Source organism: Nothoprocta perdicaria, unplaced genomic scaffold (genome assembly GCF_003342845.1).
Source record: "Nothoprocta perdicaria isolate Ctin4 unplaced genomic scaffold, notPer1 scaffold_236, whole genome shotgun sequence".
NCBI lineage: Eukaryota > Metazoa > Chordata > Aves > Tinamiformes > Tinamidae > Nothoprocta > Nothoprocta perdicaria.
In genome coordinates, this window is record NW_020455462.1 from 117,426 (window position 1) to 261,604 (window position 144,179).

General features: G+C 39.8%; 1 long non-coding RNA gene across 3 annotated transcripts; it reads right to left on the minus strand.

The window, feature by feature from the left end:
• Positions 1–27,897: 27,897 nt before the first annotated feature.
• Positions 27,898–62,649, minus strand: LOC112947556. 3 transcript variants are annotated; one of them, XR_003249436.1, is made up of 7 exons: positions 62,596–62,649; positions 52,808–52,880; positions 49,527–49,670; positions 36,455–36,518; positions 33,600–33,778; positions 32,679–32,771; positions 27,898–28,642 (listed from the first exon to the last, which is right to left on the minus strand). It is a non-coding gene; the product is annotated as an uncharacterized LOC112947556 (long non-coding RNA). The 3 variants fall into 3 exon arrangements; XR_003249435.1 differs by lacking the exon at positions 62,596–62,649 and adding an exon at positions 53,766–53,884; XR_003249437.1 differs by lacking the exon at positions 62,596–62,649 and adding an exon at positions 53,766–53,883 and having other exon boundaries at positions 49,527–49,578.
• Positions 62,650–144,179: the final 81,530 nt, after the last annotated feature.

Below are 144,179 nucleotides of genomic sequence, written 5' to 3' on the forward strand. Positions count from 1 at the left end.
CTTGCAGTTCAGAAATGTTGTTAACAAGAGCAAGTTCTTCTGTTATCTAGTCCCACCAGAACAAAACAAAACAAAACAGCCCTGTAACACCTGATACAATTTAAGTGCTCTAATACAATTTAAATGCTCTAATTAGGGTATAATTAGCATTAGCATCATTTAAACACAGCCAAAATCAAGCATATTAATGCCTACCCAGGTGCGATGCAAAGGCATTTTACATGAGTATGTGAACAAGATAACCACCCAAGGGGCAAAGAAAGATGCATGTGGCCTAATGCAGGAGACATCCAAGAGAGAAAAATTTGCTAAAGCAGTTAGGAAGAGTGCATTATAAATAAACAGGGTACATGTATGTATATGCAGTTAGAACAGACTTATATAAAATGCATATATAACTTTGACTGGGTAACAGCAGCCCTGGCATCAGCCAGGGACATCCTATTTTAAGGAAGTTCAAGTAAACTGGATTGAATATTGTCCAGATTTAGTCTAGATCTACCCTGAAATGGTTAAGGGTTTTTTTTTTTCCTGCATATCCTCCCTGAACAAAAAAAAATCAATTTGTCCTTTTGACAAGTGTGGAAAATTGTCAGGTATAATGCTAACTGGCTTTCCACAATTTTTCTGTAGAGCCATCTGGCTAAGCTCTAAAAAGAATGACAGTTAGTATGTCACTTGACTGAGTTATTAAAGTGTGTTAATGTACTATGTATATGTAAGAAAATGTAATATTTAAGTAAAAAAAAAAATTCCCAAACTCAACAATGGTTCTTAGTTTTTTTCCTCAAACTGAAGTCAAATTAAGAAGACAAAGTGACCACACTAAACCATTTGTCATATTTTGCACTAAATCCTTTTTCTTTCATCCAGTGAATGTGACATACACACAACACACTGCAAACTAGTTCTTCTCTTTAGAGCAGTATAGAAGGAGTCTTAGGGTGTTTTTAATTTGCATTTTTAGAGTGGTACAGAGGAGTCTTAGGGTGTCTTTAATGTGCTTTAGTGTTTGAAGAAACATTATGCAAAACCGCTGCAAATGAATATAAAACTTTATTAAATGCATTAAGAACACACTTTGTGAATCATTGTCACTGCTTCTATAAAAAAAAAGCTGTTAGTTCTTAACATTTATATCCTCAATTAGCTGTACGTATGCAGTGCCATGGTGCTGGTGCCACTGATGGGTATATCCTGTTGATCTATGTGCCACAAAATACTTACTCTTGTTGGCCACAGTATGGCTATGTTTGGGTTCAAGGAAAGCTAATATTAATTATATCCTCAATATTGCACTTACACTGTGTCAAGTGACCCAGACTTGGGCTACAGAATGGATTATTGTTCTCAGACATGGCATATTCTAATGATGTTAGCACAAACCAGGTTATTTCTTTCTCCCAGACAGGTGTTTCATGGGGAGTAGCAAAGAGCCTATGAAAATCACATACCTGTAATCTGGTCTCCTATATAACATTTAAAGCAGTGGCAAATCATGTGCAGAAGTCAGGCCGTAGAGTTAACTGTTGGATTTATTTCGGTGAGAAAACCATGGAATAGAGTTTGTCGGCCTACAAACAAGTCTTCAGCTGGAAGTCTGTTAGGCCGGCTCAAAGATGATGAATAACAGGCTAAGCAGCAGCTGCCCTCTCTCCCTGGATCCCGTCCACGAATCTTCTGAGTGAAGAGAGAAACCAAAAGGCAAATTTGTCTCTCGTTTCGTAAAAATGGTAACAAATCTGAATGATGCTGAGAATTTGGTGCTTTTTGTAGGTGAGGTAAGTGCATCCTACCATCAAAAACCATAGTTGAACTTCCCTGAAAACCTGACCTCGCTCTCTGGCAGCTCAAATACTCCCTATAGGGAAGTCTCAATTGGTCTGGAAAGTGCTTGGGATCAGATTTACGAAGCCAAGAGTAGTAGTAGTTTTACTACCTTTATTTTTTATTTTTTTGTCATTGCTCCATAACAAAGTGCAATAGAGGTAAACCTTAAAAATTTGAGGAATTAAAAAAATCCCAAAGACTTGCCCTCTGGTATTTCCAATTCCTTTCTTAACCTATCGTCCAAGATCAGAAATTGGAAATTGATGTTTACTCCAGCAGCTGCAGATCCCGGGGACAGAACTTCCTCTGAAAAGCTGAGCAAAATGTCTTGCTGCTTCTACACTACATTTGCGCTTTGTTATGAGGATGAATTATACTCATTTGACTGAAAGTGAAAAGAATGCCTAAAAAACTGCAATACAGCTTAGCAGAAAATCAGAGTTTCTCCAGAGGAATGTGTGCTGGCTTCTGGATAACAGGAATGAAAACACGCTCTGCCTCTATACAACAAACAACATAATTATGTCAATTTGCCGGGAGGATAAATTCATCAATACAAGGAATTTCTCCATTTACTCTAAGAGGCTGGTGATGAAGGAAATTCAGGACCCAGCTGGAGAATTTTATCAAAGGGATAGAGGTGAAGTGCGACGCCAGGAATACAGTAGCACTAATGAGGAGGGATGCATCGCAGGATCTTCTAAGCTCCACAGCTTAAAAGACTCTGAGTACACAAAAAAAAAAAAAAAGTTTATCTGCAGCTCCATTAAGGGAAGTCTCCGCCAAGACCTTGACAGATGCTCGTGGGGAGCAGCAGGCACATGCAGTCATTTCAGAAAGACCTTGCTTTCAAAGAGATGCATTTGGAGAGCTCTCCAAAGACCTGGGAATCTCCAAGGGAGATGAAAGTTGGTAATAATAATAATAATAAAAAGGCTCTAGACATTAGAATGATCTTTCTTCAGCTATGGTCTGAATTTTGGGGTAAGAATCTCAGCAAACACAAATCAACCTAACGCTGCCAACATAACAGGGCACGAGCAGTCTGAGTGCCAGACGCCCCGACTTCTTGCAGGAAAGCTCAGACCTTGGTCAGAAGATCTTAGGGAACCACAGGCACAGAGCACCCTTTACAACTCTTTGAATCCCTGTATTTTACACATATATTAGCTGGAAGTCTTGACGCATGGATTCTTTATATATATGATGACTGCTATGAAAAAAAATGCCTTTTTTTTTGGTTATCATATGTTTGTTGGTATTTTTGAGATAGTTTTAGTTCTTTTGTTGGAGGGTGGGGGAAGAGTTTCTTGCATGTTTTGGTAAGTAGTACATTACAAATACAAAATTTCTACTAAGTTCTTATATATATTTATAAATATATATATATTTATAAAAGACAGATATGTATATATACAAGAAATAAGTATAAGAACTTAGTACATATATTTATATATTTTTATATATTTATATTTAAACATATTTATATATTTTCATATATTTATATATATTAAATATAAATACATATTATTTATTTATATTGTTAATAATTACCTAATTATTATGAATGTTTTAAATATATAAGTATAAGTGTGTGTGTCTATATAGACACACACACTTATTTCAATGCAGATGAACCATATTGTCTCGTTTTCTGTAAAGGATGAGTTTTCTAGATGGGGAGAACTTGTGGAAAGGAATTGGTAATTGAACAAATAAATTTACTGCTAATTATCTTCCTCCCTCTCCTTTCAGAAAGTTTGGTTTCTCAAAAGAAATTCTGGTGCCAAATTGGTGAGATTTGTATTTGTGAGATTTGTCCAAGCCGGTACTACCAAAATTGCTGCTCAGATTTTCCCTTTAATGAAGAACTTTTGTTTATATTGCATTACACCAAACTTTAAATTCAGCAAAATACTGTTTTAATAAGGAAAAATAATATAATATTTGTTACTTGATTTTTTAAAGGCAATTTCTTATTATTAGAAAAAAAAGATCCATTGCAAAGTTTTCTTTAGGTCTTCTTTCTCAGTGGGACAGATATTGTCATCTCACATCCTCCCAAGCTAAAAGAAACATAGAGCCAACCTCTGCATCTTTCCCATCTAATAACCAACTTTGGTATTTAACTTGCAAGCCCTTCATAGTTAATTGTCTCTGAGAAACTTTGATTAAGATTTCTATGCATTTTTTTCCTTGCCTTAGTCAAAGGCATGTATGCTAACTAAGTAATACATAAATAAAATATCCTTTATCAGAAACCAAAACCCACATTTGAAGTATGCACAATTCATTACATGTTTTAATCTCAGCTTCCTTTGACTGAGAGACAAACCGTAGGGACAACTGCCCAGGAACAAAAATAACTAAATAAAGATCCCCACTTACCTTCACTATCCAATAATTAAACACAAAAACCTTTCAAGTGTAATGAGAAATGAGATGAAGTGAGAAAAGTTCCGTTTAAATAAACAAACCAACAAGAAAGGAATGGTGCATTCAGTGTCTTTTCTCATCTATCACAGCCTAATGACAACATTTAAATGACAGAACTAGGTGAACTCTATTGATATAACAAGTTTTCAAAGTTGGAGCAGAGCTGAGACTGCAAGATCAGGTTATTTCTGAAGCGGTGTCCTGACAGGGAAACATTTTGAACTCAATTTATTTCTCACCTAGAACAGACTTTCTGAGCGATACCAATTTAATGTGACTCTCTAGTGTCTACGGGGATCTGCAGCCTTATTCTCAGCGAAACTGCTCACAAACTTGAAAGGCTTGAAGCTTAAATTGCAGGAATCAAATGATCAAAAATTTCCCGGTTTAATTGTATGCTCGACTAAGAACAAGGGTCCTGAGAGGTTTTTTTTCATAGACTGCACTTTGCAGCAATTAATGTCACAACGCCACGACAAGCATGTAGCAAGGGACTGCACAGCCTATAGGTGTTTTTTATTTTAAAATAAGACTGCTCTTACGGTGCTTCTGCACCCACACATTCCCCTTAATGTCTCTTAATACCAGTCTTAATGTTTCCTTTACGAACATCAACACAATGGCAACTACAGAAGTCCTTTATATTGAAAAATAATGGGAAGTGTGTAACATAACTTAATGATGTTTAACAACAAATCACAAACCCAACCTTTGACGGGGTTTCTCTCGACTTTAGACATCTAACTGGCTCCATTAGTCTCCCAGGTTCTTTCTGTAAGAAAAAGGAAAAAAGATAATTGGGATATTTGATCACCCAGGCCAGGGTTTTATTACATTATGTAGTTGTATATATATTTTAAACACACTTATATAAAAAACCTGAAATATATCATTCAATACGATGCATTTTTTTTCTGAAAGAAAACCTGTAATTTGCCATATTGCTTAGACTTATTATTATTGCAATTATGCATATGAATGTATGTCTGCATTTATTATATAAATATATTACGGTTTAACCTTATTCCCTGGTTAGTGGGAATAAAAGCAGCGATAGTAGCACCAATTCTACCAACAAATAAATAACCATAGTTTTATATTCTGTCTTGTTGCCAATGAGATGCTACAGAGACAGGGGGCAAAAGCAATCTAAAGTAAAATGGCAAAGCAGCATCTCCTGGGATAAGAAATTCCATGCAGGTGACCAAGTAGCAACAAAAGCAACAGAAATATTAGAAACTTCATCCAAGGGTGCTGAGTCAAGGGAACCAGAGAATTTTGGGATTCAGGGCACGGATGTTAGCAGAGATTCAGTTGCTCTTTGCAGACCTCTGAATTCAAAGACAAGCCAGGTCCCAAGAAGCCTCCTCCTCCTCATGTCGCCCCCGAGAAGATTTGCCCAGTCTCCCAGTTTCATTAACCAGCTTCATTCCCAGTTCCCCCTTCTCCACAGACACCCTACAGAGGCTTATCCTCAAAGGAGAAGGCTGTTCCCAACTCGTAACAGCAGTTTTGAGTACCACAAACCCTATTTGCTCAGAAGACCAAAATTGAGCATTTGTTTTTTGACGGTTTTAGGGGGGTTTGGTTGTTTTTTTGCTTTGCAAAGATGCATACTACATATGACAACAAAGGTCTTTTTATTGAACTCAACCCTAGGCATCCATCAACTTCTGGAGACTTTGCCTTTGCACAAGCAACTCGGCAATGGGTTGGCCTGCAAGCAACTCCCCAGCACAGGCAGTACTAGACTGGAGAGACGTATGGTCTTGCATGCTGATCCCCAAATGCTAGGAATTACCTGCAAACAACTTTTACAGGTGATTTTATTTGAAACTTTGAAATCCATAATACCATAGGCTGTACCTTTTATATTATAACTCTTTTTTAAACCTGAAATGGTGAGGTTTATACTTAGGGTCTACCAAAAGCAAACAAGCCATAATGTAAGCTCTGTTACTTGTTCCAAGGGACACAGCGCAAAGGAAACGCGATCAGTGCTTGTGTACTCATCAAATGGTTAAGTTAGCCCCCCATGGATAAACTGTCCAAACTTATCAATATCCCACTGAATAAACACCATGTTTCACTTCCCAGCTTTCATCCAGAAACTGGAGTCGACAGCAGCACAAAGGTGATAACAAAAATAAAGATTTCTGAACAAAAGTAAGGCACAATGTGAAATGCATTAACACAGGAGTCCCAGCTACAGGTATCTGGCACAGTGCTGAAAAATATGCTGGGACCTTTAGCATTTCAGGACTCATTCAAAACCATCTTATCTCGATAGAGCTTCATAGCTTATGTCAACAATGAGGGGAAAAAAAAAATCTGTTCTCAGTATGAAATCAACCAAAAAAGAGAGTAATTGAAAGCCAGACAATTATATTATAAAAAAGAAAAAAATCTCGAGGCTATCGATAGTTTTCTGCAGCACAAATATTGATTTAGTCGGAAGATAAATATGCATCCATTTGAAGAACTCGGGAGAGTTCATTCATGCTGGAAATTAGTACATTGATCATGCCCAGAGATTTTCTATCCATTCTCTCCTTTCTACAAGTGCTTGCTGTGGGCATTCCTGAAGGAAATGCCTCTCCTATAGCAATTCAGTGCTTACCAGTGATACTCACCTTGCAAAGGTTCAAAACAGCTTGCAAACCTTCTGGAATAAAAGGCCTATAGAGCTGCATGTTTGCATGTCTACATACACGAACACGCATGTTCCTACGTGTATATATGAACTCCTGCATATATATACATAAGATTCAAAGAACGGGACTACAAAAATATTTCAAACCATTGAGTGGAAAAATGTTCTTGCGTGCTGCATTTAACCAAAGCTGCTAGGAAAACACAACAGGATTGATTTTCCCTTCAACTCGTTGCTTGCAACGAGCTGGGGATAAAGTGCACGACCCAACACAGACACCATCAAAGTGCTGGCAGGTAATTAGCTAGCCCCAGGGCTGCAAATGCCCCTCAAAGTGCTGATTAGGGGTTTGCTCCATGAAGAAACTAATTGCACCTACCATGGCTGCGCAAAACATCAACTCATCAGCGAGAAACCCATGACTACAGCATGAGCAAGCAAAGCCACGGGAGGAAAAGATGAGGAGCGAGGCTTGATAAGAAATGGAGCAAATTCGGCTACATCTAGATGGGCTTGGTTAATGAGAACAGGCAGAGACTTGAACAACGGAGCACTAAGATTAATTTAAAGCATCACGTATTTTTTTTTTTCTGCATAAGAACACTGCAAAAAGATGCTTTCATCAATTATTTCTTTCCTTCCTCTGGTGTTTCCTTGTTACTGTATTCATGAGGCAGGGATGAGAGGTGGAGACAGTTTCCCAATTAACTGGTGTATCTCCAGGTCCACTTAAAAAGTGGGAATCTTAGAACATGATCTCTGATATGTGCAGACCTTATTTCTTTCACATTTGCAAGGCTGAAGATATAGTTTGAATATATATCCTGAAACCCCTTTACTGACTATATGGGTGTGGGTGTGTGTGTCCATATAAAATATATATTACACACACACACACACACACACACACACACACACACACTCATTTGTAGTCATGGCTATAGCCCCACCATTTTTAGCTTAAAACAGTGGTTTATTTTCTTGATAACAATGTGCTAGTCTTGGAAGTGCTATTCAGTTAGGGAAGGGGATGTGTTACAAGAGATGGATCATGTCCAACATGGAACAAAACAGCTAAAAAGATCTGCTGAGATGATTGAAGGGGCTGTAAAATTGTGCAACTATGGGATGGAACAGTTAAGAGTACAGGCAAATAATAAGAGCTATGCATTGCCTCCAAACTAAAGGGAGGTGCAAGGACATTTTATTACATGAATTTTACCAGCTGGAAGCAAAAGCATGTGGAGAGAAAGCACAGTTTATCAAATCCATAGGGAAGGTTCTTCAGAAACAGGATTGCACCAAGACCTTTCTTACTGTGGAAAAAGGAGAGGAGGCCAACATGCATGATGGAGCTTGTGCATCCTTTCTTAGAGGCGGCTCTACAGGGCATTAGTTAACAACTGAAGTATTTCTGCTGGGAAGTAGCTTTTGAATAAGTAACTTGATTTGATGACATCATTTTCTCTTTATGAGCTAGAGACTGGTGTAAATAAGGAATCAGGAGAAAATGCCACCAGGTGGAGCTGAGGCTTAGTTTGAACTACAGATAGAGGAAAAAATGCAGAAGCTATAAATAAATCTTTGCTTTCTGAGATGAAATAACTGCATAAAGAAATTACTGACACAATTTCATTCTATTCACTTCAAAACCCTTTATGAACCATGAACTAGTTGCACACTAGATGTTAGGAATGACACGGGAAGGTCCCTGAGGTCTTGTCTGTTCTTCAAGCACATAGTAGGAGATGCTTTGGCCAAGGTCCAAGACAGCACTGTCATTCTGAGAAAGCACATCAGAAAATATTTAAAATGATTCTTGATTCAGTTTTAAATCGGGTCCTTAAATCAAGTCACAGAATAGCTCATAACTTTTAGCCATAAATGAAGGCAACGTTCAATGTTTTAAGACACCTCACAACACTGTACTCCTGGGCAAAGCCTAGCGTGGACAAGACTTTTACCATTATCACAGCTAAATTCAACGTGAAAACCAAGAAAAAAAGCCTCTCATACATCCTTTGTTCTATGCTCACTGTATAATTTACATTTTAAGTGCTCATTAATATGAAAAACATCAGTGCTGTGCAAAGACCAAATAAATTACCTTCATTTCTTCCCCCCACCCCTTTCTTATTATTAAGCCTGAGATCACGCACATACATACACACAAAAAAAAAGTTAATATGGGAATGAATTTATAATATGTCCAATCACATGCTGGTCGAACACCATTACAGTTCATTTTAATTAGGCCTTTCTCACTGCCTGCAGACAAGAATATCTGTAGTAGACTTTAAAATACTATCAGGACTATTATATAGTTACTAGTGTTTGAAATCAATTACATTTTATGGAATGCTATGCTCACAGTTTTAACGTTTGCTTTAGATGAGTGCTATGGTTTATTCTATGGTCAATACTCCCATTATAAAATGGTAACGCACCCAATGAATTCAGTTATGCCCAAGTGTAAATGTGCATTTTATTGTAGGTTGCACAAAATCTGCTCCTAGACTTGCAGCAACGGGCAGTGAGGAAGTCCCCCAAAATCATTTAATTTGGGTCAGTAGCAGCGGGGTCTCCCAGAGCAGTGCCAGGGCCAATTCCTGGACAGTTCCAGGGATTTTTTCAGCACTTCCAAGTTCCCAAATCAGACATTTTTTCCTGCACACCAGATCTTATATCCACAGTTCAAGTTTCAGGCTGAAATCCAGCTGATCAGAATATCTGAACCGTGAACTCTCTGCACACCTCAGAGCTGTTTTAAGACATTTAGTGCTTTAATTTAATACGGAGACATTATTTTATAAAGAATTAGATATTAATATTTCGCTCATAAGAAGAAATTCCCCCTAGTAAATCATGTCCCGCAGTCACTCTTTGCAAGGAGACTTTTTGTTTGTGCCAAAGGCGAGTTTTAAAATTATAAGTGATCCCTTTTAGCACAGGATCCCACAGCATGATTCTGTATATAACTCGCTGCATATATTTCCTGCTGTCCAGGACTTGCATGTAACAAGATTAGTTTGTTTATAAGTTCATGAAATCTCCAAATTTCAAACATTTCAAATTTTAGACATTTCACAGGAACGAGTAATTCAATACTCTTCATTCAACTATTTACTTGATATTTAATCTCACAAGGTCCCAAAAATAGGCTTCTCTGAAAACCCCATTTAGGAAGGTCACACTTGTATACGATATAGTCAATTTATTCAGTAAATTTGAAACTCTTTTAAACAAGCCAAGGAGCTTTTACCTTTTTCCTGTGCTTTGTAGCTGTAGAGTTCAGTTAACCAGAATGAACGCAGACTCTCCCCGAGCTGATCGTAGCAAATGATCCCTTTTTCCTTTGTTTTTTTTTTTTTAGTAACAAAATGGAGTTTTAAAGAATTTATGGATAACTCTTCTAGAGAGTTTATGGAGAGGAGACTGGCCAAGAATTAATTTCAATGGACCTTAACTCTTGCTACAACTTTTTTTCTTCGTTTTTACCCAATCGCTTCTGAAATTTTTGAAAGAGCAAAATCCCTGTTGTCTGCCAGAACAGGAGAGATCTGTCACAACTGATAACCACTGTGAATGTTCTACAGCTGATACAAGAGGTGAGAAATAAATGACTGGAAGCTTCAGCCTCAGACTGGGAAGCAAAGTGATGGCTTTGAGATGTGCTCCTGATTCGGGTGGCACTTCTACCCTGAGTATACTGATGTTACAGTATGTAACACATAACAACAGAGCAATAAAAAAAATCTGTGTATAAATGACACAGACAAACATGTCACAAAAAAAAATCTAGCTCTTCCTCTTTCTTCATCCATTTGTAAAAAAAAAAAAGAAATAAAAGCATGTTATTTCTTATTATACACCGTACAAAAATGCTCATGTAAAACTCATTTTTTTGGTATTTCCTTCTGAAGAAGTTGCTGTGATCTGTTTCCCTAGAATACCCAAAAACTCCAAGGGAAATAAGTATTTTCATGAATACTTCTCTTCTAACCACTTTTTTCTTTTTTTTTTGTTAAAAGTAAAGGATCAAGAAATATTTACCAAGCTCTATTGCTTACTTCAAATGACAAGAATAACCGGGGAGAGTCAATGTATTACAGCAAGCTCCTGTGAAAGCTTCTGGATGAATGATGCTATGAAAGCCAGAGATTATCATGATGTTTGTTTTTATCCTTTTCAGCAGCAATGAAATCTCTAGCCAAATTCTGCTGTGGATAAGTGAAGTTAATACTGACAATAACTGCTCCTGTCACCTTGTTTGATATAGCACTCTATTCTACTCTAAATGAAGAAAATAGCACAGAGAGCGACTTCAGATTCAAATGCTTTTGGGAAGTGGGGGGAAATGCAGTAATATGACCATTTATCCATCAGCATTCTCAGCATTATCATTATATAGATATTTTAGGCAAAACAGAGCAAGAGACCAATTATCACTCTTATCAGCTGCAAGACTACTTGCATTTATGTGTTATTTAAGCTATATGGCATCCCAGGAGGTAGTGATAATGTCTAATATCATCATTTTCATCAGGGCTGAAGGGAGTCAGCTGTCAGGGTGGGGTTTTTTGTGCTTTTTATGGTAACAGCCCCTATATGCAGTAATAGAATTGGCAGATTTAAAACCACCACCCCAGGCCCTTATCTATCTAAGGCCCTTTCTATCAAAGCTATATGAAGAGCTATGGGGCTCTGTGACACGGAGCCTTCAAGGAGGAGGCTCCTGACCATGCAGCAATGAGATCAGGTCAGAGATGACCTGATGAAGAGCAATGAGGAAGCAGAACCCTGTCCTGAGCCTGATCAGCCCTTAGACATCAGGGCTCTGTTATGTTGCTCTTTAAAGCCTACACCAGGCTGAATCTCTAACCAGCAATACGAATCTGTATCTTGATAATCTTCATGCAAAACTGGAGGTATCAACAAGAGAAAGTCAAGCTCAGGCTACTTGTGTCTTTTATATAAATCCATTTTGTATATATTAATATATTAAAACCTATTTCTGGTGTTTGATTTCTTCTGCTTATTTAGGTAAAAAACTTTAGACAAGCCCAGACAAAACAAAATTTCATGAAGCTGCTTCCAAAAGTTTTCTAATCCATCCAATTATTTTCCAGTTAAGAGCTTATTGAGCTTTCTCCTTCCTGTTTTATTCTTTCTTGATTTTTTATTTGTACTGGTACGTGCATATTCTGTCTTCAATCCAAACATACTTTTTTTTTTCTATGTTAAAAAAAAAAGTTATCCTCACCCCGATTATTTCAGAGGAGTCTGTCTATACATTACGCCTCCAAGCTACAGTCATCAAGATCAGCACTGAACTACAAGGACAACGGTTCTGCCTTTTAGGCTGTAGACACTCAGAAGAGCACGTGAACCCTTCCAGAAAGGGAAGATAGTCCAGCAGGCAACATTCAACTCACTGATCATAGCCCTTGAGCCACTGAGATCAATGCACCACAGTTTACAAACTGCTATCTGGTCATTCTCTAGAGAAATTGCTCAGATGAGGAGGCAAATGGGTGTCCTCACCAGCTCACGTCCAGAAGTAGCAGATCATTCTAGTTCAGGCAAACTCTCTTGCTTTCCTCCAGGGAGGTGTTTAGGGGCTTGTTTTTGAAGTTTGTTCCCCAGAAAGAGGTATTTGCTATACACTTAATTATTGAAAGTGCTTCTCTTGATACTTCTTACATCTCAGATCTTCTTTCACCTCAATGATAGATCCCTTTCTACAGGCAAACTCTTCACTCCAGCTATGTAAGATGCACACAAACACACACACAAAAAAATCCCCAAACAGACACACCAATAAAACAGATTGTCTGGCTGATGTAGCCACTGGCAGGACACAGCTGGAGTTTATTATTCGTGTATTCATAAAGCAACCTTGCCCTCAACTGCTCCTGTTTTGATGTAGTGCTTTTGTGCTTGGCGGTGTCAGCCCTGATTGAGGCTGATTGACTTCCCTCCTGCTCTAGGATACAAAACAACAAAAGGAGAAAAAAAGCAGCATTGGAAGAGGCTGTGTGAGCACAGCAGTGAGGATGGATGGCAGCGGGAAGGATGATGCTGGGAACATGCTGGATTCAGGAGCACCTCAATACTTCTGAAATCCCCCCATGCATAAGGCGCCTGTGTAATACACTGCTCCTAGACTTGATAAGAAGCAAAGCAGAAAGTAGCAGACAAACTTTAAGCTCTCCATACAAAGGAGAGAGGCTTAAAGCTTTCCATAAGAAGAGGAGCACTGAAATGGGTGCTCAGACGGGAGCTTTTGGGGACAAAGAAAGGCTTTCCAAACTGTGCAACATGTAAATGTGCAGCTCCTTGTACGCAGCCAAGAAGGATGACAGGCTGCCTTTAAAAACTCTATTAAATCGTATCTCATATAGAGCAGACATGCAGTCTAGAAAGAGCTATAAAAAATGTGCCCTGTCTTTTTAGGCGAGCGAGATTCAGATTGATACCCCCAGCTCACACCGTGCTGTGCCAACACACACTCATTAAACTGGAACAAGAGAGCAGAAAGCCCTGAGCCTAAGTGATGCTTATTTGAAAAGAGGATGTGAGGGGGGTGCAGCAAAAACAGATCTATACTGTTTATCCAAGCCACCACAATCTGAGATGGATTTAGAGAGCCTACAGAGGTGGTTTCTTGAGAGAATTTGTATCCTCCGTGAGCACAGCTTTGAGACTTTAGCTAAGGCAGGAGAGCGGAAAGATGACGATGGAAACCTGAAATGAAAAGTCAGCGACTGAAGATGGGCAAGGAAAAAAGGGGAAGGCCACCTGGAGAGGTGATGCTCACACACAGATGGGCAGTCTTGCCAAAGAGACTGCAGAGCACAACCTAAAAAAGGAGAAAGAAAATAGAAATAAAAGTTTAATTCAGTATCAGCTGCATGGTGAACGCTCTTTCCTTTGCTTTGATACAGCTTTCCTCCCTTCTTTTGGTACCAAGCAGCTCAGGCTGGTTTGAACATTGGAAATATTTTCTATAGGTTGTCTCAGGGTGGAAACTACCTTTATTGGGTAGAAAGTAGAAGGAAGGCAAGTTCTCAAAAACTCTCTCCTCTCTAAAATCTGACAGGGAAAAGCACTTATAAAAAAAAGGCTCCTTACTGGGAGCCTCAGAGGCCACTCGGTCCTTCAGCTCGGCCAGCAAAGGGCCGGGGGGCCTGTCCTCAGTGGGGAGCACCCTCGCTTCCAATGTAGGGAACCAGTTTGTGGGAATATCTGCATGTCCAGCTTTCCTGCTCTTCAAAACCATTCCCCTGTCTCCAATTAACAACACAGTAACGATCCGATTAAAGAAAATTTTTCTATGCAGTTGTTTGGCCACAAGTTCTCTCCATATGAACCAAGTATGGACAGTGGGGAGGTGATTTTCTTAAGCAGTAAAAATTCACAGGAACAGGGCGATTGCTGATGCCAAAGACAGAGGAGGGAAAATTCTCCTTGTCTAGAGGAAGAAAATCACTCCTTGGCCTCTGCCTTGAGGTAAGAGGCAAGAGAAGTGTTTCTTCTTCAGCATTACTTGTGTATAAGGTCCAGATCAAAAAGAATTCAGAAACACCCATCAGAAGGAAAAAAAAAAAAACATTTGTAAAATTTAAAATACAGAGACTTTTTTCCCCCCAGGTAAATTAAATAAAGCTTTGGATAACAGTTCTGCCTAAATAAATCACAATATGGTTCTTTTTGCAACCTCTTAGATCTGCCACTTCACAATTTCTTCATCTTGGTGACCTTCTTGGGATATGAAAACTCAGAGTTATGGAATATTGCCATTAAACTGCAGGGTGGGCAGAATTTTAAGAACTTTTGTTCTTAAGAACTTTTGTTCTTCTCAGCTCCATTAAGGAAGAGTATCGTTCCTCAGAAAAGGCAGGAGATCTGGGGTCATGCACAAGGGAGGTCTTCTGCAATCACCATCACTTTAGAGGCAGGTTTTTATCCAGTGTTTACATTTCGTGAAAATGGTTATTATCTTCTACTATCTAGGAGGGTGAGCTAAACAGCAGAAACGGGAAGTTTTGATCTTGCACAAAGCAATGTGCAATATTTATGATCATACAAACAAACTGCAAATCACAGAATTCTGGGGTATATTTTGTGCCTAAAAACATGGATTATAAACAGAAACACAGAAGTTCTTTAGATGAAACAAACTGACAGTCTGGCAGTAAACTGCACCTGATGAATTGGATCAAAGCCTAAAGAGCAAGAGTGAAGTCTGAGAACACATAAATCTGTCATCATTTGTGTTATTAAACTGTTTCTGTCACAGAATAGTTACAATTAAAAGGCCATCATACATCTTAAGCATCAGTAATTAACTATTTCTTTCCCTCTTATGATTCCAGGAAAAGTGGATTTAAGAAATTGTGTGTCTCAAACTCTGCCTGACAATGTCCCTAGGAAGGACAGTGTTACTTAACAGCATTATAAACCTTGTTTATCCACTTGCACCAAACTGTGAGCTTTAATTTGCTGCATTTTCTACTCATCGGGTTTCATCCCACTGGAGAAGCATCTGATCAGAACTAGCTAGTAGGAATGGGGAATATTTCACTGAATCACTAGAGCTATCTGGTATTTATACCACTTTAGCAAAGACAATTATATGATCTACTAATAGGCACAGAGTTATTAGCTGAGGACTAAGTATTAGTCAAATTTAAAATCCAGGAATTGGCAAATTTGCAGCTCAAATAATTGTGTATTTCCTTTTAAGCCAAATGAGGTTTTCTACACACATTTCCAAATATTGAAATATCCAGATCCTCATTAAGAAGCTAGCTTAGAAGAGAAAGGCACCTCTACCTGGAAGTTAGGTGTTAAGGTAGGAATTTAAATAGGAAATCACTGCTGCAGAACCCTGAACAGGATCCAGAAGAGCCATTTCAGGAAGGCAGAGGAGAACGGAGTCACATGAAAAGGCCAGCACCTTGAACTCGTGCAAACCTTAATCACTGCCCCAAAAGTCCCTCTATGTCTTTGACTTCGTAAACTCCTTAAACAGCCTCTCTCATACGTATCATAGTTTGAGCAAAATGACTACAGTGGATCTTCTGCTCTTCCAGAGATGAGTTGAACCACAAGCCTATTAGAGGACAAAGTCATGAGGAATTTTTTTTTCCCCCCAAAAAATTATGGCCTGATAATAGTTGAATGGGAAAAAAAAATCTCTGAAAGATTACTGGACTTAGATTTAATTAAGAATCGCATGAACCAACTGCAGAGCAGCAGTGTAGTGCACAGTGTGAGATATAATTGTTAATGTAAAGGTTAATGAGTTAATTAGCCATATTTAAATGTTTAATTCAAAGAAATGTTCATCCATTATCTGTAATGGGAGCTATTTTGCCACCTTTATTTACACCGGGTTTCCTATCCCCAGTGTCCTTCTACAGGTATGAGCTTCAACATATGGCAAGCTGGCTTTATTTTAAAAAAAAAGGTAAAAAAAGTGATGGCCTTGACTCCAAATCTTATATTTTATTTCCAACTATAGCATAATAGACTTGAGTGAGGTTCAATGCACACTCCAGAGCAAGTCATAACAATTAATCAGCATGAGTGGATTTAGCACAGGCTGGACACATCTCACCATCACATTTTTCCTCCTTGCTTCTAGGCAGCATTAAATTTATATACTGACACTGGCCAGTGAGAGATGCTATTGGCTACACACTGGCCCAGGTAGGCTGGCTAGAGAGTGACAATGGGGAGCTGGGATGGAAAGCAAGTGATGAGAGGGAGCTAAAGCTCTTTGGATATTTCAAACAGGACTTTGAATATTTCAATGCAAATTTTGAATGATGAAGAGTTTGGCTTTCAACACAAAAGGACTCAGAATTTTTTCTACCTTATGTGTAATGGAAAAATTCCTTTATATGAACAAAACTTTCAAAAAAAATCATCCCCTGATCAACCTTACCTTTTACACTGAAGAGCCCACATCCATCCATACTCGTTCCTTCCTTGGCATGAAGCATCAGTCTGACTTGCAGCTGAAATGTGAATAAATGGCTCCGACTGAAGAGCATCCTGACAACACAGGTAATGTTAGCAAACTCGTTTCTGCTCTTATAAATAACACATGGATCTGCACACTTATAAATAACACGTAGATCTGACTAAAATCTTGTGATTTCCTAATAACAGAATGAAAGAAACATTATACGGGAGCAGTAATAGAATGAAAATTGCTAGGCATTATTTTGACTTTTTTCCTTTCAATCACAAAAGAAAATAATTGATTCATATTTAAACTTGTTTTTAAACTCAAGAGTTGTACTGGATATTAGGAACACTGAAATATAATTTTTACACAGGTTACTAGTCCGCTAAGGTATATATATTCTCATCTTCTTAGGAGTTATTTTACAAAGGGTTCTCTCAGGGGCATTTTTAGTTCTTATTTTTATATACAGAATTTTGGAAGCATCCATCAGAGTGATATAGCTGCAATTTAACTATTAACTCACATTTCCATGACAAATGCTGCAAAAATCAACACGCTGCATGGGGATCAGCATCCCCATTGCGAAGGGTCCAGCAAACAGGCATGGTACATCCATGGTGCAACTGCAAGGATCACCCTGGGATAATCTTCTCGTCCTCTTCTGGACCTCTTCTGGACCACATTTACTTCATATGGAGGTGGTAGAAATTAGTGAGGAACCAGGGCTTATCTAATTAGCAATGCCACACTCTAATGACTGCATCCCAGTTCTGTCCTTATATCCTCTGATACGTTACTAGGTTGATTAGACCTGTTGTAGACAGGCACTTCACCCTAGCTCTGTCCCATTTCCCTCAATCTTTACAACTTTACTGATTTCCACCCTTTTATCACCACCAGCACCTACGTGACTCTATCCTAGAGCTGTGCATATATACATATACATATAAGCACATATCTATAAGCACTCATCCCAACATCCCTCAATTACCTAGTACCAACTTTCCACCTCGTTCACATGACGTGATTCAAATTGCTCTCTGAACACCAAAATTATCGTGCTGTTTGGGGGCAAACAAGCACTTGATCTCTTTTCAAAGCTGTACTCCTGCTCTCCTCAGTTCAAAGGGGGAAATCAAGCCAGGCAGCTGTTAGTGTCGCTTTGGCTTGAAAACAGGGCTTTATACAGAAAACAGGGCTCCGAGGCTCCGTCTGCTCGTTTTTATCTTGCTCTAAATCAAGGCAGCATCAAAGAGGCTGAGGAGGAGCGACAGGCAATAAAACCTGAATCTTTTATAAAGCTGATGCCAAAAAAAGGTGTCCTGGCATCGCGAAGGATCTGTTAAAGCTTCTGGAGGAGGATTGGGTATATTTTGGAGGGATGCTTTAAAAGCTAAAGACTTTTTCCCTAGTTCCATCTCTCCTATCCTCCAATGCAACCAAAGTTTTCAGTGACCCACTCTTGCCAGGGAGCCAGGGCTTCTCTTTGAGGGTATCTGGCAACTTACCACTTGCTCAGCAATAATTATTGTTGATTAAAAAGGAGGAGACAAGACTTGGATGCATGACCAACCTGCGTCCTGAGCAGCAGTCAAGCAAATCTAGAGTTCTGCTAGATCTTTGTCTTCTGCTAAAGTCAGTTAAGGCCTAAACCAGATTAAAAATCATTAGAAGAGACAGGCACACTCTCAAATCATTTTCATTTCCTCAGGAGATGAGGCTAAAATGACCTGTGATATACCCAGCTCTTCTGTTCTGAGCAAGTTCATACGCATCAATTGATGGTATCAGATATAGGATATGCATTGTGAACGACACGCGTTGCATGAATAATGCTCACGCTGAGAATATTCAGTCTAAACAGGCCTGCTAATGTGCCATTCCCAAAGGATTAACGCACTAGCACTGAATATAAGCACGTATTACTCAATATATTGATTTTGGAGCAGTATATTAAGCGAGAGCAGTGCGTATGAATGAAATCTTGCTTGAAATAAATGTCCTTCAAGTATGTTTTACAGCAGTGGATTGCTAAAGTGCCCTGGAAAATATCTGAAAGTGCACTGGAAAGTGGCTAAATATTAAGATAACTCTTGGTATTATATGGAAAAAAGGAAAAAACAAATAAATCACAAAGATTGCTTTCATCTTAAGGGGAGGGTAGATATCCTGCTGCTTGCAAGCGAATCTATAGGGAGACTTCTGGGTCACATATGTTAATTTTGGAAAAAGATTTTTACACAAGACAAGGGCAGAAGAGCGGGAATGTCTCAGCACATCATCCCACACATCAAAAAAAGTTAATAGCATTTGTGGTCGCTGAGTCTAAACAAAAGATGAGATCAAACAGGTAATTCTTAGCCTGACTATATATAGAATTTGAATGTTTATACATATTTATTTGTCTGACATTTCTAAAAAGCTTTAACCTTCCTGGCTGTTGCCAGTGACATTTGGCAGAAAGTCAAACATCTTAAGGATATATTAAGTAGTTTGTTTATATATATAAACTTCTTAATATATTCTTATATTTATATATTTATAACTTCTTAATATATCCTTATACCCTTAATATATCAGTGATTTTATATATATAAGAAAATAATATATATATTCTTTTATATATATATTCTTATATATATATTTATATAAGAAAAAAATCACTTAATGCCTCTCATTGATAGAAACACTTCTTTTCATGACCTGGAAATACAAAACAGCACTTGATATGCTCAAACCATGGGAATCTGCAGATTTTGGTGATTCTGCAACTATGGGACTAACCACATTTGCATTTGAGTCCTAGGTCTTTAGCTCCTTGAACGAAAATAAGAGTGTATACATCCAAAGTTAGCAACATCGCAAGTGTTTTGCAGAAAACAGTCAAATCTGCCATTTGATTAATGATTTCACTCTAGTGCTCCGAGTACATTTTTTATTATTAGCTGCAGAAGAGAAAGGAAAGTAATTAGACAAATACAGTGGAGCTGCTTAAGACTTTTTAAAGCTGCTAATGTGGGAGCAGAGTAGCATGAATAAATAGGACAGAACGAGGGGCTTCTAAAAATATCTCCTTCAAACATAAGGTTCCTTTTTTTGTTTTTTCTCTCCCTGCATTTTTCTGTTCACTGGAACAAGATAGATTTTTCTAAACCTACAAAGGAGCAAAAACTGTATGCTGCAAGTTAATCTGGACTAAACCATGAAGCGGGTTTCACATGGGGCACACCGTGCTTGACTGCAGGTTAGTTTGCTCATAAAGCACAGCAAAGGCTCTTCAAAAAGCTTCCTTTGGTTACGTCTCACCAACATTACTCTTTGTGCCCATCTGATAATTGCTGCTGTTATTTTCCAAGGTGCACAGAGCCACGAGCTGCCACACAGGGGAGTCACCTCTGCGTTGTTCATTATTTTTCAGGAATTCACTGATTTTCCCCGTCACACCTGTCATATAAAACTTGAAGCGCAGCATCACAACAGCCTAAAAACCTGGCATGACAATCCTGTCAATCCTGTATCTCTCTCCTAAACCACTATTTTAACGTTCCTAATAAATAATGCTTTAATTTCTTGTCTGGGTATATATTTCAATAAGCCGAAGAACACGGCTTAGCGATTTTGCTATATGATCCCTTGTGTGATGCCTTGAAAAAGGCAGGAAGGTTCTAATTAGCAAAACCAGCTAATATTTCCACTGGCAGTCAGCCTAATAACTCAGATAAATAACTCTGTATGAAATAATAGTCTGACCTATACATATATACACACAAACATATTTTCCTTCATCCTTTCAACAGAACGCTTGTGATTTTTCAGCTGAAGAGGGAAGCAGTTTCACTTCACCAGAAGCTATGAAAATATAGCTTTATAAGTACATATTCTTTGGACTTCTCACCAGCGATAGTGCTGCTATGTTACACCTGCTATCGAAAAACATTATAAAATGTTGTAAAAGATTCTTTCCACAATGCTGCCATTTATCATGGAACAAACAACTGTACTCTAAGTGTGACAGTTGGTGGTAATTCCATGAGCAAATTGCTGGCTCCTTTCTACAGTGACAAAGAGCATTACTGTGCTTTAGAAAGCTCTAGTTCACAACTCACCTGGATGCATCTGCAGATCAATGTTATCGAAGGGTTTCAGAAAGGCAAAATCCAACCTGAAGAAGCCATTCACTTAGTTACTACATGGACTAAGAAAAAGGGCATTAAATTCACAGGATGGACAAACCCTTGGAACAAGGGATGGTGTGGGAGCAGCTCTGCTGGAAAGACCTGGAGGTCCTCAGTGCAACAGCTGTGGAGCATGGTGGGATCCACAGGAGCACAGTCAGTGGATCAAGGGAGGTGACTGCTCCCCCTTTGCAGACACTCACGAGATCATGTTTGCAATAATGTCCTGATTTAGGGCACTCACGAGAAAAGGAGCATTGAGAAACCTGACAGAGTTGAACAGTGGCCCCTGGGGTGGTCAGGGCTGGATCAGGGGCTCCAGGAAGAGGAGAGGTCGAGGGAGCAGGGTTCCTCAGCCTGGGGCAGGGGAGGCCCCACAGGGATCCATGGACACTCAGCACATGTGTCGAGATGGAGCCAGGCTCTTCACAGTACTGCCCAGCAGAAGAACAGGAGACATTGGTCATAAGCTAAGGACCATTGGTCATAAGCTCAAACAGAGGAGGCTTCTAACAGATATAAGGGAAAACACTATCCCTGTGAGCGCAAGTAAACATCGCAAAAGATTGCCCAGAGAGATTGTGACAGCTCCACCCTTGGAGGTTTTCAAGGCCCAACTGGATGAAGCCATGAGTAACGTGGCCAGATCACAGAGCTGACCCACTCAGAGCAGTCCTGACTAGAGATGTCCTGGGGTCTCTTCCACCCCAAATCATCCTAGGGTTTGAGGATACAAGGAAGCCCATGTAGCATGGCACTGTGCTACAAGCAGATAAATTTAGGACCAAAAGGAGCACTACACAGTACACATCCGTTTCCAAATTCCAACACACACACGTTCATCCTTTGATCCTTTTCTCTGTGTTTACGTTTCACGTCGATTGCTGAGACACTCAACACTGCCACTCCGTGTGAAGAAGCTTCTGCTGCCTTCCCGAAATTGTGCTCCGCTGAGAAGAGACGTGTCCCGCGGCGGGAAACAGACTGCGTGGGCACCAAGGAGGCACCCGAGGCAGCACCACCTACCTCCGTTCCTCAGTTCACATTAGTGTAACCACAACTGACAGCCTTTTAACGGCGCGTTTCGGCGGAGGTCAGCGCTGAGGAGGAAGTGATAATAGTCGACGTTATCATGCATTTTCTCACATGCACTTCCAGACAGGCGAGAGGTATGAAGAGCTGCTAAGTGACCTCTGCGTGTCACACTGATTAATTGGGGAAGTTTGCTCTCACCACTGGATACCAAGTGGCCTGTCAGATTAATTAGCATGCCTGCCAAAGACTATTTCTCTTCCCACACCTCCTCCTGGATCCTCTGCAACATGTCCCATATAACGCAGGGCCCTCTCAAGACACTGGTTATTTAGATCCTAGAATTTGCGCCTAAACATCCAAATTCTTCCACACATGATGAGAAAAATTCAAAATTTTCTGTAATTCAATCAATGTTGGAGAATGAAGGTAGATTCTTGTCAGCAAAATAATTTGTCTTCCAGTCAGCAGCACTCAGGTGCTATTTAAATCCCTGGAAAGCTCATTTCTCCAAATTACATGTCACAAGTTAGAAACTGATAGAAACTGCCACTGTCAGAGCAATATGCTATGTAATAACAATATAAATATTTTGATAATTCAATTTAATTCTAAACCTGTAATTATTTCTAGCGATATCCTTTATTTTACGGGATGCTGGAATACTTGCCTCCTAGAGGGTTAAAAATCAGGAGACAAATCCTCCCGTACAGATTTTATGCTAGTCTCCTTCCACTTAAACCTGGCCCCAGATGACAGTTTAATCATGCCTTCTGTAATGGCCTTGTATTTCAGGCGCGCGGATTGTCTTTCTGAGACAGCCTAGGGGACACCAAAATTGGATTTAAATGACTGAAGATGGTGTCCTAAAAAGGAAAATAGTCCTGCCATAAGCTAAGTGTACTTATACCCCCTCCTCTTGCTCTTTTCTAGTGCCTCTCCTTACCACTAAACTCAATGACTTTTCCATTAGGACACTACTGAGCAATGATAGTATCCCATGCCCCTTTGCTATATATTCCAGTCATCTTTCCATATAATTCCTTCTTTTTTATAGGCCTTTTCTTTCTTTTCTCTCCTCTGTGCCCATCTTTCATTTTCTTAAGCGAACTATCCCTTCACCTTAATGAAAAACAACGTTATTCCACTCTTCACAAGAAAAAGCTGTTGACTTTACTGCTAGGACTTTGGAAAATCAGAATAGCATCATAGTAAATCACTGTTCAGAACTACAGACATGTCTGAATTGCTCCAAATGAGCTTGGAAGTTATGCAGATGTCAAGGTACATTTATCTCCGGATTTTTTAGTTGTTAAAAGGAGTTTTGCCTGCAAACCAGAGTAAGTTTGTACAGAGAACTGCATAGAGAAACCAAAGTTCATCCAGTATACGCAGCAAATACAGAGGGAAGCCAGAAATAGGTGGTTGCATCATTTCCAAACTCCTGAGCAAAGTTAGTCTTTTATCTCTGAAGGAAATTTCTTTTTTTTAAAACATACACTAATGGCAAAGACGCATTAGCTTGATAGTCATGATTCATCTAAATAATATAAATGTACCTGCAGACAAAAGTAATTGCAAATCCTTTAAATACAGCACGTGGGTGTATGCTGTATTTTAGATAACATTTCTTTTAGAGTTACACAGGATACGCTCAGTAAAATTGCATTTTCTCAGTCAGAAAAGCTACCGTTCTGAGGGAACAATTAAGTGGACTTCAAACTTTTTTTTTTTGGCCTGTTTTAAACATGATCAAGCAAAGTTTAGTTAAGCATAACAGGGTGTTAGATTTCAGAACTCAGAACCAAAGAGGGTTTTTAGCCAGGTCTGGTTCACTTAGTGTTGGTGGTCTATGCTACGAGCACCGTGGTGCACACCAGTCAGTCATGCTGGCTCTTCCGAGAGCTACAGGTCCCTAAAATTTCATTTCTGAGCCAAATATAAGTGTGGCAATTAACAACTGACATTAACGCTGCAAAGATTTTCAAAAGGTTATATCCAATCTATCAACTAAGCTGATTTGCAACACTCAGCTAAGTTCTCAGGCAGCTGGGCTGTCACACAGACCTTCACAACGGTCCTGCAGAAATCTCCTCTTTCTGTTTGGGTTGGAGATACCTGTCAACAACAAATAAGTCTTGTGCCTTGTGACGGCATCACAGGATACAGCATCTTCTATTAACTCTTTCTTCTGCTCCTCTGAAATGCACCTCTAACAGGTATCTTCCAAATTAAGGTCCTCAGGATCTCCAAGTTGTATTTGTCATAATTCTACTTGAAGTCAACTGACAAAGGGAATTTAAGCAATGACGTTTCACATCCCCCAACAGCTCCTCCTCCAACATTTTAACCACCTTAAGAATATTGAATCAACTGGTGCACAAGTAAAATGATTTGCACAAGCTATGGGAACTCATTTTAAAAATTGCAATTGTTTATCCTAAAGACCAGAAGATATAAAAGGCTGTTGCAAAGAGGAAGACGCTATTCTCCAAGTCCATGGTGGTTGGGACAAGAAGTAATGGATATAAACTACTTTGAAATATTTAACTTGGGTAATAAGTAGAAATAATAATCTCTGTGATTCCCCTATCACATCCTCAAGTAATTTAAACCACATTTTCTCTTTCTGATATTGGGTATTTCCACACAGGTTATTTTTAACTCTACCTACTTCAGTTTACCAGTCAACCCAAGGCATAAAACAGTTTCCTCTATAATTTTTCTTTTTTTCTTCAAGGAAATCTCCAGGAACCACAATATTCAATGCTACCTGATGCAAGCCAGGTACAATTAGCAAATTTTGAACTTCACTCCTTCACATAGTGCAAGCTCTGCAAAAACCCCCTTTCCAGCCCCAACTCCAGAGCTGTGTTGCTCTGTTATTTTTCATTTTTAAACAAGTTGAACACACAGCCATAGAGAGGAAAATTTAAATGAGAAAGTTCCTAATGCAGTCTAGCTATGACATGATTACAACTAGGTTAAATGTATTAGTTCTCCACATATTACACTAGAGGTCATACAACATCTAATTTATTTCCTTGACTTTCACATTTCACACTCCCTTGAACGTAATTTCTTCCAATTTTCCCTGCTGTCGGTAATTGGTGTGCCACACATCTCTCTTCTCCAACAGACTCCGTCTGATTATACTGGCACTGCATTCTGTGTATCTATTAAGAAGCAGGGATCAAACTTTCCCCCAGGCCCGGTTTTCATTTCTCTCTCATACTTGTTCGTTTGGTAAGGGCATGAAGTCCTCACACATTTCACATTTAGAAAAGTTAGTACTTTCTAAGGAAAAAAAATAAAAATAAATACATTTGCCAGGGGCAGAGGCTGCCTTTCAGACCTCGCATCTTGTCTTGGCTTTCACCTCCCCACGTGATGGGCTGCAGGATTTTGAGAGCTGTCTTTTCAAAGCAGACAGCGTCTCAGTCTCATCTGGCAAAATCTTTAAACTAGAGTGACAACTAAACAGAAAGTTTGGATTATTCTGTAAACAGTTTTAGGGGAAAAGAAGCATCAAAGACGACAAGAACTGAGTCTTGTTTTCAGCTCTACAATTTCTTGCCAGTTCTATTACATTCCTGATCCAGTTCTTCAGGGCCTGCTTCCATCTGCAGTAGCAATTTTTTGATCATGGAAGAGCATCAAATTCCACTGAGTAGCCATTAGTTATACCTCATCTTAAAATGCAGCACAGGATCTGGGCTGTAATTTCTGGACTAAAATCTTTGCAGTTTAGGCGAGACAGCCCTTTCAGTAGTTCAGCCTCCAACAAAATACGCCTCTTTATACATCTTACATATTCCCACATACTAATCTTGTAAAAGAAAACAACCCGGGATCTCTTTCCATCTGACCTCTATCATTTTAACTGCTTCACACTTTTCCCTGGTGCCTAAGAACCTACATTTTGCTGTTATCTTGGCAGCTGATTGAAATCGTTATTACTTTGCTCTCACATTTATAACAGTAAGTTATCTGAAAAGGAACTGTATAGTTCAGGAGCTGTATAGATTATAGAAAGGAAAGGGGAATCCATGGGGATGTCTCTTCCAGCATCCCCTCCTTCTCAGCACACCCTCCTTCCTCTCCTGATTCCTGCTGAATGAACTGCAGTTATTTCACTGATTGATTCCAGCTCTTCTAACTGAGAGCTTTCCTGATGAAACATGAGTGTTGGGACATACAAACAGCATTATTTCTGGTGAAAAGTAATGTTTTGATATTTTGGATCTTTATTCAAAAATCCACCCTTTTCAATAAGGACTGAGTCCTTTATTTTTCCCTCTAAAGTCTAAATTACTTTTCTGAATCAACTTCCATGCATCATTCTACGACAGACCTAAAAATCACATTTCAAAGAACAAAATATACCCCAGTTACTCATGGCTGTGGATTATCACCAAATACTTTATCACAACATCTGCATAAATTGCAGTCATTGCTAGAGTGACAAAGCTGAAGAATACTTCGATTTAAGTATAAATATGCTTGCTAGTTGCTCACCAGTTATCATTTTCATAAACATAAGGCAGCTAAAAATAGGAAAAGGTAAGAACAAGCAGAAAGCAGGATTATTAGCAGACAGGTTGGATTTTTTCCTACCATTTCTTTCCAGGCAGGAGAATAATGTTCATGGAGGAGGAGCACCACAGGCACTGACACATGGGAAGCAATGGGGATCTCTGGTGGGACCTTTCCCAACTGCACTAGAGCAGTGGGACAGGACAAATCCAAAAACCTCTCTTCTTTGCCTGTTTCAGATGGTTTTTAGGAGCAGTTCATGCTCTTAAGGATCCTACACACGTTGAAATAATCTGCCAAATACAGGACGCTATTCCTGCTTTGCATCACTTTTCCTCAATTTATTTCACACTACCTTTTCCTACCTGCTGTGAAGTACTTGGATTTGAACATACATTGATTTCAATTACATTCAAACAGCACACTCTTGCTATTTAAAACCTAATAGAGCACTTAGGCTTTCTGTCTTTAAGAAAGTTAATTCTTGCATCTGCAGAAGGCTACAGCTCGCTGTAACACTGGTGTAAAATAGCACAGCAGACACCAAACGCAAGCATCTCCCAGTGCCTATCAGGGAGAAAAAAATCTGAATTCAAATTAACCTTACGCTGTAATGAAATTTGGTTACATGTCATTATATTACATAATATCTACAAATCAATCCTAGCAAGCTATTTGCTTAAGTGACAGGCGTTCTGCGTGACAGAGTGAGACTAGTGTCCTTCTTGAGATTCATTTTTTAAACAACAGCAAAGCACAAAATAGCAAATGTAATTTTGTCAAGTGACAGCATTTTGGCTCTCAAAACAATTCATTATGCTTAAGAACCAATAGAGATGAATTGAATAATATATATCACGTAATTTAATTATAACGAGGGAGTTGGTTTTGCCTGACAGCCTTCTGGAGGGAAACGTGCTCGAGTGCCCCCCAAGCTGCCACCCTTCTCCCACCTCCCTCGGCCCAAACAGGGTGGCATGGATATTCTTCTGATAACTAAAATCCTTTTATATTTCCAAAATCTTCATTTAAATGAGGAATCTCAAAGCAATTTGTCTGAGGTTTACTTAGAACATCTCCTTTTTTTTTCTGGTTCAAAAATATATATACATCTATAGGTTATTTTGCTGCTGTGAAGTGCTGTGTTTCGTCACAAGTGTTATTTAAAAGGTTTACAATGGGTTATTTTAAGTGCTTTTTTTAAAAAAAAATGGATTTTAAAATGTTGAGTTTTAATGTTTCAAAATTAATCAGGGATATTTCTCCTTTGTCATTTGGTTTTGCTCCACCCATTGTTACACATACTTTAGTGTCCAAGTAAAGCTTTCATTAAGGTTGCTTTTTATATCCCAAACAATCTTTTCTAAGATACTGCAGAGAGAAAAAAAATTTTAGTGTGTGTTTGCTTTTTTAATACTCAAGCACTTGCACCTTTTTAAACAGCACGACTGCAGTGAAGTGGATTGGGCCTGATCCACCATCACTTCACTCTAGCTTGATGTTGACTAAGCATTGCTCATAATGCCATTACAAAGGCATAAAACTAATAGAAGGCAGTAGTAATTCAATTCCTACCTAAACAGCAGGTAATAAAAACGTCTATAGGGGAAACAGCCTTAAATATATTGAGATAAATAGGCATTTCGAGCAAGCATCACACGCCGGGTTATGACTACCTCTGATCCATGGCAGAGCCATCATCGCTGTCACGGAGAGCTGAGGACGTGTGGGCCGAGGGGAGCTCGCACCTCGCACACATCATAACGTCCCCAGCATTTTGCTTTTGCTCCTTTATCTTCCTCGACATCGCCGGAGAAATCCGATCTGCAGAACGCAAACGCGTGAGGAGTTTTGTCCTCCGGTCACGCAGTAATTCCTGGCAGCCAGATTCATTCCTGGTGCAGCTCCATCTGTTCCCAATGAAATTACGCGAGGTGAATTTTGCCCAAAGTGTTTAAAACCTTGAGGGGCCATTAATTTGCAGGAATTTTGGAGGCGCTGCCATGAGGGAGAAGGAGAGGTGTTAGTGATGTAATTTGGGAGGCAATGGATGAGAAAAGGATTTAATTAAGGGTAATGGGAAAGCATTAAGGCAAAGGAAATTAGCCAGTAGGTTGATTTAAAGATATACACATATCTCGGGCCTCTGATCAATTTAACAGTTCAGCAGTCATGAGAATAATGCTGTATCTTGCCTTTTGAGACATTTCAATGCATGTGCTTCAAAGAACAGCAAAAACACAAACCAGAAATAGCAAAATCACAAATCTCTCATCCCCGGGAGCCTCTATTTTGAGGTTTTCCCCAAAGTGATGGCATTGCGAGGGATTAATTGCATTATTAATTTGCCTGCTCTAGCATTCATTGAGCTGCTTGGTCATAAGTGACCTGACAAAATTTGGTTAAGAGCAGAATATAATTTTGGGATCCTTAAATGTAAATTCTTCTTTTCTGCAGTAGTTTGCTTTTTTTTATTTGTCCTCAAGCAAACTACAACAAATTATATTACTGAAATAGTGAAGAAAGTAATGACATTTTCAGAAGAGCTCTATAAAGAGGAAGAGCAACCATCAATATTACCAACAAGCACAGACTCCTACTCTATGTGATACCATTTGTTCAACTGTCCCAGTTAAAAAATGCATGCATATTTACAGCCGGCTTATTTGGGTCCTACTCCATGAGTAATTAATATTATTGATTCCCTTATTCTGAAAGACCACTAAAGAACAAGCCAGACACACATGCTCTGGAGAGAACTTATTGAGCGACGTGTTAAAAAGTTAGCAGATTAAAAAGGCTGGTAGCAAGAGACAGGCACCCGGAGTTAACCAAGTGTGCTCCCTCCAATCCATCAGTTGTCACATCGCAGCGATCTGGTGCTAGAATCAATATAAAAGCCGTCAGATCCACTGCACTGCTTCACTGGGAACTCTCTCCTCAATGTGTCATCATTCAGGTATTTAAGCACTGGGGTAAATCGGAGACAAAACTTCACGTAACTTGTAAACTCTGACCAAAGATTTATTTATTTTGCAGTTTGGCTGGCTTTCTGCACACTTCTCCGATTCGTTCATCTCAAAAGTTATCTCCTTGAGATGGATCGAAATGCTTTTTTTAAGTGTACTTCAGTCAAGTGAAATCACACTTTTGATTTTAGCAGACATAGAAAATTGTTTAAAACCTGAGGTATTTCAAGAAAAGCTTTTTCCTGGTTATCTTTCGTTGCAATAGGTGACCCTGAAGCTTTACAGTTATCTTTGTTTTTACATCTGCCCCTTTCAGGGTGGGATTTGGTGTGACCTACCGATCTTGACACTATTTATGTAAAAAGAAAACTCAAGAAGTATACCTAGGTTAAACTTGGAAATCAGATAAAACTGGAACCAGAACATCTCTAGCTAGAGCAAAGCAACTTGTTTGATTCTGTACCATGTGTTGATTTAAGACGAGCATTATTGCCAGTCCCATTACAGTTATGATATCCATAAGGAAGAGTAAGAGCAGCCCAAAGACACAACGTAGATCCTGTCTGTGATGCTTCTCCTCTCTCTGAGATGTTAAGAGCCAGATATGAACAAAACCACATCCTTATCTCCAACCTCATGACCTTTAAAGTTTGCAGCCATGAATTAAATTATGGAACAGCTACACATGAAATTGCACTGTATGGGACGGCTCTGCATGTTAAGATTAGCACACAGCCCCTTTCATCTCTCTAGGTTTCTCTTCTACTTGTATTGCCCGATATCTTCTTCCCTGTTTTTACTCAAGAGCTGCCCTTACCGTTTCTGATGTAAATTCTTCCATATATTTTTGCAGCTGAAGGTAGATTTTGACAAGCCCGATCTGCAGTGCTGGTTACCCATCCACCCCTATCTCATCTAGGGAGATGACAGGGCAATGCTTAAACTCTATTACGTTCTCTCCCAGGCTGAGTCCTTCTCAGTACTTACTTGCCAAGCTACGATTCCTGCTGCCTGTTGCTGCCATAAACCCATCCCATCTGCACCCTTAACAACATACTCACTATAGTTCTACTCGCTTCTTTTCAATATAAGCGGTCTCGAAACCTATAGATAACAGCACGTGTAAATCCATTGGCCATGGCTCATCTCAACTACAACAAATAGGATTGATATTTATCAGTTCCCAAAACTGCTACTATTTCCTATTGCTAAGACACAGGCATTCCTTTAGTGCTAACACTTTACTTTTACAGTAACCTCCACTATGATGCCCAAGAGAAGCTGGAGACCTGAAGACAAGGATGCTCCCTTTCTACTCCAATAAATATGCCGAGCAAAAATGAAGTGCTGGGAAACAATGCTGACTTATTTAATGTCTATTTTCCTCATTGAAACCTTACTACAAGTCAGCATAAGTTACCTACTGTCCAAACCTTTGTTGGAGGCACTCTTACCTGCTGAGGTTTTGGAAATTAAAGCTGGTTAAAGCATTAATTAGCTGGTTAAAGGTCCTGCTGAGGTTTTGGAAAATAAAGCTGGTTTAATTAGCTTTAACCAGCTTTAAACCTGGTTTGGAAATTAAAGCCAGTTGCTTTCTACAGTCTTCTTCCAGTGTTTTCAGATGTTCACTCTGTGCCTTTTCCTTGCTGGACACGGTGCCCGTGCTGATTCTTCGCCCTGTGTCACTCCAGCCCTCGCTCTGTATCATCTTGTCCTTGACCCAAATCAGGTAGTATCTGAAAAACTTACTACCATACACCAAAAAGCTCAAAAAATAACATAATGCTGCAGAGTAAATTCAGAGCTCTCCCCTGCCCTGTTAGGTCAATGCATTTTCAGAGCCACCTGCAACAATTTTGACTCAGCTCAGTAAAGCTTTAAATGTCAACTTCATTAGGCTCTTAAACAAATTACCTTAAATCAAAGCCACATATTTTTAGCAGAAAGCATATGAACTTTATATTTGCTCCAAGTCATATATTAGTATCCACTCATGACATTAAAATATAGATGAGTAGATAAATAAAGGTGGTGTTTATTTCATGAAACACTCATGTGTTGAAGTGCTCCATTTATTTATTTTTTAAATGGTAGGATGCTACTCCTTTTCCCATTTTTTTCTAAAAATACATAGGCTAGCATGATATGGAAGGGTGAGGAAAGTCAGAAAGTTCACTATATAACTTTGCTTTTTATTCACACTTGCCAGCTTATTTCTGAGAAGTAATGAGCTTATGAAATAAATGAGCATTTTTGAAAGGCATTTAAATGTCTCTTTTGTGCATATAATGCTTTCACATTGCAAATAGTAACTTCAGTACATATATTTGAGCAGCCTTGTGCCCTGTTTATTATGGCTAGTTGGGTTAGCACTGTGTTATAAACCTCTCAGCTGAATTGGCCAGATGATGCCTGAAGAAACAGCCACCCTCGAAGCTGATATTCCCCAACTAGGAACATTGAATTACACATAACATAGCACAAACTCAAACACGGAATCAAATAGCCAACGCAGATGTAAATATTGGCTTTATATTGGCTATCACAGGGAGCTGTTTGTAAAGAAAAGGGGGAGCAAATCAGCGTAAATTCAAGCAAGAATATGAAAAGTGGCTGGAGAAGTAGCCTTGTGGGGCTGGAAAGTGAAGTTTCCAAAGCTTGCTCATGCTGTCAGGTGTTTAACTTCCCAGAGTGAGAGGAAGTCAGTTAGCCAGGAGCAAATTAACCAAGAAACACTTTCCTAATTGAAGATTTAAATTGTTTCTCTTATCCTTAAATCATAATCAGGCTTTGACCTGTCAGAGAGAAATGGGTTGAGATCACGAGGAAGCAGGAGCAAAACAATTAGTGTGTTTTGTCTCTAAGGTATAGCCTAGAGACAGAAACATGGAAGCTTTTAAAGCTCAGAGATAGAATTGTTGAGTGCAAAAAGATTTGAGATATAAAACTTGTTTAAGCCAAATCCATTCGACATCTTTATGCTCACGTAAATAGCTTCCTATTTTCAAAATTTATTTTTCTAAGGCATATTTCTTTGTCACAAAAGAGGGAATTCGTTTAGTTACCCACAAATGCTTCTTCATTTAGCCACTTTGTAACACTGCTCCTGCACTGAAATTCAGCATCCTTGTCTTTTGTGTTGGAGTCCGACAGAAAGGCTGTAATAAAGAATGAAAATCAACAGAGGTGAGTACATCTAACGCACATAATTGATGAGCTGATACACAAGAATCACTTGAAGCCCTGTGCTAATGCACTCTACAAGCAATAAAGCACTCGTATTCAGACACAGAATAAAGCAGTGTTTTCCATTTGCTTCCATACAGTCCAGAAAAAGGGCAATATTCTCAATGGCAAGAGCATCAGCAAGTCTTGTGGGGTTGTTGATGGAACAATGAAGACAAATTATTGTTGCTAAATCTGCTACAAGGCAGTTGACACTACTGTACACAGGCATGGGGTATAAAACCTGCAAGTTATATCTACTTATAGCAGCTTTCATATTTATTCTTGCTTGTGTAAAACAAACACCTTGCAGCTTTTGCACCTCTGACTTGTAGAAGACCTATAATTCTTCCACAACTCTTTCTCCATCACTGACCATAAAACACATTGATTTTATTTTTTTCTTCTTTAAAACTTTAGGACATTTCATTGAGAAACTTCAACAAAATAAGCATCAAAATCTTAATCTCATTTATGTTTTGAATTATTTATGATAATGGAATGATTCTCACACAGAGGCTTTATCAAGAGCGGGCCATCACCATGCAGTGAGACAAGTATCACTGTTGGACAGATCTATCTATTACAGATACTACTTGATCATGGTGAGCATAATTGTGGAGGGTAAGCTTTGTATCCTGTTAGATACAGTAGTTTTTAGCACTTCAGTGGACCATCAGCCCAACTTGTGGCATCCCTTCAGGTATTTATATCCTTTTTGAGAGCTGTCATGTAATAACTGCTCCTTATTCCGTATTTACCTATGAAGTTGCTGCGAGATTCTGACTGCTGCCATCTGTTCCAACGGGTAAGCATCTATAGAGCAAAGTGTCATTTGTATATCCATGTCAAGATGCCAAGTGCAGAGCAGCTCCAGCTAAAATTAGGTAAAAGGCAGATTTTTGTCTTTTGTTTTGCTTGAGAATTGAACTTGAGAACCCTGCGGGCAAATAAGCAAATAAAACTGGTTAGAATCTGCTTACAAAATCTCAGCCACTGCCACTATAATGCAAACGCTTTATGTATTTTATGTACTTTAGTCTGAAACATTTATTGGCACCGTTACATTTTGCAATTACAGTGAAGTGAGGCAGAAAATAGAAGTTCAAGGACGTATTTGAGTAATGACGGTGGAACTATTATTTGAAAGGTTGTTGTTATTTTAATAAATATTTAATCTCTTTTAGAAGGCCAGATTCCTAATTGATCCTTAGGTATTCTGGTTCCTGGACATTCATAATAAACTTCTAATTGCTGGTTTTTATGCAGTGGAGAATAAAAAGGATAAAAATACAGGAGTGCAGGAGATGGTCATGCTACACGGGCCACCCTCACTAAACCATTTCTAGCAGCTTTTGGCCAAAAAGAAAAACACTGTGGTTCACATCAGCTACACAGATCTCTTTCAAAACTCCCTGATCACATGCCAATAAATTAATTACAGTTAACATTCAGGAGAGATGAATGGAGGTTGTTAAAAACTTGACAATCATTTCATCCTTTCTCTTCGTTTTCTCTGCAGCGGAGTTTGCCCATTAAAATCCTCTCTACTTTTGTCTCTATTAGAGAATAAAGCTATGAGCTTCAATACATTTTTTTCACAAGGGTGTAAAGGTGTTTAGCTAGTTTGATCCCATATTATACTGATAATAGTTTCACAATTTTCATTAGAGAATTGGTCTAAAACACTGTGTTCTACTGGATTATACAGAGAATGGTTATCATTATTTTTAGTCATTTTTCATAAGAAAAATATGAAACTATTTCATGACATTTATGCCTCAGGTATCGCTACACAACGATTTTTGCTAGAGGATGAAGCTTATCACTGTTTCAGTGACAGGTACTGTAATATACTGTATACTGAATATATACTGAAAGTACAAAATACTGAAAATTTAAAAGATTTCAACCATAATTTAACATTTTTGTTATTAGGTTTTCTGGATGTTCGGAGCCTAGGAACCGACAGAAGTGCTTTGAGAAACATATGTTCATTCTCCTTTTTATTCTGAAGCTTTAAACATTTTTAATGCATTCCTTGTGAAGAGCTTACAAAGTAAGCCTGGCTTTCCGAGAAGAAGTTAGGCCACTGGCTGTTGCATTCCTCGATGGTTTGCAATTTTTAATTTGCTGAAAGATGAGGTCTACTATTAATTTTTTCGTTCATGCTTATTAGTGCCTGCTGGGAAATGTACAGCCCCATGCAAGCCTTTGTGGATGCGGACAATATTTATTAGCGTTAAAACTTCATAATTTGCTTAATGCAGCTCAGTATCAACCATACAATTATGCATGTACAAACACAAATATAGTTGTTCTTTGATAAAAGGCTCCTCTCCAAGATTAACAAAAGTCATCTAGTATGAGAGGAGCTACAAACTCTGCAAGAGAAAACTTTCTTTAGAGCATGGCAAACAGCATAGGCTCTTGAAAATGCCACCTAGACTCACCTGTTAAAAATAACACAGTTTTTCCACCATAAATAGGACACTTTTGCAGAACAAAATAATAGGTAAACCAGAGTGGAAAATTCTACTGGGAATACCTGGATGTCCTTCTTTTTGTGTCTAAATTTAGCCTGGAGTGAAGCAACATAGTCTCAACACACAAAAAAAATCGTTTCAGGACAGAAACGTGTTGTAAACCCCAAATTCTTCATTTGTTTTGTGTGCATGTGTGTGCCTTTGCAAAGGAATGAAAGTCATAGTAGTAACCCTATAGTTATTCTGTAAGGTCATCCTACACATGCACATTTTTATAAAAAAGCAAGATTTTGCTCTGAAAAATACAGTTGATTTTAGATGTAATCTACTGACTTCCCTACAATTACTGATATAGCCAAGGGTTGACTTTGACCCAGTACGTGCTGATCTTGAATTAGTAGTTTACATCATTGCAGGACTTTGTGTAGGTTACTCTGTTACGTAGACAGCTGAGCCTGAGAAAAACACATTTCTATGTCAGCTTGCTCTTGTGCTGTAAAAGCTTATTTGTCAATTTGTCAAAAGGAACAAATTGAAACAGATTCAGTTCTAGTAAATTAGACTGGAAAATCTTAACCTAAAATACTAGTGAAAATTGCTCCCAGATCTTTAGGTATCAGAAGTACTTCTTTACATTCAAGAAATGAAACAGAAAACGTCACTTGCCAGCCTACACTGATACAAGGGCAAATAAACTAATGGAACAGAGGGAAGAACATTTTTAATTAATTGGTCCTACTTACCAGCTGGCAAGCAAAGAGCTGCCTCCCTCTGCTCTCCATTTTCCTTTTCAAAATCCTGAGCTACGGAAGTACCAAAGCATCAGCTGGACCAAGGTGCATCTCTCACGTCACCCCTCTCGCATATTGTGCATCAGTGACACTGCAAAGTCTCTAGACATCACTGATTTTTAGTGTGGTTTTCCTATGGAAATTGTATCTATAAAGCTCAGTCTGTAGTATCTCCAGTCTCCCAGGGGAGTGAAAATTGTGCTTGAAAAAAGATCTAAAATACATTTCTATAATTGTAACTCTCATCAAGTCACCTGTATTTTCTATAGGTAAGCACATAGACGTTTTTGTGACATACAGGTAGTGAGGTTAGTATAGGAATAGTGGTCATACTGGTACCTTCACTGGATGAAATCAGACATCTTTGTCACTTGAGCATCATTTGGGAACTGTAGACATATCCCTGAAAACAATGCAAAAAACTTAGTGTGGGATATTCTGCTAGTTAAAAATAGAGATTCATGCAAGCTCCTCAGATGTAGCCTATTTCTTTTTATCTGTTAATATTTAATTCTCAATAAAAACACTTCTATATTAGCAAATACATTTATATATCAGCTAGTAAAATTATCTATTAAATGCTCATTATCTGCATTGTTTAATGCATATAGGAATCATCACTTTATATTAAAGAAAAGCATTTTCATCTTGCTTTCTACATTCAATAAGAAACTTTCTTAATCTTGATTTTTATATTCATCCCCAGAGTTCATTATTGTGTTTTACTTTGTAAAAACAGATATAGTTTTAAATTCACAAGCATGATTTCAAAAAAGGGATTTCAGACTGCCTGAAATCTTAGTGATCCGTGGTCATACAGATTTACTAACTAGGTCCTGGTTAAATCCTGTTTGCTTTGGAACTGCTTCTTAGATATAGTATATAGCTATAGCTTAATTTTCTCCATGATTATAGCTGTGATTAGGGTAGTGGTTACCAAGCAGGCTAATGATAAAAAACATATTAAATAACTGGCTAATTACAGTCACTAGGCTTTTTGATGTTTTGCTTAATTGATCCTGGGGGAAATGGAGTTGACATGGAATAATCATACTGATTAGAAACACAGTAGCTGCTGTAGTTCGGGTTTTATTTTGGAGACAACTAGTATCAGCTGCAAAAACATCAGATAAGAGTCATGATCCCATTACGGGACTGTTTTTAATAAGCAATTTGTCAAGGTACATTCATTTTTACTCATATCCAGCAAGCTTATACCATATCTCCTGCAAAGGAGGCATCATTCCACAGCTGTATGTGTGTGTCTGGGGTAAGATGCACCTGGAAGGAGCTAGACTGAAGCACATACTAAAGAGGGAGGTAGAAAAGGACATGCAGAGGTAATCACTTTATGCAACTTCCCAATAAAGAAATTAAAAAACAAAACACAAATCACATTATATAGGGAGTATGATTCCTTATTTACCTCCATCTACTGTAACTTTATGACACACTAAAAGACATCCCAACTGTAAAGAAACTTTGCCACATGGAAAAGCTTGAGTCATCGTTGACTAGGCATTCCTGCATAGAAACAGCTCATGCATTTTGCATTGAGTGCTCATACCCTATGAAAAGCCAGCTCTTTGGAAGGGTAGCAGATACGTGGCAGAAGGAAGACTAGATTGATTTTGATTTTCTGGTGAGCAAAGCACCAGTTACAGACTATGAAAACACATATGGACCTCAAGGTATTTGCAGTACTGGATTTGGGGACTGGGGGCTGTAGAGAAAAAGAATCAATGACCTGGCTCATCCTCACCAAGCCCAGGTTAAAGCTGGTACCATCTATTTGAGAGAATCTTAATTTAATCTTCATGTGTATACACTGTGTGATGTGCTATCTTAGAGCTTATTATTATTAAAATTAAAAATTGATGAAAATGATTATTAAATCAAAAATATCCTGGGAAAAGCATATACTAAGCTATTTTTTTTCTTTTTAAGAACTTTAAAATACTGATTTTATTTAGTCTTTATAGATTAGTAACAGTAATTTTTTTTAGAAATCAGAGCTTGTTTAGGGTCCCACAGTAGCTGTAGCACATAATATTCATTGAAAATCTTGCAAAAATATATGTCCCTGCATAATTAAGTCTTCTAATCTGTTGTTTCTGCACTTTATTATTCAGCAATGTAATTTAGTTTACCTGCCTCTTCTTCAAATCAGATAGAAAAAAAGGAGTTAAAACATATCTTCCTTCACGAGTTGAATAGCGTGAGCTAGGTATTTTCTCAAGAAATGGCTCACAAAAAGTTAATTTAGGGTTTGCTGAGAGCTATTTTATATTTGTATCAAAATTAAGCTATTATTGTATCGATACTGAGCTATCCATATAAAGCTATTAAAATATAGCTTAAGGGTTTGGTACTAGAGTCCCACAGTTTGAGTTTGGTGTTAATGGAAGGATGGTGGACTTCAGCTCCTGAAAAATCAGCTCCTTTTACCTTAGCAGACAAGCAACCTTCAACTGCCTGGGTACAGAAAATGCATTATTAAAGAAAATGCCCCCAAAGTACACAGTAACTTAAAAAAAACACCATCAAGTGCTATGTTTCAGGGGAAAAAAAGAGAAGTGGAATAGAAATGTTTTGATTTAGTTTTGAATTAATTAAAAAGGGTTTTATTAGACAAAAATTTCCAAAATCTGGCATTCAGTGCTCAGAGCTTCCGCTCCCAACACGAGTGACTAAAATTAGAATTGAGCAACAACGGTCCCAGACTTGCAATTTAAGACAAGACCTTTAGGTATCCTGACAGTTTGCTCCAGGGGATAAAATAGCAGTTGCCTCTGCAAGAAAGAAAGTTTTCTGCTATTATTATCACAATATGGGTGCAGCGATGCCCACAAGTGACAGGCTACCTCTTCTCCGGGAATGAATGGCGTGGTCAACAACCTTCCCGAGTGGATAAAAGCCTCACCTCGAGTGATTTCACTGACCAAGCAGAAGGTAACTTGGCAGCCTGCAATAAATAAGGGGCCCCCGTGGAACAGGTCAGGCCGGTACCGACGACCTTTCTGCTCTTCCAAAAGTTTCTTCAGCGTCATTTAACAAATAAAAAGGTGCTGCCTTCCAGATGTTCAACCGGCACAAAACAGGCTGCTCTAAAAGCTTCACTCCTATTGATTATTTTATCAGCTCGAGAGCTTTGTCTGACATTGGAAATAATGGAGTCATGCATAAAGCAGCTTCCATTGTGTGACCTGACATTACCATTAATTTCTGGACCCCGCTGCTGTGATAATTGTCTCTGTATCCAGCAATAAATATAAGTAAAACAACAGGCAGATAGAGGCAGAAAGCCAGACTGGAGGAATACAATCTAGCCACATACCCAGTAATACTAAAAGGTAAAATGCTACAGAGCAAACAATTATCTGACAATTTTCAGTGCACTTCTAACAGAAAAACTGCAAATGAAGTTGCATTAGACATTAATACTACTAATAAAAACTAATAGCAGACATCGTAGTAAAACAAAATTCCAACAACTGATTATTCAAATACTAACCACCTCTGAGCAACCCAGCCCTATTTCTTTAGGATAACCATCATCTCAAAACTCTTAATTAACTTTTAAGTTACATGGGATAGCTAATAAGGAGATGCAGTAAAGAATATATACATACACATGCCCGTATAGATACTGGGCACAGCTATTGGTAGGTGCTCTGCTAGGTATGGTAAAGACAAAAATCATGAAGAAATGATTGAATAAGGCAGTGAAGCAGCTTAACTCCTATACATGAGAAAGAGGCAGAGTAGAAGACAGTATGCATGAGGTATTGATGGGGTGTCAGTTCTTGTTTTTTCCCGAGGTTACCTGGGACTAGCCAGCAAAATTTTAGAAATCAAGAATTCAGCTAGACTAAAGGTAACAGAACACAGTTTCTGAGAATCAATCAGAATTTTTTTGGATTTGGATCATTAAAGCACTAGAAATACCAACGTATGGTGAAGCTAACGACACATAACTTGTTTCTAAAGTTAGAAACCTCACCTGAAACAATTTAGTTGTTGCTAAGTTATATTTACACATCTTAATTCAAGAATGGAACTAGCAAAGATGAAATATGCTCCATCTACTAGGACTTCCTCATATCCCTCCTTAGGAACTAGGAGTTTCATATGACTTGTAATGTTGAATTATTAGAAGGCAAGTGTGTTAATGGTGAATGATTGCCACAGTAATCCAAACCATCAGCCTCCCAATAAATAATTTGGGGGTGACTTGAGCAGCAAAATTGCAGAAACTTCAGCAGTAAAGCTTGGAAGTTACCAGACCTGTTGCAGTTGCTCTGAGATGCTGCCCAGAACAGAGGCATCAAGCGGACAAGATGCAGGAAGGTGCAGGAAGCTGAGACTAGGAAAGATGCCCCTAGAAGCACGTTTTATGCAGGCACGTCTCGGTGCTTTAGAGAGCTGTTTGCAAGAAAAACGTACCCTCACACAGGCCCCTCTCTGCAAAGCAGCCGCGCTTCTCCATCAGCAAGTCCCAGCTTTCCTAGACAAAAGGGGGAAAAAAAACCGTTTCCTACTCTTTGATGCTGCAGGGTAAGACAGACCCAAACGCTCTGTTTTCAGAAAGGATACAGCAATGTCAACACCAGGGAAGCTACTTCAATACTAAGCCACAATTTTTCATTTTAATAGCCTGCAAAGAAACGTCTTGTTTTTCCTCAACAATTTCACATGCTTTACTTAATGTGGCAAATTGAAGTCTGCCTTCCTGTTTCGGGATTGTTTTTCAATGTATTCCTTCTCGCATAGATTCCCTCATGCAGGGTCAATTTTCTGCCTACATTACAATTCCCACACTCCCATTGGGAACCAAGACGGCTTTGTCAGAAGCGGACGAAAGGAGACAAATGGATCTGTGCTCCACTCTAATAACCTTCCTGAAGAAGACAGATGTGCGAATTGCAAAAGTTTCACCTGCAAAATCCCTACTGGTATTCTAATTAAGGACTATATCTCTTCAAGCAAAGCAGGAAGAAAAGGTCCACTGAGAAAGAAGGGGGAGAAAAATAATTGATGAGAAGAGGCTCAACATCTTCCCAGAATCCTGTTCCGAGGTCTGGATTACACACAGCCGCGGTGCATTTTAAACTAGACTTGCAAGGATTTACTCGTATTTGAAGGATCTGTAAATAGCATAAAAATCTTCAGACATGCTCTGGCTCTGCTTTCCTGTCTTACTGCTCTTATTTGGTCTCCAAGACTCGCCATGTGATTTTTCATGCTGAAAAACTCTTAAAGGTGTTTTTTTTCCTTTTTTTCCACAAGGAAGCAGCAAGGTGGAAAAATGCCTTCACATCTACTGCACACACAGCTGTTAGAAGTAAACCAAGGCAGCTGCCACCCATTACCCTGCATAGCTCACCCCAAACCACTGGAACAGTAGCCTGTGATGTATAGGGCCACCCACAAACAAGCCAGTCCTCAATAAGAAAAAATAATAAAGCTGGCAAAGCTTTTTATGCACTTTATCACATAGTTCTCCTTGCACAATAGTTATGGGGAAAATTTCTATCTTAGCATCAGTTCTGTCGGGTGAAAAAATAATAATAATAAAAACAAACTATGCATCACAAAAGATTTCATGGTGTTTCACCCAGCTGTTGAGTCATATTCTAACTTTGTTGGTTCAAAACACTTGAAAATAATTCATTAATGTCCTTAACGCCTTTGGAAATTACTTCTTTATCAGAAGTACCCTCTTCACAGAAATGCTAGATGTGACCCGTGAATATTGCAGCCTTGTTACATGAGACTCCTTAATTTTACTCTTGAACAATAGCACATTCTGATTTTCAAAGACGTACAGGCTAGATACTCCTCTTAGTTCCTAGCTTCACCTTGCTTCTCTATCTGCAAAATGCGTGGGTAATACTGAATATCAAAAAGTTGTGGGGAGATGATGAGATAATCAAATCCTTACGCACACCTCAGCATGTCCAAACATAAATGGATCAAATGAGCCAATGTTTCCCCATGGTAACTCCACATTTATTAGGATGAAGTTACTGCTTGAGTTCTCATAAACAGAAAACAGATATGAAAATTTATTCAGAAATGCAATAAATTTAGCATGAGGTGGTTCTCTGGAAGTTCTGATATTCAGAGATTACCTGAGCAGTATAAACAGCCAGTGAATTTCCCAGTGCCTTGAATAGGGCAACGTTCACTGTGATTCCAAGCAGAAAAAAAGTCTTATTCACAGTGATGGCAGTAAACTCATATATTCCATTAGCTCACACGTTAGGAAGACTTTCTCAACACCAAGGCTTCTCATTATCAGTACAAGCTCACAGTACCACTCACCCAACAAGGTGCTCCCAACCACAGTCCAAAAGCATCACAGTTGCACAAAGCATTTTTCCTATAGGTGACACAACTATTCTTTATTTCTATTATGAAGATGCTAAAAGGCCTCAGTCAGGATGCATTAGCAGTGCAGAAATGCATAAGCTTATATACCTTGTGCTGGCTTGTTTTCCTCCAGAAAATAAGCAAAAATTGTGTTTGGCTACAGCAGTACAGCCAGTTCAGGGCTGCGGGAAGAAAAGGGGAGCAAGTCTGAGATTTGTCACCTTGCCATACATTCTGCCTCTTTATTAGCAGCAACAGCAGAAAGGGCTGAGTAAGACAAAAAATAAATAAATACAGTGGGCTGGAAAAGTTAATTCTCTGTCTTTGGCTTGCACAAAACTCACCCAGGCCATGAGCACTTGCTTTCTAGATAACAACAACAACACTCTATCCTTTCCTCTCCCTTCTACCAAAGGAAAAATCAAGGAAAATAGTGTTAGATATCACAGAGAGGAAAGCCTTGTTGAGGTGAGTGATGCCACAGATAGGCCATAGTACTTGCATCATCTGATTTATCAGGCCTCCTTTCTGGCCTGTCTGAGACTTCTTTTGTGACTATAATCGTGTGAGAGAGCAGCCGTTTCTAATTAAAACTAAAATTCAGTAGAACAAAGCAGCAGGTTCACAATGGAAAAACGGACAATACGCAGCCTTTTCTTGCTGCTTCACATCCATTTGACAACTTGATTAAAATTAAGAGGGAGCCTAAACGTATTCTAGGAACTGGAGCCTCACCGTGCAAACGGTCCAGCTTTCAGCTAGAGCAATGAGCCTGAAATAAATGTCTGCAAGGAAGACAATGCTTTGGGGATGTCAGGAAAAATGGTACAAATCTTCATTTATTAATGAGGCTCAGCACTAAACTTCCTCTAGTTTGTCCTGTAATCTACAACTAGACTCTCATTTAAGGAAAGAGAAACTCTGGAGAACAAAGTCTTCCAGATAAGCCATGCCTTAAATGTCTTCCTTCCATTTTTTTTTTATTAAAAATTCCTGCCAGAAGGTTGCTGTGGCTTCATTTTGACTACCATTTATTAAGATGTTTTATCACATTGGTTTATAAACCCTAGCAATGATAAGATTCTGTCTAAAAGCTTCAGCTGTCTAGAAGATCTAGAGGAAAAACAAGGTGTTTGCAAAGTTGAGCTTGAACATCTTATTATTACTTTTGCAGTGAGATTACTGGATGGTATTAATTCTCCTTAACACAGATGTCAAAGTGACATCCCCTTTTAACAGTGCAGTTATCTGGTTATTTTGCAACTATATCTGCAAAATTTCATTTCACTTTTGCATGTGTCTCGTCTTTCAGCTGCTGAGAACTCACTTGGTGAGAGGGCTGGTCCTGGAGGAGAGCAGACGACGCTCCGCAAGGCTGGGCAAGACGACAGGAGAGGCTGCAGGACCCGGACGGACAGGTGTCCTCTTATTTCAAAAGGCTGTTAACTAGATATTCCCACAAAGCAGATGCCCTTGCACTTCTGGAAATGCTGGATATGCACAGATTCTAGGAGTACAGAGCTGTGACAGGAAGGTGTCACAAGGGGAGCTATCACAGTCCTATATCCCTTCCCACCTTCTCTGGGGGTCTCCGACACGCTCCAGCAAGGCACCAGGTACATGTATAGGTTATATATGAACACAGTGAGTATACCTGTCTGCACGGAGTAGTTAGAGTAGTTATTTGCTCCAGCAAGAGCAAACTGCCTGACACCAGCTCCGGGGCATTCCCGGAGCCTGCGGGAAGTCCACGGCTGCTGGGAAGCCTGTCAGGACGCTTGCCCTTGGAGAAGCTCCGGAGCCCACGTGCGATGGTGGCTCCAGGGAGCTCGCGGGAAGCAGCAGCCCATTTACTCACTGCGCCGGTGCTTCCTATAAATATATTTATAACCCTGGCCTGCCTGCCTTACCGTAATCTCAGGGGCTCGTCTGCTTCGGAGCGAGCCGTAATGGGAACTGTAAACTTTTATGCTTGCCCTCTCTAGAAATTGTGTCAAAACTTTTATATCGGAGATTTTTCACCTTTTTGCTGCCTTCTCTGGCAATCTGACTCACAAAGCAGCTCCATAAAGAATTTTAAACAGGGCGATGGGCACCCGAGCCCCATCACTGCCTGCACCTGCAGCAGCTCCCTGGCTACAGCAGCTCGGGCGTCACCATCTGAAGTGCTTTTTCCTGCAATAACACTGATGACAAATATTTTTGCTATCCTCATTACCCGCGTTTGTGCTGGAGATAGAATAGTGCTCAAGACAATTCCGCCTTTCTGCAGAGATGCGAGGTTTTCTTTATAACCTTCCCAAAGAAAGGAAAGAGAAGAAACAAACCAGAAACACTTCACAGGTATCTATGTCACTACATTTTGCCAGGCTTGCTGCAAGGTTTAAGAACGGGAGCAATTATGGTCATGCAAAACCCTGGTTCGCTTCACAAAACTGCTGCTGAGAAGTTACATTTTTCTCTGCGAGCACCACAAACCCTAGGCAAAATGTTTCCCACTACGCAAGGGAAGCCGAGATGCACAGTTAATAGACAGCTCGCAAAACCTCCCGTGACCTTACTGAGGAAAACACCAATTACCATGGGAAAAGTCAGTAACTGTCTGTTTGCCGAGAGTCATCATAAAATCATTCCCACCTGCAGCTCTCTGCACACAGCAGACAACGTTTTTGGGCAAGGGGCACTCGAGAGCCACACTAGGGTTATTCCCCCTGCCAGACCAAAGCAAAACTCGGGGGAATACATCATTAATGCACATAAAGCCTATGCAAGCCCTCCCTTGACAGCCGAGGCCATTTACACAGGCATTATGGCAGGGGCCTGCAGCAGCAAAGGAGACTCTTCCCTACATCCCTAATTAAATTGTGGATCGCGGCTTCTCCCTCGCTATCCGTTGCTCCCTGAAGCCCCCGAGCAAACCAAAGCTGCTGCGAGATGCTCGGGCTCCCCTTGCAGCCACAGAGGTGGTGTCACCCAAATAGAGAGTCGTACGACGCCCATGACCGTATCCGAGCGTCGCCCACATTCTGCAGGATGGAATTTGTCCACACGCACCGCGTGATGAATATACCTGTCACCGTAACAAATGGTTGCGCCAGGCTCCACGGAGGGGAGACACGCAGTCTTCCTTGCAATTTATCCAGGTTACACAAACCGACCCAAGGAAAACATGCGGCTGTTCAGTTCTGCTTGACACTGCTTCGTACTTCAGGAAATCACTTCATTTTAAGGAGATAACGCTCTATGTTGTGGTTTACCCTTTAGCAGTGATAGGAAAACCTTCTCTATGCTGCATACCCCCAAGCAAGGACAATTAGAACAATTCCTCTGAGGCAAAATTTCTCAGATTTTGGTACGTCAGGAAAGAAAAGGGACCATTTGGGAAGACGGAGCAAGTATTAAGACTTGCACCAGGGCTTACACCTTTCTAGACTGGCTCAGTTGAGACAGCCACACGAGCAGTCACTATAAACAGAGCAGAGCATCTATTAATCAAACCAAAAAGAATCTTTTCTCCCCTCATACTTTTCCTGCAAACCACATATAGACATTCAGAGCCAGAGGTATGCTCCACTTGGGCCTTCTCCCCTGCCACGGTCAATAACAAGGGAATGAAACATTCCCTTTTTTTGCCCTGCTGCAAGCTGCCTATCCTGCCCTTTATGAATTAGATTCACCACCTGGGTATCTCCCTCTGCAATCACCTTCCCTTGCTAACAACCAGCTCATTTTGCTTTGCTACAGTGAGAGCTTCTGAGTTAGTTAAGGTAATGATGTTTCAAACATAAGAATGCTCAACAAAATTCCAATTAGTGCCTAAATTGGTGCCTATACACTTTTTTTTGGGGGGGGTGGAGGGGAAGTGTATATTGGCCCCTGATTTTATCTCCTTCACCAGGTATCTTTCTCACAAAGTTCTCTGTCCCTTGGTCCAAGTTGGTCCATTTCAAGTCATTTTCTGAATCGGTTGTGTACTCCTTCCCAAGCCGTATTTCTGATTATGAAGTCTGCATGTTCCCTCTCTCCTCTCCCCTGACTTCCCAAATTATTTTTAACCAGGAACAACGGATGGAAAGAAAGGATATTTTTCATATAAAGCAGGTATCAGCTGGCTGACTATAAAGTCGCATGCTTGAATTTCCTTTGTCTTTGATGGTCATTTTAAGAAAAGGTTGTTCAAAAAGAAGTCAAAGCACCTTTTTTTTGCAGTTCATCAACTGCTAGTTTGTGCATCCTCCCCACAATAAGCATTTCTATGCATCTCTATTAAATAGGTCATACTTCATAGCGATTTGCAACCTGGAGAACCACTTGATTTCCAAAGGGCAGCAGAGGGTAGGCACCAAAGGAGGAATCCGACCCAACACTCTCCCTGGAAAGGGAGCCTTTCAGGGCTTCTATTCTTTATTTCTGACACCTCCTTTTGGAGATGGGGCATTAAAACCCAAGGCTGGGTCCGTGCTGAGCTCCCACACAGATGTACCCAACAGTCACACTGTGTTTTCAAGAGCCTTCCCTGATCTCTCCCGGTGCATCCCAACGCTCCCGTCTCACTCTGCTTTTAATCAGCGCCGGGCACCGGCTGCACGGAGCTGCTCACAATGACAGCCAGGGCTCTCTCCCCGAGTACTTGCAGTTAATTTAGATCCCATCAATGGATCAATTGTTCCTTCCAGTGCGCCTTACCTTGCGGCTTCCACAATGAATTTCATCTCCCATTGTGCCCGCCAGATACCTGGCTTTGTTACCGTCCTTTGTAAGCTGCACTCAATAGTTTGGAGAAAAGGGTTTCGTGGAAAAAAAATTTGCTAGTTGGCAACTCTCATCTTTTCTGCTGCTGTACGGATGTTCGCAAGGATGCAATCTTGACTACTGAAAGGAGCACTGCAGGCAAAAATATAATAAATATGTATACCTCGCTGGTCACTGCAACCTTCTTCAGTACCAACTCCTTGAGATTCAGATAAAAAGCAGAATTCTTCTGCTTCTGATATGAGACAGACTCTCATAACTTCCTTGTTAAATAAATTTAATTTCCTCAGTAAATAACATGTCAGCTTTACCCTGACTGTCTAAGGAGGGGATCAAAAAAGCTATACAGAAATAGAAAAGAGAGAGGCAGATTTTTATGAACTTTGGACAACAGTAAAAGAAAAACTCAGAAGAGTTGCAGCAGCATTTTTTGTAACTAGAGATGAAGTTTCTAGCAGAGAAAGACCTGACTAACCACTCTGGTATCCTGCTGAATTGCTTTGCTTTCTTATACGAAATAATATCATTAGTATTTTAGAGATCATTCTGTTTGGGAGCACCCAAGCTACTGCAACACCGAATACATCACTTCTTGCCCACTCCTCTTTCACTGCTCTTTAGCCCTTTCCAGGGCTTAAGGTGACCTTGTAACTTACGAAGGAAAAAAAAAATGGCATTAACATGGAACAAATGATTGACCTATCTGGATGGCAGCTGGTGACATGCCGCAGGCTGCAAAGTTCAGATACTAAACTTCACCCTGAATGATGGATGTTAAAGCAGAGGTAATTCATATTATATCAGCAACATTTTCGGAAATTTGGAGGAGGAAACGGACCAAAGTTCAGGGGGTGCATGAGGGCTGAAAGGTCCTTGAAGGGATGTGAAATAAGAGCTTATTAGATATGAGGACGCTGGAGGCTCATTTAGCCTGCGGAATGATCAGAGACTAATTCCCTTGGAGCACTGAGGCTGCAGGAGACGATGGAGCTGCTTCAGCTTAATGTTAGAGCTGATGGAAATTTTAAGCAGGAAGCCCCTAAGATCAGTTTTGTTTAAGTAACAAAGACATAAAACTGCCCGTGTTCCCTGGGTCCAGGGGACATTGGAGTGAGAATGAGCGGTACTTGTTAAAATGTGGGGAACTGAACATCAAGTCTTTGAACCAGGCTCACGTGCCTCAGCTATCACCGAGCTGCTGCATGATTCACTGTGAATTAGGGACCCTTTGGCTTGTTCCTCCTCAAAAGCTTTTGAAAACTCTTGATTCTACCCTGCTGCAAAAAACACACTTAGGAAACCTCAAGGTAACTTCAGAGGAGAGGAATTAATCTGCTCCTCAGAGCAGGCACTTGACCAGGTAGGGGATGCTCAAGCCTCCAGACTACTGTGCAAGAAGCAAGTCAGACAAACCTGCACTGCTGCCCAACTTGGACAAACTAATCACACAGATACTTCAGATCAAAGACTTGTCTACTCTTCATTTCAGACACAGCTATGATGAGTGATTGAGTTCTTCCAGTCTAAATAGACTAGAACACACTATAGAATTCAGGTTCCTTTTACTATGTCCACCATAAGATACTGATCCTGCTACCAAAATTTATTTCGACAACACCAAAAGACCAAATCTAATTCAGTATTTCTGGACTCTATATTTATTTATGCATAAGACATCACGTACAGTGCCTATGAAACTCAGGTTAAAGAAAAAGGGGGAAAACATTTCTGCTGTCCAATTTCCAAAGTTAATTCCTTTCTAACCTTCAATGCAGTTGCTTTCAGTGGGAACCATGTACATGCAAAATAGCCCACAGTTAACCCTGTAGGTGCTTCCTTATTACCAAGGCCTTTAAACTTTAGCCTACATGAAAAACGGGCAAAAAAAACCCCAATTCAACTGTTCTGCAACCGTGGTAATAAGGCATTATTTCCCACTTCGTGTTGCATTTTTTTTTCTTAAAGTCTTCCCCCTTCACCATCCATTAATAATATACTAGAGTAGAGCTTACATGCTCCGAAAGTCAATAAAAGTAAATAAGAAACACTTCTAGAATATATTTAGCCTATAGAAGCTTCTACAAAACTGTTATATACTTCCTGAAAAAAATGCAATAATTAATGTTACCAATTTAACAGGTGAGTGAATGTTTGCAGACCTGTTGCAAGGATACTGCAAATAATAAGTTAGGAAAACACACAGAAACAATGATTTGTGATTGCAAGTACTTCTATATTATCTTTCTTTCATATGCTTTTATATTACTATTTTATTGTTAATTACCTCTACATTCCAGGTTCTTTTCCCTCAGCAAATGCCACGTCAAGCTTGCTTCCTGCAGATATTGGAAAGAGGCTTTTCTTTACTGCCAGCATAACCTCTGCCGCGCATCTGAAAGTCAAACTGTTTTTCTTGCTTCATACATCACTATCAAAAGTAAAAAATGTAGAGGTCATGGAGGAAAATTTCGCTGTTACTTAAATAAACAGAAATAAATTTGTTCTTCTTTGATTTTGTAACGCCTAAGGCAGGACAGTGTACTTCGCCAGTGAGATAATCAGCTGCTCCACAGTACAGAATGTAAAAAATACACAAGGAACAGATACAACACAGCTACAAAAAGATCAATTTTAGATTTCTGTTCTTACGTGTAGCTGTATTATACAGAAGGTTACATATCAAAATACTGAAAACTGTTTTCGATAAACACGTACTGTGATTTAAAGGGAAGAGAAAAAACAGAAGTCAGCTTCACAGCAGTAATATAATCAAGCCCTTCTTTCCAGACCCATTGTTATCAGATATTAGATTGCATTCGTTGATAACAAGAACAGAAAAGGTTAGTGATTCTGGCTCTGCTGAATGATGGAACCCGCACCCACTTCACTCCGTGTGGAATTTCACCTTGCATATCTGAGGGCTCAGAATTCATTATCTTCTACATTCTTCTCCTAATCGTTTATAATGAGAATTGTAAAGACATTAAGTGGAAATGGCAACACTTAGATTAAAAAAACACATGCCTGAAAAGACTTCTTATTTATAAAAGGTGTTTTCAGATAGCTATAGCTTTTAGTTGGATAAAGCTTCGCTTGTGCAACAGAACTACCTGACACTTACCATTAAGTATGTGCTTAATTCTATGCAGGATCATTAATACATATTTTGATAAAATCATACATAGATAACAGGTCGCCCACTAACAATCTGTGTATTGCTTTTGGTTCCTATCCCTCTGCATTTTTACTTTTTGCTTCTCATTTAATGGTTAGTTTAGCAAGAAAAAAAATATTCTCCTGAACTGATCATTACACTCATTTACAGCTAGTTGTTTAAATGCATTTGTACAAATCAAATCCTCCAAATCAACAAAATAATGCTGTCTAAACTGCCATCAGTACTTATATTAGTAGCTAGTATTTTCAAATATATTTAAGCTTTCTGCCTATGATCATTTTGCACCTAGTTATGTTGCCTGTGCCCCTTGGTCTAACTGCCTTTACAGCCACAGGACCTCAACAGAGCTGCAGGACTCTAAACCAAGCCTTGAAACTTCTGTGTTTCCATTTGGTGACCAGCAGATTCCCATGGATTATACCAGTGAATTCAAGGAGACACCTTCTTCCCACTGCAAGCTTAAATCAATGCTGCTCACACTGTTGCACTCACAACATAGGAAAAGAGTCTTCAAAAGCCAAAGTGCTGACCAAAAGCTGCTGATTCTCACATTGAAAGTTAAGCTCCTCTGCTCATTGAGCCTGAAAGCTGCAAAGATATCCATTCCCCTACACTGCATCTTCATGTGACTCAAACTTTGAGCTGGAAATCAGGAGAACTGCTCACTGCCTCCATTGCTTCTTCACTAGCACAATTAAAAACAACCCCAGGGATGATTTTGGAAGTTGAGGGTTTGTTTTCTCCGCAACAACCAGAACACAGATACCATCTCACATCCAAAGGGCTTGAAATTCTTACAGCTTTACTACAGATAGTAGTGCTGTACAGGGGAACGTTGCCTCAATCTGTTATTAAACCAGCCCATCTGCTTTATCAGGTTTCAAGATTCTTTCCCCCTCTGATAGGAGGGCATTTCATTATTTTCTGGTCACTATGCAGCTGAGGAGATAAATGCTTTAAAAAAAAACATTCCCTTGCCCCGTTGCTTATGATACATGCCACTTCACACAGCTGTGATTTCTTGACCCCAGCTGAAGAGCAAGCAGCCTTGTGGTGCAGCTGCAAGCGGATTTTGCTTTTGTGCAAACGACCAAATTTCAAGGGAAAAAACACAAAAAGAATTGAGACTCAAAGCCTTAAGCCGTCAGAAGCAATGTACATCATTCAGGTAAACTGCTTAATGCCTACAGGGAGAGCCTTGGCTGCAAAGTCCCTACTTCAGCCGCTGCCAACAAATTGTAACAGTAACTGGGAGAGAAAAGGAAAAATGTAGTGTAGGTTGTTGCACTCCAACTGGTGGAAACATTGAGCTTTTGTTGAGATTTTATAGGTCTAATTCTGGTATTGTTTACTTATCCACCAGCTTAGAGTATGGTTCAAAATTACTGAGTATCAAGAAGAGAAACTAACCCACACTTTAAGCTCCTGGTTCCTGGCTCCCATTAACATACATTTTTAATGAGGTTTTATTGAAGAAGTCTGTCTTCCAGTTTAGCAACCTCCTTAAGCAAAACTGTTAAGAGTGGAGCTTCTGCTGAGAAAAGCGTCAGATAGAAACATATGCTCCCGAACCCCAGCCCGTGCAACCGCAACTACATTTATTTTGTGCTCTCACCATTACTCAATACTCCATTCAGTTTTTACTTTAACTAATGAATGGAAACATGTCCTATTTATAACACCACTGCACTCCAGAGCCAGAAGTTGACAGTTGGCCATTTCTTAACTGATGCATCAAGGAGTTGCCATGATATCCATTTCCAAAATGTCTTTGGCTAGTCAAAAAGCCATCTCGGGGGAGAACCCTTTTCCTACAAGTAAATGCCTAAAACTATTGATTTTCTAAACCACAATTTTCACATGAATTCTCATTTTTTTCCCCTCGTAGTAGGCTTTCTGCTCTCTCTACAGGCATTTTCTTGCTTTTCCTAGGTGAATATTAAAAAAGCAGCAGGCAAAAATCCCATAAACCCCTTATAATGTCTTGTCATTGTCAGAAAACAGGCACTGGCGGATCTCTTTGCCCAAGCACCTTTCAGCAGCTCCTCTAGCTCCATACAGATCATTTATACCTTCACAGAAGGTGTTGATGAGTGCTCTAAGTGGAGAATTCTGCTTCCTCTCATTCTCAAATGACTTCTGCAGATTTTAGTTCCTTAAGGATTCTGGTTCATTTATGCTAATTTAAGCACTTTTAATCCCTTCAGCCATGAGCAATTTCTCTTAAGCATTTGCTTTCTTTTATAATACCCAAATAGTGAGTCCATTTATAATCACTACCTTAGGATTTAATGTGGTTATTACTACTCACTAGACTGCATGTGTTCCATCAAGTAACAAAAGTACTTTTGTTTTGAAGTGGTTATTTAAATTTAAGAAGTTTTTACCATTAAGCTGAAAGGGGAAAAGCTTCTTAACTCCTCTTCAGTTGCTGTTGGGTTCCATCAGGATATCACAAGTCTAAAAAAAAAGACTGAATTACAGTATCTCATTTATAGCAGAATTAACCTTACTTATAAGGAGCAATCTTTCTATATCCTCTGGAAAAATGACAACACGAAGGTAAAATAAACATTTTGATACAGTTTATCAGGCCATGTAAGGTCATCATATTGTCAATGAGTCTTGATTAATGGTATTGCTTTTTTTAAACCTTGCATGAGATCGCCTAAAGAAATAGACATAATTTTCTTTGAATAAACTATGCCAATTACCTAATTTCCCACAGCTGACAATTTTATTTTTCTCCCCTCTAGTGCAGTATGATGACCAGTAAAATATAAAACTGTCCGGGACTATAATCAAAGGGTATTTCTGTAAATCACTCAATGACAATCTGGGGCAATTTTCAATTACTCTCAGGACAGATTTTTCCAATTGACTAGACAGCAAGTGGCAAGAAAGATTTAAGAAACACCTCGTAAGTGCTGATCAGAGAACTCGGTACCAAATATCATCAATCTGTATCCTTCCGAGACCAGAAAGCATTGCAAAATAGGCTATTGAACTCACATAACCATCCAGTTGCAGAATTTTATATCTGGTGGTTCGGCACCTTGGGATTTTTTGTGTTAAGCGGAATTGTATCAGCTCGTACTTTGACCGTTTGCAATTACCATGTGCTTCGTTAGATTAATGGCTGAGCGTCAGAAAACTGACCCACTTTCTGTTAAGGAGATACTGAGTCAAGTGTTTCATTGGGTTACCTGTGGCAACCTAGGTGTTTACAGTGTCGTTACAAAAAAATATTTAAAAAAGGATGAGGAAACTAAAACAGCTTGAGTTAAAATATAGCTAATAGTCTAATACATCTTCCTGATACAGGAGACACAAAGAAGTAAAAACCTGGCTAAAACGGGAAATAGATGCACCAAACTTAGATATATAACTTCTGGATTTTCAATGCTCCTTACATGCCTGTGAATATAAACAGAGAAAAGGAATTAGTGGGATAAGCTCAATTTCCAGCAGCATAACAGTCCCTTTGCACAGCTCGAGCAGCATAAAGAAGTTTTACATTAGATGTTGTTGTCACTTCAGTAAATTTAGAGGCCCACGTATTCTGCTAGGAGAGTCCTGGGAGGGGGGTAAATCACCCAGATCCCAGTCACTCGGATATGCTGGTGGGTCAAACATTATGCTACTTATTCCACGTAGCACATTATTTTACCTAGCTATTTTAGCTCTTGTGTGAGGAAAGCAGCCCTTGGAAGCTCTGCACAATTGATGTCCCACGACCTGCCCTATAAGGATGTCTTCCCTCAGCACACAGGCATCAACATTTTTACAGGTCTCAAGGCAAATCTTTTCAATTTGCTAGCAAACAGCACGAAGCAAGATGACAATCCTGCAGTATTTGGTGTGGTTTTGCACTGGTGCTCACTCACACATCTCCTTGGATTGTTCTTTGTTAATTATTGACACCTATGCCCCCAACTAACAGAAGTTGTTGGCCTAAATATCAGTAGGCAAGATGAAGAACTGAGGCTCCAAACACGTTTGCAGCCAGACAGATTTTGATTTTTTAAAGCAAATCTAGTTTCCTATAAAATTGTCAAATATCCAACGATAGCAAAATATTCTCTTCAATAACAATTCCACAGATTCTCCCTATTTCTGAAGACAAACTGCCAGATTTAAGCAATCTCCAAGATGATAGTTCAGAGGAAGTCGTCCGTGTGCTGAACTCCCAATTCCCTTCTCAGCACATAGACTTTGTCCTAGAGGTTTGGCATCTGAGCTCCTGTCAGAACAGCTTATCCCACTATACATATTAAATACATAAGGTCTAATCTTGCTCCTAAGGCCAAATCCAAGCCTAACTGCTAAGCCTGTATGAACACTCTGCATACCCCAATGTCCAGCTTGGTGCAGCAGAGCACACCAAGATGCAGACTAACCAATTTTGCCAGAGACGTCTCCTTTACACAGTTCAACTTATCCTTAGCAATTCATAACTTTACCAAAACACCAAACAGGAAGATTTTGATGCACCATGTGTTACATCTACACTCATTTCTGCTCTGAAAGACTAATTAAAATGCTAATTAGTATTCCTATCTCCCCCTATTATATTTGTATTCAGAATTGCAATAGATGCAATCTGTGTGTATTTTTTTTATAATTCAAGTAGTTTAAAATTAATTTGAAGCCATACAACAGCAATCATATTCTAATTAGTAAGATAATCAATTAATAAGCTTGTAACTAACAGTTCTCATGTTGTAGATGGAGATCATTTCAACAGGGATGAAATGTAATCTCAGTATTTGAGAAAAAAAGATAAAAATTAGTGAATCTGTCCTACAGCTAAGAGATGCTTCTGTTTAAGAGGTACCATTTTAACCCCTACACTCTGCATGTGGCTACAGCCACATGACTTCCATTAAAATAACAGCTTTCCATGGCCAAAACAGCACGCCAATCTTCAGGTATTTAGACTTCAGTTAATACATGCAACATGATTACAGAAAGCCATTAAAGCAAATATTATAAATGAGTTCAAGAAAACAGATTATTTCCACAAGGAATTAATTGCAGGATGCAGAGAGAAAAATAGGGAGGAAGCCGAGATGAACAAACCTCATAGCCCTGGCTTGTTGTGCCAAATGGCTTTCTCCCCTCTAATTGCAAACAAATTTGGGCTGCAAAAAACATCTACCTTCAAGGCCCTACATTAGCGCTGGCACCTGGCTCCTCTGGGAGCCTCTTACTTTGCTTTCCAGCCAGAAAACACAGGAGAAAAATGAGAGTTTGTGATAAACAGAACAAAGTGGAGAATATTGCTTGCCAAGCTGATGGGTTGCTTGGTATCTACAGCTCGGGGGCTGTTTTGGTCATGGTAGGCTTACCACCAAATTAGGGCTGCTACCAGGCATACCACTAAATTAAAGGCCTAACAATAGAATGATGTCAGAGGCTTTAAAATATGGGTCTTCTGTGCATCTCCTTTACAGTAAATCTCTGCTGGGTACCCTGAGGAGTCATTACCACAAATAAAACCTGCTCCCTCCACTGTGGTGCGCAGGCAGTGTAATGGTCCCCTCCCTTGGACCGAGGTTGTTGCATCAGGGAGAAGTGTGCTCGTCGCTGATGAAGCCCACAGGGCAGAGCCTTCCCTATGGCCTTACACTGCAAGGAAATGTGTGAACATTTGGAGCATTAACACAGCTAATCCTATGCTTTAATAATAAAAACATGCTTGAATATATCTGATTAGAAACGTGCTGGAGCAATTCCCCCAAAAAAGTATTTTTCTCTAGCCAGCAATTTCCAGGCTCCTCTCAGGAAAAAAATCAAGACAGAGCAACTTAGTTCTTTACATCTGTCTCCACCCTTACTGTTATCTTGCACAGAATTTGCCTTTTGCTACTTAATACTTCCACTGTGTTTCTTTCCAAAAGATAAATGAAATCAATAAAAAGAACTATGAAGTTTTATTTCAGTTTCTACAGAATCAGAGCTCTTGTTAGCATCCGCATGTCTTACTTGCATAGGCAAATTTAACGAAAAGCATAAACTTAAAGCAGTCTCGATTAAATCGGTTTACTTTTTCTAGCACAAGAGTTCAAATCAGTTTTACCTGAATTAAATTGCTCTTTAGACAGCTAAATAAGTCGTTCTCAGGTGACAGGAAAATATAACCTTTCAAATTTACCATTAAAATAATTAAAATAACATTTCTACACAGCACTAATGACTACTAGGAACGCTCTGCAATCCAAGTGTTTAGGAGGACTCATTTTTGTAAATAAACTGGGGATTTGAAAGTCTCACTCATACTCACCTCTTCCCTTTTCACGAAATTCCTGTACCCTACACTATTCTTACACAAAATTTCACTTAAAATGTAAATTACATCTTTTACTCTGCACGGTTATATTTATCAGTGTAGCAATTACAGTTCCTTAAGCTACTGGGATAATTTATATACCTTGACCTCTACATTGAGAGGAACAATGCAAGAAAATACATAACTTGCATTCAAAGACAAGGGAGATATCTTCTAGTCTATTGATATTAGAAACAAACAACTTTCTCTGGCAATATATATGTTAGATAAAAGGATCAACTGAACGGGTTCCAAAGGTCCTGAGAACAAAAGTGGCAAAAGGCACTAATTAATACACAGGACATCCACCATATACTTACAATGTCCAAGCCAAACTTCACATGAATTCAATGAATGAAGAAAACCATTTAGGGGAAGCAGCGTGTAGCGACTCATTAGCTTGAGCAGTTTGAGTGCTGAGGATACTTAAGCAAAGTGTTACACAATTAAAAACCCAAATGTAAGTGGTGCTGCAATACAGAAGTTAAATTACCAGGAAATATGAACATAATCATTTTTGCCATAAAACTGGTAATAATGCTTAGGTGATAAATACTATAAAGAACATGCACATGCAGAGACCAAATTAATGGCAAAGAGCTGGGTCAGGAAGATCCTCTGAACTGCAGGTTATTAGTATTTATTCTCAATAAAGCCAAAGAGGATTATCTTTTTTTTACAGGAAGGTCATTAATGAAATTACTTTCCCTGGGGATGACTGCTGTGAGCAATATCAATAGCCAAGCATAGTGTATCCAATCTAAATTTTTATGTTGCCCGGCGGTATTGTTGAGTGATAAGATGCCTGACTCATCCTTCTTGCTAGGCAATAAGACTACAGGAAGTTGAGCTTCCTCAAGATGTCATATAAATTTATAAAGGATGCCCTCAGGAAATAGTTTGGATAGTGAATGAAAACTAGAATTTGCTTTATTTACTATTGTGGTACATATGGGGATGCTGCAAGTAGGGTCCAGTAGATACCTGGGCAATCTGGCACAGTTTGACACTGAAAAGAATGTTTTTTGCTTTGTAGATAACAAAGAGAAAACCATATATAGAAAAAGCTTGAATAAGCTCATGCACAGCATTCATTTTTACCTCTTGCTTCAACATGTCATTTATCCTTAATTACCCTGAAGTGAGGCATTCAGTGAAGAGCAGGACAAATGTGATTAACAGAAACATGCTTTAAAAGTGGGTGTTATTATCAAAAATATGAGGGTCAAGGGTAGAAAGCTGAAGTGCAGAAAGAAAAATGCACATGTAGAAAGATCATCCATCCAAGATGGAACAAAACTAAACCATGTGCCCTTGTGGCCAAGAGGGCCAATGGGATCCTGGTTGCACCAGGACAAGTGTTGCCAGCAGAGCAGGGAGGGGATCCTGCCCCTCTGCTCAGCTCTGGTGAGGCCACACCTGGACTATCAGGGGCAGCTCTGCGCTCCCCAGTATAAGAAAGATGCAGAGCTTCCAAAGAGGGTCCACCGTAGAGCAACGAAGATGATTACCAGACTGGAACATCTCTCATATGAGGAAAGATTACACAAGCCAGGCTGGTTTAGCCTGAAGAAGATTGAGAGGGGATCTGCTCAGTATGTACAAATACCCGAGAGGAGAATGTAAAGAGGATGGGACTAAACTCTGCTTAGTGGTAGCCAGTGATAGAACAAGGGGTATTGGGTACAAACTGAAAGATGGGAAGTTCCATCTCCATATGAGGAACTTCTTCACTGTGAGGGTGACAGAGCCCCTAGGTAAGTTGTGGAGTCTCTTTCATTGAGACCACCTCAAAACCCACCTGGATGCCCTGCTGTGCCCCATGCTCTGGGTGTCCCTACTTGAGCAGGGGGGTTGGACTAGATGATCTCTGGAGGTCCCTTCCAACATCAACCATCCTGTGATTCTGTCAATGGATAACGGTTTTTACATATACTGTGGCTGGAGCAAGGGTTACTGTGCATCTACTCAAGCATCTTTAATAGAGAGGCTTGGAATTTCCTGAGGTTGTTCCTCAGAAGGAGCCTATCTGACTGGCATCATTTCATGTTCTGGCTACAAAAAAAACCATCATACTACTTTGAGTCATTTTAGTCTGCAAGAGTCATGATGGGACATCAAAGTTTCCTAAAAGGGGAGATGACCAAGTCCTATCAAGCAATAAAAATCCATAAATATTTTGCCATGAGTTTAGTACTAGCACTATTCACTCTTTGCCCCTTCACACTTCACTCTTTGCCCCTGCACGTACCAAGGACATCTCCCTGCACATACCAAGGACAGCAAACAGGAACATGCTGTAAATACTTCGAATTTTATGCTTAGATATTGCACCACATCAAAACTTTTCCTCATACAAAACAAATATTAATGTTCTGCAAGAGATATTAGTAATATCTCAACTTATATCTCAGTACACAGCTTTTGTACTGACACATACAGAAAACACTTGGTTACAGGTTTGATTTACTTAAAACATACATCAGCATCGGGTCAAAACTATTCAGGTGCATTTCAAAGACTCTTCAATATCTTCAAAATTGACCATTAATGGCCTTCAGGGAGGACTTGGGCATTGTAGATGAAGATATGCTTTTACCATAGGTTAAAAAAGTGACCTATACATACCTGAAACTTAGTAGAAGTATTAAAATATATTTGAGGATATCAGTCTGCCAAACAACTTGCAAGTTATTAAAATCAGCAATTTGTCCAACTTAAAAAAATATGGTTTCTCTTGCCATTTCAGTTTCAGCCTCAGGGTATTTGGACAATGCTGAAAGACTGTAATTTTGCTCTGTTCAGCATGAATTGTAATTCTTTTTTTCAAAAAAACTGCCAGTAGAATTTTGTTCTACGCTTTGCATTTTAATTTGATCGCTTGCCCTTTGCTGTTCTCTTCTTCTCCCCAGACATATTCAATTGATCTCACAATTGTATATGTCACAGGGAAAAAATAGGTTTATGCTACCACACACTCAGCAGCAGATATGGCAAAGTAATTTATCCTTTCTTTCTGCAAGAGTTTGAGAGAGAACTACAGACATGTTCCTGATGGTATTACCTGAAGAGTTGAAGCATTTGCATCTATGCAGAGTCCTGATATTTTAAAAATCACTTGTCATGGGTTTTGGGCACACTGACAAAACAATCCAAAAAGTTCTTTTTGATAAGTGATCTGCACACTCAAGGACTGACTGCAGGTGGTAGTAGTGGAAGTAAATACAAATCTTTGATTTTTCTTGATAAACACCCTGGGCAATGCATGCTAAAGCAATAGGAACTCATTAAGGATATTCTTAAGGGACTTCTCCAGATGTTTTCCTCTTTCAGAGTTGCCTTGGTCCCAGGACACAGTTGTCCTGGAAGTATTACTGTAATTCATCATGTGACATAAATGGGTCCCCAAGCTTTTGCTTCTATTACAGGTCCTCATAGCAGGTTAATGAGTTTGAGGCTGCATATCATGCAGTTCTGGTTCTGCATACATACGTTTCATGAACAAATCTTCTCAGCAAGTCAAGATTTTCTCAGATATATTCCTTCTGTAGACAGAATTTAAAGCATGCTTGGAAAACCAGTGGAAAAAAATACGACAGTGCTGCACAGAAAGCAAGCAGAAATGAGTAGTGCAAGCTCAGAAGAGGCATCAGAAAAGAAGCCTCATAAGAGAAGCTCTACTGAGCATTAGATGGCCAGGCTGCAGGCTAATGAGATGGGGTACATCTCAAGGCAGTGCCACCAGCATGCAAGCATCTTGCTTCTGTCACCCTCCTGCCTGCAGGGTGGCCTGACAAGGAGCTGTTTCTTTAGCTCCCCTTCAAGTGAATCCCAAACACTATTGAAAGGGTGCTTATAGAGATTCCCTAGTAAAGCAATCAAATCACAAACTCCTTTTTTTAAAGGAAGACTTATTTCTCATTCCAAGCTTTATCCTACTTTTGAGATTAAGTACCTCAGTACTTAAGTATTAAGTTGAACACAGTACTAAGAATGGTTAAAAACCATTCCATTTCCTGCCCAATTTAAGGAAGATGAGCTCCAGAAGGTGCTAAAATTCAGCTATAACAGGATTTAACAATAACAAGAACAGCATCCGAACCTCCCAGAGCATCACTGGAAGTGTAGCACTGGTTCTCCAAGCTATGAGATATGCATAGGGAGCTCCTGCCCATGATTTCATTGTGTGGTTTGGAAGGACTGCAGATCTAGGTGTATTTAATTCAGATGTATCCAAGAATTAATCTTGCATTACACAATGAGATAGGCAGGGGGATTAGTCTGAAGCTGTGAATGGTAAAAACAGGCATTTCACAGATGTTTGGCAAAACGCAGGCCGCTAACAAACCAGAATAAACACAACAAGGAAAAGAGACTGTTGAAAGCTAAAACTGTGGAACTGCAGGCGAGGGAAGAGGCAGGACGAGATGCTGCACAGAGCAGTCACTGTCTCAGCATTTGACAGAGCACAAAACCCACGGATTCATTGCAGGGAAGCACACAGGTACATACACCCCATCAACTGCACATATGCTGAAAATAAAGAAGATTACAGTGTGCTAAGCTGGATAAAGCCAGTGATGTGCTTTAAACTATTGGTGGTTATTTCTTGAGCTTTTTGAGACTTAACAGCATTATATATATAAAGTGCCAATAGTGCCTATGGCTCGTAACATACCAGACGCAATCAATTCTGGAAGAAGCCCAAAAGCTAAAGCACATCCTGCACACCATATGCCTTTCCTCCTCTATCCAAAGGGCCATGAGTATTTAAAATCATTAGGAGCTTGTCATGGATACATATGCCATCTTTGCAACAGCATAAAAATCTAGTGTTAAGTATATATACACACAAAAGCTTTTCTAGAATTTCCCAGTGTTCCCCTCCTTCCATTTGTTATATTTCACAAAAGACTGTACAGCAGTCTGTTTAACTTCTGATTATTAACTGCATTAATAAAAGCAATAATCTTTTCCAGCCTGGCGTGCTGCCAGTGCCAAAGCATTTGCAAACATATTCCAATTTTTCCTATAACTTACAGGGTCTGGTGTCTGCAACACAGATATATCTCATTAAAACACTAAGTAGCAATAAACAAGAAAAATCAAGTAACTTTTTGCATCACAACTTTGTATTATCATTAATAATATTAGACAGCAGGGCCATTTTAAAGAGCAAATCACACTAGGATTTTATTGCAGTATTGAATAAATAATATGAACATTTAAACCATATTATCACTGATTCATCTAGGTTGATCCCAGTGCATCCTGGACTTGATTTAATATTAATTAGGGCTACATAACTCAACAGCAAGCCGAAAGGTAAGAAAAGTAACAGAGCTGAACATCTGGAGTCTCAGGACTACAGGAATTTGTGATTTTAGTGTCTGAAAAACACAACTTCCTTCTGAGGACAGGAATCTTCACAGAAGGGTTGAGGCTGAAAGGGACCTATGGAGATGCTCTGGTTCCACAGGACACTTGATCCTCCTCTGGACCTTCTCTGTCACCAGCAGAACCAAGGCCATGCCCTTGGTCACTGCCCCCAGAGCCATACTTTATAATTTATAGCTCTCCCTGGCAGTTATCATTGGTGCCTACGTGGAAGAGCAGTAGGGAGTAATAGACCAGTCAAACTGTGGCATCTTCTCCACAAGCATCCCTAGGAAAAAAATCAGGGCAGTAGGTGGAATCCCCATGCCCTGCAGTAGGAAATACCCTGTTATTAACATTCATCCCTTCCTCCTGATGGTCCCATACAGCCAGCACAGAGGCTCCACTGGACAATTCTCCCAGCTATGGGGGCAACAAACCTATTCCACACCACAATAGAGTACAGACCTTCATCCTGGGGCCAGGAGCCACCAACTTCCAGCCTTCAGCACCCTGGGACTTCCAGCTCTCATCCACAGGGCCCCAGCTCTGCCTGCCCCTCTGCTGCAGCAGGAGGCTTAGGCTGTTAAACCCCAACCTCTTTTATAAGCTTCACACTGGGTACTTGATCCTACTCAACCAGGGGCAGCTGGGCTAACAGCTCCATGCAGCCTTTGATTAAGGACAGTTGAAGGTGATTGTGATTGATAAGCTGAAGGAACCTGTGAACAGCTTGATAGAAATCGGCCTCCTGAGACCTTCCTCATCTGACAGCATCCACAGACTCCCTCCCTCCCACACCCACCATCCTCATCCTCAAGTTCCTCAGATGGTTCCCAGGAATCTCTCCCACAATCCAAAAAGAAATTCCCAGAAGGTCTAAATGACCTTGAGGGAGAGGCCAAAAACAAACTGCACAAAATGCTGTGGATGTTGCCTGCTTGTTAGCACTGGCTCAGGTTTTGCTGTTGTGAATGCAGCATGCAGACCATTACTTATAGGATTACCTCATATCTCTGGAATTGAGTAGAAAAATTCCAGTTTCAACACAATATGTATTCCAGTGATATTTATTCACTAGAAGGAACTCAATCAGTTATGGTTATAAAGGATATAATAGGAATCCCTTCTGTCAATGGTATTGCTCAGAACAAATCTAAGAAACAATCAAGGTGTTTTATAGAAGAAGATAGTTGAAACAGCAGGAGCCCCTACAGAACATATAGCTACCTGTCAAAGCATGAATCTTATCTGAACCCTTTCCATCAAGACAGATAAACAAATGCAAGATCTGGCACCCTGATTGCTGAAGGAATATGGATCTACATGTCTCAAAGAAAAAGCAGGCCCTCAACCTGGAATGCAAGAAGTAAATGTACTCTGTCGCCATGCCTTTGAGAGAATAATAAATAAAAGTTAAAGTAAACCAAAGTTTCGGGGAGAAAAAGAACACTAGTGGAAAAGAGGCTTAGACTTGTAGAGGCTTTAAAGAAAATTCAAGGAAACCAGACTGTGAGCACTCTTACCACAAAGATGACTTCCTCACTCTTGAAGGCTGTCATCTCCAACTTCAATGGTGGCAGCCTTGGGAGGACTTGGTAGCTCAAAGGGGTGCCCAGACACTCCTTGCCTCCAAGGGACCCTAGGATGGGTAGGCAAGGGAGTGAATGGCTGCAAGGAGGAGACAACGGAGGTGTGTGAAAGGACTCGCTCTGTGAATCAGTGACAGTCCTGGGAGCAGAACCTGCCTTGTGGGGGCTCCCCTTCAGTGTTTGCTCTGCTTGGCCTCACATCTCTCTCCTCCAAATGACTATTTTTTTCCTGAGAAAATGAAGTCAGAAGACACATGCTAAAAATGGGGGGAAGAAGGTATGGCCTGCACAGAAATCCCTGACAACGCAGCTTGTAATCCATTTCAGTGGTATTATTTTGCTTTTATAAAGAGACTGACTGCTATTAAAGGAAAAACCCATTCCAAAATACATGTTTTCCAACTAAACAGAGTACCTAATCCATGGTAGTTTAATAAAATAATAGCAATTAGAAACAGGCTGCCTTGCAGACGAATGTTTCTGCCAGGGCCAGATCCCTCACCAGTCCCTTGGAGAGGAAGCTGCTCCACTTTTGCTGAACCTGGCAAACAGATTCCTGAGAGGTTCAAAGTAATTTCCACCATTTATAAACCCGGAACTGTATTAGATAATACCTTTTAATTGAAACTGGCACTTTTAGCCTACCAGAAGTGACAACTGGCTTGCCAACAAAATAATACCCGGCACTGCATCTGTAATGTCAGCGAGAGAGTATCTTGATTCTGCCTTGATAATTTGCTGTCTTTTAAAGGAATCCAGATCTTTAATATGCAGCCCAAGCCACTTTTATAGCAATCCCCCTCCAAAATATTGCTGCAGCTGTACGACTGCAAATCCCTCCTAGTGCCCTGAGCCTGCAAATATGTTCCCACCTGCTTAAGGCTTTCTTGGAGTCCCCCTGGAACATGCATAGGATGGTTTGATATGAGAGCATCTCTGCTGATATCTAGAAAAATGTCAGCTATTACCGTTCCCAGGCAGCTGGGTAACTTACATTTTCCAAGATAAATTTAAATTTTATCAGAGAAAAGACACTTAACGCTCTTCTGGACCAGTGGGTGGTGTGTCCATGTGCTCTACTACCCTGGTTCTAACTCTTGCCATAATACAACTGTCCTTACAAGAAGTCAGTACTTGAAACCTCACCTGACCTCCACACAGTTGGACATATTGCGATTACTTATTGGAGCATATTTATTTATAATTTTTACATAAATGCTTAATATTATACAGCAATATAATGGAAGACCCTTTAGAGCTCAGTTTCAAAGCTTGAAGCGTTGCACTCAAAGCTCTGCTTCATCTCCTGTAACTTTTAAACACACAAAAACATTTCAGGTACTTTTTGAAGCCTGCGTTCGGTTTTCTCCCTGCCAACACCCAGTGTTTTCACAGAGCGTTTGTTTAGCATAAGTGAACCAAAGTTCAGACGGTTGCCCTTTGAAGCCTCAGCAAAGCAGCAGCCAAAACGTGTCGCTTTTAATTCCGACTAACCCCACTGCAGAGGCAGGGAGGAAGGGAGCCGCGACGCTCCTTCCTTCCGCGAGCACCTTTGTCCTTCCCTTTGTTCACTCAAAGCAAACCAACATCAAGGATTCTCCGCACCAACCAACGCTTGGTATTTTTCACTTAATTCTACTTTACGGCTTCCCCCTGGCTCGTCTTTGACAGGGAGAACATACAGCTTGCCGTTATAAATACTTGATGATGACCCCGTCTCCCGTGCTCTTCATTCCAATCATAGTTCTGCCACTTACTATTCATGTCAGTTTGGAAATAGAGAAGAACCATAAAAGTAAAACCTCTCCCTGCTCTCTTTGAATTATCTTTCAGAGGGCTATAAAAACAAAGCTGGGATGAGTTCATATGGAATTTCAAAGCACTGATGATTGCTGCTTCCCTCCCCTGAGGAGAGAAGGAGGGAAGTGCAATGATGTCTTCCCATTTCTGATTGAAAAATAAGCAGTTTCTGCGTCCAGCTTGTAAGATTTATTTAATGTTGCAATTTCAGTGGCCCACAGAGATGTGCACGCGTCTTAGCTTTCGATTCCTGTGTGCTCTTCAAGCAAAATAAAATTACAATGTTTGTCTCCAAGCTGCTTTGGATGGGAGCTGAGGAAACTGTCAGGAGCAGCTGCATCTAAATTGTGCCAGACAAAAATGTCCCAGGAGCTCCTCGGTTCCCAAGCTTCTCCTCCAAGACATGCATGACCACCAACTCTCTTTGCCCTTGCCTCAGGCAATGGAAGGATCTTCTTCAGGACACCAACTCACCTGCTTGTCATCTTCTATGCCTGATGTCTTCTCCATGGAGCAGGATCACAGGCAAGGGAAGTTCGAGGAATCAGTTCCTCCTAAAAGCATCAAAGGTGAATGGTTAAGGTGTTTTCCCTGGTGCAAAGCCCTCCCCAGTGAGTGAAGAGAAAAAAACCCTCCCCAGGGTGTTATGCAAAATAAAAGGTGCTATTGCATAAAATGTGTCTTATCACAGCACGTCTTGGTGGATGTGGAGGGGAGAACTTTGGAAGAAGGCAGATAATACCAAATACAAAGCCTGTTAGAAGGGAAAAAGCTGTATGTGATCACTGTTAGTCTTCAGGAAGAAGTTACTTAAGCAATTGCACAAATTGCTGCTTTTTAGCAACTACCTCCTCAGCAGAGGTACCATACGAGCTGCTCTGAGGAGCTCAACACGCAAGCAGAGGTCAAACGCTGATCGAGCTTTACATGCTTGGGCAGTGCTAATGACAAAAAGATATTAATTACCCTTATGTTTTTATTAATCCATGTGAATTGCTGTGTGCCCCAACAAGAGGGAGACTCTGCTGCTAAATCCAGGCCAGCTTTTGGTCGATTAAACAGACTGGAGGGTCTGGATCCTCGTAACAATAAAACCTGTATAACTTCTATGCATCTCTCAGGTATTTGCAGCTCCTAAATCCCAAATCAACTGCTTTGACCCGGACCCCTTGTTTATGAGAGCCTTATTTTTGCAGATGACAACAGCCTCGCTCGGTGAACTGCGTTTGCTGTCAGTTCATCCCCCAAACATTGTGGAAGAAGCAGAAAATGTCTGGATGGCTTCTGCTAGTGCACATTTCTCAGTCCTTTGTATCCTTTTCTCTGTGATTGATTGGGAGGTTCATGAAATGGAACATATGGATAAGGGGTTCAGCTGGAACCATAAAGATGCTAGACTGAATAGGGAAACTTCTCTCATTGCTGTGAACCTGCTGAAAAGCAAGCACTGGGCTTAACTTGTCCACAGGAGCCAGCACATTCCCCTTGCGTCTTCCCAGAGGGATATTCCTGCTGGAAAAGCGCTGCATTTTCTGCACTAGCTGCCTGCTCATGCTGCTGCTTGACAAACCGTAAAGCTGCGAGCAACAGAGTCAAGGGGGAAGCAAAATGCCAGCCCCAATGTGTCCACGGGCTTGGCTCTTTTTGTTTTCTTTTTTGAAAGCTTTGTGGTTTGGTATAGAAAAAACAGTATGGCACAATGATTAATTTTAAGAGAATCGAATAAAGACTACAGAAATAGTGATATTTTATCAAGCATAATTTTGTTTTGATGTCATTTTTTTCCTCCTCCTGTTTTACTTTCCCCTAAGCTCTGCACCCTCCTGTATTGTCTTTCCCCCGTTTCCCCCCTAAAAGTCACTGATGTTTTCGTTCTGCTGAGTACAGGGTGGAAACTTGACATTGCACATCCTGCCTTGTCTATCCCGATTCCTTGAGCATGTCCAGTATGGAGTGGAAAATGGGAAACGATGGGCATAGCCTGTCTAGACTCTCCAAAGGACATCAGCCAAGTCCTTCACGGGAAGCTGCTACGGACACTAAGCAGTCCCGAGGTTGAAGGTAAAGCCCTGTCGTGCATTGCAAAGCAGCTGAGAGAGGAGGAAAACAAAGAGCAGAAATAAAACGGTCAATTTTCACGATGGCCAAAGGTTAACGCCGAGGTTCAGTAACTCTTGGAGCGGCTTCAAGGACAACACTTACCGCTCATGTAATTTACCAACAAACTCAAGCGAGCAGGAGAGATTCTAATATAGATGGCATTTGAAGAGGAGCCTTTTCCATACACACTTGGGCTTACAGGTCGAGACCTCAATTTCCCTCCTCTCTGCTCCAGGGCTTGTAGGCAAGAGACATATTCATTTCTCCTCCCTCACGACTTGTGATTGGAGCTGTTGGGAATCCTGGAGAAAGGCACAAAAGCCTGGCAAGTTTCCGAGCTCTTGAGCAGCAAACTTTAAATGAAGTCCGGGGGGACTCTCATCTCACAGTGTGGAGAATTCGCTCGACTATTCTCACAGTCTATGACCCTTGAGGAAGCGAGCCCTCGGAAGCTAATATAACAGGAGCAAGGAGCAGGAATGGGAAAGACTACCTGGAAAAAATAACGTCTCTGAATTTGTGCGGTGGCGAATGAGCGAGGCACAGAGCTGCCCTGGCATTTTCCTCCTCCCAAATTCCCAACATCTGCTACAACAGTGATCAAAGATTTACCTTACGACGGTGGCTACCTCTTGTGGTGCGAAAACACTCAAGACAGGTGCAAATTAAAATGCACTTGATGGATATGGTTATTTTTCTGCAATGCCTTCAGAGATGAGACAACGGATAAGACTCTTGGCTGGTGCAGAACGGCCCCCACGTAAGACAACAATGGAATAAGGCTATTTTAGCAGCATATTTTTCAGAGTGAAAGGCTGCTCTGCTCTGCATTTTTTTTCTGAAGCCATTTCAGGGTAAAATATCATCTCTGAATACATTTGTGGAGACTTTTGGAAAGAGGAGCAGGCAGAGAATAAATGAGCTGCCAAGACTGTATCATGACACTTCACTGGAGAAATATTTTAGCCCTCAGAGTGATTCCCTTAACCAAAGTTAAGCAGGCTCCATCTCAAAGAAAACGCTGGTTTTTATATACTACATATGGATTCATCAAACACCTCAGCAACGTCGGGTCACATTCCTACATACTTTCCCCCTGGTATACAAGCATGAGAGAAAAATGTGTTGGATTTCAAGGTTAATGTACCCGCAGATTTTCTTATTATGAAAGAAAAATAAAACAAAAAAACAAAGAACAGACCAGCACTGCACATGGCAGAGCTGCCTTGTCTCTGTCCGGATGACTTTTGTGGGCAAAGAGTCAGCTTTGGAGCCCGATTCTTCTCTTCCCAAGAAGCTTTGTCATTCACTTCAGTGAGTGAGGCAAAGGGGGCAGGAGTGGTGGCATGGGACAGGATCAGAAGGTAGAGCTTGGGACTTGGCTGGAAAGCCACCGATGCAAATCCCTTGCTTAACAAACTGAACATTAAAAAATGGGAAAGTTGCCTGGCAAAATTAGTATCATTAGATCTCAAAATCTGGCATTTTCAAGGGGGGAAAATGTTACCTGAGTAAATCTCTGTTCTTCAAAACATTTTGAAAATCCAACCCCCAACTTTGCTAACATTTTGTTAATGATTTAAAGGGTTTGTGAAGCCTAGACACTAAAGCATGGAGCCCTACCTGATAAATAGCATCATAGTGATGCATAGTAGCCCTAGAATTTGGACACTGGTGAAGGTCACGCACCATTGGCACCAAATAAGAACGGCCTATATATATGTGTTTTCATGCTTAGCCTCCAGCTGTTCTATCTTCCCATGGAGCAGAGTTGTTGGACTAGATGACCTCTGAGGTCCCTTCCAACCTTAAGCATTCTATGATTCTATGATTCTATGATTGAGAGCTCCCTTAACTGATATTTTTTCCAGTTATGTTAAAAAAAGACTTTGAGAAATTTTCAAATATCAGGGAACAGCAAATACTCACCACTTAGTTCTGGTTTGGTTCTGTCAGAACACCCCATCTCGTACCTGGCCTGCGGGATTAAGATATGAAAAAAGCAAGGCTTTTACTTCCATGGAAGAATGAAACCACTAAAAAGAACAATTTTTATCAGTGTGATTTTGTGTATGACACTTCAATGAGCAGGAACAAGTGCATGTACATTAAATAAAACAGAGGAAAAAGATAGCTTACTTAGGCTGGGCATCTTCTCCATATAGTTAAATCACAACTCACGACTCTACTCCTTTCTTCCAGGAATGCAGACACCAGAGTATCAGCATGTACAGCATTTGTCATATCTGTTCAATATGTCTCTATAATTTTCCCAAGAATAACTATGGCGTGACATTTGTTTCTGAGGTAGCTATATTAACCATAATTACTTTTTCTCTTATTTTCTCTTTTTATTTTTATAATCGTACTGTAAGACAAATACCCTTGAGGTAAATATAATTTTACTGTATGCCTAGTGTTAGTAAAGGATTTCACTGCTTCTAAACTCATTAAGTTAGTGCTTATTAAAATGTGCAGGTTGCTCATTATGTCATGGAAAACAACTTCTTATTTTATTACAAGTTTCATTTCCAAGGTTAGCACATAGCAGCCCTAATTATATTGAACACTGGGATACGTTTAATTTTTTTTTTATTTCAATGTGCATTTTCATCTGAATCTGCTTGATACAATTTTTTTTTCCTGCTTATTATAAGCTGTGTCACTGGTAAGGAAGGAAATCAAAACAGCTTCCAGTGATTGACTATGCCAAAGCAGACACAGCAAGTGGGTTTCAGACACACTTACAGGTTTTGATTGTCATATTTTCTTGCTTCGAATTAGACGGTTACAAATCTTGAAAAACCTTGTGGAGCATTCAAACATTATGTAGAAATGATAAAAAAAAAAAAAAAAAAGAAACAAACAAAAAGTCAAACTGGGATTCTGAAAGCCTTTGTTCTCTGTCTGAAAAGGAATCATTGACACTCTTAATGCCATCTTCTAAAGTCCTCAGCAGTGATATTTCATTTTTTATCCTGTACTTTTCACAATCTAATCTTAAAAATGTGTTACTATCACTCTTACATCAAGGCCAACATAAGGATCTTCCTTGAAATTAGCAAAAATCACTGCATGGCTGCCCTGTTTAATCATCATTAAATACTTCCTTTGAATGATACCCTTGGCCCTCCAGCCAGCACGTTGTTGCATCCAGGAGAGATTTAGGATAAAAGGAACATGGGAGTGACAGAAAGATAAATAAGACACTGATGGTAGCGTTGACTTCATACCATCTTTGGACTTTGTTCCTCCTCCCCAGCTTTGAAATTCTGCCCCCAAATCACACAAGTAACTAGTCCAGACATTTAACAGGCTTTCTTTTTCTTTCTTTTTTTTGTGATAGAGAAAGACCAAAAAATATGATGAAGAAAAATAAAAGTCCATTTGTTGGCCTACAGTTATTGCCCCATTTCTGACAGCGCTTATGACTCTGAGGCTGTGGTGACATCAACATGAGTTTATGTCCCTGCTGCTCCAAATTCTCCAGCTTTGTGTCTCTTTGCTACATATAATCCATATGTAAGCTCTGTGAATGTAAAGAGCCTGAAATGTTACGGGCAGCAACCAGGAATGGTTATCTGGCGCCTATTTTCACAATATTTTGAGACTCTATGCATTATGTAAAGGAAGAAAGGATACCACTGGATGAATCAAAGCTAGCAAAGCAGACAAAACTTATCCCTTTCACCATGCCTTTTCACACACACAGCCAATGCGAGTGAATATTCATCAGCATCAGTTCATCTAAATCCAATCACAACTCATTTTAGGCTCCGAGGAACTGGTGATTTTTGCCTTTGTTATGAAGAAAGAGCAATCACAGCAAAGAGCTTTGTCATTCTCCTAGTAATGAGTTTAATCTGACATTTGGGAAAGTGGTTTTGTGTGTCTCGCATAGCAAGGTTGTTTGTACATTTTTAATGGCAGCTCCACAAAGGTATACGGTACAAGTAGCTTCATCTTGATTTTTTTTTCTATAATTTGAATGCAAGTTAAATGCTAAATTACAGTAATTGCGAGCTGTTTTAGTATTGCCTGTTATGCACTGTGTCATTCCAGAGAGAGCTTTCCCTTAGCCGAGCAGTTCTGCTGCTGTTACGCTGTGCTCTTCCAGAAGGCCAGTGTATTTAGGGACTGCTGAGTTTCACACACAGCATTTCAGTAGCTGTCTAGTGGAAAACAAATCAGGAAGGCCTCTGGAAACACAGGATGGGACATTTGGGAGTCTGAGTACTTAAAGACCTGAGTTCTTTACTCTCCTGAGTGATATATTTTAATCATAGAGAGTCCTCAGTGGTCCTTTACAGGTGGAAGATGTGTCTTAGCATCACTTTCCAGCCGTATCTCTCATAGCATTGCATAAAAGAGGACTGCATTATTTTCAGTGCACATCTGGGGAAAAAGAGGAATGGGGAAATGAGATGATGTGCCCATCTCCCGAGCCAGCAGCAGAGGGCTGTATTGTAGGAGCCAGAATCTAGCTAAGATTGTGATCTAAAATTATCTTAACTTTTAAAAAATCGTTGATGAAAAATACACAAGTGGTCAAGCTGGCATTATGGAAAGCAGATCTGCAAGGCAGTGTCATTACGTGACGATCTGTCCCTGAAATTGCATTATACACTTAACTGTCACAAAGTCATATCTGAACTTTGGAGAATGAGAGCTAATGTATTTATTGATTACAGTTTGGAAAGACAATGATTTATTATTTCCTCGGTGCCCTTGGCATAAGCAGCAGGAGCGTGCTGATGAAATTTGTTGATGACTTAAAGAGAAGAGGCACTGTCATTGCAGAGGGGAATGTGAATAGCATAAAGGAAGAGCAGCACCAGCTCAAAGCCCACAATGAAGAGAAATTCAGTGGTCTGAAACACGGTCCTGCAGAGCACTTGTCCCTCTGAGGTTTTGCCTGTCTCATGGATGGTTAAAGAAATATAGGGGACTGATGAGTACTGCAGTGCGAAGTAAAAATTCAAGGAAGTTACTGCTGTTGTCAGCAGGAAGATCTGTTCTATTCTTCCTGAGTGATGGAAATGGAGATTCAAGAAGACCTCCACAGTGACTTAAAACTGCACTTTATCTCCTAATAGCTCCTTTATATTGAAGCCTGATTAATGCAGGTTAGTTATAGAGGAAAAGCTCTAAAGCGCTTCAGTGCTAAAGGGTCTCTGTTAAGGGACTACGTAGCAATGTATATAAATGTACTGCAGAGCTGTATCAGAGCACTTCTTCTGATTTTTCTCCCCTTTTCCTTACTAGAAGGAGTGCAAGGAGCTCATTATTTAAAGTCATCTGAGTTTTCTTATGCATTTATTGACCCACTTATAATTATTGTTATAGAAGTCTAATTAGTATGATTGATGCTCATGCCTGCTGCAATGAAGCGCTTCTAATTTATTATGGATGTGGAGAACCTTTGCCTTTGGGATTTCCTTCTGCCTCCGAATGTGCAGATTTCCTTTTTTTTTTCTCATGTGAAGTCATCGTCAGCACCCTTAAGAAACTTAAAGATTTGTAATTCTTTATTGTGACTCCAAGAACAGGAGAATTTTGGAAGATCTTATGAATTCAGGACTTTCAGCTACCTCAGAGATGCCTTCACATTCAGAGGAATGTCAAATGCGAGCTGGACGACCCTGCAAAGGGCTCAAGAGTTAGAAGTAGCAGTGTTCAAATACTAAGCCCCAACTCCTTGTATATCCTTTATCCCCTCAAAGGCAAAATGATTTCTATAATACAACACTTTTTATGCCAAAGCATCTTCTGGTCTCAGCAGGACTACAAGCTCACTTCCCTCAATAAAGATAGATAAGAAGAACTAGAAACTGTGAGGTGAAGAAGGGGCAGGCTCTGCCCTTATACATGCACATACACACATCATCTACCTGCACTGACCTTTCAAGACCACCAAAGAGTTGTCCTCTGAGCACCAATTTTCTAGCTTCTCCAAGTAGTGCTCGCCATGCGATTGCTTTAAGATGATATTTGGGTGGTTAATCGTGTTGCTCTTTGCTCATGCTGCTAGCACAGATGTTCAAAACACGACCAACCAAAGGCCCTGCAAGTTTGTGGAGATTGCAGAAAAGTCCACTTTAAACACAAAGAGTTCCCAGCACAACAGGCAAACATAAAGAACTGAAGATAAAACTTCAGGTGTGAAGATACCATACCTGGTATCATTTGTTAATGGCTGCTGCAGTGAGAGTGCAGTGACCCATCTTTTCCTACCCAATAAACTTCAAGGTCTTAATTTTGGTTCACCACAGGGGTACCTCATATTTCCTGACAAACTGACTACGTTTTCAAGTGAGAAGCATTCCTAATTAGCTCATACCCTAACATCACCCCAAGTGTGCTTGGCGCTACTAATTATATACTCTTTTTATTCTGATTTTTAATAGAAAAGGGTCTCGCCTCAATCACAGCAATCTTAAATTCACAGCTTGAATGTCAATAATTTCTAGATGGCATAATGCTGCCTTTACATGCACGTATTTTGGGTATTTTCTTACATGCATGTCTTTGCTGACCTTAGTAAGGTATCTTTACACACACGCTTGTGGGCCGTAAGCTCCATAAATGCAGGGGAGTAGAATAACCGCAGACTGCAGTATGCCATGAGGTGACACAAGGAATAGGACAGCCATAATCGTCTTAACTGCCCCAAGAAAGTCAGTTCTCTGAGATGGGAGGAATAGTGTAGGAAGATAAAAAAACAAAGAAAAGAGCGTATCACATATGTGGAGAGAGAGACCTCTTAAGTCTGAGATTTAAGTAAAATCCTTTGGGATTACAAACAGAGTTATCAACTAGAGTTAAATGATGGGTCATCTTGTTCAAGGAAGGCAGGTATTTCAGGAAAGGTTAGAAGAGGACATCTAAAAACATTTGGGTCTCTGTACTGCTATCAAACTGTCGTAGTCTCCATGGGACATGCCCTGCACAGGAGACCTTCTGACCTGGGACAAGATTGGGGATTCATTTTCCACTGTAACCCATCCTTCCTAGAGATACTGCCAAGATGTGGTGGGTTTGGGACTTGTTTTTCTATCAAAAGGACTTTAGCTGGATTGTGTGCTTGTTCTTTAATTTTTTACTTTGTGAGTGGGACAAAAATAATGGGACCATTCCCCATTAGTGGGGATCTAATTCACCACTAATTAGTGGGGAACTACTTCCCCATTATTCCCCAAAATAGTGGGACCATTCTGCCCTTGTTTACCACACAGCCTCTTCCTTCTTTTTTGTTCCTCTGCTCTTATCTTGCAGCTTGAAGATATTTTGAAGCTTTTTTTTTTTTTTTTTTTTTTTTAATATTATCTTCATGTTCTCAGAGGGTGGTTTCTTCTTAAGCTATCTGAAGTTATGAGGAAAAGTTATATTAAGGCAGCAGGCTCATTACTGGGTTAGAAGTCTGTCATTATCAAGTTACACTCCAGGTGTTCATTCCCACTCCACTTCTGTGACAAATTAGTGATTCTAATGAGTGCTCATATGGCAACTGCGAGGATGGCACATCCCTTATTCCTGTGGCTACGGCAATAGCATATCATGGGCTTAGCAATCGCACTGATTTCCCCTAAGTAATAATAAGAAGAGGCTGTTACAGTTCTAGCAGAAGTTTATTGAGCAGGGAGGATATTAGAAGACATTTCTACGTAGGTTGGGATAGTTCAAATTCTGACTCACCTTCAGTTATAAAATATTCTCCAAGGAACCTTAAATGAACTTATAAAATTTACATAAATGGTAGGCTGCCCCCTTGCTGCTCTTGACCTTAAAATAGGCATGGAAAAAAGAACAAGCCCCCACTTAGTGTAAACTCTGCCAAAATTGGAGCCTATGGAACTTTCATCACTTTTCTTCACTATTACATTGTAATTTAAAGCCGTTCATTATTGGTTGTGGATTGGGAATCATTTCTATCAAAGCCAACCTGCTGCGGCCAGGCTGGGAGTCCATGGAAGGGCCACCACTTAGGCCAACCCTGAGCACTTACGTGTCCTCCTATGTGTCCTACTAGTATTTTAGTACTACTAAAGTGCCTCTACTGCAGAGATCACAGCTCACAATGGAAAGCAGGTCTCATTCTGCACCTTCAGGGAAAGAAAGAAGTGTCGTTAGAAGTGTGAGCCCTTACAGGAGCACGTGGGAAAGTCTTTGGGAGATGAGACTGGATGTGTGGGGGGAACCAGAGGCGACTGTTTATACTCTGAATTAATCAGCTCTGCCTGCTAATATCCTGCCTGCTCAATAAACTTTAACAAGGAAAGTAGCATTGCACTCTTCTTATTACATGTGGGAAATCAATGTGATAGCTAACCCCAGTAAACGTTATTAGCAGGAACGCAAGGGGAAGGGATCTGCCACTTTGGCAGTTGCCATGTGAGTTTGCCTCCGAAATTACTGCGGATCTGCCAGAGATTTCAGGAGCATCAGGGCTCAGGTAGGGTAAGGATTCACTTCCCCTCGCTTAGTGCACTCGCATGAATCTGGTTTATTTATTTATTTATTTATTTATTTATAAGTTAGTCAAGAGTTTTTAGCCATTTCTTTTAGCCACTGGTTCCTGTCGTTGACCTAAGCACTGTAGAAAAGCGCTGTTGGCCCCCAGGTGAAGAGATGGAAAGAGGAATCTGAAGTGGATCCAATATTCATGGTAAAATTTTTCAAAACAGTATTCTAAACATCTGAAAAATATATCAGGATGGCTTCAATTTTGCCAGTTGTGGCTATTTCTGCATGAGTTTTAGCAATTCTCTGGTTGTGACTTTCTGGTCCAGCAGCACTGGAAGTGACCCGTAATCAAATGCATCAGCTGGAATTAAAGAAATGCAGATCAGGGCATCACATCTAAATTAATTTCCTGACTTTGCATTCAGTCTTCCCTGCACTACCAATTACGCAGGTGGAAGATGGAGCACCTGGAAGCGGGGGAAGGACTGCGACTGGCTGCGGGCACCGGAGGGCACTTGCACACAAGTTCAGGGCTGCAGTGTGTCCTGAAGCTGGACAAAACTTCTCTTAAATAGATCCATGCCTTCACCTTGCAATAGTCCACGCTCCAAGTGTAGGCTCCCAGAGGCAGCAAAATTAGTCAAGAACTTAGCGCATCATCCAAGTTAAAAAAATGCACATCACTCAAACCCTGAAGGACTGAGATCTCTCTATTCTTTTCTGCTGATTGCCAATTTTTAATTAAATTTAAATGTAAATTGGTAAGTGATGATTCCACATGGTTTATGTGGACAGGCTGGTGCTGAGCTGTATCATTTTTTTCTCCTCTTCAACCTTCATATTTTATTTTTTCATTTTTCAGATGCACTCAGTTAGTGGTCGAATCATTCGTCCTTGTTCTTTCTTTCTCCGCTGGCACATCTGCATCTGTGCACGCTCAGATGCTGTTGCCAGTAGAGAAGAAAATGGTGTTACTGACATTAGTTATGGAACTTTTATTAATTTCCATATCATTCTGTGATGGAAATAAAAGTAATGATTTTGTACATCTGCTCCAACCACGGCAACAGCAGCAGCTTTCATCCTTGTTTTACAACCCTCCATAGCACTGCTAAGTGCTGAAGATAAAACTACAGCATTGCCAGTGTTCGTTGCCTGTTCCTGTTTGGATGAGTACGTGACCACCTCCTGCTTTGATGCAGATGAAGACCGGGATGGAGCAGCAAAAGCATTTTCAGCATGTACAGGGAAATCACAGAATAAGTAAGGTTGGAAGGGACCTTTGCACATCGGCCAGTCCAACCCCCTGCTCACGCAGGGTCACCCAGAGCACGGGGCACAGGGCTGCATCCAAGCGGGTTTTAAAGATCTCCAGAGAAGGAGACTCCACAGCCTCTCTGGGCAGCCTGTTCCAGGGCTCTGACATCCTCACTGTTAGGAATTTTTTCCTTAAGTTCCTGTGGGACTTTTGCTGCTTCAATTTGTGGTGGTTTCCTCTAGTTTTATCAGAGGCCACCACTGAAAAGAGGACACCCCATTCTCCTCACTGCCTCCCTTGAGGTATCTATACACACTGATCAGGTCCCTCCTCAGCCTTCTCTTCTCCAGGCTGAACAGGCCCAGCTCTCCCAGCCTTTCCTCATAGGGTAGATGTTCCAGGCCCCTGATCATCCTTAATGGTTAAATCTCAATGGTTGTGAAGGGATCGAAGGAGGCGGCTGGGCTGTACTTAAAGGCTGAGAAACTCCTTTCCAGGGAGGTATGAAACACATATAGAACCTGCTTTCTCAGTGAGAGCATCAATAACCGGTAATTTTCTAGCTTTGCCATCATCCTTTGTATATGGATCTACAAAGACAGGCTTTGACTTTTGATTGCTCTATAATATACTACTAACCGGGTAATGAATTACCCAGGATTGAGGGACTCTTTGCAGCACGTCCAAGCGAAATGTTCAAATTAGTTTTGATGTGCAATTGAAGCTCATGAATCGATACGCTGCTCCTACAAACGCATGATCGAAGGGGTCACCCCACCTTTTCTGTAAACACTGAGTCGCTCTGTATAAGCTTGACCCAATAATGAAGTAATTACATAACGACATAATTTCATTTTAAACAATTTCTTTGCAGCTTAACTTTCTATCAGTAAACGCTCTTGGTATTATATTGGGAAAATTTCTAAATTGCAACAAGTCTCATCTCAGGAGAAGGAAGAAAAAGACCTCATACTTCCTTGTAAGAAATACTATTATTTCATTGCTATTTCCTGTGACAGTAACACTACACACACTCAGGCACCTCTCACACCAATTTCCATGCCACCGTATGGTACTGTCACATGTAATATTAGTTTTATTTATGGCATAAGCTTTTCAAGTAATAAGCATTAAATGTGTACAAGCCACATTTTATTTCATGGGCCTGTCTAGATCTCTCTTTTGCCAGGAATAATATGACATTATCATAAGAATGCATCATTTTTCCCTACATCTGGAATGATGCAAACATAGAGTAATGATCATGGTTAGTGAAGAAATGTGTCAAATGCCTGTAATGAAGGTATCACCCTTTCAGGTGTCACCCAAATGGTTCTTGAGAGGTGTCAAACCTCTTCATTGACCACGGTGGTCAATGGTGGCTTCTTGATTTGTACTTGGGGAAAATTGTGATTTTCGTGTCCTTCCCGTCAGCCTCATAGTCAACAGAAATATCCTAATGTCTGGGGGTCAAGTAACTTGTCCCAAACAAAGAGGAGAATCTTCTGCAGGTAGATCATCAGGATGTCACTTGGTTTTCAGCTTTCCCATCTAGAAATAGGTCAGAAATCAGAGACTTCCTGGTTTAGGCTGTCCACTTGCATCATGAAGATATTATGAAGAGGATAAGGACACTTTATACATAGATATAAACTCTAGACAAACGCCACTTTCTGGTATTTCCACAAAGCAACAGAAAGTACATCTACACACTGGTAGATTCTCAAGTGGCTGCACACATTGAGCCTCCTTAGATGATTCAAAAGCACAGTCCAGTTTCCTACTGGTGCCAGCACTGAAGCACTGTATTTCAGCTTCAGCATTTGTGTACCAAATAGGAAGCTATGTAGCAATTCAGGGTTTCACTCAGGCTAATTCTTGACCCCTCCATCAGCGTTTTATACAGGTATCTGGCCCAAAGCTTCCCAATGTGACTGCATATTCCTGCTGTGGCCTGTGATGTTGTCAAAAATGTAAATAAAGCAATGAAGCAGAAAAATCAGGATGCTTAAAGAAAACACAGAAGCACTGAGGTATCACTCACCTCCGTGCCACAGTGGGGGGCATCATCTCACTCTGCTTTGTAGATGTGGGAGCCAACAGCAGAGACACCTGAAGACAGACAAGATGATTTCCTCATTACAAGTCTCTTCCCAATATAGAAATGCAAGGAAATCTAAATGCACAATCACTATGTTGCTATGAGTAGATCGAATGTATTTGTAGAACAAGAGACTGGAGACATAGTGCACATTCAGGAATAAAATCCTCACTTAAGAATGATCTGAAAAAGCCTGTGAAAAGGAGAATAAAAAGTGGAACTAATCACAAACCAGAGTCAGTTTGCATTTCTGACATCAAATTTAGGATGTCAATTCCTGCTGCTATTACTGAACTTCTCTAGGATACCTTATAACTCAAATATTTCAGTTTCTACAGCAAGAAGAGGAAAACAAAGCTCTTCTCATGTCTTTTGACTGAATTATTTCAATTGTAAGAGATATCAGCCAGAACTATCTGAAAGACTAAATAAAACAGCAAGTGTTAAGGGATCCACTTTTCCTTTGGTACGTCTATGCCCTGATGTTTTACAACCAACAATAACAATTTAAATTCACAGTGAAAAGTACATTTCAACCTAGAGGTTTTTGACGGTTTTCCCTTGGCCCAAGCTCCTAATGTTGTAGCAGACAGTGAGCTCCGTCAAAAAACATAGCCTCAAATCTATCAAAGTCTTGCCTAAATGATTATGATTTGAATGAATTTGGCTCAATGATGATGATTATGATCCAAATGAAACCATACATTAGCTTTGAAACCTTTTACCACGCTTAACTTTGTGATGGGAGGAAAAAATCAGCCTTTCTTTTCTTTTTTTCTTTTTATTGTTGCAGCCTTTTTCTTCTCTCTCCTCTTCTCCACTTAGGATAACCACATTGGCCTTCTCTGGCCTTTCAACGCCTTCGTTGGAATCACTTGCCAAGAAAACAGTGAAATGAAATCAAATATTTTGTGGTGGGGAGGAAGGAAATTTCTGAGCAAAAAGCAACCCCTGTAGAGCCAATCTGTCTAATACCCTTTGCCTCCTGGAGCAGACTGAATTTATTTCCAGATTTCCTCACTCACTTTGTGTGCTGGCTGTTATTATAGTCTTCCCAGTGTAAAACAAACCATAAAACTTGTTTGCTTGTCCTTAATGCAAAGAAAACAGGAGGACCTTATTTGCAGAAATACAGAGGCAGTTCTAACTTTAAATCAGCTGTTTCAAAAATGCAGATTACAGAAATCATTTCTTTACCTCCCGTTATTGCATCGCCGGCCAGGAAACGCTCAGAGTAATCAGCCATTTCCTCGTTTATCCTATGCAATCTTCTTCTGTCATTAAACCTGATAAATCAATGTACAGGAGGTGGTTTTGCTTTGGTGAGCAAGCCGGTGTGCTAAGTGAGTAGTCGTCTTGTATCCTTAAAGCTACTCATGTGGGGACATCACAGTTAACATAATTAGTTGCCTAAATATGGCTGAACGTGTGGAACATCATATTGAGAACTAAATAATGTATGTATTACTCCAATGAACACCAGTAACACAAATTTTGATCAAGCTCCTTTCCTTCATTTTTCATTAAACTGGAGAGCTGTGACCTATATTGAGATTTCTGGTTAAATTAAGCTAATTAAAGACTGGGAAGAGCTAGGAAATGGAGTATGGAGTATATGTAAATCACTTGATGCATATTTAAATTAATGAATAAAATGAATTTGGAAATATGACTTTTTTTTTAATATGAATCTATGATTCTGACAGGATCCACCATAACTTTTATGAAAAATCCTGAAATCCTGTCATTGTACAAAATGTATTTTGTTTCAGTCAGTCTTCATCTCCCTTTCTCCCAACCCCAACAATATTTTATTGTGAAAACTCCTGTCCATATGAAATATTTTTTAATTATGCCATTTAGACTTAGGCAGGTGGAGAGGGGATGTTGGAAAAGGATGACTAAAGGATGACTAAAACCAAAGCGAAATGAAGAAGAGCTCTGTACCTGAGGAAATAAATAAATAAAACCATAAAGGTGGACCTGGGGGAGCAGAGCTGTGCCTAGACCAGGGAAATCTCAACAAAGCCTCGTCTTCTTCTCCCACAAACCCTTACTGGACAAACAAAAACGCTGTATTTTTGACTGGCAAAACTGCTTCTTGCCAAGTTTATTACCACTAAAGCCTTGATGAGCTTCCCGGGTGAAGTTCTTAGAGCTGATAGGATTTGTGTAGCTAACTGGGAAATTAGGAAATCCTAGTGCTCAGCAATCTACAACCAACAGCCAGTTTTTCAATTGGTAGTTAAAATTACTCTGATAGGTTTCCACAGGAAAAAAAATAAAGAAAATTGAAAGAATGGGTAAAATAGATGACTATTTTGCTAATGAAATTTAGAAATCTTTTATTTTCCTGCCCGGTATACACGGGAAGTGTGAAACTCTATGCAGAAAAGAAGTTTACATTGAATTTAGAGAGTGAGATGATATAGTGAGCTCTTGTGTGCAGACCAAAATAGGCAGGAATAAAAAACCGGCAGTGCAGTGTACCCTATGTACTAAGAAGTAACTACAGATAAGAGCAGTGTGGCAGGTTCAAGCATGAAAAAGCAGCTAGTCTGCATGGTGCAGCAGCTTTTAAAGTGCATTTAAGAGTTTAGATACATCATATCTCCCTCTGTTACCAATTCTCAGTGAAAATAGATACTTTTTAGGTCTAAAAGTAAGGCTTTTACTAAGAAAGTTTTCTCCTTTTTATGCTTTCTGTTTGTTTTGGAAAAGCACATCTTTGAAGGCAGCTGCAGCATTCATTAAAAAAAGACAAACAACAAAAGCCCCCAAACAAAATGCATTAAAAAGCGTAGTGGCATTTGCTATTATAGAAAAAAAAAAAAGACAAAAAGAAAATGATGTATAAGAAAAGTTGTGTGTATAACGAATGGAGAACATACCAGCAAATTTTAATGACAATGTGTGCTAATTATACATGAAATGCATTTAATTGCAATAGAGGCCCAGCTTGTTACGTGTGCTGCTAAGCACTTCACATAGAGCTTGTTGCTTTATAACAAAAGATGACCTCTTGGAATGATGTCGTCAACCAAAAATCTCTACTTTGCTTCAAAAAATCACTGCAATCTTTTGTAACAGTTAAGTCTTTGAGGCTTTAAAGCCTCAAAAGGTTGGAAAAAAAGGTTGAATGGAAGCAGTTTCAAACCAAAAAAAAAAAAAAAGGTCAGGACAAAAAGAAGCCTTCAGTTATGTTTTGTAGACAAATTTCATGATTTCTTGGGGCTCACGTTTCACGATTTTGTGAGCACTAAGTGCTAGAAACACTAAATAAAGAAGATGGGAAAATATTGATTTTAATGCCTTAAGAAATACTAATGTTAGAATATACTACATTGGCAAACTATTAAAATGAGTATTTTTTTGTACTCTTTACTATGTCACAAGCTGTGGCGTGGCAGAAGGCTTTCACCTGGATGATTTTCCAGGACTTAAGTCTCCACCGTCTTAGCACTTAATAGATATATACCATATTTTGCATTTTACTGCATAGACATTTGCATATATAGATAGCATTATATGTAACCATAATAGGTATATTTGTATAAATTATACACTATAATGGATAATAATAAAACTATAATGTGCCACACAACCCGTTGGAAGCAAGTTAGGCTTGGGGCAAGCAGGTGCTGAGCCAAGAGGCTCAATACTGTTATTTTGCATGCCTTAAAACCAGCCTCACCATCAAATGGACTTAATTTCTTTTCAAGAGAAAAGTTCCTCAAAGGAGAGAAATCAAAAGCTCCTTTGTGCATGGGGTGGAAAGCAGACATTAAAGCGGGAGCTGCTGCCTGCCCGCGGCTCCTCGCGCTCCTAGAGCACCCCAGCAGAGGCGAGAAATGAGAAATTTTGAGGGCCATTGGACACCGTGGGTCTTCTGAGAGCTGAAGCCCCACGCTCCGTCACGGGTGGCACGTCTTGTCACTGTTGCATCAAATGGATCTGCTTTTTCTTTTCCCTTCTTGAAAGGAACAACGGGAATATCTCATCTGGGAGAGGAAACCTGGGGCCTCCCGCGCCGAGGCCGCGTCCCTCCAGGTGCCCGCGCAGGCTGCGTTACCAACACGGGGGAGACCACCGAGAACTCTCAGGTCGTGGCTTTTGTTTTACCTTTTCTTTTGTGGAGAGACAGCTTTGGAAATCGGATGTATCTCTGTCCTTTTAGCTACTTTGCTTCTGTGGCTGCTTTTTGCCTCTCAAACTTTTCTGCTTGCAGCTGACTCTCAGTTAAACTGCAGGAGTTTAACAGTTCAAGCACATGCTGCCTCCGAAGCACGTTAGTTAGTGCACGTTGAAAAGTCCCAGCCACTCATTTATACACATATATTTAGTATTAAGTCAGCTACAATTTTACACATGAAAATACCTGGTTTTCATGTAGAGATCTATCAGATAGCGTAGACTATTTCTTTTTTTTCTGCACAGTAATCTCGATGATGCAAGAAACCTTATTTTTACAGTGCAACTTAGGGGGCTACGGAGAGGTTGACAGGCAAGAGAAATAAAAATTCCTTCAAAATCATCTCCCAGATTACCCTATAGAAAGATATTCCCGTGAGTTGATTTGGGGATATTGGTTTTTGACTAGGCTTATCCTTAACTCAGGGGCAATAATCCAGCATTATACTGACCTTGGTGCACATGCAACAGAGGCTCCACTACCCTTGAAAATTCCCACGTAGCATTTGCTGAGTTATTGCCAGGAAAAGTTGTGCTTGATCTGCCTTTGCAGGAATTACAGTGATTACATCCTGCTCAGCACTAATGCACCTGGTAAATGCACCAGGTCATTGGGAGAGGAGGCTGAGCTTGGTGTTGCCACCTGCAAACTTCAAAGTCTTCAGGGCTTGCACTGCTATTTCCTCAAAGGGCCAAATTCAAGCTGTGAAAATTCAATAAAGAAATAAGGAAGACTGTGAGGGTACCATAGGAGCAAGATTTTCTTTTAAGAAAAATTAACATAAAAAGTGTGCAGATGAATTCCAAAACCCATAGTCTCTAGGTGAAGACAGTGACAGATTCTAAAAGCTCTAAAAATCCACAAATGTTTTACCCTTCAGCTATTCCCATTCCCAACTGGAATGATTCTCCCCATGCCTGTCTCCATCCCCTTTTTCACAAATACAGACGTTTTCATTTATCCTACTGTTGCAGATACAATTAATGGGATAACAGTTCTTAAATTTTTCTATTGATCACCAGAGACAGTAGCTTGAAGGTAAAGAGTGAAATATAGTTAAAATTGCTTAATACTTCAAGTATATTAAGGAATCCAAAGATTGTCCCACTTTAATTATTTGCTGTGCAGTAACGGTGTTCGGGGAAAATTTTGAAAAGGTTTCCAAGATTTTCCAAGATTTCCTTCAGGAACTTAGCTATCTTTGCTATCACACATTGTCCCCATGTACCAGCTATTGCAGATTTCCAGATCTGGGGGAATAATGATGCAGATGAAGCTTCACTCCTTTACTAGGTTTATATAGCAAAGTCTAGGCTTTCATCTTAAAACTCAGGGTCTTGAAATAATTTGAATCTGAGGATATATTAGTAGGGAAACGGGCTGTCTGAATGCTTGCCATCGTCTTTCGGGAACATTTTTAGGTATGTGTTCTTATATTTTAGTACGTAGGGCACCATCAGTAAAGAATGGCAATGTCATCTTACCCACGCAGAATTTAATTGCAGATATTTGGATTTTGACACGTTGTTAATTAAATATTGATTTGTCGGAGGATGCACTAAGCCGCTGCTATTTTCCTTCCTAATTATAATGACGACTCTGCCACATGCCAAGGGTTATGAATCTACCTAAAACAACTGTAGAGCTACTACAAATGTAAAAAAAAAAGCAAAAAAACCCCTTAAATAACGAAGCAGATGGCACCTGAGTTGTGATTAATAAATTAAGAGAGATTGGAGCAGTTGAAGTAAAATGTTCCTAGCCTTGCTGTACCCATTAAATGTACCGTCCACACTTTAACCTACTGGAGGTGAAGAACAAGTGTTTGACACCTTCTATTTATCCTAGAGGTTCGTGTTTGAGTTTGCCACAGTTAATGGAGTCAAAATACTGGAAAGGGTCCTTTCCTCGGTGCAGTTAATGCTGTTCTTGTTGATTACACTAGAAATGCAAGTACTGAGTGGATAACGAAAATACTCCTCTGCACTGAGCAGGCTGCTGCTTCAAGACTCTGGCACATTAAATAGCTCACTAGCTGAAAAAAAAATTAATATTTTGCTTTCTTATGCTCTGTGGATGAAGAAGGGACTTCTATTATCACTGCAATCTGCCTGGTGTTTTTTAATCAACATTCACTTAATGTTAAAATCGGATTTTCTCCATCACGCTGATATGAAAGATAACACGCTGATTCCTACTGACTGCTCGCTGATGAGTGGGTTTCAGTGGCAACTTTTCCCCCTCATCTACAAGTTAAATTTTGACTTAGCAAATGGCTGCTCTTTCTCCAGCTCTCATCTTAAATCCCAAAACATCATCCCAAGAGCCCTCAGCCCCAGCACAATAAATACGAGCTCATCTTCCTTCTCTCTTTCAAAGTATTTCCACACTACACCACAAATAAGATACTTACTTTGAAGACTGTCCCTGAGGAGTTAGTGTCCCTTCCCCATGATCAATATCATTAGGTTGTTCACCTGTATGTTTTCTTCCTATTAAAATAGAGAAATGGCTTCTAATACACATATATATATGCACTGTGATGAATAGAGGCTGGGAAACTTGCAGACAGGGGTCCACAAAATCTTCTAATGCCACAAAAGGATCATTTGCAGGACATCCCTGAGCCCTCGTTTGCCCCTTAATTTTTTTCTTCAAGCATATTTCACATAGATTTCTATATGAGAAGGCATTCTTTGCTGAGCCCCTTCAGAATTTTCAGGGGATATGATTTCATGCAGCATTTCTATGCCACTGCTTAAGCAGGTATTAACGGATGCAAAGTGGGTATTACATGCTTTTTCTTTGTAGCCTGTGGATTTCTACTTGGTCACCTGAACTCTTTATCCAGAAAAAGCAGAATTTTCTTTGCACCTCATGCATTGTCATAGATTACATGAATTTCCGGAAGGGTGCAAGTGCAAACCTCATTTTTCTATTGATGAAGAGATGGTAATTCCTCTGCTTTATGGTGATTATGATCAGGCTTTGCAAATCTTGTGCATATATTGTGATAGTCTGATGGAGATTACTGAGAAGCGCCCTTGCTTACAATGAAATTATCATACATCTGTTCGGAGCAGCATGGATTTTGGGAGGCCTCCTTTTGTGGCTGTTTCTTTAATCCTCTTACATTTTCCTAGCTGAATTTCCATATATCTCCATTAGTATGAATCTGTAAGAATAAGCCTGCAAACATTATTTGCGTTAGGACAGTTGTGGAAATGAGCAGGGAGCCAGAGAGCACAAGCCAATCCTTTGGGGACAACTCCTCAGCACTAGAATGAAACCTTGGAAACTCCTGCAAAATGCCACCTGCAGATTTCTAAAAGTTCCCTTGTACATTATTTTCAGATCTGAAATACAGCGCTATCTACTCAATTTTAAGATGTGCTACAACCTCTTCTTTTGGAATGGGAATTCACTTGGGTTTCTGTCAAATTTCTTATTTGCTCTAGGTTTTATGCAACATGAATACTTATTTTTTTCCCAGCAATCAGTTACTGAGGTAGCTCACAACAGACAAAAGAAATGTGTGTTACAAAAAGGCACTAGGAGAAGGTGAACCTAGCTCTAAAGCAGAGATGGTGAGAGAGGTCTAGGGCCAGAGTTGCACATACTGTAACCAAGTCGTTGTCCAACATTAAGCTGAAGATTTAGCATTAGCTTGAATACAGTGTAGTGAACTCAAAGCTACAAGAGCATGCGGCTCCTCAATTCAAAAGTAATGCTTGCTTTTAATTTGCTCACTTGCCCTTTACAGTAAATAGAAGTTGAAATAAGCTACTGTTGGATGACTTTCATTAGAGAGAAAATTTGGTCGTCTTCTCTGGAGTATTTCGGCCAGTTGTCTTCAAACACATAGGCCCATGGCTCATTACAGGAATATTACGGAAATATTAGTGTTCTTCTGTTGAATATATGTATCCATATCATAAGTATCTTTATAGCACAGGACAAAAGACAGATGATAAATCACTTTTCATTAGAAAAACTGTTGGTTTCACTACCATTTTGCTGGCATAAATTTGAGCAATACTGAATTAGGCTCACTTTGAAGTTGTCATTGTACTAGTAAGTTCCTTACCACTTAACCTTTCTTTTCTGGGTGTTTTTAAAGACAAATTTCTCTCTCCTCTCTGTCTCTTCTTGGAGAACACATTCTCTGGTCTTAGTTAAAAACAGCATGAGTTTAGACAACATTTAATGATACCACAGAGCAGGACTGATGAGATTAGTGCGTCCTGATAATGGCAAGTATGAAAAGCCTTTGTAGGACTGAATAAAATTGAGACTCTTACTCTGTTGACTCTGATGCGCAATAAATTCAGGAAGCTCAGTGTTTTACCTGCAGATAGGTACATAATCTCACAGTAGTTCATTTGGTAGCACCAGCCTGGCTCTGGAGGCACCACACCGATGTTTTGTTTCACCGCTTACTGTTCCACAGCTTCTGGCTGTTTCCTTCTAGTGAAGGCAGACCACATCTTCCCACTTATTAACAGCAATAAATATAAAGTCTTATGAATCTCCAGTGTCGAATAAATTCAAATACTTTTGACTTACAATCATTAGCTGCCTTTTTCAGTGTAGTTCTCATCTTCTGTTTCACGCACATACGGAAACTTCTCAAGCACCATATAAACCACAACGAGGAAGTTAGGATTTCTTACCATTTCCATAAGTAATTCATGCTCAGAGGAAAGATTAAGCTCTCAAAGGTGGTGGTCCTCCGTACTTACTCTTCATGATCAACATCACCTTTACAACTTAACATCACAAGTAGACATTTGGATAAAAAAATGTTCCTCTCACACTGCACTTCAGCTACTTGCTCTCCACACCAGTGGGAGAACCTACCCAGGACCTCTGTGACCCACCTCTGACTTGGTTGAATATCCTCTGCTGAAGAATGGTCCTTCTTCCTATAAGGAAACACATTAGTAAATGGCAGCATACAAAAAGTAAGCAAATTACTACCTCTACAAAAGTAAAGAGCAAAATGGGTAGTGTTTTATGCAGACACCTTGCAAGCCATCGTACTGCAAAAAGTGCAAAAAAGAACATTTCACAGGATACTCTATGTTGCCCCCAAGACTAGCTACTGTTTTCTCTATGTGTTGTGGTATTTATATTCATCTACTAAATGTTATGTGGATTTTTTTTTTAATTTTATGAGATCAAATAACTTGACCAACATTGTCTTCAACCAGCCTCCCAGGTCCAGAACGCTGAGCATAAGCTCCACTGATATGTCCCCACCATATAGACTTACAATCTTTAACTTGGCAGTTTTCCTCTTTGGCCTTCAAAAAGCTCTCCAGAAATGGCTAAAGGGCAGAGAAAGTCCATCAGAAAGGCCCTCCTCCTCCTTTAGCAGGCTGTCTCCCAAGACTCACCCATTAGAAACCACAAAAAAAGGCAAAAAGGTAGTTATGTTTTCAAACTCTCCTTGATGCCATCCAGAAACTGTCTGCAGAGGAAGGATAGGTGAGGTCAGAAGAGTTGTCTCTGGCAGAAGCATTAAGTTTCCACTAAAAACAGATCTTTGGGTGGAATGAAATATGTTTAAACTTTGCAATTTTCTTACTGGAAGGATCATTCATTTTATTAAGAAACTTTTTTATCCTTCTAAGCAATTCTGTTAGTTTTGTTCTTTCCTCAGATTATATCAAAGCTTCAGGGAATAGAGTTAGGAAAATAATTAAATGATAGAAAATGACAAAAAATATCAGAAAGCTCTAAATAAAATATACCGTCAATCTGCTAGATAATAAATGATTAAATGGTTGGGTAAAACTCATAAGTCTAGAAACTCCGGCAGCTGTAGTCAGGTATTTTCTGACCAAAATTTTTTGGAGAAGAGAGAAGGATTTTCTTGAAGGGGAAAATAAGTATTTTCTTTGCAGGAAAATAAAATATATTAGTTGTTTCTTTTGAAGGAATTAAAGCCTTGCAAATTACACCAACAGAAAGGTCAGCTTACTTAAATGTAAGCTCTTCCAGCCAACTTGATCTCAACAGAAATCCCGATAACAGGAAACAGACATAATGATCTCACATTGGTACCACTGGCAGAAGATCAGGGCATTTCTTCTCTTCCAGACGCTTCCTTGGAAGCGGCGCAGACACCAACATTGCTCTTTGATCTGCGTGTGAGCCTTCCAGTTCACAGCCCAGCAACACCTCAGACGAACCCAGCAGAGGCTCATGGGGAGGAAAGAGGACAAGGCTGGAGGAGAACGTTGCTCTGGGGTGCACAATTTCACAAGAACATGAAGAGATTTGTGGAAGAAGTGGCAACTGCAGGTCCCTCAGGCACTGGAGGAGCTCTGCAGAAGCAGGGGAAGCTGGAGTAGAAAGCCCAGAGAAATGGGACATGTAAAGAAGAAACGTGCAGAACTTCAAACAATCTCATCGCTACCCATCCTGCCTTTAGGAGGAGGAAAGACTCATGGAAAGAAGACATTAACCTATGGAAGGGTCAAATACGTTCCTATACTCTTATCACGCAATCATTAGGTGCACATTTACTTTGGGATAGTAATTCAAACGACTTTCTCCTTAATGGGGTAATTATTTTCTGCTGGGGAATATCAGGCTGACCTCAAGTAGGTGAAAAAATAATACCTAATAAGGTTTCATATTACTGTGCTACAAAAATGAACTCATCTTTCTCTCTGCAGATGCAACAAATGTTTTGTTGCAAATGATTTTCAGTATCTGTGCAGGAGGTAGGCTTGCATTTTAAGCCATTTTATTTTTAGAAGAGACTGAGAAAGAGGAAACTTGCTTTTTATCATGGTGTAGGCACTAAGTAGAAACAGAAAAATATGCTTTAGTTTTATTCTTTTTTCTTCCTTAAAATCTGTAATTACCTGTGACATCCCAAGGATGGCTGATGTGGCATTTCACACCACAGCACCCCTCCCCACTCTCTTTAAATTTGCTTGAGGGACTGGGTTGCTTTGGATGCTGAGTTTAAAAAATCTATTGGCAAGGTGAGTGTCACAACCTCGAGGCAAAGTCTCTCTTTCAGCATCAGAGTAGCAAAGCAACAGAGGCAAAACTATGCAGCTCACAGTGGGCTGGAGGCTGCTGAGACTGTAGAAATCTACCCCAGGTTCTCCTTGAGTGTTCAACTCAAGGTATATATATGTATGGAAGTAGGTATGTATAGATGAATCTTCTTTACTGTTACTTTAGCCTTAGCGAGTTCAATTTCAGCTGATTATAGATGGATGTCCCAGGCAGAAGCGACCCACCTGAGCATTACTTCCAAATGTTGCTGCTGCACTCTGAATTAAAGATTCAATAAGAAACTCTTCTTCCTTAAACAAGGGCCATATGGCAAGACATAATTCCAATTCTCTACTTCTCCAGTAAGGGTATTTTTTCTAGTTATTGCTCTAAAATCCTCTATAAAATCGTTCATAGCTCAATATGGCAGCGAGTGCAGTTTCCTGTAAATAACATTGAATGTTCAGGCTGTGCGATAAAGTGCTCATAAATAGAGTAACATTTCTTGTTTCCTCTTAATTTTTTTTTCTTTGCGACCGTGCACTGCCGCTCATGAAATTACGATGATGATGCACAAGCCAGCTCTGGAAATAAAATTCACAATTTTCCTGAAATATTCACGCAAAGAGCAGGCATCTGCCCAGCAACAGGTCAAGACAGCAGCCGCCGAAATCATTGATATGAATTGCTGAGAGAGGCATCAAATCACCCGGAGAGGCAACATTGCTGATTAAATGGGGAGCAGGCAGGGGGTTGGTGGCCCTGGAGCGGGTGGCTGCTGTGCCGGGTTTGCTGGTGTGGGTTGGAAGAAGCACCAAGGGCTCTGTGGGAAGAGCATTTGTTTTGTTGACTCTGTGGGACACTGGAAGACCAGGTGATTGAGTCTGTGATGTGAGCTCCTGACTGTGGGCAGCTTGGTGAAGAATGTTATAATGACTCCAAAAGTCACACTGTCATCTCTCGGAGAGAAGCAAATGCTGAGCTTGGGTGGTGCATCAATGCTGTGAACACCTGCAAAACGTTCCCCTTCCAGCCATAAACTCTCACCAGCAACCAGCACAAGGGAGGCCACATCACTTTGCCTGGGCAAACAGGCCCGAGTTCAACGGCGAGGAGTTGAAGAAACAGAGGGATTTGTGGCCATAAACCTGCTACAGCACTGGAGGCCTCCAGCAGAAGGTTGAAGTGGCGGCAGGAGAGGAGGGAGGACCCTGAGCTGGTCTGACTGACTGGGACGGAGTCCCCCATGGTGGGAGGAAGGATGTCCTGGCAGAGCCGATCGCACTAGGGAAGGGCCAAGTTAGGAGGATTATTAGAGCACTAAGTCATGGCACTGATCAATGACCTGATGATGCACCAAGATATTTATTTCAATTGCATTAGGCTGTGGAAATCCCCAAGCAATCTCTGTATCTCACTCACAGAGTTCCATGCCCCTAGGAACGCATGGGCTAAGTAAAAAATTGCTATTTAATATCTCATGTAAAGTATGGAATGGATTGAGTGGAAGGGATGAACTAAGTTCCTTAACGTATTTTTACACTTAAGATAAAAGCTACTTAGATAGGTGGAGTTCCCAAACATGAAACCATTATCTGACTCAAGTGTGAAGTCTTTGACTTTGGCCTTGTCATCCACAAAATTATATTTCATCCTGTTGAAACGAAGGATTTAAGTGGAATATTGTGATTTATTAATAAATAATTTTGGTCCAGAGGAAAACATGTAACACCTATAAAGTCTCTAAAGAAATTATTTTCTCAAAAAAGAAATGATGTTTTCCAAATTTAAAAAAATCACATTTTTTATTTGATAACAATTAAACTGAATGCTGAGTATTTATCAAAATTATTATCTATATTTTAAAAAGCCTTCATCATCAAAAAGTTTTGTCATCATTTCCTTTGGAAATGATGCTTTTTAGAGAATAGTGTTTTACATTAAAAAAAAAGACTAGTCATAATCCTTTAATGTACTATCATTTATCCTCAATATTTAATGTTTCCTCCTTCATGATTTTCGTGTTTATTTGCACATCTCTAGTAATTTTGAAGCATGAATTTTTTATAGTCTAGGTATTTTGAAATGTCAGCTGTAGTGATTATGGCAGTGCTCATTATTCCCTAATTTTGTAATAAATTTTTATTTCCAGGGAATTATTGCAGATAAACTGCATCTTATTGACATCAGTGGAAACTCTAATACTGTTTCTTTGCAGAACTTCAAGCTCTTCTTATCTAGTTAATGCCCTTGATTTCCAGCCTGGATAGAGCATTTTTCCGAGGAGCGTAGATGAGATTTTGTGGTTGAACCTGTTCTGGATTTCAAGGCTGGGGTGCAATATTTGCAATGAAGTATTTGTCTGTGAGGAAAGAGGTGTGACTGAGTCAGGAAAACTCGGTGCCTGGGCTCCTTGCAAGGCTCCTTCCTAGAGGACAAATGCTGCACCATCCTTGCCCAGCCAAAGGTAACAAGTGAAAAGAAATGTAACATTTTATTTAAATTTCAAAGCAGGAATTTCAAAGTGTGAGGAAAGATATTTGGAAAGCAATTCGCCCTCACCAAGGGGTTTTCCTTGCTGCTCATGTGGCAAAGACGCAAAGCGGAGCTCTGACATTTAAAGACTTCATTTGCTATGAGCTCTGATATGACCCCGTCCTCTGCAATGGGTGGAATTGAAAAATTCAAGCTATATTTCCCTACAGCATCAGGCTTTGCTGTTTTCTCGGCGCGTGACCGATCTCAGGGAGGGTGGCTTGAGGAACGCGCGCTGCAGCGACATCCCCAGAACGGCCGTGCTGCCAAACACCTCTAGCAGCTCGGCTGGCCTCGAAGCTCCACTTCATGTTCTCTTTTGGATAATTATCCCGTTTCTTGCATTTCTGAATCATGCTCCATGCTGGTGGCGTGCAAGAGGTGCTACGTTTCATCCTTCCCCTGTCCTTTGTCATGGAGAACAGAAAAGGTCCAAGTTTTATATTTTTAAATCCTTTTTGCAGTCAGGAAAATAAAGCAATATGCTTTTATTACATGGCACAGTTAACTGTTTACTTATTAGTTTTCATCAAAGATGATATCAAGTTGCCTCCATGGTAATACATGCACCCAAATGCAAAGCAAACTACGCACCAAGACATTACAGTGTGAGTGATATAACAGGAGCTGACGTTTCTCATAAAGCTCCTGAAAAGCACAGTCCATTGAAAGAAGTTATTTATTTGAGTTTGCAAACTTAAGATAATGGGAGTATAAGGGGACAAGAGGAGATAAAAGGGTTATTGCAGCATCAGGGCTAGTGTTTTCCTAGTGCAAGCTTTGGCACTGGGATAAGCAGCTCATGGTGGGAGTCCATCCAACCGTGACCCTGGGAGGTCTCTTCAGCAGGAGCACCTGGGCAGGAGACTCTTTTCCTCAACCTTGCAAGTTTTCCATGTGCCCCAGGTCACACGATACCAGTCCGGCTTTGCATTTTCCAAAATTCCCAAACTCTGCAGTTGTATTTTTAGCATTTACAGCAAAGCATCTTGGCTGGAGAGCATGGCAGCGGGCCCTGGAGTTGGCTCATGTTCAGCAGTGCTGACAGTGTCAGCAGGACTCTAATGAACGCGGTGGTGCTTATTGCCTTTTTTCTGTAGATGAATAAATAAGTCTTTTCTTCTGCTATTAATTCTTTGAGAGAATGAATTGTGACTAAAAGAGCTTTTGAACATGTAAATATTTGACTTGGCTTGAGGACTTAGAAAGATGCTTTGACCCAGAGTGAAGGTCCAGAAGTGCCACTTGATGACAGGACGGTGCTGACTGGACCACCCTCCCACAGGGTTAATCTGGGGAAATATTTGCATTTTATACACTTGCTGAATCACTGACAGGCCAGGCTTCTGTTTCAGGCTTGCAATTGTTCATTTCTATTATTAGAAACGCAAGGCACACAGGAGACATTCACATTATACTTTCTATTAATGTGTATCTCTGTAATTCAGCAGGACTGAATAATTTTAGTAAAGATAAAAGAAAAAAAAATACTTATCAATTTTTCCTGAATATAATCTCTTGCTCTCCATTTGTCTGTGTTATTTTTCTCCAAGCTATCTGCTCAGTCCCACTGTGGCATTGCTATTTGGATAAAGCAAAGTAATAGAACAAAAATTGGAGAAACAAATGCCTTTTAGAACTTTATACAAAGGGAAGACGATAAACCTATGTCTTTTTAAGGCTCACAACATTTTTAACTGAGCAATAACAACTTTAAATAAAAATATAAATATATTACTTTCCAACCCCACAACTCCTAAAAAAAGATTGGAAAGAATCTATGTAAACGAAACAGTGTTGAATGCATACAGACTTTGGTAAATGGGAACATATGTTGTCTATGGAGACTCCCATAAGGAGAAAGTTTTCCTATAAAGGCTGAAACAGCTTTGCTGTGGCTGGGGCCAAAGTATGGAGAGTCCTACATAGGAAACCCTGGTGATAAAGACTATATTTCCCAGCTACACTTTTCAAATGTCTCAATTAAATATCAATTTTTATATTTTAAATAAAGCTTGATGGTCCTTATATTGGTGCAAAACCCTACAGGATAAGATGTAAAATGAGAAGAAACAACTTTCTACCCAGCCAAAGGTAACAAGTGAAAACAAATTTAAGATTTTACTTAAATTTCAAAGCGGGAATAAAATGATTTAACAGGCTGTTGAAACACCATGTCTTTCTCATTTGCAATTTTGTAACTTAAAAGGGACTTGACACAATTTGTAAATAAGAGCACAGGAATGAGCATGTTTTGCTGGTCTCCGAGGCACATTTCTACAATTGTGCCTGAGGCACGTTGCTCCAGTTGGGTTAAAATTTCAGAAAATAAATGTTAAGGCTTGATACCTGAAGAGCTAAAAGCGCACTTACAGGAGAGCTGCTTGTTACAGTTGTAGCTGGCATCCTGGCGACTCACATCTTGGTACGGAAAACAGGACTGTTGGTACAAGCAGAAAATGCAAAACTTCCATAAACGCATCGAGTTGTTTGGCAGTTTGCCCTGCAAAAAGCTGAAAACACGCAGGAAAAAAAGATTAGGCAAACAGAAGAAAACAACTACAAAAGCGTTACTCATAAAAACAGAATGAAAAAAAAGAAAAAGAATTGTCAAATTAGAGACGTATTTTAGCCCTCAAGGGGTGTGACATCATGAAAAAACAAAAGTAGTCTGTTAACACAAGCACACAGGTATTTTATATAAAATTCACTGAAATTCAGTGAAAAGAAAACAGGAAAAAGAGAGTCCATACTCACAAAATCTGCCCCCAAAGCAGTCATTGCTGCCGGTTCCTATAGGCTAAAGGGTTTTTCCCAAGGTGTAGGACACCTATGCTTTTAATCTTCCTGCCTGAGGAAAATCAAAGCACAGTGTCATCTTCTAAGAGAATATTCTGTGTATTCTTAACTACGATATCCAGTGGCTTTGGTTTAAGCTGTTCTACTTTGTATAAAACACATGCACGGGTGTTAGAAATGCAGATGGGGCCCAAACACAAGGAATTTCAGGCTTCCTGCTTACTCACCTGCTATTGAAAAAGTTATGAAAAACCTGTATTAAGCGGATTTGTCTTTGTACTGAGAACATTTCCAGCTTCGTGTGTCTGTACCAGGTTGAAACCTGAGTATAATTCATGAAGCCGTGGGGATATGCTGCAGACAAAAACCTATCAAGCGCTGAATTCGGTCATGTTTGCAAGGATTGCAGCAGCCTATCCTGCGTGCTGGTGACACTGTGAAATGTTTACTGGGCACTTTGCAAGATTTATATTCCTCCTGGAGCAGGAGGGAAGGATCTTTGCCCGCACTGGCTGACACAGGCCGGCCACAGTGGCAACCCTAAGGGTTTGCGCCACAGAATGAGCTACCGAGGACTTTTTTCCCACTTTCTTCTTGCTTTTCAATGTCCTTGATGAACTGAGCGAGAGGAGACCTAAAAGAGCCTCGTCAGGTATATATATGTATACACACTGTAATATAATTATGCATGCACAATATATTTTGTATAATAAAAGATGACTATAGGCGACAAAACATGTAATTTTTAAAATATTGCCTCTGCTCACCTAAGTGGTGGGGATCTTAACACAGCCTTCAACTTCTGCTGTTGGTACAGAGCAGCAAAGATAGAGAATTGTCTGACTGTCACAAAGCTATTCCTGGAATTTAATCTAAAATACTTTCAAAAGAAAGGAACAGATGGTGATTTTAGAACATCTGAAGGGAAAAGACTGGGAAAGTAATGACTGGCCATGAAGCAGCGTGCATAGGAAAGCAAGGGTTGGCGGAAGGTAGGCAGGACAGGGAAATGACTTCCACTATCATCTTTGATCCTTTGTAAAGCAGAGCTTGTATTTGAAATGGTACCTTTTCAGAGTGGCATAGGAGACTGGGCAGTTCTCATTTTCTGGTCATCTAAGCCAATTTGTTGTCCCACTGCAACAGCTTTCCCAGCCTTGTCGTCCTCCTGGGCTTTTCGCTCCTTTTTCCGCAGTTAGTTTACGGAGCTCTGTCCTGCTGCCTCTGCAGCTGTGGCATCCGTCAGGCGCAGAGAGGCAGGTCATTCAAGAAAATGACATGACATCCTGAGAAAAATGTTACTGCTAAGAACTGTGTCACCTGGAAATGAAGATTGCCGGAGGGAGCTGCATCTGCTGATCTTTGGCACCCAGGGCAGTTCTCCAGTCCGAGGCCACCTGCGCCAGTGTCCATTACAGACCCCAGGAAGAGAGGTATTGATTAAAACACCATTTATTGAAGATAAGAGGAGAAGGAAAAAGGGGGGAGCATAAATGATCTTATGCCCCTTCAGATGCTGGGAGCCCCGAGCCGTGCAGCACTGTATGGACCTCCAGCCCATGACAGGACACAGAGGTGACAAAATCCCCTGGTACCAAACAGGAGCTGCACTGCATACTTGGTCAGTGCTCACTGTGTCTTTATCTCTCATAATACATTTTAATAGCCTGTGTATTAACAATATATTAATCAATATATTAATCTCACTATTAATAAAGTTAACCATCTACAGAAGCTTTGTTGATGACCGATGCGGTTGATGAAGGTCTGTTGGTTTGCAGTCAGCTCTATTGGATTTTAAGTTTTTCCTCCTTGCTATTCTCTGAAAACAAGTGGAAGGAGCAGCTCATTTTCTCGTGAGCAAGTGTTGTTTTACTCCCTGACGAAAACAGAACCATTTGTCCAAATTAGTGCCTGCAGTAACTCCAGGTAAAGCATGAACATCACGCTCCAGGTACTAAATCACGGCAGTGGGACAACTTCTGCTGTTATTTATACCCACGTATTTTCCCTGTGAAGTGACTGGACCTCAGAGGGACAAAAGAAAGTAAATCAGACCCTTTGCTGTTCAGACGTTAGACTGCATTAATTAACAGTGCGTTCTCAACATGGTGATCCAAAACACTGTGTGCCAACAGCTGGAATTCTTCTAGTTTTGCTTAATTTCATTTGAACAAACTTCTCTGCCGGTTTCTACCTCTCTTTTGAATGCTGAAATCTCTCAATCTCTAAGCAAAATTCTAAAGAAACTTACTTTGGTGCTCCAGGATATGACTTCCCACAGAAATTGCTGGGAAATGTACTGTTTCTCTCCATTTTATCTAGTGATAGAACGATGCAGTATCACACAGCAACCTAAGAGCAAATTTATGACATATTTACTTTAACAAACCCACTAGTGGTCTACACAACCGCAATATTGGCCGCAAGAACCAAATCCTGTGTCTCTCTCAGGAGATCCATTAGGTACCAAACACAGCTAATGCTACAGCTCTGTGGTTCTGCCCCACTGGCCTAAAAATCATGGGCTAAGTTGGAATAATGGTCAAAAATAAGAGCTTTTTGCTGTTGAATTCACTTCAGTTGTGTAGGATGGCGGCATCTCACCCGTGCCTTTGTAGGCCTAGCCACTTAATACTTGCTTCTGCTGCAGACAATGCAAAAGAGTGTTTGGAGAGCGCTGTACACAAAGGAAAATCCATGATATTTTAGTTCTATTTCATTGTCTGCTCAGGTTCATGTTTGGGCAAAGTCCTCAGAATTGCTCCAGAGCAATCGGAAGGAGAGCAGGATTTGGTACTGGCACTGTGATATTAGCACTGTGTCCCCAGACCACATGCAGAGGTTTCTGAGGTGACTTTTGAGCGTGTTTCTGCTTGTCCCAGCCTGTGTTAGAGCTGAGGGCCGAACATCAGCGCTCCCTTGGCCGAACATCAACCCTCAGCAGGTATTTATCCGAGTAAGCTCATAGTCCCTGGCATTAAAGAGAATTAAGAAACATGTTTTTTATTATACTATATTATCAAGAGTCAAGTAAGGAAATGCTGGTGAGAACACTTACTATTTCCTGTATTACAAAGTAATTTCCCCTTTTGCAGTCACTCCAGTGTTTCAGTGAGCACTCACCGTTTAAATATGTTTGAATTTTGTCTTCCAAAACGTGTAGGTTTTCCAGCTTCCTTCTGCAACTACTCATCACGAGGCATGCACAACTTTCATTTGGAACAACAGACAATTCCTGGCTGTCCTTTTAACTTCAGAGAGATATCAAAGGCAGCTAGATTGAGTAAGGGCAAACTATAAGCAAATAAGAGCATGAAGTCCCTCATCTCTCAGTGCACATCTTGCTTACCACAAGAGAACATTTCCTACTGAATTACCAAATACACAATAGGTGCTGCCTCCAACTACATTTGAAAGTCAGAGTGATGAGGCTTCTTGTAACATTCCCCCTACAAAGCCAGCGAATGTGCCTTATCTGAGGAGTTTCTTGATTGCATTAATGCTAGCTGCTATGTAAGACTATTTATTATACATTAGACAGTATTAAAGTCAGTGAAGCTTTACAGTGACTGAGGGTCTGGCCTTTTTATTAAAAATATATATAAAAAAAGCAAGCCTTCCCCCACAAATTGGATGTCATCATTACCATGTTTTTCTTGCACAGACTCTGTCTCATCTCTTTAGACTCATTATGGTTTATTATTGTTATTTCTCATTTTAATCACCTTCGCTGTTTCCGTTTCTGTTTAATTGCAAATTGTTTTCCAAGGAGATTTCCTCTGAGGACTCCACTATTGGTTTTGGCTGTACTGAAAAGGAAGGATTAAACTTTAATTCAATTCCAATTACAATAAAAGGAAGAATATGAAGCAGTAGTGACATATAAACTTCTCCAGAGAAGTGTAAGAAATTGAAAGGCTCCGTTACTCATGCTATTACTCATGCTATTTGAAAAAACAACAAACCAAAAATAAGCAATGTTTCTATGTGTTAATACCACTTCTTAGCATACAGGTACTATAGAAAGAAACAGCTCACTTTTTAATGATTTTTTATTAATCTTCACTTAAAATAAAGTGAAGGCAGTAAAATCACATTTATCGTCAGTTTTCCCAGAGTAACCTAAAATCAATAGGGGTTTTTCTCTCCATCTAAGAGTTCAGCTCTCTCTACCTGTGCATGTCCTGCATCTTTCCTTGCTAAAACCAGAACAACTCGGTGACAGATGCAGGTTGTTCTCTGGTTCCATGGTGGCACCACTGCCTTCCCAAAGCACTCGGTGCTTTCACAGTCCAGCATGAGGCAGCATCTTCCAGTGCTGCTCTTGCCACTTCATCCCACCTCCAAAGTGTCCATTGGCCCTGTCTTCTCACACCTACCCCTTATTCTTGCTGTGGTGGAGTCTTTCTTTTCAAGATTACAGAAGATCCACCATCTCCTTGACATGCTGCTTCTCTTCAGGCAAGAATATCACATGTGATATGATCCAGTGACATACATAATAAGCAAGAGTTAAAAAAATGTTGTTTTCTGCCCTTCCTCGTAACTACTATGCCCATGTTTTTATACCATTGCAAATGCAATAACCTTAATAATCATCTTGATACTTTTAATGTTCTACTCCTTTCTAAGGCTGCCTGTATCATTTAATGCTTAGGGGTTATATTTGTTTGCATTTTGGCCCTCTCCCTTTTAACATGATCACTTTTATAATCTGATTATCGACTTCATGACAGGCATTCACTTAGTTAAACATCACAGAAGAAAGAAGTACCAGAATAACATCAAGCAAGAGACAATAGCAGCTGTAACATTTGTTGAGTTATCCTCTAAAAACCCAAGATGATGAAGAAAACGGATAATTAAAACAAAGAATTCTTAAGCTATCCTTTAGACTGTGAAGTTCTCTATAGCTGGAGGTCAAGGAGGCAAATGGTATAGCTGAATTTCTAAACTGGCTGGATAATTTTATGATTTGACATAAAATGCTGGCAGTTAATGCCACATGCTTAATAGTATTAACTCATCATCCCGGAGTCAGAAGGACATTTTGTTATTGCACAATCGGCCAGCTGTGCTAGGAAATTTATGTCCTCCTACCAGGTAGTTGGAGGCTCCAACAAGGGCTCTGCTCTCCCAATCTCTTTGGAAGACTGAGCAAACCAAGTTCTCTCGGCCTCTTCTGGTGCCTCGTGCTGGAGAATCTGCCTGCTGGGCTCCCTGAGCTGCATCCATGTCCTTCATGCACTGGGGAGCCCAAAATTGAAAACGGCCGTGCAGATCTGGCCTGTCAAGGGATGAAGAAAGGGAAATAATCACTTGTCAAACCTACTCACTGGAGAACAGAGCTTATAGGTGCTCTGGGCACCATAGGAGCCCACAGTTCCACTTCTCCACCAGAAGCCCCAAGGCCTTTTCCTCAAACCTGCTTTCCAGCCATGGCTTTTTGCTCTTGCTGAACTTCTTTTGGTTCCTTTTCCTGTCTCAGTGCAGCAGCCTTGCCCCACACTGTAGCAACCACTCACCCTCCTCTGCAGACTTGTGTTCTGCCCCCATGGTCCTGGTCATTAATAAAGAATGAAGCTGCTCCAGCTGAGCTCTGGCTTTTCTAATTCCACCCCTGCACGTTGAGGTAATGTGTCCATATTCCTCTTTTGTAGCCCACCGCCTGGGGCTTCCTTTTTTTGTTTCCCCGTGGCCAAAAGCTCCCTCTTTGTGCTGGTCTTTGGCCTTCTGCTCGATTTTCTGCTCATGAGTACAGCCTGAGGAGACTTTTCTCAGGATGAGCAACTTTTCCTGCTAATCAAATGTCTAAGTCAAAAGGGAGGGAGAAAAGGAAAAACTAGGAAAAGGAAAAAGTAACGAAGGGAAACAGGATGACTAAAGCAGCAGATTTAGGTCAGTGCCGTTTTGGTGGAATGATACAAATATCACGAATCTACCATCATGTTCCCTGTATTTCATGAACTTTCTAGCTCAGCGGAGGAAGCAGCAAGAGAATCTCATTATAGGAAATTACATCCTCAGGCTTTCAGATAAAGTTGGAACAGCATCGAGACAGCAACTAAAGTATAAAAGCTACTTGTTTATACTGTGCTGCTGTTTCTTTCTTCATCTTATTTTTAGGTAGCAAGAAGGGCCCAACCCCTTTGCCTCTGCACTGCCCACTGCACTCAAAAGAAATCCCAGCCTAGGGAGTAATGGGCTCAGGACATTATTCAGGCTGGCAGATTTACATTTAGACATTAAGCTCTGCTATCTCTATTCCAGTATTTCAGCCTGTACAGCAAAAATGTGTCCTGAATAGCAAGATCAAACAATTTTTCCTAATAATGTCTCAGGATATTTTTTACTCCGGGAAGATTAACAAGATCCTTTGTGGACTTTTTTTTTTCCTGACTGAGATTTAGCAGAATGACTTAAGCAAAGATCAGTCAGGAGCTACCCAGATTTAAACACTGCCTTGAACATTTAGGCACTACTATTTCTGTGGCTAAGTTTCTTTTTCCCCATGTTTTGTCAGGGATATGCGGCTGATGAAAATCTTTTTGTAAAACTGATTGCTGTTTAAAGGGAAAAGTCTTCAGGCTATAAACTGCAGTGCTTTGCTGGACCAGCTAAATTGTATGTAATGAAAGAAAGCTACATAAAATTGTAAAGATCTATGTATTTTTCTTCTGAGTAAGCAGAGCAAAGTTAATTTACATTACATTTAGGAGACACTAAACTCTATGATTACAATTATTTCCTATATGATGATATGAACAAGAGTAGTTTCATTTCTAAAATGTAACCCTACCCAAAGGGATGCTGAGCGTTCAAGTCAAAAAACCATCTCCCACCCAGGTTTGCTTACATCTCTACAGGACAAAGTGAATTTATAACTTAAACATAATGATAGTGATTTGTTAGAGCTAGTCACCAGTGATGCATTATTAACTTCTATGTATCTTAACTTCTGTAGGGAAAGCTCAATGTGAACGGTTAATTTGTAATTCATGAGAAATAAATATAAGTCACTTACTGAAAATGTCCCGTGAACCAGTAATGTAAGAAAGGAGAGCCTCAAAAGTTGTGATTTTTCTTCCCTGGTAGAAAAGCCAAAGGTTATTAACACTGGTTATTGAGACAATTTAATATTCATTTTAGAAGGTCAAATGGAAATGTTGCATTATGGAATAGACTTTGGAATAATGGCCGAAAGGAATGAATATTACTTTAAGTGATTCACTTTGAACCATTAAAATATGTGTCCACAACCTTTTGATAGTCATATTAACTTGCAAGAAAAAATAACCACATGGAATGCCAATATCCATTAGAGAAACAATAGGAATTGACTCCGTTTTCTCTGGATCCTGGAGTGGTGCACTGCTCTAATGGAACGAGAAACCACTCAGCACAACTTACATGTCCTTAACTCTACTGCAGCTTTTAGGACAATTTGGTTGCCTTTATTTTCTCTAAATGCAACAGAACCAACCAATTATTTCAGGTGACTAATGTGTGTTTGCTCAGCATGAGTTATTTCCACAGCCTGGTATTAAAAGAGTCTGAACTGTCTTCAAATCAAAAGCCTTTGAAGTGTCTCACTTTGGAGTAAGTAAAATTAAGTATCCCCAACTGAAATGTCTTGCTTTCATTTCTGTTTGCATTTTGGCACAAGGAAGTATAGGGAAAACAACTAATATCTCCTGGCATATCCCTTCCCCTCTGAAGGTATAGAAAGAAGTCAAAAGTTACTTACTCCAGAGGCTGCTAATGTAGTGGAATCAAATTGTTGTCTTTGCAGTAAATTTAAAGCATCATGCTGCTTTGTTAATTGGAAATTTAATCTGCCTAGTGTCTAAACCTTAAGATTTAGAACACAAGAAAAACAAATGTGGACATGGGGCAGAGATGTTTGAAAACATTTGGGGAGCTTTAGCTTTTCAGGTGTTCTCTAGAGCACAGTGCTCTGCACAAATTTATATTTAGCTCCTGCTAAAAAATAACTGTTTACTTGACAGTAAAAGGAAACTGGGGTAAAAAAATCATATTAAGAATGCCACAAACCTCACAAAAAATCACCACTGAAATCATCTTTCCTGCTCCAAGTCTTGCATATTTTTCTCCAGAAAACTGGAAATCTCTTTTCCCCACAATCTTTTCTTCCAAAAATGGGAGGTTTAAGAGAACATTAAAGTGCTTTCTAAGTAAGTGAGTAGTTACCCTGATTTCCCTCTGACATTATTCTTTCAGTTCATCTTTTACTAGTGCTTCTGAGAAGGACTTAATAGTGATACGTGTCTTATATAGAACTGATTACATAGAATACATAGAATATCATAAAAATATATGGAACTCACAGAATACATAGAAATAATAGATTATATTATAGGAAATTGCCTGCAATAACTACAACCATGGAATGAGCAATTTTTATACAGTTTTCTCTCCAAACTTTTTAATATTGGCCTTTTCTTGCTCAGGCAGAAAGTTCTGCATTTGCCAATCACAAGAGAAAAAGAGGGCACTGCCCCTGTACTAGAGATACCTGACCTGCCTTTCCTAATGCCATCCCAGAACAAATCCTCTGGGGGGAAAAATGAGGAAAATGGGATTCTGACACTCATACACAAAAAGGAAACCCTCTGCATTTACCTGGGAATTTTAAAATATGGAGCCTTACTGGTAAGGTAGAAGGAAGGAAGAAGCTGAAGCAGCTCAATGGATAATTTGAAACTGTGGAAATAGGGAGTATTTTCAGTATTCCCCAGAGACTATTAAAACCCTAAGATTTGAAAAGAAATGGGCAATGGAGGTTAAAGTCTCTAGGAGAATATAACAGCTCCTCCTAGGAGGAGGACAAAATAGGAAGCAAGAACACTAAGAAATGACCCACAACACTAAAAATTCTGAGCTGCACAATTAGTGAAATCTCTGTTGATGTGGATTTGCTTCTAAATATCCTCTCAAATCCAGCTGCAAACTCTGACTGTATCTTTCTCCTGTTGAGTCTTGTGCTTCATCCTGCTTTCAATCAGCCAGGGGCACCAAAAACTTCTGTTCTTCCCTCTGTTCCTTGCAGGCACCTATTTTTGTGAAACTTGTAGGAAGTTAGCAAGATTAAAATGCATTTTTTCCTCTTTTTTTTTTTTTTTCTCTCTTTCTGAAGCTGGTTTAAATTAGCCCAAATTTGGAAGCAGGAGGGGAATGAAAGGATCATGGATAGGTCTTATTTTTTCAGGATGAGAACAATATTCACATACTCTTTATTCAGCCCAGACCCTTCCTCTGGGAAGAAACTGGGAGTACCCGAGTACCATAATAAATGACGTAGCTGCTCATTAGATTAACCACACAAGCATAAGCTTCCCAAGGCATTCAAATGCACACAGGTTTAACATCTTATATTGTAACTAAGAGTAAAGTATTATTAGCTTAATGACTTCTGGGACACCAAGAGGATTTACTGACCTTTTCCTATTGAGTTACAGTAGCTGCAAGACACTGGCTGCCCAAAACTATGTCCCACGGAGGTCACTGCATTGATACCTTTTTATTTTCCACCACTGCTGGACATATGATATTCCTTGGTGTTTACTATGCAGGAGGATGGCTAGTCTGAGAGACAGAGAACACTGGACATCATTTGCACTCTGCTACATTTATGCAAAGCTGGTTTCATTGCCTATTTTGAGCTCTCTAAACAAAAAAAAATGCTCATTTTCTCTTTGACTGCTTTAAGGAATCTTTCTTTGAGTAAGCTGGCATATAGATGGTATTTGTCTTCTCTATTTAGACATTGCAAATTAGTTAAGACATCACTTAAAAATCACTGTGCAATGGTCCTTTTGCAGCTAACAACAGAATGAAACTTTCAAGTACACTCCTCATTACTGGCTTCCATCGTTCTTCTGTAGCCTGCAAATAGCTACATAATTTAGAAAACCATTCCCTCTGCCTTGCTGAGGAAAGTCTGCCCAATACAAGCATGAAAATCTGTAGGTATTAACTATACTTTTAATTTAAGTCCAGAGTTTGTGCAGTGGGTTCAAATATTCCCAAAGCAGTTAATGACTAATGAGAAACTATTATGTCATAAGACAGAACTTCTCCTTTTGTCAATTCACATTAAAAAAATCCAGAAAATTATGCACACACCATTTCCACTGACAGAGAAACAGGGATTATTTTGAGAGGTGCAAGAGTTAGTGCTGCTTTTATCAAAGGTCAAGCCACAACTGTGGAGAGGAATTACCTGTAATGACTGGAGAAGGAGGAGGCAGAGAGCAGATGAAAAACAGCAAACCTGGGGTCACTGCTTGCGCTCTGGGGAGCACCTCCTAAGGCAGGACACCTAGAAAGAGACATGGCATTGCCTGCAGGGACTCCAGCATGCTGAAATAGATGAAAGAAAAGCAAAATACGGACATTCGGCTTGAATCCAACACTCAGCTACGTTCAGTAAATATTAGAAAAGAGTTAGATGACTAAGAGACCTGTTTACCAGGACTTGTTTGCTCCTGCAGAAAACAAAATGTTTCTGGCATTTGCCAGGCTTTATTTAAACGCATCTAGAGAAATAACAGCTGGTGTGAGTGGGTATTCTGCAAGGAGAACATTGCAGAACGTATCGGAGAGCTACATCTTCTGCCTGCAAGCCTGTTAGTACAAGGTACTCTGGAATTAAAGACAGCACCAAAAGCCTGATGAGACCGTCTAGCAATAAAGGAGGCGAGCTGTTCTTCTCCAGGAGAGAGCTACATGCAAGGCTGGGATTCTGCAGGCAATGCAAGGGTCAGCACTAGCTCTTCAAGCAGCTGGAGGAGCACGACGCCCAGGCGCCTGGCCCTGTTGCTCCTGCACTCACCTTTCCTGATTCCAATGGCATCTCGGGTGGCACCCTCTGCTCGAATGGTGGCCCTGGGTGTTGATGGGGTGCTCAGTGTGCAGGGTCCATCCTCCTCACTGCATGAAACGCCCTTTGAGGGGCTCAGATGCACTCAAGCCAGCCCCTGCAATGACCTTGCTCCCAAGGGCCTCCGTTTGTCATGCAAGATCTTGCAAGATTTGTCATGCAAGAAGTGTCAATGCACACACTTAATATTTGGGGGGGGGAGCAAGACATACGCTGGCCCTTTTCTTTCTTCTCTGACAGTCACTTCCTATAATAAGCATATTAAATCATGCACTTTCTTCTCTCAAGCCACACTGACAAATGCTTTTCTATGTATAACCTCATAAAATTATAAACCATCTGGATAACTCACTCTTTAGACACTTGAAACTTTTATTTTTAATAATAGGTATCTCGCATTTATATAAAGCTAAGTGCCTAAAAGAACTTTAGAACCTTATACGGATATATAAATCTTCAATGAAACCATTCTAGCTATTCCTGAACTGTCATGTGGGGTTAAATGGAGAGCTCGCTTCTCACCTCTGCTGGAATCATTGCAAAGATGTTTGTGTAGAGTCCAAAAGAGGAAAAATATATATATATTAATGCAGGGGAAGATCCGGAAAATGTAAGACAGTGAATGGAAAACTCACACAGTGCTTGGGTGTCTGCCACAGGTAAGCATGTTACTCCCACACCTGTAGCACTGTCCCCATGGGCTGCCGTGCTCTGCACAGGGTACTGCTTCATTTGGGTGCTCCAGGTGCTCTCCAAGCAGTTCAGTGGCAGCTTCACACTCGTGAGACTCTCTAGCAGTCTCTTTTATTCTATTTCTTAAACCAGAGCTTTACTTTATTTACTTTCTTTACCAGAGCAGGAACGCCTGCTTTATGTCAGGGCAGCATTACTTTCACTCCAAAACAGCCCCAGGTATAAATTTATGGTCACATCTCAAATATTGATTTTGCAAAATGTAATCTGCAGGTTGGAGCGGTGACAAGTCAGGTATCACGGAGGCTTGAAAGCCTCCTACAAACCAAGGGAGGGAGCGAGCTGAATGCATTTGTTCCTTGTTTTGTTATCACACCTCCTTTCTGTTCTGTTTCTCAGTAAACACATTAAATCAGGCAAACTACATCATCTTCAACACACTGAAGTAACGCAAACTCCTTTTACTCTTCCCTTGCATTATCCCCACCTCCTACCTTAGCTCTCGGTGTGGAGGACAGGACTGTCCTGTGGTTCTGCAAGGCCACCCTGCACCGTGCCACAAGGTTCCCACCTGGAGCTCCGTTCCTCCATGCACAGCTGCCCGCAAAGGTAAGTCTGCAAACTTTCCTTCCTGCCAATTTGTCAAAAGGCACATGAAAAAATAATTGGAGAGAAAGCACACAGATTCTTAAAATGTATCGAGACATTTTTCTTCGGTGCTTGACTGGGTAGGTTACAGGACACCGCTCTCTCTGGTACTAACAAGACACAACTGCTGCTTTGGCAAAAGAAATATTACTGTATCCCACATGCTAAACTCCTGGGATTTCCTGTTATTGGCCTTTGATTTAGCAGCAAAATCAACAAGCAAAAGATCTAACATTTGCAGTTCATTCCTTCTGGTTTGTGAGACTGTGGGAACTGTTGTGAGACTTTCGCACCGTTTGGCCCCAAAAAACTTTGGCTCTTTGGCTGTTTTGGTTTCAAAATAATAACTAAAAAGTCTTAAAACTCCTTGTTGCTTTAAAATATTTTCAAAGTACAGCATTATAACATGTTTTGGTTTGGGAGCAAAATACTGGCACAAAACAAATCCCAAACATTTTTATCAACAAAACTACGCTGATTTATACCCACTGAGAATCTGGACTAATGTTGCTTTCAGAAAGATGAAATTACATTAATTCTGAGTCATGACAGCAACACAAACATTTAGTCTGGGCCTTCTCTCACAAGGATTTATGAACGTTCTCATCTGATGGTTTTTGTCCATTTCTCACTATCATTAATAATCAGAATGGTCCCCAATGTTTTGTGATCTGGGCACAGTAATCAGATGGAGAACTGCTGCAAGGTGCATTTAAACACAAGGCAAGGGACTGTGTGACAGAAAGCATAGAAATGGGTAGATTCAAATGATCCTTGCCTTTGACACACAATATATTACCTTTCAGGTGGCTCCTCTGCAAAGCAAAACTTGGGGTGGACGTGGGAAAGATTTCTAGCCTATTGAATAGGCCACCAACCTGCATATTATATAAAATGTCATTTCTCTTTTTTTCTCTTGATGATTTGAAGTTTCATGCTAGTGCTGCTGAATCCAATTCATTTAAAATGCATCCTTACATAAACTCATTTGTTTTGCCTGAAGAACTATACAGATGACAAGAAAGGTACCTTCAGTTTTTGACCATGGAATATATTAAGGGATAAGGTAGTTATCATAACATATTCTACAGAAAGTTATGGGGTTTTTTTTCCCTTTTACTTAGGAATTCTGCACTACATGCAACTAATCATCTTCGCTGGCTGTGTATTATTTTAGCAACAGAGACAATATTGCTCTATGTGGAATCTTTTGGGGACAAAATAATTGCACTATGCCTGTATCTACAGTTACGGGATCGGATCCAGAACACCTGGATAATCCAATTTGGGCACTGCTGAGTTTTATGCAGGTGGCTGCCTCTCCCAGTACAGGTTTGTGCTGTCACTGGAAGGGAAAAGCAGGGGAGCAGCATTACCTGTGACACATAAGGCCCAACAGTTTTCAGATGGTTGTTGGTCCACCAGCATATCCAACCTAACAAGCTCCACTTTGGGAGCTGCCCCTCTGCCTACCACAGTGAAAACTGCTTATACTTGATGAAAATTTCTTCCAAATCCAAACCACTGTCTGTCAATTAGCACCAGAGCAACTTAACATTTAATATGAGGTGGTCTTGTTTCAAATTTATGAGATGTTGGCCATATGTTGCTTGATTACTGGCTTTTGAATAACAAAATTGATGTTCCACAGTACAAGCCAACCTTCATCTACTTCAGACTAAGAAACAAGAATCTGCCTTTGATTTTTTCTTGTGTGCTTGGAGTTTTGCTATGTTCAGTCATCAGAAAGTTCCTGTAGTACCAAGGAGTCTTCTGCTGAGCGCAGGAAAAGCTTTGCACCTGTATAATAAAGGAAGAGAAGGAAGATATAGTAGGAAAACTGGCAGTGCAACCTAGATGTTAACTGTTTCCTACTAAAATCAGAGTTCATTTTGCAAAATGGCTTGAGGATTACATTGGGGTGCCCTTGTAAGCCTTGATTCAAAGGTAAATGCAATTAGAAGATCCATGAGAGCAAGTGGCTTGACACATGCTCCTGGTTTTGGTGCACTTACCTCCACGATGGCCTTTCAGCTTCATTCTGATCAGCTCGATTTGCTCACTCCAGAACAGGGGGGAAGAACATACTCCTTCAGAGAGGGAGAGGTCCAGAAAGCTGTCATAACATACAACACTTGGCAGGACAGTTACCAGTACATTTTCAAAGGCTTGGCTTTTGGTGTAACTTCTCAGGCAGTATCTAAAACTTTGAGAAATATTGTAATATTTATCTATTATTTGTTTTAATGTTTAAATGATTAATCTGGTCTTATTTTCTCCATTTGCTATCAAAAATGGAAATCAATATTCAATAGATTCAATCACATTTTTAAAGAAATACATTTGGGGGCGGGACACGGAGAAGATGCACAGTGACAGGACAAGAGGCAACAGGGTTGACCCAAAACAGTAAATTACAGTTAAATAGAACTGAAACACAGCAAATTACAGTTAAATAGAAGTGGGGTTTTTTTAATTTAAAAGTTAGTCAAATATTGGAATGGATTGTCCAACAGGTCAAGGAATCTCAGTTCCTAAAGATACTCCAAATTTGACAGTTCAGCTCACAGAACAGTCTGATCTCATTCAATCTGCTTTGACAGGGAGGTTGGACTACACGACCTTCAGCAACCTGTTGCCAACTAAATTATCTTGTGGTTCTATATTATATTTTCTGACTAATATCTTAAAATATTGCCAAGATGTTTTCGACCTATTGTTTCAAAGATAAATGATATACCCTAGATGACATTTTAATAATCAAATACATTATCAGGTAAGAAATGAAAATAAATGCTTTCTGATTTATTAAGCTGTGTATTATCTCATATACACACAACAACTTTTCCAAGATCCTAAACAATTCAAAGTGAAAAAAGTCAGAGTGAGGACTACGAAAGTGCTTTAGTTACTTACTGGATATCTCTGTAAATGCTGCTTAATATGTAGCTTGTTTCTTAATTATTTTATTCTTTTTTTTAAAAATAATTTTTCTATTTTTTAAATTAAAATGGTACACAATATCTTGACAATTAAAAATCAAATATATTGAAATTATGATTTTTTTAACTGCAAAATAGAATTAGAACAGATTAGAAAGGTTTGTTGCCCATCCAGTTTAAGGAATTGTAGTTTAAATGAATAACACAAAAACTTCTTTTGGGGCTTTATGAAGGGTCAACTGATTCAATAAAAACCTTGCAGATGAACTAGATAAGGCCCTGGAGTGGATGGATTAGCCATAAACCTGAATTTTCCGTTGTGTATCTATTTGCATTCAGCATCTGGGACTGAAGGGGCTTTGAGAATTTGAGAGCTCCATCGACAGACAGCTTCATACTGTGAAGGCTGGAGAGGACACTCCAAAGACTGGAAAGTGGAACATCAACATCACACTCTGCTCCCACTTGGCTTCAGGGAATTAAAATCCAAACTTTGCCTAAAATGCTTAGGCAAGAACTGTGGAGTCTTTATGGACATCGGGGGAAGACCTTCTATTACCTCCCTCTAAACTGTTGTGTTTATTTTGCCTACACAAGACTAATAAATTCCAGAGGGAATAATTACCGATACTTTAACCTGAAATTCAGGAACAGCAGATGTTTACTTCCAACTCTTTTATGGTTATTATTGCCCAAGTTTAAAGCGAAATCTTGATGAGAACACTTTTAATTAATACATTTCTGTACGCGTACACTAACCAGACGCTGCCACCTGCATTTAGCAAAATCGTGTTTTAAATGAATAATAAATATTGCAATTATATTGTTTTGATTCTCATGCAGGTGACAACGGCCTAAAATCTTTGACTATTCTGGAGATATTTAATAGCTCTTTGGGGTTGAATACATAGCTGGTTTCCTGGGGATAATTACTTTACACCTACCCAGCCTGAGAAAATTCTACTTAAAACCCAAGATGCTGTTGTACCCTGCAAGTGCACTCCACAAATCGCCATGTACCAGTATCACAGAAAATCTGATTTCACTAATAAACTAGGGGCACTTTTGCAAAGGGAGTTATTTGTTACCTCAATTACTTCTCAAAAATGTTTCAGTTGGAAGTATTGGTTTCTGTCTAGCCCAAAAAGGAAAGTTTTAGATTAACAGCGTGCGCCTTCAGAGCTGCTGAAGAAATGTTGGGGGTCTTGCTCTGGACACGTGCACCAGCTCCTCACTCACGTTGCTTGCCTGGGATGGTGCCTTGTTGATGTTGGGACTTGGCCTCTTGGGTCAGCTTGTTGTTGTTGGGAATAGGCAGAAGATGCTCTGACCTTTTGGCTGCTTTGTGACTGACCTGGGTCCTATCAACCCTTTCGTCTCACGGCCAGCAGGACTGACTGGAATGTGAAGCACAGGACAGAGGAGCATCTTTGTCTCATCATATTTGTCTCAGCAGGAAATGCTGGAGGCCTCACAAAACCATGCGCATATTTTATCTCCCACACTTCTCAATCCCTCCATCTTCTTTACTCATTTCCCTACTTCTCACTTCTTTCTCATTCTAGCTTAGCCATTGATTGTTTTAATCTACAATATTCTGTTTCTTTCCCAGCTGTTCCCTATTTCCTCTACTGCAGTTTTGGGCAGAAGTTTCTTTCGTCATGCCTACAAAGACCTCCTCACATCCACAACCTATCTATCTGCCTTCCGTAATTCCAGCTTCTTCTGGGATTCCTAAGCTAACATCGCTGGAAAATGTTTGTTCCTTAGCTAACACCAATTCCTTAGGCCTATAATTCACTGATTTTAGTCCCATTCTTTCCTAATCCACTTCTTGCTACCTTTCATATAAATTATTTCAAGAATTATCCAGAGCAAGCTGAAGTATTTTGATAACATCCTATTAATTAGCAAGTACTACAGATAATAGGCAGTACATTGGCATCTCATTTCAAATTGTGAGTGGTGTGTCAGATTAAAAACAACGTTTGGAAGAAAGAATAACCTAGGAGAAAAATTTCAACAAATACTGAAAGGTGCCGTTTGGTTTTTTGGAATCTGACGTTTTGGCAAAAATTATAGTATTTTCAAATTTGCCAAAACTTCAGGTTCCATTTTTAGTACTTCATGAAAAGGATTACACCAAAATAAATGGCTGTGAACAGTGTGCTTGCATCGCTGCAATAACTGTGAGACCAGCTACATTTGTGCTCTTTCAGGTTATTTTAGAGAAATGGAGTAGCAGGGACAGAAAGTCCAAAAATAAAAACTGCTGAAGACTTCAACATTCTCGCAGGATATAAACAATGTCTGCTGTACAGATGGGGTACTGGTTACCTCCAAAATTGTTCTTTTCATGAACTTAATTGTAAAATACAATTAGACTGAATTTTTACAAAATTCAATACATTCATTAGACACTCAGTGTAAATCATACATAAAAAAGTAATAGGACAGGCACTTAGAGCAGAAATGAGCATTAACAATTTTGGTTAGGTCAGTCTTACAATATATGCTATTCAAATTACACAACTATAAAACGGATGTTACCACAGATGGTTGTTTTGTCTGTATAAATATTTGAGTTTTTCTGTACAGATGTGCTGTATGTTTTACAGCTATCTGAAAACTCAAAGCCACTTTTGAAAAGGGTTTCTATCAGTAACGTTTTAACAAACAGAAAAGGTACAGAAAAGGTCAGCAAGAATACTCACAATTATGAAACATCTTCTACATGGAGATTAACTGAGTGAAGTCCTCAGAAGACAGGGATATAAAGGGATATAAAATAATGAATAGAGAATGGCTGTTCACAGTAATTTTTGACACAAAACCTATTAATTGAAATGAACATACAGCAGTTCAACCACGAACACAAGGAAGTGGCTCTCCACAGAAAATGTAATTAAGTTGTGGTACTCTTTGCTGCAGTATGCTGATAAAACCTTACAGGAGCTTAAAAACAAGCTAGACAATTCAGAAGAGAAATCTACTGAGAGCTGTTAAGTATTTAAAGGCAAAACCCAAGAAGCACCTGATTAACAGATCAGTGCAGGCTGGCAGATTTTGAGGGGAAGTAACACCATATGCACACAATTTGTAGACATAAACACAGTGTAAATGGATGCTGCAAAACACAAAGGCTTTCAGACAGAGTCAATTCATAGTCCTGCAGCACTTCCATGAAATGGGCACATGGCAGTGTTTATCTAAATATTGAAAATACTGCATTTAAATTCAGATAGGCTCATGACCTTGCATTCGCAATGCATGTGTGAGGTAAAATACTAAAGTCCATTGCCAAACATACTTTACACTGTCTGGATTTCCCAAGACAAACTATGCGAAAGTATAAATTTTACAGTTTCATTATAAAGTGTAAGCCTATGGTGACATTTTAAAAAATATCTTCTATTCATTTACTTTCATCTAGCTACTTTTTATGTACACTTAACAAATAAAACTGTCTATTGACAGAATTCAGTGGCTGCAGTTGTTTGAGGCTATTGTAAGAAAGCAAAAATTAAGTACACCCAAATGAAATACTCACCCATTTGAGTCAGTAGGAATTTTGCATTTATTTCAGTGCCATTTATTGGTATATCTCTTGCTGATATTAGCTACTCACAGGGCACAGCAATATCCAGGTCATATGCTTACCTATTCTGATTGTATTTTGATTCACTGTTGTACACAACAGTATCTGATGTAGATGCCATAAAATGACAATTTATTCATTTATGAATATCCAACATTTACCTGCCATCCCCAATTCTTGTATACCATTGGACCACTTGGATATGTGTTACATTTCAGCGACTAACTTTCTTGATCTCTCTGTCACATATTTGGGATAACCGGTCTATTGGAGTCATCTCTGTGCAGAAACAAAACCATCTGATTTTGATCACTTACTACCAGACTTCTATAAACAATTATCCTTAAAACTGCAAACTGCAGTTATTCACAATGGTGTGTAAGCCCATTTCAAAGGCTTGTGAGACTGAGTAGATCTTCTAAAGGGTTTGGCAAACTACAAATCGAAGCACACAAACTTCACTGATTAAAAGGGCGTCAAGAGCAAGTATTTTACCCTGTTAGTAACAGGGTTGTAATCCAGTGTCAAATAGCTTTATAGAACTTTGTAGAATATGATTTAATTCATTCTCTGGAACAGGGAAAAATTTAAACACAAAGCACTGAATATTTTATTTATTTTTTATTTTTAAATAAAGCATGTGATGTTTTACTTTTATAGTTCTGACATACCTCCAGTAAAATACGTTCTCACTTCAGACAGGTGCTGAAATCATTCCTGCTGAAATGAAAGTCATCCTCTTACTATTCAAAAGGTACAGGAGAAAATCTCTGCTGGAATCTCTTTGCCAGAAACATGTGCCACTGATGCATATGGATTTGCTTTGGAAGCAGATGATAAAACTCTTCAGTGCTGGCTTGCCACACCAGGTTACGCTGGAAGAAAAAGAAAGAAGTCAACTTGAGTAAGTCAGCCTCTATGTTCCAGCTGTTTCATTTCTGCTGGAGTCTAATAACAGGAGATCTCATTGATTATAGCACAGCAAGAACTATTTAGGAAAAGGGAAAGCATAAGCTCGAGCAGAGCCCATGGGGTTGGAAGCTTCTTCTGCTTCTTGTTTCAAAAGGTCTTTGCCTTCTACCATAGACCTCAACCTCAAAACCACCTTGTTTCAGACAAAGGGTGGCTGCTTTGCAAAGGGAAGAGGGCTTCGGTTAAACAGCATCGTACTGCAAGGAGCCACTGCCAGAGATCCCTGACTGAGGGAGGCTGGAGCAAGCACAGGGCTCTACTGAAAAGTCAGACAGGTCTGAACTGTGCTCATCTCCAACTGCTGAATTTCCTTGGGAAGGCTCTAATTGAGCCTAAACTAATATAACCCCGAGATTAATGAAGCTATTTTGTTAATTCCAAGTTCCTTTCAAATATATTTTAATCGATTTTTGAACAAAAACAACAGCTGTCTCCTTCTACAATTGGCCCATATGCATTTTAGTTTATATGGCAAATAGAGAACTAATGAGGACAGAAGACAGGTGGGGCTTCAGAAAACTACTCTCAAAACTCAGACATTAAAATACACTACTTGTAAGCTGCTAATGGAATTATGCATCTGTCCAGAAGCCTCTCTTTTTATTTTCCTTATTACTCTGCTCCCTCCCACTACTTTAAAGACTCTATAACCAGGAAAGGGAGAAATTAAACATCCTATTTACTGTGACTCTGAAAAGAAACATTATAGCTAATGGTTAACTATGATTCCCAAATTAACTGGTGCCATTCTCCTTACCGCAGAGCAGCTAGTACAGAAGATGTTTGAACATCCTGCCAAACTCTTCACATTTTTAATTACAACAGTAAGTTTTTCCCCCGGTTCCTCTCCAAAGCAACCAAAAAAGCCCAAAGCAAAAGCAATCTCCCCGCAAAGAAGTAAAGCAAGAACAAAAAGAAAGTCAGGGAAAATACTAATGCCAGGAAGGTCTTGAAAATTTGGGAGGCAATGGGCCCGGCGCTAATAGTTGGCCTTTCAAAAGAAACCCCTGGATACTCTAGATCTTGATGCTTCCTCTGGAAAAGAAATGATCTTTGCCCGAGTTTTTCACTTCTCTAGAATTTAGGCTTTCAAATTTGAATCTCATTATTTCCACCAAGTAGAAAACAATAATCAAGTATGGAAGATGAATGTTTATCTGATAAAAAAAGGAATCTAGGGATAAAATGTCACAAATCTTTTTTCAGTGATGACTATGAATTAAACTATGATACCTCCTCCACCTTTCTGTACTTTGTGTTAGCAGAAGGACTGTGCAGGTAGGCAAGGCACCAAAGCAAACATGTTCTTCCTCACTCCATCACACCAATGTTCACTAAGAAAAGGCCTTAGTATGGAATAAAACTTTTATTTAACTTTTGTCCCTTTAGGGACGATCGCTATGAAAATGTGGAAATGTCATATGTAGTTGCATTTCTAGGATTAAGACATGAATTAAGATGTTGCAGGTGCTTTTTCCTTTTTATCTTTTCACCAGATGTCCTTAAGACTGCCAAGTACAGCCAATTCAGTTTTCAGTTCTGTTCTGCTTTTTCCATTCTCCTTGAGCAGCAGGCAAAGTTCTGCTCTGAAGCCACGTGAAAGCAAAACCTGGCCCCTTCTCTGTCAGCGTCGCACACCGGTACACGCCTGTCACTTGGGGAGGAGCCGGGGAAAAGATCTGTCCTTACTGCAGGTTGTAGAGCCCGTTCACTTAGGGGGAAACAAGAACTCAGTTCCCTTGGGAAGAGAGAGAGACGGGATTCAGAGCGATGGATGTGGCACCCGTGTCACTTTGTGCTTTGTCCCTTCTGAGCCCTGTGGTGTCCGTAGCTGCTCACAGCTCCGTTTCATGTGAGGTACAAAGTCATCCTTGGCGGTCTGAGCAGTCTCCTCCTCAGCTGAAACTGGCCACACACACAGGGTGAATGGCCACTGATACCCAGTTTAAAGTACCTTTCTAATCCATTTTATAGCACCTTTACAGCAGCAAGATGCCTTTCACTTTATGACAGCATCAACTGCAAAACAGCTTCAGCTTACAAATAAAACCAACTAGGAAGTGGTTCTTCTTTTTCTCGGCCTTGCCTTATCAGATTATCCCTGGAGTCAAATCACTGTGTACTTGTCCTCCAAGAAAAGAAGAAAACCATTACTGATTAATTATGTCAAACTTGCAGGAAATAAGCAATTAGATCTTGCACACAGGGCAAAGAAAATCAATACTAGTCAACTTTCTACAACAATTAATGTCTGGAAGACAGGAGTACTGACAGGTGAGACTAATCTGGGGCTGCCATACCAGAAATGCTTAATGGAACAATAAGGCAGAGGGCTTCTTATAGAGATAGCCTAAAAGGAACAGCAACAACAAGCTGCAACAAAAGATATATAAGCCAGGCAAGGTAAAAGAAATCATTAAAAAACTTGAGGAAAATGATAGTGTAGAATTTTCTAATACGGAATTACACACTGCAGAACAGATATGACACCTGCTATATCCATGTGCTCATCTCCCCTAAGCTGGTATGTAGAACACAAGAGGAGAGCAAAGCAGGTACCTTAAAGCCTACAGGATATGCTAGCTACAATATTGACTTCTATTTGTTGTTTCATCGGCTTGTTTATGGTAGATATTCTCTGATTCATGCTTTCGTTTCATAAAAGTCAAGTCATAAGCTAAGCAGGACTTACTGACCCTCTGAAAGCTGCCCATGCTTATTTGCCTTACTCTGTCACAGCACACACTGCTATTTTTTTCTTAAAAATTATTTTTCTCTGCTTTTTTCCAACATAAATTCTACCTTAAGCATAATAGCCTTTGCTCTTTCTTTGCACTTTACTAACTTTGGCCTTCCTATACATTATTCCATCTTTTTGCATATTTTCTAGCTCATTTAAGTCTCACCTACTCTTCAGTTCAGTATTTTTGAAGCAAGTTGGCTCCTTGGAATAAGTTCTCTAAAATGAAGGGACTGCGGATAAAAAACACAAGCAATGGGGAAATAAAAGACACGACAAGGCTGTTTGTCCAACTGAGACCTGCGCCTGATCATTGTAACCCAACCTATTTTCTTATTAAACTTTATTTATAGACCATTTTCTGCATGAATTTGCTGTCTGTCCTCTGCATATGTATGTGTGAGACTGGCAGCAAACTTGAAGTCGGACTCACTGGTGAAAGCAAGAGGAAGAGAAGGGATGATGTAAAGGCTGATGGTTGAGAGCCAGCCAGAGAGAGATCCAAGAAATGGCTTTGCCATGAAGCAGGGCTGGGATATTCATGCTGGCTGTGTTGACGTGGGGCCCTGAAGAGGCACCGTCCGCCTGTTTTGTTAAGCTTTCAGCCACGTGTATCAGGTGTACTGGGAATCTGTGCTCAGATGGATTTGGAGAAAGGGATGAGCAGCTGCCATCCCCTCTCCTCCACACCAGGCTAGGAGGGAGGGACCCCTCTCCGTGTCCTGCAGCCCACTAGGTGTCATTGCTCTCATTGCTCTTAATGATAAGGTTTTATCATTATCTCCAGACCCCAGAAAAGTACAAATCTCTGAAAGAAAAATGAGTTGAGCTAATAGCAAGTTGCTTTAAAATACAAACACAGGATGGAGTTGACAGTAATGGCAGCTAGTGTGTTCAATACGCTGTGATCTTGATTTGGTCAAAAAGTCACTGGTTTTACAGCTTGTTTTATTCATCTTTCACAGCTTATCATCACAACAACGGATGCATTTGTTGGAAAAGAACCATGGAAGGACAGGGCTTACGCTGCTCAGAGAAAGATGACGTGTTTTCAATGAAAGCTTTCTGAGAAAGTTGCTGCTGAACACAAATTAAAAAGAAGACAAGCATTGGCAAGAGCTGAACTTGTGAAAACGCATGGGAAGACATCTACAAAAGTGGTTGAGTGATGTTCTCTATTAAACTAGAACTAGGAAACTCATTGGATTGGGAAAGGGAGTTTTCTGAAGATATGAGAGCCCTTTTTCCTTGCACAGTGTTAGTGCTTGCCAGCTCCAGCAGACTTTAAGGGCTAAGAGATGTCTCCTACCCATTGTGTCCACTGCTGTTCCTGCCTTCAGGCTGAGCCAGTAGCGATGCTGAGTGGGAATCCTAAAAATGGATATAAAAACGCACATTACACGCAGTTGATCGTAGAGTGTCTTTACTGACACCATAGAAACTCCAAAAGCAGTTCCATGAACTGGCATAGTCCTGTTCCTCCTCCTCCCTGGCTGAAGGTTGCTGGTGGGACAAACTCACACCCTTTCCTCAAGCCCTGTAAGGACAATCTCCCAATTCCCCTCCTAGAGGGCATAGTCTTCTTCCCAGGAGACCCACCACAGTCTTGTTCCTTGTGGCTGCTCCAGGTATCCACAAACACTTTCATGGACCATCGAAAATCTGGGAGTTCTTGCCCTAGCATGTGGTAGACAACATTACTGATGGTGCTGGCAGGTAATTCCAATACCAGTAATCGGAAAAGGTTTAAAATTTCCTAATTAACAGGCACACAAGGCGATATTAGGGGAAACAGGCACCTCCTGCTGTGCTTCCAGCTACTGCAACCTCTCTAACTGCAATGGAAAGAGGATTATCAAAGGGAATGGGCTGTGTACAACTTCTCCCTCTCTCTGTTTTCTCCCCTGTGCCCCAAAATACTTCTGCACTCAATACCTCACCTTCCACCTAGGAGTCTTGACAGTTAGATTTAGTCCATTGAAAAGGCAGAATAACCACACAAAGTTTTTATAGCTATGCAAACTTTAAGAATCAGTACAATATATGTGTGTTAGATTTCCCTTCTTCTAATTTAATATGACGAACGGTGTTACAAAAAAAGACTGACACTTGCCTGTGTATCCTTACAAAGTATGACAAATCCAAAGTTCGCTCTTGTGTGATTCCCACTATAATAAAAGTTAAGGCAGGAATGATTGTGGCTTTGAATGTCCATTATCAGAAGCTTCTGACAGGTAACCTTTATGTAAAACAGGAAACAGCCTTGCCTGAATTTAAAGGACAGGAACTATTTTCGACAGTTCACATAATTAGATTTATTTTCCCCTTTCAAGTGAAGCGACATCCCACACATTTCAAAAAGGATTATGAAAACTGCACAGGAAATACACAGAGCAATTGTCAGGTGCTGTGCAGAAGAGCCTGGAGCTACTTGCAACCCATTGATGAAAAGAGAAGCTTTACCTATTTTTATCTTCTATTCATCGTCACCGCGACGCCCGTCGTCTGACAGCACCGTTGCCTCCTCCAAAATGCAGGACAAGAGACGAGTCTGACACTGGACTTTCTACCAATGTCACCTGCTACGAAGCTGTCTCTGCAGGGGTTCACACGGACTGGGCGCTGAATCCAAGGGACAAGCTCCCAGTTTTGTGTTTGGAGCCCTGCTAACGGCAGCTGCTGCAGCTTTTTCAGCACACATCCTTAGAAACGGAAGCCCAGGATATTCTAGTCGCAGCGTGAGAGACTTCTATAGCAGACAGTTGTTGAATCATCAGGCAAAACATAAAAAACCACCACAGAAAGCTCCATGGTATACCGGAGTTCAGAAGATATTGCAATTAGTAGCTAAGCAGGCACAGAATAGCACACAGCTTTGCACTTACCATTGCCAAATTTAAAACTTAAATGCATAATTTAGCCAAGTGCCCAGGCTTTTCTTTCCAATTTGTCTAAGCTTCCTGTTCCATCTCCTTTCCAGCATTACTAAAGCAGCCTGTTTACCCCAGGACCCAAAGTTATTCATGTGGGTTCCATTTTCCTTTCCGTACTATTGGTAGCAATAGCAATCGCAGGGCCATTTCTCATTCTTCATGGATGACTCTTTTTTTGTACGAGGCATGATATTTTTTCTGGCCAGAAGTGTCAAGGGTTCAAATCTGTTCATAAATATTCACACATACCCCATGCCTTAAGGCTTAAACTTACATATAACTATATACGTATGAATGTGTGTGTATACACACACACAAAAATATACACACCCTTATGTATTTTCCTTTTTATAAAGGAAAAACACTCCAGTTGTATACAAAAATGCATGCATTGTTTTTATTTTTCATTATATACATCATTTTCTTTTCAAATTCTGAACAATACCTTTTTAGATTTATAAATACACTTTGGATTGATTGACCGAGTTCTGGGTGAGGGGAAGAAATGTTCTCATATCACAAGGAGACCAGCTGGCATCCACAGCCCAAAACCTGCATGGCAGAAACAGCTCTTCTATTAGACGGGTAGAAAAGATATGAGATTTTGCTCCTAAAACCAGCAGGCCAATGTCCATTACGAACAGGATCTATTCTGATTGATCTACACTTTTAAGGGTGGCCTCTAGCCATCGGCAGCCAGGAAATTTTTGCTGGCCAACAGGCTCTTCCTGTCACTGCCAGGAATGATTTCATAAAGCAGCGTCCCCAGAACAAAGTTCCTCAAATCAATTAAAGAGGCAGAGGTTTGAAAAGCAGCGAACTCTGCAAGGGTGGAGGGCAAAGGGCGAGCCAGGAGGTGAAATGCATCACTCTAATGAAAATTTCAGGGAGCTTTGGTTTGTAAGAAGAGTAGGGATGTGTGCCAGGCTGAATCCTGCCTTTGCAACCCCTTCTGGGAATGTGCCAGCAGTGAAGGAGACAGTGACCTGAATTCGGTGTTATTTGTACAATAAATTTTCTTTCTCCTTTTCCTGACTAGTTTCATCACACGAAAAATGCGTTAAACTAAAAATGGACTCTAGAGAAAGTCAATAAATGGAAACACTCACAGTCTATACTAATATAAACCTTCACTGACTCAATTAAGGATGTTCATGGCTAATTCTGGGATTTCATCTTTAATATATGATTAGACCAACATAATGCTATAAACATGAAAGGAAGAAACTCTTACATAGGCTCAATATGTAACATCGACCTTATTCTTTCTGCTTAAAAGGGATTTCATAAACAGTGTCCTCACACCATTGACTCCTATGAATGATCTCACTGAACTCAGCAAAAACGCCCTCTCCTTTAACTGCACGTGAAACAACAATTATAAAAGTTTGACTCTAAAGAATCTCTCCTTTTAAAATAAGAAAGATACTGCAGAGCCAGCAGGCAGTAGATTTTTCCAGCAGAAAACTGATGGAAAGCCATGACAAAATCCATTTTCTTCTTGATCATGTTTTCATTTGGTGCTAATACCCAGTGGTGTATGCACAAGGCACGGTGCAGGAAGATAAAGAATTGCGTTACACCAGTCTTTCTTCTCCCTTGCACAGCTCCTTCAAGAGCTGCACTCCCTATCAACCTGAAATAAGGGCTTCTTGATTACTTTTTACAGGGGGACAGCTATTTTATGTCCAGTGACAAACAGCACTGTCAAGTGCCCCTCCTTACACTTTCTGCTTCTCCATTTATATGACATTTGCTACTGCTCTCAGTGTTGCACTCTGGAAGTCAAACATCTTTGCTCCTTAACTCTTAATGTCTTTATGTTTTCTCCCCTTTTCTTACAGCACTCGATGTTCTTGCCTCACATTTATGAGGTTTCCCACACAAGAGCAACCTTGCTTTTTAAAAGAAATAAGGAATTGGAATATGTGTTTGCATCATGTGCATGGAGGGCCAGTTATCCTCATTCATATCAAGTTCATCTCAGGAATAAGTGGAACACAAGCTGAGGCCAGCAGCTTGCAACCTCACCAAAACCATGTTCTAGCCTGACCAGCAACGTTGACAGTCCAAATAACACTCATCTCGTTTCTCTGGGTCCAGAAACTATTTCCAGGAAATCTCCAGCTGAATTCCTTTACAAATTGCAGACTTTCCTCCTCTATTTGTGTGTTTTCCAAGCGGCAGTGTTCCCCCAAACAGGGAGTTGCCATTTCTTTCGCTGCACTGATCACCTTAGGATAAGTGCTGGTTTTGCTCTTTAGAAATAAGTCCTGTTCTCCGAGGCTGGTAGATGTGCAAGTAGGGGTGTTTTTGTCCATCTGTCTTTTAATCCAATATGTGCCCACAGAATTTCCCTAATGGACACACAGAGGCTACATTCCCAGGTGGGACTCGATGATTGTGAAGGTCATTTCCAACCATAATGGCTCTGTGATAGGCCTACAGGGCCAAATTCCAATTGATGTAACTCGCTATAGCTTTATTAATTAGTTCACATCATCTCTGGAAATTAATTTCTCTGTTTGCACCAGTGCACACGGAAACTACAGCTTACGGTTCCACCCTGAAAACAAAGGGTTCATATTTTCCTTCTCTTGACTTGCTTGGTTCTGCTTCTTCTCTTGAGTATGCTTGGTTGCAAGCTACATAAACTAATTTATATAAACGATATATGTATTTAGTCCCTATTAGCAGGTAAGTTTTATCTGTTTCCTTAGTACTGGCAGAAGAAATAAAGCGTCCTTGGATTACCCAACTCCTGAAAATGCATTTCATTTTCACACGCAGCACTCGCCGCTCTGCTGACACGGCTCTGTCCATCAGCTAAGTAAACATCTGGCTTAATGAAGTAGCACATCTTAAATGCCAAGTGTCATTCCCCCTCTTCCCTCTTGCCCAAAGGTTGTTCCCAGTAATTAGCTTTCCCTTCTATCCAAATAGAACTAAACTGAAAGTTGAAATAGAAAGGAATATCAAGGAAGTCAGAAGGACATTTTCACCATAAGAAAGCTTGACAATGAGGATTTTTTAAAAAATGGAACCCTGCAGGTGCCGAGGCATGCATGCCTAAGGAAAATTCTCAAGTTTAGGAGTATCAAAATGTTTTAAGGGCTTTTCATCCCAAGAGAAGGTATGTTTTGTTATTTCACCAAGTGAATTGCAGCTGCCAAAAAGATTAAACAGCCTGTGGGGGAAATGGCAGAGGGATATATGATTACACATGTATATATATACACACACATACCCTTTTCCCCCCTTTTTGCTGCACCTCATTTAATCAGTCATTTTAAGTCAGTGATCTAAATCAATTCTCTTAAGAGGTTGGCTTTTTAGAGAGCAATCTCTCTTTTAAAACTTTACTTGCTCATTCAGCTCCCTTGAAGAAGGATGTTAGCCCGAAACCTTCCTCCTCTTCCTTTGCTTAAGGACTTTTTAGTCCCTAGAAAAACAGAAACTTCTTACTGTTTCACATGAGAACATATTTAATATTATTAAAATACTTCTCAGGTCCCATTTTGTCTGTCCTTTGCTTAGAACATCTGGCAGTTGGTTTCTGCAAGTGCCTGCAAAAGTCATGCCCTGCCTTAATTATTCAGCAGCAGCAAACTGCTTATTGTTTGACTCCACATTGTAAGGCAAAGATGATTTTTCCACATAAATTTTAAAGTATTTTCCTCAAGCAATATTCCAGGCATCTGAAATTAAGTTCCAAAAGCCCAGAGCTGCAAGACTTACAAAATGTCATGGGTAATGCTGATAGTTCTTTAACAGAACTGAGCTGAGAAAGGAATAGCTCTAAGCTGACAGCTCTGGCAGCTGCAAAGATACGTCTAGAAAAGGGAGCATGAGAAACTGTGAAAGGCAGAATCACGGAAGCAACCTTGAGTTTATCCTTGAATTACACAAGGTTATAGTTTCATCTGTAATTTACTGTCACTTCACCTCTGGGACTCAATGTTAAAAAAGCCACCTTTTATATGAAGCGAGCACTTCTTGTTCTGGAGAGCCAAAACACACATATGAAGGTGTGAGAAGCAGCAGAACCTGGTGTGTCTGGGGATGCAGAGGAGCCCTCCTAGTCTAGAGGAGTGCACCGAAAATAGGTATTAATTGAGTTTAGCAAGGGAGTTTTTCACCTTTCAGTGGACTTCATGCTGACCAGGATGAAGGGCTCATCCCTCTGCCTTGAGGGTTTTAGGAGCAGCATTTTCAGTGTGCATCCATGTTCACTGCTTCAGCTTTCAGCAACTAGGTTGCCAAAATTCCTCTGCCCATTGTCGTTCCCCTGATTCTTGTTGGGCCTTAGCATTACATTTGATTAGACTCTAAGTCAGATAACCTGAAAGACAGGATCAAGGGAGGGGTTTCTGCTAGGTAAATTACAAGTTGAACTGACCGAGTGGCCACTCAGATGTCTGGTTGTAGAAAGGAAGCTAAAGACAAAAAAAAAAAAAAAAAAAAAAAAAGCAACATTGATGGAGTTAAGTGAATTAGCCTGTCTCATAGAGGATTACAAAGGAAAAATACAGCCCCAAACTGACTTGATTAAAAGTGACAATTCTAACATTTCTGATAGAGATCTTGGGAGACATCCAGAGCAGAGCCCGCACTAATAACATGATTGTGCTTCAAAGAAGAGAAAAATTAATACAACATGCTCTGATAATTGCAACTTCATTGCTGTTGCCGGACTTTTATGCATGCAAATAAAGGCAGACAGAAAATAATTATGTCTTTCAAATAATTACTTTTCTCTTTAACTTTCCTAGGTCATACAATCCTATTGAGGAATACCTAACTTTTGATATATCCAGAAGCAATTTCTGGTTAATATAGTGGGATTTCTGTTCCTTATTCTCTGTCTGGCATCAAATGAAACAGGGAAACATCTTTAGTTGTCATCAGGGCATCACCAGCCTTGACTAATAACATTTCTAGTTTTGCCTTGTTGGCAATATTCATTTTTATTCCAGTTAAGCTTAGCATATTTATCTGATATTTATCTGGGATTTTGATACTTGCTTATACTTATTACTGACAGACCTAAATGAGAATATAGGCTTTAAGGAGAAAAATGCATTGAAAGCACAAACAAAATCTGAACCTGTTTAAGAACTGCTTCCAAAATTCCTACCAAATAAACAAAAATTGTTATATTCACAGGGCTATTATTTCTGGTACTAAAGAGAGAGATTTTCATGGAAAACTCTTCATCTTGGCAGAAGTTCTGTTGAAAGGCAAACACGGTGCTGAACACACTAAGCTAATAAATCATAGAGTGTAAGAGGCCACTCAGTCTTGACACTAATGATACTGAATGAGCCGTAGAAGGTATTTTAATTAAATTAGAGAATAATGACAGTTTCAGCATTTGGGGCTATATGACCACATTACCAAAATGCAGGAGGAAGTGGTAAGAAGACAGATTTAGGTAAAAAGGGGAAGTCAAAGGGCATGAAGAGACAAGTCAAAGCCAAGCACAGGTTAGCTCAACAATGATATTTAGTTGGTTAGACATCAGTTCAATTAAATTTGCCACTGTTTTGCTAGGAGATGTCTGAGGGTGATAGATCTGTGCCTGTCCCTGATGTGGAGGGTTACAATAAAGTTTTGTATATTTCTCTGAAAACCATCAGTCACAAAAGTGTTTCCCACACAATGTTTTCAATAGATGGAAGAAAATACTTTATTTTCAACAGTCCAAGCAGTACAACCAGCATGTCGACTACACTACAGTGAAAATACGAGATGCACTGCTAATTCCAATGAGCAAGAAAAAGTCCATCTACTAGAGCACTTGGTGCTCTCAGTGTCTCTTCTCATACCTCGTGTCCACAACAGCTGCAGGAGGCCGTTGCCTGTCACTTATATCCGGCCACTGCCAAACTCTTTCCTCCGATATAAGCAATATAGATATATATACTGTATATAATATATACTTTATATAAGCAATAACATTTTAAGAGTCACACCCCTTCCCCTCGCACCATCACAGCATCCATGGCCATTTGATGGGTGACATCCTGTCAGGTCTCCACTGACTCTGCTTAGGGACCTATTCATTAATATAATCAACAGGTTAAAATAAGCGGATAGGATATTGCTGTTATCTCACCTCCCGTGGTAGGAAATTCCAAAGTTCACTAACTGTTGAATATAAAAATACTTATATCTGCTTTAAAATGGTCTCCATATAACTTCAGCAAGAGTCCTTTTAGCTTTGCAGATTCAGTGAGTAACATTTCTGTATTCAGCTTAGGCACTGTTTTCATGATGTTATCTTAATCACATTCTTAATCAAATCTTAATCATATTCTTTCAGGTTTCTTTTTATTCCTGCTGAAGAGCCTCAGCTTTGCAGTCTGTCCTCACAAGCTATTTGTAGGAATGATTAAACACAAATTCCCTCTACTTAGCCTTAAAATTAACCTTAAAGTCCACACAGATGAGAAAAAAATACCTTCTTCAAGTGATGTACTTTGATTTAATCATCACAAAACTTTTACAGACTTCATGTAGCATGTTCCTATCTCCTCTGAACACCAAGTTTAGTTTCCAATTGCATAATAGCTCATAAGAACTTTGTCCAGCAGCTGAGATTGAGTTATATGAAGGAATGACTTAAAACAGATCTTGTGGTAGTAACAGCTTGGTGGAAGACTATTATACTCATATATCCAGGCCCAGAGCAGTAGACAGGGTTTCTGGAGCTATTTTATGATTATTTCTTTTTTCTTTAGCCATCCAAGCATTTACTTTGCTTATACACTAACTGGGACTGTACACAGGAGCTGATATTTAGTTCGTAAGTCATTTCAGTGCTTAATAAAACATTTAAGATTAAACAAACATTTCCAAACAATATCAAGCTTTAGCCTTAAGTATCTTTTTTTTTTTTTCTCTACAGATTTTTACATTAAAAAGCAGTCTAGAAACTCAAAATTTATTATGCATTAGCAACTTAGAAGTTTAGAATCTTCTGGGCTCAGGAAGGGGAATCAGTTCTTTTTACCTATCTGTATCCATACACACTTCTATCAGATACATTTAAAAGATCTCATTTGAGAGCAATTTCAACGACTACTCAAGACGGCAAAACATGAGCTAGTTTCAAGCAAACTATTACTTGGTTCTCATTGGGAATGACCTTAGTATTTATTTTGATGGTCGACTTCTCCAATGAGCACTGATGAAATTACAGCAGGGATCTCACTCGGATACCTTAGTGGTGGGACAAGGGAAACTGCCCATAATAGCTGTATGTTAATAGCCTTTTGTATTTCAACTGTTTAAGTCCCAAATGCAGAAGATTGAAAGATTTTGACACTCATGAAGAGTTTTTGAAGAAAGAAAAAACATACTTGCAAGTTATCTAGGAAACACTGCAGTGGAATTGGGTGATAGCTAATGGTATAAAATCATCAGCCACCTGCACACAGTAAATCAGGTGGAAGACAAGAGAGCAGATAATAAAGTTGTATCTAAGTCAAGTTCAACATTCACATCCTTGGGAACTGAGAGGGAAAGATCTTTTGTCAGCGGATGACTCTTAAAAGGAAGTTTCCACACGTGTTTAACGTACAGGTTGGGAGGGAGATGCCTAGACCAAGCAAGAGAATCAGGCTGTAGTCACTGCAGCAAAATCATTCTGTGGGATTAAGACATCCTTCAAATCCCATAAACACTGGATTATAGTTATCTCAAGTTAGTGCAAGTAAGCCTTTACTCACAATCTTTTTTTTTTCCTTTTTAAAAATGTATAATAGGATTATTTGCCTAGGTGCTAATCACTACAGAGGCTTGAAGAATTGAAACTCCATTCTGGTGCTTCATGTTTATAGCTGAACAAAATAGTCCAAGTGTCACTAACAGCAGAGCTGGCTCTGCATTTAGTCCAATGGCTGGTAGGTGAGACGCCCTTATGACCCTGAAAAAACAGAAAGCATTTGAGAAAAGGCACTCATCTTTAGCTAGGAGTCACCTCATTCACCACACTGGCCTGGAGACTTCAGTCAGCTGTTTGAACTAGGGCAGCAGGATAGTTTGATGTTTAGCATGATTTTTAAAAGCATATTTTTTAATTAAAATGGTATTTCAAAACCAGTTTGTTAAGGTCCCATCAAAAAGGTTTCATTAAAAAAAAAAAAAAAGGTTAAAAAAAGCAAGGAATGAAACACTGAAAAGATATGTTAAAGGATTAAATAAACTGAAATCCCAATACTGCGCTACAGTGTGTAAGTACTTTGTTAACCCATCAGAAGTGAGAAATATTCTAAAGAGAGTGGAACAGATCAGTTTTCCTTGCAGATCAATACAAATTGGTTATATCTAGGTGTTTTTTATTACCGCACTCCAGGTAAAGCACACAGTGTCTCCCAGAATTACAGGCCTTTCACTTGATGCCAGTGTGTTGACCTTGTGCTGCTTTCTAGCACCAGGGCCTTTTAATTCACACTTACTTTACTTGCTTTTGCGTGTCAATGCTAATATATTGTGACAGCTGCCTTCACTGCAAGAGTAATTCTCTGACAAAAAAGTACTCTATTTCAAAGCCAATGATATATTCTAGCACTTTGATTGATTATTAAAGTAGTATTATTTATTACATTATATGCATGAAGTCTTATTTACACAACTCATCCCTCTCCCTTCCACAAAGACCTTGGGGAGTGTGGTGGCTTCAGAAAGGAGAGGTCAGACAACTTACTATGGAGAAACACTCACTGTACAGACTTAGCATTAGAAGAGTTTGGAAAATATAAAATGCTGCAAAAGAATCAAGACAGGAAAGCAATGAAGAACGTAACTAATGAACTATATTCAGAATTGGACTGGGAAGGTTATCAGGGTTTGTAGGTGGACTGAAGGGGCATTCAGCAAACATGAAAGACAGAAGCTCAACAGTGATCAAAATGTTCACTGCAGTGTAATAGCAAGTCTGTCATTAATAAAAATTATATCTTCATAAAATTCAGAGGGTTGCAAACCCTTATAGCAATATGCAGCCCTGTTCCTGACTTTGCAACCACACTTGTGATACAATATTTAATGCCAAGTTCTCTATTAAAACCTACCCAGTTCCTGGAGGTCACAAAGACACTTCAAAAGGATGGCTTGATGTTTCTACAGCCTCTTGCAGGGGGATTTTTGTGCAGCTTCCTCATCACTCTGTACCACGCGTGGTTGATGATGGCACCGCGCAGGTCAGATGCAGCACTTGGTCAGCAGAGCAAACAGCAAATTGGTTTATCAAACTTTCCAGGGTAGATTTGCCTGCTAGACTTTGAATTTCTGTAAGATTTGTACTTTTCAACTTACTCACAGCACAAGAACTGTCCAGCTCTCCAAGGCCAACACTTTCATGAACTGTAATTGCAATTAGATCAATTGCTCACAGAGTTTCCCATTTATCCACACAGAATAATCCCAAACACTTTATGGTGCTCATGCCCTACAAATTTCTAACAATTTTAAACATTTTTTACAATTTTTAAAAATTAATTCATCACTGCAATTTTCTACCTATAATGAGAAAATACATTTACTTTGCTAAAAATGTAAAGAGCAATCATCAAATTCAAAGCTCTGTTATTCCAAATCAGTGAAACATTTCTGTTTCCTAACAAGAAGTTTGGTGAGGATGTTCAGTGAAACCCGTTCTTCTCCAAAGAAGCACAAGACTGTCAGTAATCAGAAAAGAAGCAAACTGGCAAAGACAACACTTGCAACGCTAAGACACTGTTCACACCTCAGCAACTTCCTAGAAATGCAGCATTTCACCCAAAATATGCATCCAGCATTGCTAAAAACCTTAGCTTCAAAACGGCTTGATACCCAAGGCAAAGCTGTTCTGCTTTGACTCCCTGATTTCCAAGCAGGATAACTCACATGCTCGTGACGACTCATTTGCACAGACACCCATTTATTCTATTTTCTCACAGAAAGACTGTGCAGCTACTGTGCAGGTAGTTCTGTACCTTTACCCTAACACTTTCTTCAACCTTGTTACTGCGTCTCTTAGTCTGGGCATCTATCAAATTCATTTTCACACGTTCAAAAATAGAGATGTAAGTTCCCACCTTAGGTCTATGCTATTGAGCTGGATTTTCCAAGTTTCTACTCTCCTGTAAACTCATCTCACTGGGGTTACATTTTATTTTAAGACTATGAATGAGTTGAAAGATGCCTCTGTCATGCGGCTGTTCTATGTTCTGTGCAAACAGTTACACTAAGCTTCCTAAATAAGTGTTTGGACAGTTGTTTTTACACAAATAATCATCCTGTTGCAAGGCATCAGTGAGGGTGTATAACCCGATCTGTGGTCCGTGCTACTCTGTATATAAGCCTCACTGCAAACAAATTGCATGCAGAAGCATTAATATTAAAGGAAATTTGATTTATCTGCACGCTTGGGGATGACGGGGTTTGCAATTTATTCTAAACTACAGTCTGTGTTACTGGGAAGAGACAGTGGAAGAAATCAACTACTTAACATTAATCTGAGAGAGAATCCGTTTCAGTTTTGGAATTGGAACCAATAACAGCGGAAATGAAAAACAGACTTTTTTTTAATGCTCATCTTGCAAAACCTGAGATAAGACCTGACAAAAGAGGGCCCTAGTTGGAGTTGGGCGTCTCCAGCCTCCCTTTGCTTTGGGACTCAGATCTCATTCACTTTGAGAGGATGGAGGAGTTTCCAGTAGTATCTGAACATCTAGTTACACAAGAAGAGAAAACAGCCCATTCTCTGCAGCCTGCAGATGACACTGCTTGATGCAACTTTCTCTTTTACACTCCAGGTTGTTTTTACTACTTAAGTTTTATCTTAAGTTTTAGCTATGTTGAAAGAAATTCCTATGTATGGAGATATCTTGAGTTGTATTTGATAGTTTCTGTGAATGTTGCACAGAAAAAGCCACAGAATGAGGCCCAGACTTGGCCTCATTTGTAAACTTCCCGCTTTTTTTTTTTTTTTTTTTTTTTTTTTNTTTTTTTTTTTTTTTTTTTTTTTTTTTTTTTTTTTTTTTTTTTTTTTTAATGTGGGTGGTTTGCTTTCATTACATAATAATAATTCAGTCATGAACCGTAATGTACTCTGGTCTATGTGATTAACTGCTCCGGCCACTTGCATATGGGAGATAGCATTTACTGCAGCCAAAGATCTCCGAGAAATTTCAAAGGCCTCCAAGGCTGGAATGAATTTAATAAATCAAAACATGGCAGCTACAGGTATTTGCAACAACTGGCTTCTTTATGAACATCTTTTCTACCTTGCCAGCCTCCTTTTGTTGCTTCTAACATGTGTATTGCAATTAATTTTGGAAGTGAGATGCCCTATCTGAAAGTGACAAATTAAGGAAAAGAAAAAAAAAAATCCAGCAACGTTTAACATAAATTATTTGTATGAAATGAAGTAAATACTGGTGGCTCCTCATGAACCCTCAGCCTATTATTTTTCTGAGGTCACTGGCTGACCAATTTTTTTGAAAGCAGCTGTTCTCTAGTGCAAGTTTTTATAACCATTTAGAAACATACATGCATATTCACTGCGATCAGTGAACGCTGGTAGTTGTGAGTAATTTCCTTTTTAAGGCTTTTAGTTCCTTAAATTTAATGCCCTTCTTATGAGATAATTCTTTTTATTCTGCCCTTTATTAACCCATTACATTAATCAGCATCTTCACTGCTGTTCAAAATTCTCCCTTTCTGGCCTCCAAGCTAATGAGATAACCTCCTGACTGCCCCCATTAATACTTCTTGACTTTTCAAGAGGAATTTCTGCTCAACTTTAGAATCCAAATCAATGATTTATGAGGAACACCAAGGATTTACCCAGCCCTTAAACAGTGTCCCTATATCTCAAGCCTTCCAGCAGCTCACAGCCAAAGGTTTATATAGGGAGAAATTAGCAAACACTACTCAATAAAGTTGGGATTAGGGCCGTTTGCATTTGTAGAACTTAGCAAATATCTCCCAGAAAGCTCATTTCTATACTTCATATTATGATAGGCTAAGCAGAGGAGTTTAGCATAGGATTTCCATATGATTTTCCTTTGCATAGGGACATATAAAGTTGCCATTCAAACCCAGATTCTTTCAGCACGGGTGCTACTATCAGAGCAGTGTTCAGCAGAGTAAGTAGGGCGAAAGATTAACTTTTTCAGTAGGATGCTGCATTTAGGGGAGTAACATAGAACTGACCAGTCATTCCCGAGCGACACAGATGCACACTTTCTATCTTTCCAGCAACTCTCTTACTTCCTCCTGATCAATTTTTTTGATTGGTAACATAATTCAGAAAAATTGCATTCCCGTTAAAAGAAAATAATGTTAGAAATTCTCCTTTTCATTTTGCCCATAGTATATCATGAGATCTTTCATGTTCATTAACTGGAGAAAAATGTTTAAATACCTCTCATCTCACATTACTAATCATTATCTGTAAAGTGAATGACTACAATAAAGATACTAGCATTAAAAATTGTGAGGCTTAGGTGTTCTTTTGCTGTCGAAGGAGCTTAATGCTGAATCTTAGTTTTATTAAGACATTTTTTCCTGTATCTAATGGAGGACTAGATCCAGAGTGCCCCAAGGTCCATTGCTCCAAGGCATTTCTACACCACGCTTGTGAGCAAGATGGAAGTGAGCTGGTCTACATGGGCTGACATTGTGGTAAAAATATCTTTTCTCTTGTAGTAGTGATATTACTGTACCTGGTGGATAGCTTTGTGTCAGAGTCTGCTTATGTCTTCTAACAGGCCATTATTTTGCAGGATAAACTATTAATGACCCCAGAAGAAGACTATATGTGTCACTGGATTGTGCTAATAAAACTTAATACACAAGAAAGTAACCACAGAGAGACGGAAGGTTGTTAATAGTAGAAAAATAATCTCAAAAAAGCCCAAAAGGGATCGTAACAAAGGACGCTTTCTTCTTTTAGAATTGGGATACAATAGTCCATGGAGAATCAAGACAATCTATGTTGTAATTCCCAATGCAACATGTTGCAGAAATACTAGTGGAAATAACCTTTCTATTTCTGTTTGTCACTCCAATCCTCCTACCATTTGGAAACCAGCCCTCACGGCTGCTGCAAAGCACCTTCATAAATTTTGCTTGGACTAAGTTGCAAACAAAGTCTTCAACTCCCTCCCTCAGCTACCCTCTGGGTTAGAAAGCAGCTAACTTCATAGCTGCTTCCTAGTCTCTTTTCAAGTATTTCCAGTGAGTTTAGATCTCTGCCTCCAAAGGTGTTTAGAAACACTGTGCCCCCAAGACTAGTTTGGTGTAGTCTTTATAATGCACTGCCAACTAATGAAAGTTTAATACAACCTACAGAAAGAGCCTTCACAGAGCAGGCCAGAGCTGCATCCCAAACACTCTTGCCCCAGGCCGTGCTGGATCCCTCGCGTTCTCTCCCGGACCACATGAATCTTTCATTACAGCAGCAGAGCTGCAAACATCAAGTCCATTCTCCTGCAGAAAAGCAACTAGGAGTTTATGCACTCAGGTAAGTGACAAAGTTTATCTCCAGTCTGTGGTCTTGTGCACTTTTTTGGAAACACCTTAATAGGGCTTTTATAAAAGCAGGACCATATCTAAAGCTCTGACAGCCTCAACTGTCCCTCCTTCCCTAGGAAATGGCTTGGCTGGCCTGTCAGTGATGTCCTGTGTCATGCAGTATTTGGTGGCTCGCCATCCCAATCCATTCAGCTTGGCTGTACTTTACCCAAAATACCATCAACAAAGCTGCCGTTTTGGAAAAGAGGCTTATGAGAGAAAAGCAGTTGGGTGCAGAGAAGAATTCTTGCTTTAAAAAATTGAAATAGCAACTTTAAAAGATTCCATAATCCCTAAAGCACTGGCAATAAGACTGTCTGGATGTTTTACAGCTACTATACGAGGAGAATAAGGTATCATGTTTTCCTTCACTGTCTGGGCTTTTTTCTTTTTAGCAAAATTTGATTTTTCCACCAGCAACTAGTTAGAAGATGGCAGTTCTCGTTGGAGAGAGACTTGAGAATTTCACAACTCCTGTAATCTTCCTAAAGCCTACAAAAAAAGAAAAGGAAAAAAAAAAAAAAAAAAAAAAAAACCAGTTTTCTCATTTGAAAGGATGAGACTTGAGAGTTTCTACCACTTGTCCAAAGAACACCAGAAGAGAAGTGAATAGAACTGCCTTGCTGAAACACCATGGTGGTAAAAACATTAATGCTCAAGCACCACGGACTAAAGTGTCAAGAACAGTGAGATTCTGCTAAATTAACAAGCTTTTCAATGGCTGGGCAGAGCTGAAAGCCCTTTCCAACTTCCAAGGGAACATCTCTGAAAAGCAATGGCTCTGTGTGCTTGCCAAGCGGCACTTCATGCAGGGCTAGAGCCCAGCACCATTACCCTTCCCTGTAACCTGTGCTCATCATAGGATAACAGCAAAAAGGGCTTAGAAAGATGACTTGATACGAGTAGGCTTTCAGCAAAGGCCAGAACAGCCTTTACACAAACATGGTACATATTTTACTAATTCTTTATAAACCTTCCCTATAGAAAAGGGCACAAAAGTGTTTTTTAAACCAGATTTCTATCTTCTTCAGCAAATGATAGTTTGTCCTTCTAAGATGCAAGCTTAAGATGCAAATGTTCAGTTTATCAGCATTCAAAATGGGCCATTTTGATCATTTCTTGAAGTCACCATACCAAACTACTTGTTTTCTTCTCGGCTACAATCAGCATTTGTTTGTCTCCCCCAAAAGCCTCCTTCTTACTTTGCAAGCTGCAATAAGACTTGGGTACTCAGGAAAAAGACAGTCTTTCCTCAGCTGTTGTTTATACTGGCTTTTTTCCACTACTGTTGACTCGAGCGGTCTGTCACGCCGTGCTTAGGCACCCCGCAGGCATATTTAGCAGTATTTTCCTTTGCCATCTGGAGCAGACTTTCACCCAACTCGGGGCTGACGCACTTGAGAGCCCCATCTGCCATCTCTGGTAGCTGCAGAGGGGACAGTAAAACTGGTAAAGCCTCATCAGAAATCCAGTTAAACTAGTGGTCTTCTCTGACACATTTCATCTGCCTTCAAATAATTATTTTCACATGCTGCAATCCGGGAGTTCACAACAGTCCATATATTCCCTCTTCCCACAGACAAACTGTTTACCCCTATAGAATTGGCCAATATCAAGCATCTTGTTCACACATATATCTAAAATAATATATGCAAGTTTACTCTAATCTTTAAAAACTACACCAGTAACAGTGCTCAATTTTTACAGGGTACCTGACAGCAGATAAAGGGCATATTTGACCAGAAGAGAACACTGGTAATGCTGGGAGAAACAGGGAAATATCCTGTATTTCTCATGAAGAACACTGAAACACACTCAGAAGAGTTTAAAATAAGTGGCAAATTTCTATGCGTGTTTGGCTTGAAAACTCTTGATGACTTCACTTGTTTTGATTAATCTCATTTTTAGCAAGAAGTCTTTGATTATCTCATGCATCTCTTGTGTTTCATCCTAGAAAACACTTCCAGCTCCCTCCCTTTTTCTTTCTATTTTTCATTTGCACATTAAAGAGATTCTGCAGCTTTAACAGCATCTTTGGTTCAACCTAACTGGAGTTGCACAGAAAACAATTTTATAATTGTTTATTAAATAATATTTAACTCATCAACAAGCCAGATGGGTCTGTGGTTGATGTATATGACTTGAGATAAGTTTGAGGTGAAAATATGAGATAGCTGACACTCAAAATAGTTTAGCTGTCTAAATTAAGAACATGTTTGGACACATTAGTGGACACAATCCACTGACTTTTCAAATCTGAAAGGAACTCAGTTTTTCCCGTATCCAAGTATATTTATGATTCAAAACTCTCTGTTTTAGTAACAGGCAGAAGTCCTTCAATGCCTTTCTGTGATAGCCCCTGTTAATGTTAACTTCTGCGCAAGAATCAACTGAAACGGATTAAACCACAGACGTGGGTCACACTGTGCCTGAAACCTATTGCATTTCCTAACTTGTAAAGCAAATGAATCAAAATGGTACAGAGAATAACGAGACATCAGAGATGCTCATTAACTCGTAGCTGTTCTACTGAGCTACTGTGGCTTGGTGTCAAACTTTAAGCTACTGTTTCGTTTATTTTAATATATGTAAATACATACAACATTTTTTTCTATGCATTACACACTGTACATTTCTTGTTCAAAACAATAAGCAGGCAATTATTGTCCTGAACCAAACAGGGGATGGTTGATAAAATACCCCTGAACAAACCATTGGATGGTAGCAGGAAAGGAGTATCACAGTTTGTGATCTCCCCTTCCACTTTTCCTCCACGTGCAATTTTTATAGGGGCAACCCCCTTTTTAATCTACACAGGACAATTAGGCTTGTTACAAAAGATGTAAAGAGGTTTCATTTTACAACCCCATGCAGCTATGTATAAATTTAGGTCCACTCTCTAAAATATTTATATAAGATCTGCCACAGCCAAAGATTAGCAAAATTTTAATTGTTCTTCCTATTAGGCAGATTTACCCAAGCACGGAGAGTCACTACACAATCTTTCTGGATCTTTACTAGATGCAAAGTTGGCAGCAAATCCTCAGTGTGTACAGATTTAGGGAGACTAAGCAGGAGGCTCAAAAAGACAAAGGGGTCATTTATATAAATACGCCATCACGCCACAGCCTCTGAAAAGCAGGACCTTCACAAACACACCCAGAAGGCTAAATACCTACTCCATGGGACTAGAGGCATTTCATTTTCTCTTTCTTATTTTGCATTGCAGGCAGTATTCTTCATGAAAGGAGCTCTAAATCGCATTTAGGTAAAAGAAGAACAAACTCATAGTACCTGACGGATATACTTGCTGCTCTTAACAGTTCTATGCTCCACCACAGGGTCACTCTGGAAAAGCTAACATTTACTAAACTACCACGAGCCTCTTAACAAAACTAATAAATTAAATAAAAGTTAATCATGAACCCTATTCACTCTGCACTAGAGGACAGACTCTCAATTTACTGTCCTCTAAAGAAAAGGTGACATTAGCACTTCCTGGAGCCTACTAAAATGCCACACAAGATGCTGTTCTAATGTATGCTCAGGAGATGTGCACAGTAAGTTCTAATCTACACTTCTTGTGAAAAGGATTTTTTTTTTCTTTGCAGGAAAAGTCCATATAAAAAGGGTAAGAGTTTGTTGTTGCAGTGAACACTTTTACCTCTGTATTTTAGCTATGTGCTTTGCAGCTCTCTCTTACTGTTTGTAATATCTGTAACAAACTATCTCTGGAAAGCAGGCGCTGAAGAAACAGGCAGCAGTGCTCATACAGCTGCAGGAAAGGTCTGTTCCACAAAGCAGCACACAAAGGATTATCTCGGTGATATATATTTGAAAATACAAACCTCAAGTCATTCTTTCTCCTCACAGGAAAATTCACAGCTCTTTTCTGACAAGAGCAATGGGCATGTGTGGCACAAGAGGCAGAATTATTAGTTACCCAAAGAATCTCAGCAACTTGGTTGCTGAAGAACTTACAAATTTGGTTTTGCTTCCTCGATTCAAAGGAAATATTACAATGCTTGTACGCTATATCTGTTTTCAAAGTGGAAAACTAGCTGACTTAAGTTTGTAGCTCCTAATTCTTCAGTTTTAAACCCAAGATGTTAAGTTCTCTAATATTTCTTTGACAAAACTATGTCCAAAGCCCCTATGGAGATGTCTCTATGTCTCTAACTCTTGCTGAGCTTGGGCGTACAATATATATATTGAGAAAGATTGGGGGAAATATCTTAAACCACACTTTTTTTTTTTTTTTGGAAAGAACTCCTTGGTTTATTATGCCACAAACCTCTGGTGAAGAGAACTGTAAAAGCAAATTGTTGATCACTTTAAACATGCCTAGGCCTTTTGCAGAATTGCCAAACATTCTGCTTTTAATCTCTTCAACCCACTCATGACGCATACATGTAATGTAACATCAAAGACGTGCAGTAGCTTCCTAAAAGTCAAGTACAAGAAAACAACTATTTGCCAGAAGAGGGAGCAGGGAATTCGAAACTAAGGAATATTAATACAATTTAACTACTATTTTTTATTTATTTTTTTAGATTATCATTTCATCACATCCTTGATTTCCTTATTATATGTGTTCCAAATCCCACTGCAAATTACACTGTCATATGGATGACACACTCCCCTGAAAATGAAGGGGAAAAAAAGAGTTTTTGGCATCTTTGGCATTCAAGAGAAGATGAAAGCTCTGATAGTATTTTGAGGTTGGAGTAAGTGAAACTTGTTTTCTCTCTTCCCATGCAAGCTGCCTGTAACTGCAGCATAAATATAGTGTATTGCAACCTACGTATTAGTGAGTTTACCTTACCAGGAGTTTACTTTTTCAGCCTTCATGCTGCAGAAAACATCTTGTCACAGGCATTTTGATAAAACATATTTCAGCACATATGAGTACAGCTTTCAGAATAGTATTGAGATTTTCAAGTAAAACATTTTATTTCTTTCAAATGAGAAAATCATCCACAGCCACAGTTAAAATTGTGTTCTATTTACTACTGAAAAATGTTGAATTATTTGCATTTTCTACTAGACAGCCATTATGAAGTATTTCCAGGAAACATGGTCCCTTTTTGTCTTTTCCCACAATGAATTTTGCACTCTTTTGACAGCACTAGCAATATATTAAAGCACCCCTCCAGAATGGAAGTAGCACGGGTGGAGGCAAGGAAAAGAAATGTGCAGCTCACTGGGTACTCTGCTGCTTTATGACAAGATTTATCTGTCATTCCCTATCCGGAAGCAGATTCGAGGCCCAACTGAATTCAATGGCCGTAACACTGAAATGGAGCGAAATATGGGGATTTCTCTCCTTCAGTGTAGGTGCGTTCCCAAGACTGCTTCCAACTATGTCCCCAGCAACACACGACTCCTTACGTGTCTCCTCCATTGCCTTTCTCTGAATGCATCTCCTCACATTTCTACTCATGTCTACGTGCATCCAAACCTGCCTCCTCCTGGGTCTCCTGCCCTTAGGTGCTACTACTTCCCTTTTCCAAGGGGCAGGTACTCCTTGGGCACTCCCTCTTGTCCATGTGGAGGGACAATTAAATACAGCAAGGCAGAGCAATTATATTTTTACTGACAATTAGGCCTAAGGACTTTAACATTAAAACGAATCGTGCAAAACAAAGAACCAAGAAGGCTGCAGCAGTCAGCGCACAGCTCCACCACACAGGTCTCCATCCCCTGTTCGTGCAAGTTGGACAGTCAACTTAGCACCATAATAATCGGAATTTGCTGTGAAGCTGCAAGAAAGCACAGCCAGACACAGTAGGGCAGCTTGAATATATGATATATAACACTATTCTTTAGCATGCAAGCAAAAGAGCAAGACATAAGCAATAAATATGAGTAAGGATAAGCAGTGAGCACCAAGGCTCATGAAGCCAGAAGGTTCATCCAGACCCAAGAAGGTGAGCACTTTTCACCTGGTGCATTGGGAGCACCAAGCCTTAGCCTCGGGAAAAAACACCACACCGAGGGGTTTTGCAGCTTCCTGCACCCTGTGGCACCATTTCCAAGCTCCCACCTCTCCCCTGCGCTCGCAGCTGCACGACTCCCAACTCCAGCTCTCCACGGGGCAGCGCCAGCGCCCACGGGTGGCGGCTCCGTGTCCCGCGCGGGCTCCTCACCTTGTGCTCCCGCTCCCGGCCTCCTGCAGGGGCCCCGGCCCTGATTCGGATCGGGATCCGATCCCGGTCCCGGTCCATCTCCCACACACGTCGCCTCCCCAGCCCCGCAGCTCCCGCCCCGGCTGCAGCCGCGGGCAGCGCGGCCGTTAAGGACCGTTGGGGACCCGCTGCGCGCGACCGTTAGGGACCGGCTGGAACCGGCTGCGACCGGCGCGAACCGGCTGCAATTCGGTAAATTCGTTTGCTTATTTATTTGTTTGATTAAAAATATCACTTGCAAGCGATTGCATTTTTTAGACTTAATGCAGACCAACAGGTCGGGGGTAATAAATCCTGAAATGCCAACGCACAGGATGCTGTTTGAGACTCGAAATCCCACTAGTTAAGGCAATCAGCGGGTCGCCTTCTAAAGTTTGCTTTTTACATCTTGTTAGGTGCTTGCTGCAGCAAACCCTGAGGTAAATGGTGCTCAAAAATGGTGGCTGAGTCAGGTGTTGAGACAAAGCACATGGTTTGCTATGTTATAGTATCAATAATTAGTAAATAATTCTTGTATTGTAACTTTGCACAACTTCCTTAAATAAGCTGTGGAGCATCCTCAATTTGATACTCTTGTTTCAGCTTGGTATTTTATTTTATTTGCCCGTGCCTTTTGAGGAGGCAAGGTAAGAAAGCAGGAAGGCAAATTGTAACAGTGTCTTCATGGTCATATTTTTGTTTCCTTTTTGATGGATGGTAAAACTGATACTGATTTTGATTGTTATTGGGTAGACTCTGAGGTGTAGTGTTATTTATGTCCATTTTTGGAGACAGATGTGGTTACTTAGAGGTATAAAGGCAACTATTAGCTATCTGTTTCTGGCCAGGAATGCTGAGGTAGGTGGACATGTCTGCAAGGAGGCAGACGCATTGGATTTAAGCTAGATTTAAGTTTATTTTTTACTAATTTGCCCCCAAGTGCATTCATGCTGCAAAGCGTTAATAAGTAAAAGCGTTCTTACTTATTGGTGGGTTTCAGCATCAGCTATAAAGCACTGGATGTTCTTGCTTTTTTTGCAACCATTTTGCAACTTTTCAACCATTTCCAAAGTGCTGAAGTGAGGGGTGTCCACGAGACTTTCAGCATTGAAAGTGAAGGGAAATGAGCTTGAAGGACATTGACAGGTATTGCCAGGGATGTGTCATGGAGAGCATGAACTCTTTTGGGATGTACCTATGGCAGGTTTTGCAGATGATGCTAAATCTTAATGCTTCACACCTTCAAAGTTGCTGGTATTCCATGTATGAAGCTAAAAAATAACCCCCCAAATCTGGCGAATATGTGTATAAAAGCCTTGGGGCATACCTTTGACCACAATATAGAGTTATCATTCAATGTCTAACTTTCAAGGCCTCTTGACTCTAACAAGTGGAATAGGCGATTTATAGGCAAATAAATTAGCTTGTATTGAAAAGTTGACCTACAATTCAGACTTAATTATCAATCCTGTCTTAGAGATTTTCTGTTTTGCTTTTCAATAACAGCAATTTGGATTTGAAATCCACGAGGGCCTTAAGAAATTGCTATGCCATTCATAGCTTGTACGTTGACTTCCAATGAGCTTCTGTCGTAAAAATCTTGGAAACGCTCGTTCATTATTTCTGCATTTGTTATGCTATCAAGAGCCCGCTGTTCTCTTCATTAAGGCAGTGGTAATGAAAAAAAATTGAACAAGATTCCAATATTTCCTGTCAGCACAAAATAATTTGAATGGCAATTAAGAAGAAAGGTGTAAACAAAAAAAACAAAAAAACAACAACAACAAAAAAAGATAGTATTTACTAGACACCTGAAAGATATAAAATGAAATAAGAAAGATGCTTTTTCTCTTTTTACAGTATAGTATCTGAAACATAGGTAGCTGCTGACAGCTACAGATAGCAATGCAGTTAATGTCTTTTTATTATTTTTCTTTTGATGACAACATTTCAATTTGTTTTTAAATTATTATTCAGCTCTCCTTTATTTTGTCCTGATTTCCCTCTGAAATAAATGTATTGCTTGGAAAATAAGTTAATTGTTGTCTAGATTACAGGTAGGAAGACAGACAAGAAAATTACTGTCTCTCTGCGCCTTTGTAAAGAAGAACCATATTAAGGTATTGTTTGGGATCTAGGTGGTTGTAATCCTACAGTCCTTGCTCATTCCTGGAATTCTTTGGAAAAAGAAAAGATCTTCTGATAGACAGAAGTTGGGCTAGATAGGGTCAAGAAACAAAAACACACAGTATTGAGGAATACCTATTGTTTTAAGTGACTTTAAAATTGCATGAATGTAACTCCTTGTGAATGTTGATTCCAGTGTCTCAGTAGCCGTGCTAAGGTTTCTTTGTAAGCAGACTTGACAGAATCTCTTCTGTTAATGTTTATGTAGGCATTAAATTCGAAATAGTACTGTGCAAAGCTTGTGCATGCATGCAGAAAGTACCTACTAATTTGAACAGTAGAAAGCTTTATGTAGTTTAATCCTAATTCACAGCAGCAATTTGGTATAAAAAGTGGAATGATCAGAGGAGGTGAACACTATATATAATTGTACAGTGCTTAGAGTTTTCTGTTTCTTGTACCCAAGCAGTTTTACATGTCCTTTGGAAGAATTGCAGCTTTCACATCATGCAGCCATGAGGATGTCTTTGAGAGAAAACTTCCACCTTTATCACTCCTCTTTGCCCAGAACTGAGAAGAAAATTAGGTGTATCTGCAAGAGTGTAACTTCTAACTACCCCTTCACCTTCCCATTCACATGTTCTTTCTATTGGTCTGGGCAATGATTTACCATGGCAAATAGAATTATCCAATTAGCAGATGAGACATGCAACTAGTTCAATGCTGAAAAAAATGTATCTTCACAAATGTATCATTCAACAGTGAAAAGAAACTTATTACACTCTATTTTAAGTTCTTTCAGGGGCATACATAGTTATGTTTTCACCATTAATTTGTCAAGGTCAGGATTAAAAAACAGATAGAAAGCTGCATCATCCGAGCACAAGTTTGCGATGAAGG